The sequence below is a fragment of the Pagrus pagrus genome, assembly GCF_965226575.1.
Source record: "Pagrus pagrus genome assembly, chromosome: 11".
Classification (NCBI taxonomy): Eukaryota; Metazoa; Chordata; class Actinopteri; order Spariformes; family Sparidae; genus Pagrus; species Pagrus pagrus.
In genome coordinates, this window is record NC_140195.1 from 31,517,307 (window position 1) to 31,661,485 (window position 144,179).

The following is a 144,179-nucleotide window of genomic DNA, read 5'->3' on the forward strand; positions in this document are numbered from 1 at the left end:
CTCTCCTTCCATTACTGCATAGTTCAGCAGGCGTTCAGCACTGCTAAGGCTACACTGACGGCATGGCTAATGAGCAGAAAAACATACTTTTTATCTCAGTTCCTGCTGGAAACGCTTCAACCACATCTGTTTGTGTTGTAGATTTACAATAATAAAAGGTTAGTCCTCTTTGTTACTTCTGTCTTTAGTGTAGCTTTTCCTTTTATCCACCCCCAGTAGCTTCAATGCATTGGGGCATCAGGTTCATAGTCTAGTCAGAAATGTTCTGTATCATTTAGAGCAAATAGACAAATATTTGGACATTAATAAGAGACACACTTTGGAAGGAGAAGCTCATATGTTGATAAAGTTGTGGTTAACACCAGGACATGGACACTGGAGTAAAAAATAATAGAATGTTTAATTTATCCTTTCTTGTGTTACAATGTAGAACTTCCCAGCATATTTTCCATTCATATCAATTAAACACAACAAAGATAACACCATAACCACAATTAAGACTCCCCAATCCTTCCCTGATCTACATAGTCTCCAAAATGAAAAAGTGATATTTTAAAACAGAGTATGTAAAGCGTAAAGACAGAATTTTTAAATCAGATGAAAACAGCTTCTCAGAAGATGACTGAAAGTAATTAAATCAGATAAATCTTGTGATGACAAAAATAAAAACCTGGATAAGTTAGACTCCTAACACAAATGAAAAGACAAAATGAAAATGTGCAGAAACCATCATTTGACAAGATTTGGCCCACCGTGTTGTGTGCAAGATGAAACAGCTGAGGACATTGACTGTCTCATCAGAGGAGAATTCCCTCTGGGTTTCTGTCCTGGAAGGAGGATGGGGGTAGAAGCAAGGAGGGAGAGGGAAAGAGAGAAACAGCTGGTTTAGCTCTGCCACCTTGCTGTTCTTCCCCATGAGGCCAGTGGGTGGGGCTTTTGCACCGTAAAAAGCACCCCTCTCAGTTCCCTCGGCACACAAGTCAGTGCTTGTTGGACATGAAGAGTAAAAAATATATACATTAAAAAAACCAGAATGTGACCAAAAAACAAACAAACAAAAAACTATAGGAACAGCAGCGTCAGTGATGACTCAGTCGATCTTGACTGCAGCGTAGATTTTCCTGATGAACATGTAGGCTGCATAGAAGCCAATCGTGCCAGTTAGCAGCCAGAATGACAGGACCATCAGGGTTGTATAGCCGAAGTACAAGAGGGAAGGGATGAACTCCACAATGTCCAGCTGGAGAGAAATTAAGAGAAAAGGAATCATTTTCACAATGCTGATCATGTTTTTTTTTTTTTTTTACATTTGTTGATTTTAGTTTAAAAAGGAACAGTTCATCATCTCCTCCCCCCATGCTAATGGAAAGTCAGGTGGAGTTTCACAACAAAACAGCATTGCAGCGTTGTCCTAAACAACTGAAGTAGCTAGGGACTTGTTTTAAAACGGAAAAAACAACAGGTTTAACAAAGTGGCTCCATACAGCTTGTTCGCCGTAATCCAAATCTTCTGAAGCTCTGAGATCCTAAATTCATTTGAAAAGATGTTATATAAACCCTTTTTAAAACCAAAACTTTCAGGTCAACTGCTTGGTATGAGTGTAATTAGCATCTTTTAAAATTAACTTGGGATCTCAGGGCTTCCAGTAATTTGGACTTCTTCAAACAAGCTGTATGGAGCCATTTTATGTTTTCGTTGGGTTGTTTTTATTAAAATGCTCAAAAACATTCTAAAATATTTAGAATATAAATAAAATAAAAGGGTTTATATAACATCTTTTCAAATCAATTTAGGATCTCAGAGCTTCAGAAGATTTGGATTACGGCGAACAAGCTGTATGGAGCCACTTTATGTTTTGCCTGTTGTTTTTTTCGTTTTAAAACAAGTCTTCAGCTACTTCAGTTGTTTAGCAGAATGCTGCAACTCTGTTTTGCTGTGAAGCTCCAGAAATGTTTTGTGGACTACAAAACTTTACCTGACTTTCCATCAGCATGGGGGGAGGAGATAATCACTGAAATTTCATTTTTGTGGGGTGAACTTATCTAGGGATGCACAATATGGATTTTTATTTCAACCAATACCGATAACCAATCATTACCTTCTTAGCCTCTCATGGCCAATTGTGATCAGACAGCTGATCATTTAAATTGTTTGTGTTCTAAAAAGAATTTCCTGAGCTGTAGTTTATTCACACCTGAGTGTAAGAAAGGCTCAGATGTAGTGATCAAAGGTGGATGATTTCATATTCCACAGCTCTTCCTACTGTTATACTGGAGTGTGTACATTCTGTGCTTGTTAAGTCAATTAAAGACTTTTGACTTTGTATTATCCTTATTTATCAGCTAAAATTACACAGATAAATAAAAAGAAGACAGTTTCAATTTCCTAATATCGCCCATCTCTAAACTTATCCTTTAAGGGGTAGACACTCCTGCATTTTAGTCTTCACCTCTATGAAATTGGTTAACAAACCTGTTGTACCACTGACCGTCTGATCAGTGGACGACCCGCTCTACCTCCTGAGCCACAGCCACCCGATTGGGAGTTACTACAATTAAAAGCAACTTTCTGAAGGGTTGAGTGTGGACAGGAGGGACTGGGGATTGAATAGCCAACCCAGGCATTAGTGGACAACTCACTCTACCACTTTCAAAACTTAGCGCCCCCCAGTTATAATGCAGGTCAAACATTTGAAGTCTTGGGCCTAACTCAAAATAACGCAGATGATGTTATAATTATCATTAGAAGACAAAAACTGATGTGTATAATCATTCCAATGATTGTTACAACAGTATGTCCATTTAAAAAAGAACTGGAATCAAAAGAAGAGTTTGCTGTAGATATGTAAAACGAGTGAAACAGCATCTGGGCTTTTACCTTGTTGACAAAGTAGAAGACGGCATAAATGAGGACGTAGAACGCTGAGCCTCCTGAAACCAGGAAAGTTCTCCACCACCATCGGTAGTCCTGATGTTGAGGAGAAACAAAGAAAACACAGCACATGAGTTGACTGTACAGATGGTGCAGATACGGTTCAGGTACAGGTAACAGTGCTGTGTACTGCTGGATGATGATGGCAACAGCATTTTTTTCTAACATCAGCATACTGGAAGAGACATCATTTAATATTGAGAACAGAACCTTTTATGTAACAAAACAGCATTTATGCTGAAATTGCTCATTAATTGTAACTGGAAACCCTTTCCATACTTGCTAGCTTTAAATTTTAAGTAGTAATGACATTTTGGGTTGCCAGTTTGGGATTTTGGCAGGTGTATATTCTCCTTCAGCTTCCACACATTGGCAGTCAGCTTTGAACCCTTTGAAACCTCAGCTTTTTCCTCTGTTTTCATTCCATTTATTTCCATGCTTTCAGCAGAGTGACTAAATGTGTTAGCTTGACATGACATACCGTACACTGTCATTTTCAGAATAATTTGGGCTATTCACAAATGCTGTTGATTTAAATGGAACTGAATAGTGACTTTCTCAAAGGGCCATAAATGTGCCTACAGTGACCGACAAAGCTGCAGCAGACCCCCTGTCTTGGCAGTAGAGGCTGACAGCTATCGCTCTCTAGGAATTTTTACTTCCTTGTGTTGTGGTGTTTCCCCCAAGATTCTGTTCTCCATATACATGCTATCTCTTGCCAAAGCTATCCAGAATCATAATGTACCATTTGGGCTCACCTTTAAAATTAACAGATCCTAGCAGCCTTGCTTTTCGATATTAAATCTTGACGTCATTCTGTTCAGTTCCCCTAATTCCATCACCTATGTTGGTGCTTATACTGGAAAATAACACAGGCTATAATAACAAGCTGCTAGGAACCTTGGAGTAATATTTGATGCCAAGTCAAAAATGTTGTTGAATCTTGTTTCTTTCAGTTTAAGATAATCCGAAAAGTTGGCTGATAGAAAGCTGTAAAACGTTTATCTATTCTCGACTTGATTATTGCAATGCACTGTACTCAGGGATCAGTCAGGGCTCCCTCCAACATCTCCAATTGGTGCAAAACACTATCCCCTTCAAAAGAGCTGCAGAGCTTTTCGATCAAACATCTGCCATGCAAACAAAAGAGAATGGTAAATTGTAGTCTACACTATTAAATGAACTCACCTCTGCACAGAGCTGGAAATAAACCATGACAATACTGATCTGGGAGCAGGAAACCACCAAGATAATGAAGACCAAAAACAGGAAGCCGAAGAGGTAATAGAACTGATTCTCCCAGATGGCCTACAGGCGTGGAAAAACACAGTGATGTTGAAATTACTGTGCATATGAGAACCAAGCCACTGACTTCACGTCAATGACTTCTCTTTAAATGTAACTGATGAACAATTTTTAATGTATTCTATCTGTACTGAGTTACAAACTGGTGAAGATGAGTGGATTTGGCTTTGCATTGATCACAATGCATTCAGAGCAGAGCAGTTGGACTTACACTGAAAATGAAGAAGAGCTCGATGAACATGGCACCAAATGGTAGGATCCCAGCCATCAGGATTCTAGTGGAAAGAAAAGATTCTATAAGAAATAAAGAAAGCCCGCCTTAACTCGAAAGTTCAAATGCCACACTGTAGCCATCAACAACCCCAGTATCTGGCATAAGATAAGAGAGCAGGATCTGGATCTGCTTAACACTCACCCTACAAACTTGTTCATGTACCAGCGCTGCTCTGGAACCTGCCGAGGGATCTGATTGGTGCGTACTGGGTTATCATATGGCTGTTTGCGGAATCCAAAGTAATAGCCCAGGTACACCAAGGGCATGGAGATACCAAACCACATACATAGCAGGGCCATCATTGTGGTGAAGGGAACCTGAGGTGATGAATGAAGTAAGCAGGGACACAGAAAGAATTGTCAAGAGATAAAAGAAAATGCTTAACAATCGATATGACTGCACAGATAACCTAAAAATTAAAACATGAATTTCTGACCACACACAATTAGAGAACAATTCTGAAGGCAGAACTCCAAGGTGCAATTGTTTTGGTCAATGTGAACATTGTCCTTTGTACTACCAATGCACCTAGAAATTACCAGGTCTAATAATTTATTTTGTTTCATAACTAGCCTATACTTTTTTTTAACAAACCCTGAACATCACTATTACAATAAAGTAACTGGCCTTCTAGCATGCTGTTTCTGTATATGTTTTGAATGTATGCTGAATGCATTCATTTTAGATTATGTGCATCGGAGTTGTGATACTCACTGCCCCAGAGGAGTGTTCGCCCCAGATGAAACAATTGAGGATGAAGCAGATTCCAAAAACCACTGCGGGATACAAAGTTGCTGTCTACAGTGGAGACAAAACAAACAAAACAAGCCTTTCTGTCACTTCAACACCAATGTAACCAGAATCAGAATTCCTTTATTTGTCCAGCAAACGGGGAAATTTCTGCGTCACAGCAGCCAAAGGACAGTAATATTACAATAAACAATAATAATAGTAAAAATAAACAATATAATAAAAAAGGTAAGAAATAGAAATAGGCTCGTATATACATTCAAATCAAATCAAATCAAATTTTATTTGTATCGCCCAAATTCACAAATCACAGTTTGCCTCAGAGGGCTTTACAATCTGTACAGAGACGACACCCTCTGTCCTTCGACCCTCGATTCGAGTGAGGAAAAACTTGCCCCAAAAAATACATTGTATGTATATAATATTTACAATATGAACAGTGTAATTAGAACAGTGTGGCAGTGTATTGTTATTAATAAATAATAAATATGAGTATGAGAATTGCCCAGTTAATTCAAACCAAAATGAGTAATGAGTTATGTATACAGTTTTTATTGCACAGTGCACAGTGAGGTCTACTGGGAGCAGTGCTGGTTGTAGAGTCTGACAGCAGCAGGAAAGAAGGACCTGTGATACCTCTCCTTCACACACTTGGGGTGTATCAGTGTGTCGCTGAAGGAGCTGACCAGTGCTGTGATAGTGACCTGCAGGGGGTGCACAGCTGCGATGACAGCTTATCCATCATCCTGCTCTCTGCCACCACCTGCACTGGGTCAAGAGGGCATCGCAGCATGGAGCTGGCCTTCTTGATAAGTTTATCAAGTCTCATCCTATCTGCTGCTGCTCCAGCAGACTACTCCATAGAAAATGGCTGATGTCACCACAGAGTCATAGAAAGTCCTCAGGAGTGCCCCCTGCACTTCAAAGGACCTGAGCTTCCTCAGCAGACGGAGTCTATATATACCGCTTTTCCTCCAAAATTAGGGTCTACACAGGTTTTTTAAATGCGGGTCAACATGCTAAAAATCACCTATTGACCCCATTCCGCAAGGCAACCTGTCTGTGATTTTCATCTCAAGTGTTAGGTTGTACGTCACTGACGTCATAGACCGCGGAACCGGGGGGGCCAGGGGGGCCACGGCCCGGGTAACTTTTGTACTCTGACAAACTATTTTATATAAAAAAAAAAAGTAAATAAAAGCCGAGCCAAACAATACTAGTCATCACACACCTTCACTCACTCTCATCAACTGCTGCCGATAAAAAAACTCCCACTGACTGCTGCGTTTTAATTTGAAATTACTGTGCATTGTTTATCTACGTCATGTGTGAGCGTCGCAAGCTAACGGCGGGCACCTGCCAAACCGATGGCTGCACTACCTCCGAAAATGAAGAGACAGAAGTCAATATCCGATTTTTTTTCAAATAAACAGACAAAACAAAATGAGCAAACTACTCCAGCTTCCACTGTGGCCTCAACAACAGACCCGGAGCGTCCATCTCCACCACGGACTCCGATGACCTGCCAAGCCGTGGCTAGCTGCTCTCCCCCAGCTTCAAGTCAAGCTACCGAGAGCCACAGTACAAGTGAGTGCTGCAGGGATCTCACGAAGCCTAATCAACCTCACGACCCTGCTGTGCTGATGAAGACTAAAAAGGTACAGGGGACTGGGTCTTCACAACGAGCAAGATCAGTTCAACATCAGTGGTTCAAAGATTTTAACTGGCTGACATTGTGTGAAACGAGTGGGAAACTTTACTGTACGCAGTGTCGCGTCGACAGTCTACGTGCACAGTTGAGCATGTTGCCAGACACCTTAAAGACATAGGGGATTCAAACCAACTCTGAAAAAACACCAGTAAGGCTTATAAGTGAAGCAATGAATGCTGTCCCTGTGGCCAAAGAACTACAGTCAGAAGTGCACAAACTGTTGAAACTGTTTTTCACGATCCCAGTCACTACAGCATCAGCTGAAAGATCTTTCTCAACACTTCGCCGTATCAAAACATACCTGCGTTCAACTATGACACAGAGAAGGCTTAATGACTTGATGTGCAGCCACATACACCGGGATGTTCTGGCACAAGTGGACATGACTGCTGTTGCAAAGGAATTCATCCAGCAAAATGAGCGACGCAGACTGGTCTTCGGGAAGTTCAAGGACCACTAACGTAAGACAGTTTTTTTTTTACATAACTTACATGTCATTTTCTGTGATATGGCTGTCATAGGCAGCTGCGCTTGTTTTGTTGCTGGGTGTGTGTGTGTGTGTGTGTGTGTGTGTGTGTGTGTGTGTGTGTGTGTGTGTGTGTGTGTGTTCGCGTGCGCCTCTGCACATCAGTCTGATATGAGTGTTGAATGTGATGATAATGACTATGATGTTGATTTAGATTCAAGGCAGCAAGATGAGTTTTGGTTGTGGACTGGACTGGACTGGATGTACTTTGTTGTTTGCTATATTTTCATCTGTGCGTTTATGTGCAAATAGGCTTGGCCTGTTGTGTGTGAATGTTAGAGTGGGATCAGAGGGGTTAATCTGAGCAAGCATGTGTGCGTGTTCAGCATGCGTGTACTGTAGATGTGACTGTGTGGTGTCGGAATAAAAAAAGTGCTCCGCAACGTTATTTAATATTGTCTGTTTCAATGCATATGCCCCCCCACCCCCTTCGCGAGACTTGAAATTATGGCCCCCCCTTGTTCAGATGCGTTCCGCGGTCCATGACTGACGTCAAGTTTCACGTCACGAATGCACCGGAAAAAGTTGTAACAGAAGAGAAAACAACAACAGACCCATTGTGAGAGAAGCGTCTGTAAAACGGTGGATAAACTCTTTTGAGCGTCACAACCCCTGCGACATGACTCTTTTCACTGCCATAATTTAAGCCATTCAGTCCAATAACATTTGGAAAGTCTAGAAGAGCCACACGATTACATTATTTTATCCCCATTCAAATTAGCCGGAAGTTAGCCGGCTAGGTCGGCGATCCAGGTATTTTCACAGCTGTGAAGTCAAGCTTTTTTGGCTTCAAAACACCACTGAGCAGCTTTCATAGGAATGAGCTGTGCTCCGCCTCCAATGCTGTGTCCAGTAATTAAACATCCTTAAATTGTCCCAAAGTCCTTCCTTATTGACGTGCAACCAACAGATGTTGATAACACGTCATCACTTTGTGATGTGGAATTTAGCGTGTTCACCTGAGTCTTACGTTTAGATCAAAGCCAAGCCAAGCCGAGCCGAGGTAAATGGTAAATGGACTTGGATTTCTATAGGGCTTTTCCAGCTCAAAGCCGCTTTACAACTTGTCAGATTGACCCATTCACACACACATTCATACACTGATGGCAGAAGCTGCCATGCAAGGTGCCAACTGCTCATCAGGAGCAACTTGGGGTTAAGTATCTTGCTCAAGAACACTTCAGCATGCAGCTAGAAGGAGCCCGGATTCGAAACCAGCGACCTTCTCATTACTGGACGACCCACTCTACCTCCTTAGCTACAGCTGCCCCAGGTGGTAAACACTTGTGTCTACTACAGATTTAATCACCCGGGCGTAAATGAATAGTGTACATATTCCCATTGCACACAAAAGCCTGATCTTAGCGGGTTTAAGTGGGATTTTTTACCAGTGGAAAAGGGGTATCAGCCTATTAAAAAACACTGGGTATGCAACATTGAAAAATATGCAAAAATACTAACTCAGGAGTTAGGAGGGGCAATTATTTTAACACTGAAGTTTTAACAGATTGTCTTACACAAAAAGCTCCTTTCTTCCATCGATGGCCCTTCAGTGTGCGGTACAGTCTGCCAGCAAAGTAGCCACCAAATACACTGGAGGAGAGACATTCACAGGAAAAAGCAGCGTGAAATCATAGAAATGCACAGGTTATTTCTTAATTCCTCAAATCTTTGGAATGAAGAACGAGGACTGAAAACAAATGTATGGTTAAAAAAGGGAAGGTTACCCGAGGTGAGAAAAAAATAGAAGTCAGCAAAATATTATATAACCCTGTAATGAAGGAAATTATATTAAATATCCTGAGATCAATAAGAGCCAGACATCAAATCAGTTTTATCTTATTGGCAGCAACAGAAAAGTTTACAGAAGATTAAGATTTGTGACCACTAAGACCGGAAATTAGGCTTCATACAGACAGCTTTCATTTTAGTTTGGTAGTAATTATCTTAACAAGCATGCTGTGGTTGTGTTAGTTGAAACAACTATGGACAAAGCAGGTGAAAATACGGCTTTCCTACTTTTTACTTGAGTAAAATGTTACTTTCACTTCATCTTAACATCCCCAAACAGCCTCTCTGCGCTGCTAATGCATGTGTCTGTCTGTATGTATGTGGAAGCAGAAGCTAGGACGATCATAAATGACAGCAAAATGTGGTAGAAACCTCACAATAGTTATTTTTTGCTATCAGGAAACCATGTAAATGAAAGGAGGGCAATGCCTGTACACTTACATCATGCTGCAGAAGATATTTTGGGGCAACTTGACTATCAAAGTCCACTAAAAGTGCTTGTTTTTGTCACTGACAGGCTGATGTTATTCTAAGTGTCTGATTGACAAGTGACATTACGGAAACAATTCTTAGTAAGACAGACCTTTTTGTTAAACAATAAGGTCTGTTTTTGTAACCATAAACACAAGTCTCATTCAAGGAGAAATCTCATTCTGAAATCCCGTGAGATGCGAGTTGTTGCAAAATGACAACTGTGCAGAGGTGAGTCAGACTTGGAGAGATAGGTTTGGAGTTTACTGCCAGCAAGAATTTTTTTTCCAAAGTTATGGCTGACTACTTAGCTGATTTTGACAATCTAGATGAGGAAACAACTGTAACAACTCACCTCGTGAGATTTCAGAGCGAGACTTCTCCGTGAAATAGACTTGTTTTTCTGATTACAAAAAGGATCTTATTTAACAAAAAGGCTCATCTCTGTAGGGAACCATTTCCATGATGCATCAGGCACTTAAATTGACATCAGCCTGTCGGTAACAAAAACAAGCACTTTTAGTCGAACTAACTTTGCCAGTCAGAGTTGGCCCAAAGGATTATGTTGCGGCCATTGCAGTCATGTTGCTGCTGTTATCTGAGGCAATCTACTTGACCAATTGCAAAACTTTCGGTAAAAGCAACATTATGTATCTTTTTTACCTTAAAATAACATCTTTTGATGGTACAGTGTCTTGTAATAGGATAAATGGTGTCTCTGTCACAGCCACTCCACCCCCCCACCACTTGTTTCTGCACTATGTAACTTCAGTGAGAGGGTACGATCACAGCATTACATGTTTACTTCAACATACAAGTTTTCAAGACATAACATTGTTATGGCATAATGAGTTTTGTTTGTAGTTAGCATCTTCATTGGGTCTGACAAATTGTTACAGACCTGGGATTTGTGTTGACCACAGTGGTGGTAACTGGGTTACTAACCCTAACCCTAACCGTGGGGGGCGCCATACTGCACAACATGTACATTTTGACAGAATGTTGCTTTAAGTATAAATCATTTACACACCAAAACATGTAAATATAGGGCACAGGTTTAGAAATACCAGAATCCCCCCTCAATGAGGATCAGAGAGATGATTACGGCTCTTACCCCATGAACATGAAGAGGAAGCAAGCAGTGGTCATCAAGGCTCCTCTACTAGACGGAGACAACATACCCAACATGGCTACAACTACGCACGCACACACGCGCACACCCGCACACACACCCGCACACACCCGCACACACACACACACACACACACACACACACACACACACACACACACACACACACACACACACACACACACACACACACACACACACACAGAAACATTGTGTTACAAAAAATTATACAAATCATTACAGAGCCCCTTTGAAAAATCTGCTGACCAGCCCATCCAATGCTTTCTAATTAATGTTATACCTCGTCTGTTTAATCAGAATGAAATCATACCAAAAGTGATTTTACCACGACATTCTTATGAATATTAACTATGAATATTAACTCTTATCAAATAATTTCAATGACTGAAACTATAACCTTGATTTTGGCATCAAAAACAAACATTTATGCGTGCATGTTACCGTTTAGAGTAATATACTCCTTCAAAAGAACATCTAGCATCTAGTTCATGTCATGTGCTGCAGCTACATTTCACATTTGTTTTTGCACAGGCTCATCTTTGCTGCTTTATAGAGTGAGATAATGTGAATGAGAGCCCTGTCACATTGAGAACATTCCTTTGGCATGGTTTCGGATAAAGAGAATTGATGATTAAAAAACACTAACTAACAAAAAAATAAATACACAAACTCACAGATGACAATGAGGACCATGCAAAGGAGCTGAATCCCTGAGCCCAGCAGAGAGCTGAGGATCATGGGATACTGAGGTGGCCTGAAGACATCACCATGGACATTCTTCCATCCTGACTCCTCCATGGTATCCTCCTGATAAGGGAGTAGAACATTTTTTGGGAATATAATAAACATAAAGAACCCAAAGCTAATTGCAGTAACACTTAAAGCAGTTACTTTGAAATCAAGTCAAATTGCTCAATACAGTCTATCAAGACTTGCTAGAGGTAAGCCAACTGTCAGGTGTTTTGTCAGGTGTGTATTTACTTACTATGTCATCCTCTCTGTTGTAATTAGCAATGTCCTTCCTCAAGGTCCTGATAATGATCATACTCAAAATACCTAGGAGAGAAAAATATATAGATTTAAACCACATTCACCAGCCTGAGTCCAGAGAAGTGTGAAGAAAGCAAAAGGCAACAATGTTGCAGAGCTCCAGACTTATTTTTTTCCCCCACTGCCCCGAAAAACTATTTCAAACGTCTTGATGTGAAAATAAGCGGTCTCAAAATTGAAGTGCTATTTCTTTACTTTGTTATTATTATCGATAGCTTTTAGTGAAAATGCATCAGCATTCTACTATTCCTACTTTAGTAGCCAAGATGAATTTAGTGTAAACTTGTTGTGCTGTCACATTAAAGCTTCATGTTTCTCTGGACTCTCGAGACGGACACGGCTTGGCCCTACTGTGGAGCAGGTCAATAAGGGCGCAGCTTGGTTTGACTCAGTGCAGGCAAAAGTGCTGGTGGAAAAAATGGCATATGAGCTAACAGTATGAGCCAACCATAGAGTCTTTATGTTCTTATTGTCTCTGTGTTTTTATTTTGATTAGTTTGTATCAGCAGTGCTGATACAGTGGATTGTGAACTGCATTTTCCCCAGTAAACACACCAACCTCTCTGGCTGTCACAGCTATGTCTCTGGGCTAGGGAGAGCCGATGTCCAGCAAGGAGTAGCGCTGGAGGAGAAGAGACCCTGAGAGGAGCAGTAGCAGGCCTGGGGAAGGGACGCAACAGCTTGAGAGGTTGGTGTGTTTACTGTGGAAAGTCTGAGTATCTCTTTTCATCCCAAACACATTTAATATCCTCCCTGGAACGATGGGACAAAGTTAGTCTCTAGCCCCGCTATATTCAAATTTTACAAACTGCTCATTTTACACATAAAATATGCATTTGCTCCATGTGATTTCTGCCACGGGCTTAACTTACAGTACATTATTGTGTTGATATGGACACATGTAAGAGATGACAGCTGAGCTGAGCTGGATGTGTCAACAATTAGACATACCAGACAGGAAAAAGACGACCACTACAGAGTTGACAATGGAGAACCAGTGAATCTGGACATCACTCATGGTCAGGTATGTGTCCCATCGAGACGCCCACTTCACCTCACTCTCCTGCACAGAGGAGACAAGATGCTCAGCAGGCCTTCCTCAACATTGATTTAGCTTTGTTTAACCTCATATTCTACAGAAATAAAACTGCTGGGGAAAATGCCTGAATTGTATCATGTAACCTTGTAAAACTGTTAGGGAGAAAAGGCAAGAAGTAAAATAAGGAAAACAGATTCAACAGTCATCAGCACGCATCTGTCTGTTTTTTTTTATCACTGCAGCTCTCATTAAGATTTAGGTTATTATACTGTTCAAAAGTAACAGGGTGGTGAAACTTTATTTCACACTGTGATGATGACATTTTGAATTTAATCCAAGATTTACACACAAGCTGAACTGTGGGGGGAGATCCCTACAGATCATGGATCAAGTTTATAAACCAGGAACCAACATTAACTTACTAAGGCACTTGTCCTTTGGACAATTTTTGTTTAGCTTGCACTTGCACAGGTATGACAGTCAGTTGTCCTGGTAAAAAATAACAATACTATACTTTTGGGTCATTCCATACCCAGAATTCAGAACTTTCCCAGTTTTTGCCATGGATTTCTGATTTAAATGTCATGTTAAAACTTCTCTTAAATTGATGGGACCTTTCAAAATCCTATAGCTGTACTGTAATATCCTTCTGTGCTCAGAAGTTCTTTTAACTTAGCTAATATTATCTTATTATCTATTTAGATATATACACAGTTGTTAACAGTAGCTTACTAACACTTCTTGTCAGACAAAGTGGGGCTGCCTCTGGCAGACACTGCAGAACATAAAGGTAACCCCTTCCTCTTTATTGTAACACACCCAGTCAAGTTCATCTTTCCCGCTGTGTATGAATTTCTATTCTCTTTTTGACATGTACAGTGCAGTTATACTTAGTTATACTTCTTCTTGGTGCTAGGCTGGGCTGCAGGGAGAGACAGTTAGTCCTAAGATGATAACATGGATAAAAACTAATTTACCATAATCATTTTGATATCAAACTAATCCTTGGTTAAATACAGTAACTTTTTTTTAGGTTTTAGGAATTTATTCAATTACACAGTGGTTTGACTCCATATTACAATATGTTTCAAGTCACTGAGAGCCCATGCAGCAGTCACTGACCTCCCAGTTGACAGAGTAGGTGAAGAGGACTTCATTCTCCCTGGCTGGGTCAATCTCCTGGGGAGCGGAGCCACTTGCCTCGGGCAAGGTGCAAGTCCTCTCATTTTCCACAGCCTTCAGATCTGAAAATAAATAATTATACAGATTGAATATTACAAAATGTGAGAGAAAACAATGTTTACATTACTGGCTACTTTGGAGGCAACATATGTGTGTCTTGGTTCTATTCGAATACTATTTAATCACCATAAATCAGAAACATTATGCTACCTTAAGCAATTCAGAAAGATTGTGTTGACACCCACCATCTACTTTTACACTTTGGGGTATGACCTCAAATCGCACCACCCTGTAATTGTGAACTTCCCCCTGCTCCAGCTTTTCCTTGTGGAAGTAAAGAATGAAGGACAGGTGGTTGTGCAGATAAAACTGTTAAGGAGAAAAGACAAGAAGTAAGACAAGGAAAATACAAGATACAAGATTCACGGTTATCAGCACACATCTGTCTTGTCTGTTTTTTTTCACTGCAACTCTCATTAAAATTTAGGTAATTATACTGTTTAAAACCAACAGGGCAGTAAAACTTTATTTCACACTACAAGATTACATTTTTAATTTAATCCAAGATTCACACACAATGGATCATTTACGATCCATTACATCACTTTAGTACTCTAGTTTGATCAGATTTGAGTGACAGTGACCTGGCAACATAAAGATCACCTTGTTACTGTCGACAAAGCCCAGTCTGTAGCCATGTTCAAACTGGATATCTTTCACCATGTCTTTCTTCGGCTCCTCATCCCCTCCAGCCTCTCTGTTAGGGTAAAACTCTAACCTGGTGGCAACTGGCAGGTTGTCTGCAATACTGAAAGGCACAGGAAGGTGTTCAGTTAGTTATACTTTGCATATTGAATGGACAAATATCAAACTGCTAAAGAACCAGTTTAATGAAGAGAGATGGCTGGAAAAAAATAGAACCTACAACTACATTATGCTACAATGTACAAATGAAGAACTGCTTTGATCCTTTCTTTACAAATCAATTTAGACTTTTTTATATTATTTTTTAACTTATTGTTCCAGAATACTCAGAATAGAAACATTTCCGATCTCCTAATAGAAAAAGTACAATTGAACGCCACTAGAAGTCAGAATTCCAACTTGTAAACTTGTGGCAAATCGATTGACAGACACTATTAACAGTTCATTTTACAGCACTTTAATACTTGGGAATTTATCTTAATATTCCATTCAATAGCCTAATACAAACACTGTAGCGTACCCCCAGGTGATACCACAAAAAGCTGTGACTGGAATATTAAGATACATTTCCAGGGATATAAGTGCCATCCAATAAAATGTGAAATGGTGTCCATTACCTCATGTTTACTTTACTCTATTTTGTTTTTTATGCTTTTTTTTATTTATGCTGATTCGGGATTCACACTATTGTTCTTCTGTTATTAGCGTGAATGCTGATTCAGCACACTATTGTTCTTCTGTTTTTTTATATATCATTTTGATATTATCATTCTTTCTTCCGTATGTTTTTCAAAAGGTATACCCTCCTACAAATTTTGAACTACAGAAACCATTCAACTATCAAACCGTTCAGCTTCAGCTTGACTTCTCATAGACAGTATATACATAGACATGTAGGAAATCTATTTGGCTTTCAGTTGATGGTCTTATTTCAGATGTAGGACTTACACTTTTGTCTGTAGATGCCCTGGAGTGACAAGCACTCCAGCAACTCCCCCATAAGCCAGAATGTTCATTTTGGGCCTAAATTTCTGGAGGAGAGCAGACGGTACCAGTTTTGTCTTTCACTCTAGCTCCCTCATTTTTCACTCTACAGAAATAAAAAAGACATGCGATCGTCTACTTGTCCTCTTTCTCAAAAGGTTAAAATATCACCAATAGCAGTAGTACTAGCAGCAATTTTTTCTGCCGTCTATAAGTGGAGCTTTTTTCGGTGTTCTCCACATCTCTCTCTCAATGACACAGCAAATGATTTGATCCTCCAATCATATTGTTCCTCTGTTCTGATTGGTGGACTGATGTTAAAATCTTTCTAGTGAGTTTAACTGTTAATAAAGTCAAACTTTGATCTGATTCAGATTACATTCATCTGTCTCTTTCTTTCTCTGTTTCCCTCTCCCTCTATCTCTCTCTCTTACACATCAGTCAACTTCATCTCGTCTCTCATTTCTTCCTTCTCCTCTCCTGGTCGACTTGGCTCTGTTCCTTTGTTCTCCCCCATTCCCCTGTTCAGCTAGAGAAACCGTTCAGCTATCGAGATGTTCAGCTTTTTAGCCATTCTGCCTTTTCAACTACTTCTACTAACACTACTACTATACCACTACTACTACTTCTTGTACTACTACTACGTCTACCATTACTACTACTACAACTACAGGGTTTTTCAACAGTGAAGTGCAATGCATTATAGTTTTATGCATTTCGGGCATCTTCCAGTATATTCAGCAGTTTTTTCAAAAGCACTTCAGCTGTCAGCATTCACACTGTATTTTCGTAGGAAATACAATTTTTCTAGTTAACTTTTGGCATAGTGCACCTGGAATGCTTGGTGCACCTTGAGTGCTCAGAGGTTGTAAGTTGGAAATTTCAAATGGGAAATTCTGACCTTTGACGTTGACTTGAACACTGAATTAAACTTATAGTAGTAATATAATAAATATATAATATAATAGTATTATACTAGTCACTGAACAAAAAGTATTGCTTAAAGGTCCCATATTATGCTCATTTTGAGGTTCATACTTTTTTTTTGGGCTGTCTACATGAAAATGTGTACGTGCGTTAATGTTGAAAAAACACATTCTTTTTCTCATACTGTCCATTGCTTTAGCACCCCTATTCACCCTAGGTGTAACTTAAGCAAAGCATAGTAACCATATTTAATGGTTTCTTCTGGTAACAATAGTGACATAGGAATGCTCACAGGTGAACATAATACTCCTCCTGGATTCGCTCAGCAACCAGCTTGCTTTCTTCTATGGTGAGTTTTTTCTTGTTGCAAACCATCTCACATTTCTTGTCCTTGTTCATCTCAACATTGTAGCGGGTATTCACAATACGGTCCCCACGTAACACTTCACCTACGAGAAATAATTATTGAAAATATATGAATATACATTAAAAAAAAAATCACAAAAATTAAGTGGAAAATTCAGAGAAACTTCCCAGAATACATTTCACACATGTCCGCAGCTTACCTAGGTTCTCTCCCTTGTAGAAAACAGATTCTGGCTTACAGAAAGGCAGGGAGTAGTATTCATAGGGAAGCTGTGTACGCGAGCTCGTCAGCTTCACTGCCTGAAAAACAAATGATCTGCTAACTGACTGAGTTACAGATCTTGTGATATGCAAAATACATATACAACTTGTGGAGTCCATGCCGGCTTGAGTGCCTACTATCATTACAGCAAAAGGGGGACGAGACATACCAAATACTAAGATACTCTAAAATATGGACATTTTTCAAAGACGGAAGATGGATCATTCCGATAGGCTCCATCATTAACAACAGAGCAGAGCAGACACATATAGGCATAGAGAAATAGAGACATGGGGCGGGGCAGGCCGGTGTGCATGCAATAAAGACACCAGATGTGAAAAGAGACCTGAAGGGAAACACAAGGTGAGCAGATTAAAGTAGTTTGTGAGCAAATGCAAAAACAAGGTGGATAATTAAGTAGAATTATCATGCTGAAATATGAAATAACCTACTAGAGATACAGTAATGGCCCAAGGGGCCATATTCATAAAGCATTCTAGTAGGAAAAGTTGCTCCAAGTGACGAAATTCTAAGAAAATTCTAATTGTGCTCTATGCTCTAATTTGACTAGATCCTTGTAAAGCAGGGGTCTCAAACTGCCGGCCCCCGGGCTATTTTAGCCCCCACCCCCCCTCTTTTTTATTCTTTAAGTTAATCACTACTCAAGTAACTTCTTCAGTAGTAACTTCTGTACTCTTACTCAAGTGCATTTTTATTTCTTGTTTTGATTAATCAATCACAGCTTTTGAGTCTTACCTTAATATCTACCGTGTCACCATCATGGAAGTCCCGGGGAGCAACTCCAGGAACATAGAAGGGCCGGACCAGAGGCAACAACAGCAGCAAGGCCCACCACGTCCCCTGCAACACAGACACCAACAAATATTTTATCTCACAAACACTACATATTAAGTGTATATAATGAAATTTGAAAAATAACTAGAGACCGTCTTGTGACAGGATCCAGCCGTGAAGCCTGTCAACATGTTGACATTCTAACCTAAAGTATGCATATTCAATAGTCATTATTACATTATTACATGATTACTGGGTACTGATGAGTCAGACCACATCCTTCTTTGATCCCTGTCTTCATTTTGATTTTAACTGTAAACCTGCAATTTTTCATGACTGCATCAAAATGTATGTGGGTCAGCGGCGTAGAATTTGGGGGATGTAAGACTGCTTCCCCTACTTCCAACCACCCAGCAGCAGTAGGAAATAAAGATTCACCGATCGACCAGCCAGAGACCTGAATAGGCCGGTTTTAGGCATGACCAGCTATGACCAGCGACCAGCTGGATCAGTGTCAGATTAGAGGTGTGAATCTTCACTGGCCTCAAGATTTGTTTACGATTCAGCTGTCAACGATTCGAATGCAAAAGTATTCTCAATGCATCTCAGTATGTGGCATCCTCACTGCTGCACATGCCTACTTTTTCATCATTTAAATTCCCCTTTTATTCAGAAAGTCCTTCCAACAATCAGACTACAGCAGTAGACAAAATAAAAGCAGCATCTTTTCAATATATAAACATTACAAAGACAAACCTTTTATCCATCTGCAGTGCCTTACACATTTGTTGTAATCTACAATAACATTGTTTTCACATGGCTGCTTTAAGATAAGGCATTTATTGACTCTGCTGCACACTAACATGACTAGTAATCATTTCTTGGGCAGAAGTCACGCTCAGCAGGAGTCTCGTCCAGTTTGTGCTTCCCAGCAAGTTCATAAAATCTGACGTGTGCCCCAAGATGTCTGTTTTAAAAAATACTCTCCCTCCTTCCGACATACCTCCTACATAAGTAACGTTAACCTAATGTCTGCCTTCAATTCAAAGCATGGGAGCAACTTTGCAGCGTAACTTTATTGTCCAGCAGAGGCCGGACAATCAACAATCATCATAAGCTGCAGACTCTCGATTATGCTGTCTCTGCATTGATGAAGAATCTTCCACGTCCACATCGCAATGCATCTTATGATGGAGAAATTTCCACACCTCTATGTCAGATAGGTGTGATTCTATGTAGATCACGTTTACACACATGCCACCGAACCCTCAAGGGGACCACCAACCCAAACTGAAAGAGGGAAACAAAATATCTTATGTAATTTGCCTAATTTATGCGTACTTGTTTCATTTCAGCCTAGTGTGTAGAGTCTTTACTGTGTTATGCTATCATTAATAGTTGTGCCTTCCAACACCTTTCTCAATTCCTCTAATGCCTGCCTGTGTGTGTTTCACTGCGAGTCCACACAGACAAGAAGCGGAGCAGAGATAGGGATGTTACTCGAGCTGACAACAAGGTGTGTTCTTAGATCAGGATACAGAAATTCTTAAGTTGAATTTAATACCTTTTAATACCTTCACAATATTTTTTAATATCAACACGACTTCGAGCTGCAACTGTAGTGGCAAGCTTTCGAACTTCAGTGTTGAGGGTAACTAATTATAAAGTAACGGATTACTGTCAAAGTGTAGTGATGCTTACATTCAAATCAAGTACCTATTATTACCGAATACTTTGTTACTTTTTTGCCTCAATAAAAACACTGACCTATACACAATTATTTGTTATTTAATCCTAACCCAAGACAAAAAATTATTTCATTGTTATGTGTGCACACACCACTTCTCCAGCGCTACACTCTTTCTTTCACTATCATTCTATCTCAATGAAGACAAAATGACAAATGAAAATCAGAAAAGGTTTAAAAGTTTAAAAACAGAAATGTTTAATTAAAGGACTTCTGTAAAAAGTAAAGTGACGAGTATAATTCCTTTCCAAATGAGTAAGGTAGCGGTAAGGAGAGAGAGAGAGAGAGAGAGAGGTGGGCATAGAGTTTGCTGTCTGACGTCTGCTGAGGTCTACTCACGGTGCTGGTAGGCCTACCGCTGGCAGTGGCTTGCGGGAGAGCGGTGGAGGTTTGCAGAGATGTAGCCGTCGCACTAGCGCAGAACGTCGAAATTGGTAGTTGCTCACTACGTCCGCGCATTCTTGTTTGGTGGCTATTAGACTCCATGTGTGACCTGACGGCATTCACTCCCATCCAGGTGATATTCATTGTCTTTTTACAGACGTGGCAATAAGCCTCTCGGCTGTTACCAACTACTGGCCTAAGCCAGTCTTTGAATCTCAAGTCCTCTTACCAGAGGTCCGAAAAATTACATTTCCCCATGACTTTGTCAATAGTAGCGAACTTTTGGAAACTTTTGGCAGCAAGCCAGCCGTGTGCTATCCAGTTGGAGCATAGACTAAGGCACAAATAGTTTTACCGCGTCGCACACTGTCTGACTTCACATCATCGATACCTCTCAGGTCCTACTCACACATATAATTTATATAAATAAATTCACGCGATTTTTAGGAGATAGGCCTGCACTTACCACAAATGGAAAAAAAACTCATGGTTGGATAGTGGCTGGAAAATTGAATACCTCGTCAGATGATGTTTATTACTTTTTAATACTTTTTAATGGCCTTAATTTTTGCTAATTTCATACCTACATTTACATTATACATTTTAATACCTTTTACAACCCCGCGGACAACCTGTAGATAGATCTGTTCACAGTAAGAGTCTTAACATTTTCCACTTGTTACTAGGGATGTCACGATTACTCGATTTCACAATTAATTGCGGTATTAAGCGCTACGATTAATTGACCGTAACGTTTCCTGAATACCGTCAGAAAATATTATGCCATAGTTAAGGGCAACTCAAACGGAACGAAAACAAAGTTACGCAACACCCACGCGTTGCCGTGCCCGCGTGTGTTGCTTTGTTTTGGTCCCTGCAAGTTGCAGAAGAGAGGCGTGCCTGTGGGGAAAATGGCAGAAATTATTCCCCCTGACCAAACGTGTTGCGACAGCCGTGTCGGAATATTTTGGATACAGGAAAAACTAGCAGGTCAAACTAGCAGTAGCAGCTACAGGTAAACAAGCCGGCTGTCGCAGGTGCGCGCGCAGCTCAGCGATGACATCTTCTAGGTCAGAGGTAGTAGGTCAACTTACAGACCCCGGATGTTGATAACAGACAAGCCCGGACTCAGAGGGGAATAGCACTAGCGTATCATAGCAAAATATTGGTGAAATGAACTAGTTTCGCGGCAGATAATGCTCATAGAGGCTGCGCTTCGGTGCCCGGATCACTCGCATTATATGGATATACCGGCGCTACACTGGATCTCATTTCGTCCGAACGACGCCAAATGACACCAAAGTTATCTGGGTGAGTAAATGATAATATATTTTGCTAGAGATAAGGTACAGGTTGTCGTCAGTCTCAGTGTCAGTGCGCAGTGACCTGTAGAAGAAAACGCCATGTAGTCAAGGTCCTCACTCAGTCAGTGAACATTTAGCATTTCCTCCTTTTGCTTTCTCCCATCTGTGCGTAGACGTTGGGCTTGTGCTTCCAGCTAGATCCAGTGCTAGTACACTTGTGCTTCCAGTCTGTTTCATGTTTTACTAATTTGTTTATGTCATTGTAATTTAAGCATAAAATAAATTAACCAAAATAATAGAAAAGTTTTATATGTGGCCACATAAAATTAGACAAATTATTAGAACGATTGAAATTAAACTTAAACATCTGTTATAGATGACAATTGTTGACTTAAATAATTTAAACAATTCTCCTGGGGGGTTAATGATTGGTCCTATAAATATATATAATATAAATATAAAGATACTTAAATATACAAATACAATATTGGGTCATATAATTAGTAATATAATTATATTTTGACAGTCAACATAAGTCATTACAGCCCAAACAAAGCTCTTGTTTGGTAACTTTACTTTGTTGCTATATATTTTTGTTATGTTGGCATCAAAAGATAGAAATAAAGGACTCTTAAAGACCTTCAAGGAGTGTTCATGTGATTTTACGTATGAGTAGATTTGTGAAATCAATCAACGCATAATAATCGTGATTATCGTAATATCGTGATAAATTCTCTGACAATAATCGTACTAAGGAAAACTGTAATCGTGACATCCCTACTTGTTACCAATAAAATGGGCAGTGATTGTCACATAGAACTCCATGGCCCATCCACCGCAGGTGAGTGCAATTCTCTCTGCAGACTGGAGTGCATCCTCCACCTTTCTTCTCGTCATAAAGGGCTTGAATAGCTTATTCGGTGAAATAATTTTTGCTTAGCGTTTCATACCTTGGTTCCAGTGTATGCATTTGACAAAAACCTTAATTTCCCGGCATGCTGTACGGGTGAAGGTCCTTTCAAATAAACCCAGCGATGGACTTTGTTATATTGGAAGCACTCTGGGATGAGAAAGGAAGCTTTGCTTTACACATTGCAATCACCGCTGCAGGTTGACTTACAACGTTAGCATTAGCCGCTTTCTCAACAAGGAGATAAGGGTGGTGGCATTGCAAGTGGCTTTGCATGTTTGTGGTGTTGCCTGTATACTTCCTTTACCAGTTCTTGCATATCACATAGTCTTCAACCAATTTTGTTTGTCCTATTTAATGCGGCTGGGGCATCTCTTAATGTAGCTTTCTTAACATTGTTGTCTGCCATTATTCCACTGCCATGAAGTAGCGTCGCTGGGGAGTCAAACTGGCAGGGACACCTAATTTTTAAAATGAAAATATTGATATTTGGCACCAGTGTATACTCGTATCGCACAAGGAAGGATGACAATATATTGCTGTATTGATATTTTGTCCATAGTGCATAAATGGGTTGCCATACAGTTGTGGTCAAAAGTTTATATACACTTGTACATATTTTCAGAAGACCTATTTGGGGCTGCTCGATTATGGAAAAAATGATAATCACGATTATTTTGGTCAATATTGAAATCACGATTACTTAAATAATTATTTTTGAGTTTGGAAACATGATGCATTTATTCAGCATTTCTCTTAAAAAAATGTTCAAATCGAAAAATACAAAATGTTCAAATCGAAAATAATGTACAATATGCATCCAACTGTTCTGCAATTTCTATAAAACATTTAATGAATAAAATAAATATACTTAGAAAATCAAATAAGACAAACGATAGGCTGCATATCTTTAGCTAAAAAGTATCCAATGGCAGCTGTTATTTTCTTGTGCCTGTCCGAATTTGACGGATAAGGAGTCGCATTATATGGTGTGTCTGAGATCGATGTCTGATTCTGCGTTGATGTCGCAGGGGTTGTTGCCTTGTCTTTGCGAGGGGTGAAATTTCGCTGTGCCTCTGATGCGCCTCCGGAGGTAGTATTAGAGGCACGGTATTGGCGAACCGAACCAGTGTGAACGGATAAGCCGGCGGTGTGGAGCGAGGGTGTGTCGGTCTGATGGTGTTCACTGTCTGATAACTAAACAGATCCTTCACTCAACAAAATAAAGAGAAATGTCCCATAAAGCAACGTTACAGGACCGAACAACAGTAACGTAGTAACTAGTGGTGTCTTTGGCTACTTATATGAGGAAAAAAATACCGCAGTTATAAGTGGAGAAGTGTCTGTTCGACCGACTCTTCGTCACAATTCTGCCCGAAAAACAGCGTCTGTCCCCGGCAAAAACACTTTTACTCACCAAGTGTTTGTGGGTCAGCCCTCCCGACCGAGACTTCAGTGAACCTTCCCCCATAAAACAGCATCCCTCCCCGTGAGTGACAGAGTCAGACAGCATCCTGTTGACTGATGGCAATTATGTAATTATGTAATTTAGAGAAAAACGTAACTTGAGTGAGTGCCAGTCAGCAGGGCCGCATTGAATGCTTTGGGGGAGAGACTGAATTGTGCATGCGCGTCTCTTTCAGAAAATCTTTAGGCCTGCTGTACAATGAAAAATGCCAAATAAATCGTTTCAATTCGATTAGTTTGGAGATCGTAAAAATCGAAATCACGATCAAAATTTGATTAATTGCACAGCCCTACCTATAATAAATTAATTATTGAGCCAAACTTCATGAATGTTTTTTGTGACAAAGTAGTATGTGTTCTACTCATTCCATCATAGAAAAACGAGAGCATCATTGGAACTGAAGACTGCCATTATATTTTCTTTACAAGTGTATGTAAACTTTTGACCACGACTGTATACTTGGGTGGCTGTTAATATCCCTGGGCGGCCTGCCCAAGTAAACTATGTGTGGGAAACACTGCTGCTAGCAAATTAGGTGATGAGAGATTCTGTCTCCGCTGTTTTCTCTTAGTGCTTAATAGAGGTGTGAATCTTCACTGGCCTCACGATTGATTACAATTCAGCTGTCAACGATTTGAATGCAAAACGATACTCGATGCATCTCGGTGTATGGCATCCTCAATGATCTATATTCCTCCACATGGCTACTTTTTCATAATTTAAATTCCCCTTTAATTCGGAAAGTCCTTCCAAAAATTAGACTATAGCAGCCTACAAAATAAAAGCTGCATCTTTTCAATAGATAAACATTACAAAGACAAAACATTTATCCATCTGCAGTGCCTTACACGTTTGTTGTAGTAAATAGTACATAAATTGTACTATAATATTGTTTTCACATAGCAGCTTTAAGATAGGGCAGGATAAAGTTGACAGCGCCTCCTCCTCATTATTTATGGCTACAGACGTTAGCTTTTATTATGATTTCCGTGATCATGGAATCGCGGAATTGGCCGATTAAAACGGAATCTATTTTTTAACGCGGAATATCGCGGAATTTGACATAATTTCACTGAAATTATGTTTTCGTGTGGAAGAGGGACGTATGTGTGGGGAAAACTGCACGGTGGGAAGCAAATCTGTGTGGCACAACAAGCCCCCTCCACAGACTGAGCCCCTCCCCCTTCAAAACAATGTAAGCATGGCGAAGCGGCCGCCCACGGCTCTGTCTAGCTAGCAGACACAACTAAACAGCTAGTAGCTGCTATCAGCTTGTTGTGTGTAGCGGCAAGCTACGAACGGTCGCTACTTTCAAATTAAAAGCCCCCCGCTAGGAACCCAGTTCTAAAATCCAATGGGGTGCAATGTAAAGCTCTTATTTTGAAGAAGACAAATTCGTTGTCACTGTTCACTGCCCAATTTCGTGCTTCACGTCACATGTTTACGCCTACCCCATTGGCAGCCAAGTGGTGGCTTTTGGAAAAGGAGGAATATTACGCCTCCCTTTTAGAGAGACAAGGCGGCAGATTGCCGCCCTTACGTTGGAGCAAATGTGCCACCTTTTCTATCTAAAAAGGGCTTCTGATAGGTGGGAAACTTGAAGAGAGAGTAGCTCACAAGGACTAACTAGTCCTACAGCTTAAATAACCTGTTTAAGTTACTTTTGAAGAAGTTTAAAATGTTTGGTGGTTGTTTTATGACAAGTCAACTAAAGTTTCATTACTTGCGGCTTGTTTTTGATGGACTTTAATGTACTGTACGGTACAGTATTGAGGAAATGTGTTGTTTGTCACCTCAATAAATTTAAGTAAATTTCTATGTAATTTGTGTACATTTTAGTCATTTACATTAAAACACACTGTTTTTGGTTGTAAAATAAGAGTAAAAGGTAAAAAAACGAGATTCCCAAAAATTAAAACGGAAAAAACGGAATTTGGGAAAAAAATGAAACGGATTTTATAGGGCCCTACTTTTAGGTAAAAATGGATAATGTGATTAGTAATTGTTGTGAGGCAGAAGTCACACTCAGCGTGGGTCTCGTCCAGCAAGTTGACTGGAAATTTGAAAATATTATCATTATCATGTGTTATTATAAGACATTTATGTAACACCAGGTCTTACAGATTGCACTCTTGAAATGCTGTTCAACCAACCACAAAAATAAATAAATAATAAAAATACTATTTAGATGAATAATATCAACTGTCTGCACTAAAAACTAAAAACCAACTGCCTGGTGTCTCCAGAGATTTTTATTTTTTTCCTCAGAGATTTTTACAATCTTTTTCTGGTCAGTTGTCATGGAAACGTGACAATCACGGATCTACCAAAGATACTCTGTAATCTACTGTTTGGACCAGAGAAAACAAACGCGTGTAAACGCGAACCGTACGAGCTGAACGGAGAAACGCTGGGTCATTTTCACATCTGGTGAAAGCAGCTCGGCTCACAGAAGTCCGGAGCTCTGACGCTGCAGGGGACTGTGCTAACAGCTACTAGCCGCTGCAGCAGCTGGCTGAGCCTCTAGAGCCGCGGCTCGGCTCACGTTAACGGCTACGAGGTCGACGTCAACCTGGTCCGTTCCTCTCGGTCAGCTGGTGAAGCAGCGGTCATATGAGCATGATGTCCGTGACATGTCCCGGTATGCGCGACAAAGTTGTTACGTTGTCAGGTGATGAAAAAGACACCTGATCACGTGTTGATTGAGCGCAAGACTGATTTAAAAAAAATAAATAAACAATGCTTAGCCTGGCGGGGGGGCAAGTAAGACCTGGCGGCCCGCCAGGCTTATACACCGGGGGAAACCCTGCTTTGCATTGATGCAGAGTCTTGCATGCATCTAATAATCGAGAAATTTCCATACCTCTAGTGCTTAATAGACAATTGTCTAGTTATCAAACTAATTCTATGATAGTTTAATAGCTTGCACTGAAACACAGATATCACTGCGTCCCATCAAAGAAATGTAAACTTTTAACACTGAACAGGGTCAATTTATTTTCCTTTATAATATAAAAAGATTGAGTACTTCCATACTCGGGCCCAGCCCTACAGTATGAATTTTTTTTAATAAAAAAAAACTGTACCACTGCCAGGGGTTGAAATTAAGCTGTTTTACTCGCCAAATGCGAGTAATTTTTGTATTTGTCAAGTAATTTATGAAGACCACTCGCCACTCTGGCGAGTAATCTAAAAAAATAAAAGCCCATCATATCTTTCTTGTGTAGAAGCTTTCAATGTGAAGCAGCAAAAATAGGAAGTCTTGTGTTTTGATCAGCAACTTAACACGTCTCCCGTGAGTTCTGGGATGGACGCCTCTCATTGGCTGTTAGGTTTAGCCATGAGGAATGAGGAATCAGGGTAAGCCAATCAGAGGCAGAGTAAGGCGGGTCATCCCAGATGATCCCGCGAAAATCAACACCACTTCCCACACCTAGTTGTTCGTACTTTGTAGACCTTTTTCCCGCAGCCTAGGGCTGCACAATTAATCGTATTTTAATCACGTTCACGATTTTGGCTGCCACGATTAAGTTAAGATGATTGTCGCGATATTGGAAGCAGACAGTATCAGCTGATCACAGCAATCAGTCCATCACTTCAGCCGCGGACGTCAAGATGAGCAACTGGAAAGCCGCTGAGATCCGGGAGATGCTACCGTCTCCTCGGTCTCTGTAGCTGACAGCTAGCGGACACAACCAAACAGCTAGTAGGTGTTGTCAGCTTGTTGTGTAGCGGCAAGCTACGAACGGTCGCTACTTTCAAATTAAAAGCCCCCCGCTAAGAAACCAGTTCTAAAATCCAATGGGGTGCAATGTAAAACTCTTATTTTGAAGACAAATTCGTTGTCACTGTTCACTGCCCAACTTCGTGCTTCACGTCACGTGACATGTTTACGCCTACCCAAGTGGCGGCTCTGAAGCCAGGACATGTTGACAGGCTGGTGTTTCTCTCCAAACATCTGTAGGCCTGTATTCCTGTTCCTTGTAGTATGTGCCTTTTCTGCATAGGCTTCATTTTTTCATTTGTTTGAACTTTATGATTGCACTCTGCAATGGCATATTTATTTTTTGCCCTTTGACTTGGGTACATTTTATTTTATTATTTATGAATTTATTATTATTTTAAGTTTCAATTTGAAGCCTTGTTCACATACAGTTTGTTTAAAAAAGAAAGTACAATAAAAAGATATGTTTTACCTAACATAATGAATAATCGTGATTTCAATATTGATAAAAATAATCGTGATTATCATTTTGACCATAATCGTGCAGCCCTACCGCAGCCTATAAACTATTTTTTCCCTCCACATTCCCGATATAGCTACTCCATTATGTGGAGATTTCTTGTGGGGGGGCAGCCCCCAAGAAAAAAAAACGAGGACGGAGGATGAATCGACCGACAGCGTCTCAGCCCCCACCTCGTCTCAGTCAAAACCGGCGAAATATGTTCGGAAATTTAATGAGAAGTGGAATTTCATGACAAAGGAGGGAAATAGCTTTGAGGGGGAACTCTCTGACTCTGACAGACTGAACTTGAAAAAAATGAAGTGTGTTACGAATGAAGTGAAAAATGTTTCTGTATATATGCTGCTAACAAATATTGTGAAGAGAAGAGACACAATGCGATTACTATGATTGAAAATCAATTTAGACAGACATACGAAAAAGTAATTCTAACAAATGGTAATTTAATATTTTTGTCTGGTAAAAAATCTGTTTGTCTAGTAAAAATTTTCATCTACTCGCCAGTTGTCTGGTAAGCCAAAAAGTTAGTTTCAACCCCTGACCACTGTTATAAATCTACCTTGAGTAGACCATCATCAAAATGTCCACAGGTGTCCCTGTGAGAGGAAATCTGTGGAGACTGAAACAGCGTAATGTGACTGTTTTCTTGTTACTGTGGCGTTGCTAAAGCTGAGCTAAGTAAGTTATGATGTAAATAGGGTTGAGTACTGGACTCTGTACTTTTAAGAGTACCTACCGAATTACGTCAGTACTATTGAGTAGCAATTCATATTAAATCAATTGGTGCCAAACCTCTGTACCTGAGTGCGCATCTTTACAGTAATGTTAAATAAAGAGAGGGGCAGAATGAGACGTCTCCCCAAAACTCAGCCACTGACTGCATCTGAAATTCCTTACCAACATGCTGTTTAGTAGTAACGATACATTGATCCGGATTGATATATCGATTCAATGATCGCCGCCATCATTAAAATACGCCTTGAAAATCCCATGGCAAGTTGTGTCAATGTCTGGACCCATTGATAAAATGATATTTTCACTGAAAAGTTCAGTAATAAAATTGTCAAATAATATTTTAGAAGCTTTCTGTGAGTTGATATAAATGTAACCGATTGTGTTAAATGGGCATATGATATCATCTCATATCAATTACAGGCCCCTGTATCGAATCGAAATCGTGGCAGACTTTGTCATATCGGCAAATATCGTATAGTTGTCCAAAGAATCGATATAATATTGTATCGTGATGAAACTTATGATTTACACCCCTAATGTTTAGTTTACTAAAACAATATGTTAGAATGTTCGAAACCTCAGTATCAAACAAACGTGTACTACAAAGAAATATCAAAGCATCTTTTTTTACAGAAACAATTTTGCGTATCAATTAACATCACTAAAAGTATTTTACAAAGGATATGTTTTATTTCACATAATTAACATAAAACCATATGTGTGTTCATATTTACAATCATATAACAAGTATTTCATATGCTTTGGAAACTAAATTATAACAGCTGTCTTAACATAATTAACTCAATCTGCTGCTGTAGAGTGCCAAAGTCACACCCCTATGATAGTGAATGGAGAGATTGAATTATTTTTTGATCCCATTTGATTTGTGCCATGAATCACACATATGATGTTTGTCAATTTAAAAGATAATTTTCCAAGTCAAGAAAGTTGCAGTTTGTCATAAATAATGTAAAATATAATCTAGTTTAGTGTTAAACGCTCAGTGAATGTCTCACTCAACACTCATCATCAACACCAACATGGCCGCTGCCTCGCCACAGAAAAGGGCACTTAAAAAGGATGAAAATCACAATAAATCTGCATAACTGCAGTTATGTGAAAGGGATGTTCATCAGTTTTGTGAGCAATCTAATGAACAGAAGCCGCTCTACAGTGTTTCAGTTACGGGTTTTGGTGACTGTTCAATGAGACGACATCACTAACGCAGCTGCTGGCTGTGTAGTCTTTATAATAATGTATTTTCACAGTCCTATATTTCATTAGATTTATGACAAACTGCGACTTTCTCAAATTAAAAAATTGAATGTTAAATTGACAAACACAATATGTGTAATTTATGGCACCAGGGTTTCCCCCAGTGTATTGTAAGCCTGGTGGGCCGCCAGGTCTTACTTGCACCCCCCGCCAGGCTAAGCATTGTTTATTTATTGTCTTGAAATCAGTTTTTGCGCTCCATCAACACGTGATCAGGTGTCTTTTTCATCACCTGACAACGTCACAACTTCGTCGCGCATAACGGGACATGTCACGGACATCATGCTCATCAGACCGCTGCTTCACCAGCTGACCGACCTCGTACCGTTAATGTGAGCCGAGCCGCGGCTCTAGAGGCTCAGCCAGCTGCTGCAGCGGCTAGTAGCTGTTAGCTGTTAGCACGTCGTCCCCTGCAGCGAGCCGAGCTGCTTTCACCAGATGTGAAAATGACCCAGCGTTTCATTTTTCAGCTCATACGGTTCATGTTTACACACGTTTGTTTTCTCTGGTCCAAACAGTAGATTACAGAGTATCTTTGGTAGATCCGTGATTGTCACGTTTCCATGACGACTGACCGGAAACAGACGCGTGGTCATGTTCACGTGACTCCAGATTGTAAAAATCTCTGAGGAAAAAAATAAAAATCTCTGGAGACACCAGGCAGTTGGTTTTTAGTTTTTAGTGCAGACAGTTGATATTATTTATCTAAATAGTATTTTTATTATTTATTTATTTTTGTGGTTGGTTGAACAGCATTTCAAGAGTGCAATCTGTAAGACCTGGTGTTACATAAATGTCTTATAATAACACACGATAATGATTTTCAAATTTCCAGTCAACTTTTAACATTGATCTTAAAGCCTTATGGAATCACTCCTTCTAAGTTCTACTACTCCATTAATGAATCTGTTACCTATAGGGCCCTGCCATCAGCCAATGGTCAGGGTCAGGCCCCTGACACAAAAAAACATGCTTGGGCACCGTGGGGCCACTGGTGGACCACCCTACCACCGGGCTTAGCAAGTTTTCTGGGGGAAACCCTGATGGCACAAATAAATAATTTGTCTCTCTCTATTTATTACCATACAAGGTTTTTCTTTAATAAGGTCCCATTGCACCAACCAGAAGGGGAGTGACTTCACCTCTCAGTAGCTTCAACACTGAGCCACTACAGGAGGCTCAAGGGATCAAAACACAAGTCCCAAATACTGGTTTTCAGTCTCCTAGATTTCTAATAAACGGTATTGGCCCTGAAAAAGCCATATTGGTTGATAACTATCATATACCTCTTCAGAATGCATCCAGAAGAAAGTAAACTTTTATAAAGTCTTAATCCATAAAATTCTGTATTAGACACCTCGTTTTTTCCAGAGCTGATAGTTGCTTAGAAATGAGACATCATACTAGAGACGGATGGAAGGATTAACAAACCAGCGACCTTAAAGTGTAACTCTCGCCAAAATGCAAAACCTAGGGTTTTTTTTGTGAATGTACCCGAATACATTCACACGTAATTATGCTTTCGTGTAAAAGCATAATTACGAAGAAAAAGCCACTTTTAAGATTTACCGTATTTTAGTTTTCGGGTTGATCCCCGAGTGCGGCGTAACATGGAGCGTTCCACCTTCACTCTCCTCCATGTGACGCCGCACTCGGGGATCGACTCTTCTCGACTGGCAGGACAGTGGCGAAGCGGAGCAAGTGACTGCTAATGGCCGCGTTTCCCAGATTCGATCGTTCTTAAGGACTTAAGAAGGCTCTTAAGAAGGGTTCGGCTAAGAAGGAGCGCTAAGATAAGGGTGTTTCCCAGATGCGTTCTTAACTGCCTTCTTAGGAGAACCTTGAGTTCAAGCCAAAGAAGCTTCTTAAGAAGCTCTTAGTGGGAGCTGTCCACCGCGCTGCTGCTGTGCTGAATCAATCGATGCCAGGCAAATCGATCACCCACCTCTTTATGTGTGTGTGTGTGTGTGTGTGTGCTGTCAGACCGGGCTGTCCAGGCAAAGAGATCCAACGGCTGATCACTCTGGTGTCTCCACACATCCAGAGAGCAACCCGCTGCAATTTTGGCCTCAGCCCGGAGGTGCAGCACAGAGTGATCAGCCGTTGGATCTCCGCACGGGGCAGCCGGTACTTTGCCTGGACAGCCCGGTCTGACAGCACGTCCAGTGGGGAGAAGTGCTGACGCACGTATGCATTTATATAAACCGTCTGGCTTCGCGCACAGCGACGCTGTTGGTTCGCAGCGAGAATGTGCTGTATTGCAGCCGTGGTTTCTCACACGCGCGGACTTTGGCAACGCATTTATATACTGTAGAGTAGCAGGTGAAGCCTCTCTGGATGAGGTTCAGCTGAGTTTAATACATCTGTTCCCTTGATATCTGTGAAATGCCACAGGGTTGTTGTTTTTTTTATGTGTAGTACTATAAACTCATATATGCAGCTGTTGTGGAAAACTTAAAACGTGTAATTCAATAAAAAGGTTTTCTTTTCATCTACCATTTTCTATTTTTTTTTCTTGCGCCAGTGGTCCGCAGCTATGAGCGCATTTCAACATTGAGCATTGTTTTATTATTTCGCAAAGTGGATGATATAAATTTCCCTGACGCGGCTTGATCACTGAGCATTTGGTCGCTAAGAAGGCTGTTAAGAGTGGGTCAGCTCGATCTTACATTTCCTTCTTAGTGAAAGATCTTCTTAAGCTAAGAGCGACTCTGGGAAACACATCCTTCTTTCACAGCGTTCTTAAGAGTGCTCCTAAGAAGATCTTAGCACTTAAGAGCTTCTTAACGAATCTGGGAAACGCGGCCAATGTGAGTTGTTCAAAAACCTTCTTTTTAGTAAACTCTGTGTACACAAACAATGTTCTCAATGCTCGTGTTCATGTGTAAAGACCCTGGTGATACTAAGAGCAAAGTTACATGTTGTGTCGAGTCTTCTTAGTGATAGTGATTTTGATGCTACCATACAGTTGCCCCTAGCACGCAAATGAAAATGATTTTGACCCAAAAACTAAAATACGGTAAATCTTAAAAGTGGCTTTTTCGTCGTAATTATGCTTTTACACGAAGGTTTGACTCGGGTACATGCACACAAAAAACCTAGGTTGCATTTTGGCGAGAGTTACACTTTAACTTCCACACTTCATAGCATTGTGCCTGAAAAGGGGAGAAAGTTAGCTTGTTCACTAGGGCTGTGCTAAAAAATCGATATGGCAATATATCGCAATATTTATTTTCACAATATACACATTTTGGACATGTGAAAGCAGAAGCAGAATTTTTTTTTTTTAAATCAGTCTTGCGCTCCATCAACACGTGATCAGGTGTCTTTTTTCATCACCTGACAACTTTGTCGCGCATACCGGGACATGTCACGGACATCATGCTCATCAGACTGCTGCTTCACCAGCTGACCGAGAGGAACGCACCAGGTCGACGTCGACCTTGTAGCCGTTAACGTGAGCCGAGCCGCGGCTCTAGAGGCTCAGCCAGCTGCTGCAGCGGCTAGTAGCTGTTAGCACAGTGTCCAAAAATCTGTTTCCAGCTCCAAAAATCAATAATTTGAAAAAAATTATTCACGTCTTAAATGGGTTGTGAATGGTCTACAACTTCCACTCCTGTAGAATTGCCGGGTGCCATTTCCAGCAAAATGAATTGGTCAGTCAGAGAAGCAGGAAGCAGCATGGTGAACACTGCCGTCAAAATAGGGTAAATTCACATGCAATAAGGTGGTGCGGTGAAACGTTGCAGGTTTGTGAGCAGGGCTTGAAATTAGCAGTCGCCACTCGCCATTTGCGACCCAGATTCTGCTGTGGCGAGACAGATTTTTAGCTGTCTCGCCACTTGGCGAACTAGAAAAAATTATACCACTCCAATCCAGAGGGTGGCGGTAATGCTCATTTTCGTTGGTTGCCAACCGCCGTTAAACTGGCCAGAAGAAGAAAACTAACGGAGGGAACACAAAACTAAGAAGAGAAGAAAAGAAGAAGGAAACTAAACTAAAGGAAGAAAGGACGACAATACGATGTGGAGATTCATATCAGGGTGTCAACCACCACCCAAAAAGACCAAGGTTTGTGTGGTGAGGAGGGAGGAGCAGGGAGGGGGAGGAGGGGGAGGGGGGAACATAAACGCTGAAGGCGAAATGGCGCCTCGGGCTCCCCCGCCGAAATCTAAGCCCGTGAGGAAGTTCAACCCGAAGTGGTATCACAATGAGGCCGGTGGAAAAAGACAGTGGCTCGGCTACAACGACGGAGTTATGTATTGTACCGTTTGCCGCTCCCACGCCAAGGATCAAAAGAGTCGAGCTAGTCCATTCGTAGTTGGCTGTAACACTGAGCCTGAAGACGACTGAACAGTGACCCAGCTCAGGCCTTTAGAGAGACACACCTCAGGCCTTTAGACACACACACTACTGTCTAATGAAATTTATTTAATAAATAGTTTGTATATTTTAATCTAATCTGCTTAATGCGTCTTCTTACTGCTGCATAGGGATTTATACTGTTATTCCAGAATAGTTGAAAGGTCATCCTCTTACACAGCACATTTGATTGAGAAGAACGGGATGACTGTTATATGGTACTACTATGACTGCTATATAACTAGTGATGACGAAATACTGTAGTGAAGCAACTTGTTGGTTTTGGCTAGTAAAAAATCTGTCTGGCGAGTAACTTTTTTGACCTACTAGCCACCGATTTAATCGGCCGATTATAGCCCGTTTGAGACTAATCGGTAATCGGCCAAAACTCGCCGATTGTCGCCGATACTTTCAGAAATAAAATGCAGGGAATAAATCAAATCAAAATCAAATCAAATTTTATTTGTATAGCCTAAATTCACAAATCATAGTTTGCCTCAGAGGGCTTTACAATCTGTACAGAGACGACACCCTCTGTCCTTCGACCCTCGATTCGAGTGAGGAAAAACTTGCCCCAAAAAAAAAAAAAAAAAAAATAAGACTTGGTTTTACTTTGAAAATGTTCCCCCATTTGAAAAGATCCCCCGACATTAGGCTATTTATCCTGTAGAGGGCGCACCGACCTCATGACAAACTCCATCCACTATCCACTAACCACTTCATAACACAGCAGAGTGACTGATCTGGAGCAGGCAGCGGCAGGGATGCATGGAGGAGAGTGGTCCGCCTCAACGGTAAATAAACAAGTTTGTGAAATAAACAATAAGTCAACAAGTTTCAATTCAACCCACTTCACGATGTTCCCCGCTGTGTTGGTCTCGATCGCGCCGAGTTAACGTTTAAGCACTATGTAATATGCAAGCTAAAGTTAGAATCAGCCATCTGCTATTAGCCTTGCTACACATATTAGCCGTGCCAGTAACGGTAGAATAAACATAACAGTACACATTACGTAATCGACTAGCTACTTCTCTCACTGAGGCAGCTGCATGTCTCCAGATCAGACCGGAGCAAAATGAGTAACGTGAGTTAAGACGGGGAGGCACCGACCGGCGGAGGGGAGGGGGGGCGGGGGAGTAGGCGACTAGTTGAAAACGCTTTTCTGGTCCGAGTTTGATTCATGATAAATCCGTGGTATATTACTGAGCTGATCAGTCGGTCTTCCTGTCGGCGTGAAGAGCAGTAGCTAATGGTGCCTTGTTGTAGGCCTAATGTTGGATGGTTGTCATGTTAATATGCTGCTTGACTCAGCAATAAAAAGGATTTGAAATTATTTTTCTGCCTTTAATTCTTTGTAGAAGTGTCTGAAAGGCTCAAAAGCAGCCATTTGTTCAAAAAAAATAAGTAAATATGTAGATATATTACTTAAATTAATAAAATTTTAAAACTTTATAAAAAAAATAAAAAAATCGGCCGATTAATCGGTTATCGGATTTTCCCCCCCCTAATAATCGGGATCGGCATCGGCCCCCAAAAGTCCATATTGGTCGGGCCCTAATCTGCACAATATCATAGTCCATGATTTCCGAAAAATATACTATGTCAACTAGTGATATCAGCACAAGAACTGTTGAGGAATATTTAGACAATTGTTTTTGTCATGTTAGAATAATTGACAGACACTATCATTTCACTCTGCGCGTGTCCTCTGTAACTGTAAATGAAATGCTTAAAAGTAAATAAATATTTAACAAACCACAGGACCTAGGCCTTCTAGTACGTTCTTCAATCTGTTGTCTGGAGTGGGTTGGGCTAATCCAAAATAGTGAAAACAAGGGGGGTGTTCCGAAGACACACTATTACCTGTGAAACAGGGGTGCTCTGAAAACACCCCCATTAGCACTTGGTACTTTCCTCCTGATGAAGTCAAATATGCCATTAGCAGGACACACAGCATTGGGATGGAGAGGACCCGCTGCGTGTTTACGCACTGTCATAGCAGCATGTAATTAACACGCCAAAAATCGACCAATCAGAATTTTGGTCGAGCCAGAACGTACCGACCAATAAATCGACCAGTCAACTGGGAGATTACAGCCCTAAATATCGCAATATGCATTAGAGCTGCACGATTCTGGAAAAAATGTGAATCACGATTTTTTTGCTTAGAATTGATATCACGATTCTCTGGCACGATTTTTTTCACAAAATGTTTCTTGCAGTGATGAACTTTAACAAAACAAAAAAAACATTGCTTTGGCAGAGGCATAGTAGTAGCCTAGTTCTATCATTGGAAGAGAAATGATTTTTACAAAAGTAAAAAAAAAAAAATTGAGACATGCAGCTGATAACAACTTCCCCTTATCATCATATGCACATCAAACAGTCTGATTTCCTTAAAACTTAGAGCATATGGCCCTGAACACAGCACTTCAGAATTGAATGCTCAACTCTTGAATCTTTCATTGTATTCGCTACAAGGAACTTTTTTTAAAAAATGGACTTAATATCTCATCAACTTATTAGCCTTTTTAAAATTATTATTATTATTATTATTATTATTACAATAATTTTTGTTGTGGTGATACAAATACATTATTGTTTTTGTTGTTATGACTTTATAAAGGAGTGAAATCAGGCGCTATAAAATGAACCGTCAGGCTCAAATACGGCTCCATGATCCGACTACCATAAATCAGACTTAGCGGAAAAATGATCGATTTCCCGGAATTCTGCCTTGCGCTGCTTATTGTACATGTCAGGGAGCGCAACGTTTGAAAAGTAGCTGTGGGAGGGCATCGAGTACCGTTGGTCGAGAGTGTTTATCATCTTCCAAAATCCCTCACGTTGTACAGTGTTTATTGGGGCCATATCTTTGGCTAGGTGATATGCGATAGCTGCTGTGATCTCCTTATGTCTACTGGAGTTTGGTGGGTATGGCGTTGCATTGTACAAGGTTCCGGTTATTGACATCTGTGTTTGTTTCTTGCCTTGTACGGCTTCATCATGCTGTACTTTGTGGTGATGTTTAAGGTGATTGTAGAGATTTGTGGTGTTGCCGTGCGGTGCTGCAACGACGACAAAACACACTTTACAATGCACCTCACACTGTTTGTCATCATCTGGCTTAAATCCAAAATACTTCCACACCACCGAATGCGAACCTTTTTTGGGAACGAGGTCGGTTCGGGTGGGTGGGTGACTCTCGCTACTACCATTGGGTTTTCGTCGCCCTCCATTCAACCCTCCTTACCGCAGACTTTCCTCCGCTTTAACTCTCACTCACTCTTTCCAAACACTCAACTACAGCCGGGCTTCCTCCACTGAATCACGTGTTGTAAAGACGCTTTACCATAGGCTGAGGCAGGAGGCAGCGGCAGGAGGCAGCGGCAGTGCTGCGTTTGGGGGCGCTTGAAAAAATCCGGGAGGAAAATAGGAGCATTTGTTTATGATGCAGCTCGACATAAAATGCTTCAGAATCGCCGCGTGTAGAAATGACATCGCGTGTATGTGTGAATCGAGATCGCGATTTTTTAACGATTAATCGTGCAGCCCTAATATGCATCATATCGCAATGTATAGTGATGTAACCTCATCGTGACCCACATATCGTGATGCGTATCGTATCGTGAAGTCCTTGCCAATACCCAGCCCTATTGTTCACCCAGGTGTTGTGCTCTGAGCCAGAGACGATCAATACCTGTGACTACTGCAGGTAGTCCCGGATTAGCAGGTCTAAATCGCTTTTTATGGACAGTCCGAAAGGGGTAAAGACACACCTTCAAGAAGGTAGCCCTGTTGGATTGGAAATGCAAATCCCTGCTGGACTGACGTGCATAGTGATCCCAAGCCAGCACAAACCCTACTGGACTGCAGGGGCTGTGTATTAAACTACATGGGCAACCTGTTCTACCTGCTAGGTCACAGCTGCCCAAATCTGCAGCAAAATTGCTATTCTCACAGCCCCCATGCAACTTTACACAGTTTAAACAGTTATAGGAAGACGAATGGTGGGGAGAAAACTGCAGTGTTGTGATATGCAAAGCTGACACAGACGTGCCTATCCTAAGAATCAAGGCTGTTCCTGCCAGGGTGCCTCTCCTAATTTCTAACTTGAATGGGTGGGTGTGGGGTGGCCAGTATACTTGTACTTATTACTTTTTAAGACAAAGTTTCAATCTGACATTTTCTTTGTCATTTCTTATTCCAGTGTCTGAAAGCCTAATTATGATTGTATGCTTCAATAGTGAAAAATACATGAGCAAGTCCAAGGGAAGCGCATGCATGAGAGTAATGTCATGGCAGTGAAGGAAGTTAGCAAGCGTGCTTCTGACTAAAACAAGTTGTCAAACAGCACCAGCGCAGTTGAATAACATCGACAGCCTTAGTTCACTTTATTTTTGTCTTGTCTAGCTGATCTGTTGCTGTCAACTTGACATATTTAGGCACTAACTACACAGATAACAACATCACACTGACGGTGCGGGACAGAGCTGCTAAAGGCTAATGTTAGCATTAAGTCAAAGTTCGGACAGCGGATTTCTCTTGGCTGTACAGCAAATGACAGTGTTACAACCGAGTATATTTACTATCTATACTCTGTCGGCGTCATTTAATGAACAAGAACAAATGAAAAAATATGTTTTATGCCACCGCTCACTGACAAGTCAAGCTAGGTATCGATAGTTGTTAGCTAGTAACATTACAGCATCAGTTAGCAAAACCTTAACATCGACATTCAATCAACAGCGAGGTCCAGTAAATCCGTATCGTGTTCATGTTAAAATGTTGTTTATCGACTAAGGTAGACCTCTGCTCTGCCACAATTACAGCGTTCTGTCCGAATTAATCTGAGAAGAAAACTGTGAGCGATGTGTAGTTTGTAGAAAAAGAGTTCGCTTTTCCACTTACCATAGCCGCGGCCGCCATTTTGAATACGTGTCATAAGTGACGTTGCGGAAGTACTGTGTTCTTTTTTTTCTTCTTCTGTTGTGTGTTTATTTGACACACCCATAATGGTAACATGTTGACTTGTAACTTCTGACCTCCACAGTGTTGATTGAAACGACTACCAATAAAGTTTAAACAACAGACTAGTAGTTGGTTTAATAAGGCGTTTTCCTATCTAATAACGTGTTATAAATAATGTGAATTACCTGTTTATCTATCATACATGATATGATTTAATCATTATTTGGATTTGCCTTCACTATAATTAAAGTCATGCCTACTAAGAGCAACAATTTATCTTAATGTGTAAAAAAATAAAGTTTTAAATATTGTTTGCTGTTATATTTAAATGCACATTTTATTAGATACTTGTTTCAAAAACGGTTTATTTGAACATTTTCACCACACTTGCATTTAACCAAGCATCTAACAAAATAGGCAAATTGTGTTATATTGATATATATATATTTTTTTTAAAAAGGACTTTGTTTCATTTACTTCCCAAATACAAACCAACAGTTAGATGGGCCAAAAGATCAACAAGCATTATTAGATAATATTGCTTAATAATAATAATAATAATAATAATAATAATAATGCTTTATTTTTGGAAAGGGACAGTGCACATTAATGAACATCGATATGATCATATAAAGACACAAACATTTTTGTGTACATCAGCTTACTATAAATACATAGCATATGGCATATTTTAAATGACTGAAAAAGAAACAACAATTGCAAAAGGCACAATAAGGAAATGATGCTAAAACGAGCCACAGCATAAAATTATCAATGGAATATAAATAGAGGACTTGCGCATAATCATCCACTGCAAGTCCACAGAACCCATTCTGCTTTCACAATGTGAAACACTGCATTTAACAGGAGGGAAGTGGACACTTACCCCTTTGTTTGCAGAATTTTTGACATCAACGCAGTGATATCCAAACTGAACACTGTCAGTATGTCAATGTGAACATCTATGTTGCAGTTATACATTCCTTTGAAAGGATGCTCAATGTGTGCTGGAGCATGACAACAAAATCCAGCCTTTTAAATGTGACTGCTTTCAGGTGGCCTGCAATTGCCTGTGAATATGGCTATGTATCTTTGTACTTGTGTACAATAATATTTGTGTTCGATCCAGTCGTGTGTGAAACAGTCATGCTTGTGCTGCCTGTACTCTACAGAATGGCATCCTACATGCTGTACATGTTATGTAGAACACCAGCAAATGTGTTTGAAAATTATTTTAGGGACTGAACGGGCTTTATCTCACAATACAGTGATCCACAAAATACATGCAATATGTAGGAAAACAAATGAATACACTATAAAAGTACAAATAATGATTTATGGTCAGCTTTGTGAAGGGCTGTCAAATAATATTCTAAATTCTAAATTTGAACTAATTGAATTTTAAAAAGAAGTTCAACAGGGATAAAAAGCAGCGTTACCACAACTCTGAATGCACTGCATGATGGACAGGAGTCACACAGTGTCGCTTTCACTGGTCAAAAATGACTAAAAATTTGTTGTGGTACAAGCTGAAATCAGCGAATAATTCACCACGTGGCCATGACAGCAGCAGAGAGTTCACAATCCAACTCGGCTGCAGAGTGATTTGCATTTTGACAACATCTAAAAAGCCCCACTTGGGAATACTTCAGATTTCGTTGGTAGACGGCAAAGCTATAAGCTACAGTTAGCCTACATACCTTGCTATCACTAGCAACTTGAAGACTAACCTGTATAAAAATGAGGGTATCAAATGACATGACATGATCTTTGAGAGACAGTGCATTCTTAGTTCTCACTCTAGCACCAGTGAGCGGTCTACTGTCTGAAAATGAAGCTTTATGGCATAGGACCTTATTTTATTCTCTTACTTTGTTATATGTAGGTATGTATATCTGATCAACAAAATGTATCTATACAAGTAATTAGTTATGCCTCTTATGGACATAATGCACAAAAATATGAAAACATTTGAGTGATTCAAACTGTGTGCTTTTTAGAAGGAATAATTGAATGTTATTTCTGTCAATTTTGATAACCATGGTTTTGGGAAGATAATATATTAAAGATAAAGATAAAGATATTGAGTACAGCTGATGCAGCTGTGGTCATGTTAGCTTACAGTATAACCAAGCCTTCAAAACATTATCAGACAGCATCTTTTTGCAGTGCCCCTCACTAGCTCAATAGCTTTTCTTAATTTCTTTCCTGGGTTATATTATTTTGAAATGTTTCAACTCCTCAATTAATTTTGTACAGTTCCTTGAACTATAATTTGTGTGAATGAGAAAGAGAGACAGAGAAGAAATGATACAGACTCTGGCGTTGCTGCCAGTAGAAACTGGACTTGCATTTAAGTATGAATGTACAGTGATCGAATGTAAAAGTCTCATGGCTGCTGCTGATATTGGCTCTCTGTGGCCGTGTAGAAATCCTCCAGGACACTCTGCAGGTAATCAAAGGTGGGGCGGTCCTCAGGCTTGTTCTTCCAGCACTCCAGCATGATTTCATATAGTTCCGTTGGACAGCTGTCTAGGCGCTGCATCCGATAGCCCTTCTCCAGGGAGCGGATCACTTCTGGGTTGGTCATCCCTAAAAACAAGAGAACATGACGATAAAGAGGCTGCAAAGCCACAACCTCTTAAACATAAATAAGAAATATTTCATAGGCTGGCATTAGATGAATTCTGCTGATATGGCAATTTTGGCCAGCAGACGGAAATATCTTAACAACTGGATGGACTGCCATGAAACTGTGGAGATATTTTCTGACTTTGGTGATCGTCTGACTTATCCTCCAATGTCATTAACATGGACATTAAAACTTTGGCTCTGCTGTATGCAACACAAAGACATACACATCATCACCCCTCCACCTGCCTGGTCTCTCATAGGCTGTTCGGACCTTGTATGATCATCTGTCCTGACTGATCTGATCACAAATGGACAACTCTGAGTACAGGTGTGAATGTCCCAACGACACTTTGAGGAGGCATTTGAGATCTGATCACTCAGACCACATTCAGAGGTGGTCTGGGCATATGTGACCACATTCTTTTAGCAGAGTGAACACACGTGTCCTAGGCTACATTGAAGGTACAGAATCACTGTTGTCCTCTGTGAGACAAGAAGAAGAAGAAGGAGAAGAAGCCACAACAACAGGCAGAATAGATTACACACTGTCTCATTTCCATTTTGTTCATTGTAATGTAAATTATGCAGTATATCTGAGCTCCTACTACCTGCCATTGAGCTAGTAACCACAAAATCCCCAGACTCCCTTCCTAAATCACGCCATTTTAGGAGTTGTTGAGTGAGGAGAAACTTAAACTTCTAAATCATTGGTGTCGTCTTGTAAATTTGTCATTAATTGCAAAACATGAAGTTGTTTCTTTACTTGTAAAAATTGTCAGTTTGACGTAGCATCGCTGTACCAGCCTGTCTGCTTCTGTGTGTCTAAATATATATATATACACACATATATACGTGTATACATATATATATATATACATATACACATATATATACACACACACACACACACACACACACACACATACATACAACACAATACTAATGTTTTAACTTGGGAAGAGTTCAGAAATCAATATTTGGTGGAATAACCCCGATTGTCAATCACAGCTTTCATGCGTCTTGGCATGCTCTCCACCAGTGGTTCACAGTGCTGTTGGGTGACTTCATGCCACTCCGGGCGCAAAAATTCAAGCAGCTCAGCTTTGTTTGATGGCTTGTGACCATCCATCTTCCTCTTGATCACATTCCAGAGGTTTTTAATGGGGTTCAGGTCTGGAGATTGGGCTGGCCATGACAGGGTCTTGATCTGGTGGTCCTTCATCCACACCTTGATTGACTTGATTGGCATGGAGCATTGTCCTACTGGAAAAAACAATCTTCAGAGTTTGGGAACATTGTCAGAGCAGAAGGAAGCAAGTTTTCTTCCAGGATAACCTTGTACGTGGCTTGATTCATGCATCTTTTGCAGCCTGGCTGAAGCTGAAGCACCCCCAGATCATCACCGATCCTCTACCAAATTTCACAGTGGGTGCGAGACACTGTGGCTTGTAGGCCTCTCCAGGTCTCCGCCTAACCATTAGACGACCAGGTGTTGGGCAAAGCTGAAAATTGGACTCATCAGAGAAGATGACCTTACTACAGTCCACTATGGTCCAATCCTTATGGTCTTCTGCAAACCTCAGCATGGCTCTTCTTTGCTTCTCACTGATGAAGGGCTTTTTTCTAGCTTTACATGACTTGAGCCTCTAGGAGCCTGTTTCGAAACATTCTCGCCTTGCACTTCACCCCAGCTGCCATTTGCCATTCTTTTTGTAGGTCACTTGATGTCATCTTACAGTTGCTGAGTGACATTCGAATGAGTTGACGGTCATCCCGATCAGTGGAGAGTCGTTTTCGCCCTCTGTAGCTTTGTTGTTCCCAATGTCTGCTGTTTGACCTTCTTCTTATGAACCGCCGTCTTAGAAATTTTAAGGATGGAAGCAACCTGACGCCCTCTGCCAGTCAAGCCAGAATTGAACCATTCTTTTCCTCACTCAAAACTTTTCTTTTCAACTCTTTTGGCATGGTCAATAGTTATTTTTTGATTCCAATTACTTTTGAGGCACTACTAGCGCTGTTTATGCCATCCAGCTGGTCCTATTGCCAGAGGATAGTGATGACCACAGCAGTGGTTTTTATACTTTTCCTCGTTAAATAAGATTTGGATACAGGTGATCACCTAATCAGTACCTCATTAAGCAGAATGAGATATGCTTGTGTTGGAATTCAACAGACACTGGAGCTATATATTAGGGCTGTCAATCAATTAAAATATTTAATTGCGATTAATCGCATGTTTGACCATAGTTAACTTGTGATTAATCGCAAATTAATCGTATATTTTTTTATCTGTTCTAAATGTACCTTGAAGGGATATTTTTAAGTTTTTAATAGTCATCATAATGGGAGTGCTTGCTCCAAAATACGCATATCCAAATATGCTTGCTTTATGCAAATGTATGTTTATTATTATTGCAACAATCCAAAACAATGACAGATACTGTCCAGAATATTCTCCAGAATAACATCAAAGGTACTGCATGTTCAAATGTATGCTGAAAGCATAACATGGCAAACTCAAACTATACAAGCAACAACAGATTGGCATATTGACCTGAATGAAGCAATGTAGTGTCCAACTTTACACTTGTAAAGGTTAACTAAACAATGTTAACCGGCCTGCAAGCTGTAGCCAGCCACTAGCGAGGGGGAGGAGGGCTCTCTGCATCAGCTGTGTGCTCAGCCAGCAAGCCTTATTTGAAACTCGACGTATTCTGGTGGTAACTCAGTTCACATCGACAGTCAATGTAAATAACTCTGTTCTTGTGGAGAGAACCATCTGGCAGGGCTTTGAAGCTGAACTTGCCATTCAAAAGACCCTTTTCTTTATCTATTTCTGCTCAAGGAGGTTTGTTTCTGCTGCCATCCACAACGTTACTGCTGCATCGCTTCCTGATTTCCCAAACTACGGAGCGGGTTAAGGCGTTAATTTATGTTAATGTTCATTTTTATTATGTTTTAAAACAAGTCCCCAGTTACTTCAGTTGTTTAGGAGAATGCTGCAAGGCTGTTTTGCTGTGAAGCTCCAGAAATGTTTTCTGGACTATGAAACTTCACCCAACTTTCCATTGGCGTGGGGGTGAGGAGATAATGACTGAATTTTCATTTTTGGGTGAACTGTTCCTGTAAACTCTTTGAACTTGAAAAAAAGTCAAGACTCAAACACTACACTACATTTTTATCTCCTTCATCATCATATGAACAAATTGATATATCAGTCTGCATTCATATCCTTATCATATATATGTTTATATGCATATATATTCAGGTGTAGAAATGAGTAAATCCTTTGCAAGTTCCTTGCTCTAAATACTACATCAAAGTTAAAAGTAGTGATACACTTACCTGGGTAAGGTGTGCGTCCATAACTGATAATCTCAGTCAGCAAGATACCAAAGGACCAGACATCAGACTTAATGGTGAAAGATCCATAGTTGATCGCCTCAGGGGCCGTCCATTTGATAGGGAATTTGGCTCCTGTTTTTTGTGAAAAATTGAAAATCAGTCAAAATTTGAACTAATGTTAACATTGTTAATGAGACATTAGTTGGCTTCTAATGACACTTCTGAGAATTTCCCTGCTGGTGACATGTCCTCTCAGACTCGTACATCTTCTGCTTGTTCAGTAAGCCATACAGCAAGTCACTTTCGTCTTAACTCCCTACTATTTTAGTCACTCATTTTGTAATCAGACATCTTGCTGACATAAAAGGAATTCCCCCTAAAACTGATGAAACCATGACTTCTCTCATTTCATCAGTTCTGGAGAATCACTTTGCATGTTTGTTCATCACTTCTGCTGATGACGCCTCCCTACATAACATGTGACAGTGAATACTGTGTCGTACCTTCCCTGGCTGTGTACTCGTTATCTTCAATGATACGAGCAAGGCCAAAGTCAGCAATTTTGCAAACTAAAGCCTTATTGACAAGGATGTTGGCAGCTCTCAGGTCTCTGTGGATGTAGTTCCTCTGCTCAATGTAGGCCATGCCCTCTGCAGTCTAGAGACAGATAAGTCAGGGTAAAAGAGTTAAAACATAGTTCCCAATAGAGCCTCACTAGCAAAGAAATGTTAGAAAACCCTTAAAAGGATGCTTGCTATGTTGTGTGTGAAGATATACTGACATCTGTAGTCTCTTTCTGTAGTTCCTTTGTGTTAGCACTAGGTAAGAGCAATCTCTCTGATGAATAATTCCACATGGTAAAATCTGTTATGGGATTGAATCAAAACAGGCAGATCTTCCAGGTCTTCCTCTTCCCTTCTCTCTTTCCTCATTCTATTAGAAGTGAAGCGAAACTCTATCATAAATTCACAATATAAATAAATAATTAAATAATAATTCATATTTCAAAGCCAGCAGCTTTTATAAAAGAGGTTGGTCACTGTCGGAGCGGCTCTACAATGCCAAGCTGTACCACCAATATGGATAAGAAATGAGTGTAATAGTAACAAGAGCTGTTGTAGTTATAAACTTGACAGGACAGCTGAAACTCTCCAGTGGAAACAGAATTCAACTTTGAGCTTCTGAAATGAATATTTTTTGACAGTACTGATGGAGCTCAGGATTTTTCAGGAGGACGGTTTGGTATATGGACATGGATTTCTATAGCGCTTCTCCAGTCTACTGACAGCTCAAAGCAGTGGTGTAGTCTACGATATACTCAGGTATAAGCCGTATACCCTCCTAAACTCCAGAATTTCCCATAACCACATAAAAATGCAGAAGGATACGTAACAACATAGTCTTCTGACAGACCTTGCATTTCAGATTCTGAAAATACATTTAATAATTAGGATCAGTTCGGCTGGCAAATCCATAGTGTAGTATAGTATATCAACTAAAATAAAATAGACTACACCACTGGCTCAAAGCACTTGCCACACTCACTCATTCCCACATACACATTCATTCACTGATGGCAATGACAGCAATTTGGGGTTCAGTATCTTGATCAAGGATACCGAACCAGCGATCTTCCGATTACTGGACGATCATAATCAAAGAAGCTGCTGTGCCTCGTGCATACATGTGCACATCATTGGGAGATGCGTTTTTATTGTTTCTGCAGGGGATTGCTGCAGGTAATGTAATTCTTGAACATTTGTTGTTTTTGAAACGTTACTTTATAACTTGTATCCTGACTTCTTAAAAATAAAATCATTATTAAAAATAGAACATTATTTTGTTCACAAGCCTGCAGTACAAAGGTAAAGGTAAAGCTCTGCATTCAACCCCAGCCTCAGTTTGTTCACCCTGCTGCCATCTGGCAAAAGATACACAAGTATACACTGCTTCATTCCTCAGGCTGAGACTCCTCAATTCATTCTCCACACTCCAGTCTTTAAAATAGTTTATTTATTTATGTTGTTTCTGTGATGTAGCATAAAGGAATTCAAACTCAGTTTTGTTTTGCAACCCAGTGTTGTAAAATGATAAATAAATTAACCATAAACCTTGAACTCATCTGCACAATATACTACATATACATACTGTATTACAACACTTTTTTGTCTCACAACACCACTCTGGTCTCCAGCGAAACCATAGCTAATCTTACAGCAATTCATTATCATGGCCTCTAGTGAAAAAACAAACAAAAATATATAAAATACAAAATAAACGCTTTCACTTGGTGGGAAGTTATTTATTTTCTCCTGTCTTTATTGGAATATTGACTGGAGCTAAATGTGGCGAATGAATCTCACCTGGGCAGAGAAGTCAATGAGCTTGGGGAGCTGCACACGATTGCCCTCATCACTCTTTAAGAAGTCCAATAAACTACCTGTAGGGAAACATTCAAACACATGATCAAATACATGCTACTTGTAGCCTAAAGCTCAATGCATTTGACACATTCTCACCAAAATCAAAATATCTGTGACCTTGTGGTAGAAAAAATACAACTATTCTTTGCCAACATGTATTGACTAATAAATTTTTTTATCTGCAATTAAACTATATTTTCCTTGTCCCTTTACTCTATGGGGTAAATTGTTCCCTTTCTGCAATGGTTCTCAACTTTTGCTGTCTGAAGAACTCCAAGTACTCAAGTCACACCAAATGTGTTCATTTGAATTTACTTAAGACGAGAGGTTAGCACAGTTAATTATAGAGAAGTTGATATTGTTACAATAGTAAACTATTTGAACAGTTTTTTCATTTTGATAGATATTTCAACTGTTTATCAATACTTGTAGCCAACTGTTTAAGATTGCTCTGCTGAGTTTTCACACACTCTCAAATGCAACATGTAATGTTCTGTTACAGCTGACTCACTATGTAGATTATGAGAACATTTAATAATATGACCAATTTTTTTATTCCTCTGACTCCAGAAGAAGCTGCATGTAATCTGATAAATTGCTCCCAGTGATGTCACTTGGTGGCTAAAATGCATTGTGGTTAATATGGGTGCCTGTTTTTGAAAAGCAGTCCACTGTTCTAACATTGAACTCCTATAACACTGTTGGACTCATTCTGGACAGTTAGAAAACAAATTCTGAAAATTATACAGCAGAACCAGAGATATCATCTTTTTTATTCACACATTTTACTTCCTTTTCAAAACCTGGCGCCTACAATACGATGCAACACGATGCAACTTGCCACTGAGTGACAGCGCTGGAGGCAATTTATTAGATTACTTGCAGCTTCCTCTGGAGCAACAAAAGACTTTATACTACTTTTCACTTACACAGTAGGACTCCCCAAGACCTGTAAACACACTTCAGAGTTATGATATGGATGTTTTACATGCTGTTAAACATTCATATGGACTGGGTTGCACCATTAATTCTTAAATCAGATTAAACTATCATTTAACTTGAATTCATGTTACACTGAATTAAAAAATATCAAAAAGTTAAGAAAGATTCGATTTAAACCTTTCTTTACACATATTTGCTAAAATGCATCTGACTTAAAAAAATAGAGACAAGAAAATGGATGTGGAATAAAAGATAAAGTGAGAGTGTTCTGCTCATGCACTGCATCTGTACACACACACGCACCTTTCTCCATGAACTCCGTGATGATATAGATAGGCTCCTCCTTGGTGACCACAGCATTGAGTCGGACCAGTTTGTCATGCTGTAGACTCTTCATCAGGTTGGCCTCACCCATGAAAGCTTCAACTGACATGCTACCAGGCTTCATGGTCTTCACTGCCACTTTTGTGTGCTTATTGTATGTAGCTTAAAACAGAACAAGGATTAGCATTCAGAAATTAATTACTAGCTTCCCATCCCTATCAATACATGGATTCTAAAATGACTGAGATCTATCTCACCCATCCAGACTTCTCCAAACTGGCCAGCACCAAGCTTCTTTTCCAGTTTTAGTGATGATCTTGGGATTTCCCAGGCATCTTTCTCCCATGGCTTCTCAGGTTTGGGGCTCAGGCATGGGTTGGTCAGGGTTTGGCAGAGACCATCCCCCTGCTCTGGAATAAACAGGGAAGAATTTTAAACTATTTGTTTTACAATGAAAATCAGTGCAATACCTCAATCTTATTTGCTGGGGAAAATATATAATTTAACTAATCATTTTAATATAATAAAAACACTTTCATCCTGATGCTGATGCAGATAATAATTAAAGAGAAATGAAACCCATTTCTTTAGGAATGACCCTGATGATATTTCACATCAGTTGTTGTAGCTGCCCAGCAGAGCAGAGTTTCCTTTGCATATGTATACGCATCATGTTTACTGATGGAAAAAACCTGAAGTTACTCTTTTCTGAGACAATTATATGTACAATGTGTAACTGCTGCCACTAGAGTATTCTCAATCAAAACAATGAAAACAAAAGTAGTGTGATGACATCGTGAAGTAGTGTTGTCTTCATTGTTAAACAACCACCATTCCTGAAGAAAATCAGGCTCAACAAGTAAAACACAGCTGTGAGGAGGTAAAATTATTCAGTGACAAAGTTCAGACAGAAAACCATCTAAATTCTGACAGCAGTGAACTCACTCTTGTAATGGCTGACCAGCTCCTGCAGAGTGCTGAAGGTGTTGCGGGGAGAGATGTAGAATCCTCCATTGTCGAGAGTACGGATCTTATAATGTTTAACTGTGTCACCAGACTGGACATCGCTGTCCCTGACAGACAGAGAGTAGCTACCTGTTGTAAAAGAGAAAGGAAGCAGTAGTTACAATGTAACCCATAGGAAATTATTTAATGCCGATGCCAATCTAGTTTTCTCTGGACCCCTACCAAATCTCACCAGTGATGACATGTTTAGCCACATGAGCCGTCATTTAACTGCTGGCTGTCGAGGTAGTGTCCAGCAAACAATGTGGGTTTTTTAGATAACTGGTGTACTTTCTGGGGAAACCATGGTCTGATTAGAAGAGATAGCAATCATCCCACTTTGGATGGAGCGGCTCTCTTATGTAGATTTGATAGTCGTCCAAAACCATGACAACCCAGAGTTGAGACCGGGAGGCAGAGCTGCAGCACTACACGCTCCTCTGAGCTTCATTTAGAGCAGTTACCCACCCAAACCCCCACTGAGACTGTGTCTGTCCCCAGACCACTTAAACCAATTAGAAAAATAAGAGTTTCACATAAAAACTTGATAAAAGTCAACAGTACAACTGTTAAAAAAATAGGAACATTAAATGTGGACTCTTAAACATTAGATCTCTGTCATCCAAAGCCCTTTTAGTAAATGATTTAACATCAGATCATAATAATGACTTATTCTATCTCACTGAAACCTGGCTGTGTAATGAAGAAGATGTCAGCCTTAATGAATCCACTCTCCCCAGTCATATTAATACTCACATTCCTCAAGACACCCGGCCGAGGAGGTGGAGCTGCAGCCATATTTGACTCAAGCCTATTAATCAATCCTAACCTAATCAATCCAACCTGAAAAACAATACAATACAACCTGGTCCTTATTCTGAATTCTTATCTGATTTTTGCACAGTTTTTATCAACTTTAGTCCTTAAAACAGATAAAGAAATTATCGTGGGTGATTTTAATATTCACGTGGACATTGATAATGATAGCCTTGGCACTGCATTTCCCTCATTATTAGATTTGAGTGGCTTTGGTCAGTGTGTATATGAACCAACTCGCTGTTTTAATCACACCCGTGACCTTGTTCTGGCATATGGCATTGAAATTGAACATTTAATAGAATCCTCTTTTATCAGACCATTATTTAATAACTTTTGAATTCATATTGCTTGACTACAACACACCACAAGGCAAACATTTCTATTCTAGACTGTCTGACAGTGCTGTAGCTAAATTTAAGGAAATCGTTCCATCAGCTTTTCATTCAATGTCATGTCGTAACACAACAGTCGATTTCTGTGCTAATCTTAGTCCCTCCCAGATTGATCATCTTGTTGATAGTGTTGCAGGCTCTCTGTGAATGACACTTGACTCTATTGCCACTCTAAAAAAGAAAACAATAAAGCATAAGGCCCATATTAGCCTCTCTGCACTGGCTTCCTGTAAAATCCAGAATTATTTTAAAATCCTCCTCCTCACATACAAAGCCAGTGGCCAGGCACCTGCATATCCCGAAGTGTCGGTTCGGGAGGCAGACACCCTCTCTATGTTTAAGAGTTGGCTTAAAATTTCCCTATTTGATAAAGCCTATAGTTAGGGCCTGCACAGGCTCTTAGCTATGCTGCCATAGGTTTAGACTGTCGGGGGATTTCCCATGATGCACTGAGCTTATCTCTCTTTCTCTCTATATGTACACATTCATGTCTCATTAATGCATGTTATTGACTTGGCTTCTTCCCCGGAGTCTCTGTGCTCTCGTCTCGCAGGTTATCATGGATGGGTGGTTGGCCCTGCTGTTGCAGTCCTGCTTATCATCATCATCATCATCATCATTATTATTAATATTATTGTCATTATTATTATTACTATAGTTTTAGTATTATTAATATTAATATCTCAATAAGTAAAGCTGTTATCACTGCTGTGGCTGCTGTATCCATGCTGTAGCCATGCCAACATGCTAAACAACAGGAGACTGTTGTGCCCATATCTTTACAGAGACCTCTCTCCACCAAAACATCCCCGATCAAGCCCCGATCCAGTCAAAGTTGATGGACAGTGTTTCCCAGATGTCAAACTTTTGTTATAAAGATGCCGACCAGATTATCATCACTATCTTGTTGCTGTTTACATTCACCCAAACACAAATTAAAAAATTGTTTATAAATCTTTATAAATAACTATATACATGTTACAAATTTGACAAATGAGAAATAAATCACCTTTAACCTTAAATTCGAAGGAGGCATTCCAACAATTTAGTATTGCACATCCATACATTTGAGGATCACAAATACAGATTAAAAAAAGGTCTATTAAGGCTAAAGCAAAAGGGTTTACTCACCTTTGGTGGTCTCACTGTCTCGGATCATATAGGATCCCACTTTGTTCCCAGGGGCCAGCAGCTGCCTCTCTGCATCTTTCCTGCTCACGCCCTTGAAGAACCACCTCAACAACAGGACACAGATCAGTTAGTACAGAAACCTTTTAACCTACTTGTGTACAAGCAGTCATTTTTCAGTCATACTGCATGCTTTATTTTAGGGATGCACAATATGGATTTCTTTCAGCTGATACCGATAACTGATTCTTACCTGCTTCTCATGCTCAGTACTGATAAGTTAACCAACAATTTCACATTTTTTTCTTTAAAGGGGAAGTTCCTATGACCTGGTACCTTATGCACATTGTTTATGCACCTACTGTGTCAAATTGTGTAAATGCTGCTCTTGTTGAGTCAGTGAAAGCAATTTGGCTTCATATTATATGCTCTATTTACTGGTATTGGTGAAATTCTAGTCGATAATATAGATTTCCCAATATTGGGCCAATAATGTATTGTTCACTTCCACTTTGTGAAAAACTACATTACTACACTAACAGGCTGGACACACTGGATGCCTGTGTGCTGCGTGGTGGCTGTGTTACTGAGCTGCTGCTGCTGTTGCTGCTGCCATGCTCACTAGGCAGCATGGCAGCTGCGTCGCTGCAGCGTGGCTCCTGCCTGCCCTATCTGTTTACATGGAGTTTGACTTTGATAATTATTAATAAATATGATGAAGCGATTCTCCCCACCGAAAGAGCGAGAGAGCTGAAGGGGAAAAGAGAGAGAGGGAGGGAAGGAGGGAGGGAGGGAGAGAAAGTGAAAGAAAAAAGAAAGTGAAAGAAAGAAACTGCCCCTCACCTGTTGTGTGTATTCGCTTCATGTCTGTGATATATTCTACAGATACAGACATTAAAACTGTGGGTAAACACTGGTACGATGTCTATATGACTGTTTATAGGTCGTTTTCAGGTCGATTTTTGCAACGAACCGCGCACGTGTCGCGGTACAAATAGACAGAAACTCAGAATCTCTAGATGATGCAATGCAGCAGCCACACTTGACACGCGCGTGAGAAGCGTGTCTCATGCATCCAGTGTGCTCAGCCTGTAAGTGCCAGCTAAATACAGTACATGATGCTAGTAAGGCAAACCAATAATGCATAGAAACAGATTTTCAATGAGTTCACTTACTCCTCTGCCTCCAGAGTGTCTTTGGCTACATAGTTACTGGGAATGTAGCCTTCCTGGCCTGTACTGATTAACATAGCTCTCCACCACTCTCCTGATCTACAGAGCAAGAGAGATAGAGAGAGAGAGAGAGAGAGAGGACAACAAGACAAAGACAGAAAATAGGTGTGAATATTTTCATGATAAACCACATTCTCTATACTGTATGTCCAAGAGAAATGTTTTTACTCAACTTACTCCTCTAAGATTACGAGTTTATCTCCTTTCTTGAAGCCAAGATCTCCTTCATGAATGGCCTCATAGTCGTACAGTGCCATGGCAATACTTTCTCCTACAGCAGCATGGCCAGAAAGAAAATGAAAATGCTATTCAGGGAAATAAATATGGCTTTTGCTTTAATATGTGACAGCTATGAGCCTGTTTACCTTCTGAAGCATTACATGCTAAGAAATTACAGCCTGAGAAAACATCATTGTGGTTGTGGAACACTAAAAAACCCCACTGGATAAACTGAAAACATTAAATGTGTCAGAAACCAAGTCTGCTTTTCTTCGTTTGTGAAAAGGAAGTTCTTCACAAGGGTGTGGGAGTGAAAGAGTGCACATGAGTATCAGTTTAAGTCATTTTTTCGTAGACATACTGTACTCTATTAGAGTCTGAATCATGCCCACCTTGTTACTAACATTAGGTTCCCCATATCTTGACTTTATAACTGACTTCCGTTTAGGCCTGATAATAATAGCAGGGCTGGTCTTCTGTGTATTGGAGGCCTGTGTGGTGAGGCGGTGAGAGGGGCTGTCGTTCTGAACTTCTCTTTCCTCTCTCTCACATGTTGTGTTGAGCTTCACACGTTTGTGTATAACCAGCACTGACCTAGATGACGCTGCTTAAAGTTACTATCTTTTTAGCATACTGGTGCTGTTGATAGTACAGAGTGAGTGCTTAGACCTGCAATTGACTAACCTTAGTGGTAGATTAGAGGTTGAATGGTGGTTTAATGTAAAGTGTAGAGTCAAGTGTATTTGTGTATATGTAAGTAAAGATTGTGACTCACCGTCAGAAGTGTTAGCATTGGATGGCATTTTGCTCTGTAAAGAGAAAGACAGAGGGACATATAGTGGTATAAGGCTAAGTGAAGAGTTAATTTCCATCGAACATCCATTCCCTCTTTTGTTGTTGATTTAAAGTGAGAAAAAAAAAATGTTGAAGCTGCATTAGTTATTGGGCTACTAATGGGCAGCGCAACACCCTGTTAACACAACAATATCACCATTTATAGTAGAGCCAATCACAATGTTTGTTTACAATAACTTTTTTTACTCCAAACTAGAAGTTAGTCAGTGAGATGTTGCTGTTGGGTTGATTTGATTAATCAAAGATGCTAGCCACACAACGCAGTACATGAAATAATCACAGCAGAAATGTCAGATAGGTTGAACCGTGTTTAACTATATTTCTATAAATATATAGCTGTAACTGTATAAAATGATAGTTACAGCTGAAAATAACAACAGAAATAAATAAGCTTGAGTTTTTTTCCTTTTCTCTGATAAAAAAAAGTAATGGGAATAAGCCCATTTCTGACTCTTCAGCCATTTCTGCATTTTAACAACATGATTGTTAAAAGGAATGATCAACAATCACTTAATTTCAGGTGATAGTGCATTACTGGACATGGTAAATATAATATTATTAGCAAAATCACATTACAAATGTGTTATATTATAGTACTTAAACTGGAAATTGGCAACTTTTTTGCCTAAACTTAGTATTTTGAAATAAATACTGATTGCACAGTGTAATGGCTATAGAGAAATCACCATCTGAGTAAAGATTGGTTCCCTATAAACCTTGTTTTTACTTTGCTACTTAGTCTGCCATCAGGCTGGATTTTTCCCAGAAAAATGAAAAATGAATTATGGCACATAAGTGAGTCTAATACCAAACAAAACAGGAAGAGGCATTGTTTCCCCAGTCTCTATCCCCAGGTAAAAGTGAAATAACTGGAATAACTGTGGAAACTCTACACTGCAAAAGAAAAACAACCCCGCTGACAGAGTAGGCAAAGAAGGTGAAGATGGAAAGTGAAAGAAACCAAGGTTAAGCAGGAGTGAACCGACTGGCAAATGTTGTGACAAAGTCTGTTCCCTCATTGATATGTGTTTCCTCTTACCACCAGGACTTATAAAAAAACAAACAAACAAACAAAAAACTGTCATTTTTGTACTAGATCAGTAAGTAACAAGTCCTGCCTACTTATTAATACAAACAGCTGTTTTACTCTGTCTTTTCATAGCACTGAGATCAGACTTTCTAGGTCAAATTGGGATTCTTACGGTTAGTTTTTGCCTTGGACAATAGGCTGCTAATGCTGTCTTTGCGACAGTGATGCCAAGAGTACTAACACAGGGAAACACTGGGGGAAATATATTGATCATATGGCATGTACAAAATGAACTTAAAAGTACAGAATTGTCTTATATTCTACAGTTCTACTTTCTGCAGTTATCTTTAGATGTCTGGATTTGTAGTGGGTATTCTCCATATCAAAAACATTTTGTTTTCTACAAAGTAAAATACTAAACTATGTAAAGATCAGACAGATGGTCTGTGAATGTAGACATCTGCGAAATAATACAGTACATGTGAATGTCTTGGGCGTTGCTTAATAACTCAAATATTGATCATACATTGCCTGCTTGAGTGCTATGGCTCTGCTTCTGACACTTCCTCTTTCTTCATTGAGGAGAAATGAGAAAAAGCACACAGGAAGTAGCCAGAGGGAACCACACTTACAAATAGCCACACTGCTACTTTACCCATGGCACCGATCAAAAGTCTGGCTGGTATGCAAAATTATAGCATGCAACAGGAACACATTCAGAGTTAATATTTGAGCACATCTATGCTCTCTGAAGAGCACAGGAAAACTTGTGGCAGTGATCAATAAAACTGTATTACCTCGCCATACTTTCAGTCTTTCTGCATTTGACACAGTTCATCTTTGTTGTTCTTTATTTAAAGCCAAGGTATTACTACAGGTGTGTGCAACCATCTAATTTGAAAAAAACATCAAAAATGCTTTTTGGTCATATATAATGTGACAGAAGACCTAAATTCATAGTCAGCAGTGGAAAGTAAAACATGCATTTACTGAAGTACTGTATTAAGTGCAATTTTTATATTTGATACTATTCATTCATTATTATTGTTATTATTAGTAGTAGTATTAGTAGTAGTAGTATTCATTTCATGGGGAAAATATTTTTTAGCCCACTACATTTATCTCATTTATCTGCCTGCTATAGTTACTAGTTGCTTTTCACATAAAATACTTAAAATACATAAAAGTTAAGTAACTTCTAAAATTAAAGATTTTTCTTTACGCTCCTCTTTCTAATTGTCACACTGTAAAAAATGAGGTAATTTTACTGAATTGTTCATGTTTCTGTTACAGATTTTCCTTGTATTTTTGAAATCCACAAAATATCTATAACATTACAAAAAGAGTCAGTGAATTTACATGTCTAAATTAGAATATCATGAAAAATCTGTTACTGTGAATACCCATAAAATTTCCATGGTTTTACAGAAAAAAAAATCTACATAAAAAACGCTTTAGACTGAAACTAAAAAATGCTATATTTAGGGTCCGAGCACGAAGCATGCGAAGGCACTATTGTATCTGTAAGGAATTTTTTTTTCTTTTTCTTTTTCCTTCCATTCGACTACATATTTGGCGGCCTGAACATACCCAAAAACTCCGCAACAATGAGGAAAAGAGGGCCTTTAGGTCAGGGGACTGAGCAGAGCTCAAGCGTGTTCAAAGACAACTCAAACACAGCATCAGGGAGAGCAAGGACAACTACAGGAGAAAACTGGAATATAAACTGGAGAACATCAACACCAGGGATGTGTGGAGTGGGATGAGAGAGATAACTGGCTTCCAGAGGAAAGGTGGAGGAGCAGCTGAGGGAAATGAACAACGAGCAAACGAGTTCAACCAGTTTTTCAACAGGTTTGACTCCAGCTCCCTCACCCCCAGCAGCCCCCCTACTGCTCCTATGAGCAACCACTCCAGGACACAACCCCCACAGCCCCCACACCAACCGCCACAGCAGACACCAGCTATCACCACCTCCCTCATCCCCGTCCCCCTGCGGGCACCCAATGCAGACTCTCTCACACCTCCCTCCCCCGGGACACTTGCACACCCCCCACTGCCCCCTATCAACTCCTGCAGCAGACTCGCTGCACCACCCCTCACCCCCCTGCTGTCACCCACCACAGACCCTGCCACACCTCCCACCCCCCAGACTGGACTTAACATCACAGCCAGCCAGGTGAGGAGAGAGCTGGAGAGGCTCAAGCAGAGGAAAGCTGCTAAGACCGGACTGCATCAGCCCTCGCGTGCTGAAGGCCTGTGCCAGCCAGCTCTGTGGAGTTCTCCAGCACCTCTTCAACCTGAGCCTCCACCTTCAGAGAGTGCCAGTTCTTTGGGAAACATCCTGCCTCGTCCCAGTGCCCAAAAAAGGACATCCTGTGGCACTGGATGACTACAGGCCGATTGCACTGACCTCTCACATCATGAAGTTCATGGAGAGGCTAGTTCTAGCACACCTCAGACCCCTAGTGTGCCCATCACAGGACCCCCTACAGTTTGCTTAGCATCCCCATGTTGGGGTCCATGATGCAATCATCTACCTGCTGCAGGAAACCTACTCCTCCCTGTATAGACCCAACATCACTGTCCGCGTAATGTTCTTCGACTTCTCCAGCGCCTTCAACACCATCCACCCCAGGCTGCTAAAAGCCAAACTGGAGAATCTGTGGGTGGATTCTCCCCTTGTCACAAGGGTCGATGACTACCTGATGGGCATACCGCAGTTTGTGAGACTACAGAACTGCGTGTCTTACCATCTGATCGGCAACATCGGCGCCCTCCAGGGAACTGTGCTGTCTCCCTTCCTCTTCACACACCTTCTTCTACACTGCAGACTTTAAGTACTGCACTGAGTCAGGATGCTGGCAAAACTGCTGGCTATCATGGACAATGCCTCTCACCCCCTCCACAAAACTCTGGACAAGCTTAAGAGCAGCTTCAGCAACATACTCATTCTCATCTATCTATCTGTCAAGAGTTAATTTGTGGAATTTCTTGCCTTCTTAATGTGTTTGAGGGTTGGTACACAGTTTATACAGTAAATAGCCCTATTCAACTACTGTTCTAATCCATATTATGGCAAGAACCACTCAGCTAGGTAAAGAGAAACGACAGTCCATCATTACTTTAAGACATGAAGGTTAATCAATCCGGAAAATATCAAGAACTTTGAATGTATCCTCAAGTGCAGTCGCGAAAACCATCAAACATATGATGAAACTGGCTCTCATGAGGACCGCCCCAGGAGAGGAAGACCAAGAGTTACCTCTGCTGCAGAGGATAAGTTCCTTAGAGTTACCAGACTCAGAAACCACAAATTAACAGCACCTCAGATAAGAGCCCACCCGCTGTGTCTTTGTGGGACGCAGAATAGGTGCGGAGATGGTTTCTACATGTGTGGTTCCCACCGTGATGCATGGAGGAGGAGGTGTGATGGTGTGGGGGCGCTTTGCTGATGACACTGTTGGTGATTTATTCAAAATTCAAGGCACACTTAACCAGTATGGCTACCACAGCATTCTGCAGCGGCATGCCATCCCATCTGGTTTGTGCTTAGTGGACCCATCATTTGTTTTTCAACTGGACAATAACCCCAAACACACCTCCAGGCTTTGCAATGGCTATCTGACCAAGAAGGAGAGTGATGGAGTGCTGCGTCAGATGACCTGGCCTCCACAATCACCCAACCTAAAACCAGTTGAGATGGTTTGGGATGAGTTGGCCCACAGAGTGAAGGCAAAGCTCCTTCAAGACTGTTGGAAAACCACTCAGGGTGCCTACCTCATGAAGCTGATTGAGCGAATGCCAAAAGTGTGCAAAGCTGTAATTAAAGAAAAAGGTGGCTACTCTGCAAAATATAAAATAAAAAACATATTCTGGTTTGTTTAACACTATTTTTTCATAATTTGGATGTCTTCAGTATTAATCTACAATGTAGAAAATAATAAAAATAAAGTAAAAACATTGAATGAGAAGGTGTGTCCAAACTTGTGACTGGTACTATATATATATATATATACACACACATATTTTTTTTATATGTATATAGAAATATACATTCATTTTTAAACTTTTCTCATCCATGACAACATTACTGCTTACAGCTTTGCTCCCAGAGTTTCCTGCGGTGGGGTCTTTGACATAGTGAGCCGTCTGTGCGCGGTTTTGTAGCTCGTCGTTACCAGAACCTTTGCTGAGAGGGTCCTGTTCCTTCTTTGAGCCCACACAGCCCATTGTGCCTTCTGCAGGAGGACAACAGAAGAAAAACAGTAAGACATGAAGACTGTGGATAACAGCAGTAAAACGCATTTTACATGTAATGTAAATTGGTCAGATCTAGTTCTATAGCCCAAGAGTAAATTGATATGTATCTACAGTACTGAAGTCTCAAGGCTGGGATGGTAAGATGCACAACAGGACAAAAAAACAGAAAACAGATCATGAACTAGAGCCTGTCATACAAACGACTTCATAAATGAACAATTACAGTATTAAGTGACTTTTAAATGTTGTTTGCAAGAAACAGGAATTGCATAAACTTCACCTATGAGATTGAATAGAGGTTGAACTGCAGTAGCAGTTTGGACCTTCCAGTGGCTGATTCTGCTACCATTCTGTGCTGCTATTGGCTTGTTTTACTGCCTCTGTTGTTCTATCCTGTGTGCTTGATCTTCTATCTCAGGCAGTTTAACTTAGCAAGCACTTTTGATGATATAACATAACATTTCTCATGTTCTCATAGACGGACAGTGATTCCATGATTTAGTTAAAGTGGCCCAGATCCACATGCTTGCTTAGAAAATTCAGAATATGATGAGTTGGCAAATTCTAATGTCTTTTGTGAATCTGTTTGCTGTGACATAGAGCTGAGACGTCAGCTCTCTCAGCTGGCAGTTACTGTAAATGTATTTCTCTAATATTGGGTGGAGAAGGCGTGAAAATGGCACATGGCATGATGTATTATTTCCTCCACGACAGGGGAAGACTGAGAAGACAAAGATGCCTTATAGCTTACACAGTTCGTCTGTCATCTTACTGGATGAACATGACTTTATGATTTTTGGGATGCTGTATGCTGTGGTCTCTACATTGTTACTCTTTATTATAGTTTTTACAACAGCTACAATATTGTTTTTCAGTTAGTGCTATTGAGGTGTTCTGTGACAGGACAATGCAAAGTATTTCTATCTACTGTGCCAACTACTATATGTGCATGTGTGTATCTACATGCAAATGAGTATGCTGTAATATGTAACAAGGTTTAACAGGACAAAAAACAAAAAGGGAGTCTGTGAAGGTAGATACAGTAGAAGCTATGTTTTATAGCACTCACTGGCTCACATACACAGATGGAAAGGGAAGACAAGACAGGCACAGACAAGCAGCTCAGTGAAGCAGATTATCACTCTGAGCGAAGGATGTAATGTTTATCCTGAGCACTGAATAGTAGAGGTCCTGTAGCTGTGCAGCTGATCTACTATGACTTTAGATGTCACATGTCACCATGGATTTAAAAGCTACCACATAAGAGGATAGGGATATCTCCAGTGGAATAACAAGTGACAGGAAACACCAACACTGATAAAAACGGCAATGTTTCTGCAGTTATCATCTGTTTTTATATAAATATCAACAGCCTTTACCATAATCATTATGAAACTGCACTGTACTCATGTACAGTGGTAAGCAATGGAAAATGTTTCATTTAGACACAGGAAGTTCCGGTGTTCTGTAGATTAGTGGTGTTAACATATTACTTCCTTTTTTCTCTCTGTTACAAAGCTTGTTCCTCTTTAGATGGTGAATCAGAGGAGGGTCAGGTGTCTTTGGACACTTTGAACTTCTATTTTAACTTCTATACTTCTATTTAAAACTTTTTTGAAATTCTTCCAAGTAATGAAAAGACATGGCTCCCAGTCATATTCTTATTAATATAAAATGAAATAAAAACACAGCTATCATTGGTTCATCTTAGTCTGTGTGTAAATCTAATTCTACTCTGCTGGCTACGCTTAATGAATACAAACTGGACAAAAACATTATTGATTTAAGTGTCAGTGTCAGTGACACCCATTGGGACTAGCCCAACAAGCCAAGGCAAAAAGCTGAAGGTGGATGAAAGCTTACTAAAGCTGCAGACTGAAATGTTGGTACAAGCAACAGATTACAGGATCATTTGAATATCTGTTGATTGAGTGATATTTTACAAAATATAGCTTATTGCAAGTGTTAGTAGAATTTAGTAAGATTATAGCATCATTCTAATTCTGCAGATGACATAAGTTTTAGTTTGAATGACACAACAATGTGTTGATTCCAGCACACTCATCACAGTGTAACAAGGTTGGATTCGTGATGACTAGTGAGGCGGGACATTGCTCTGTCACCGGCCCAAGTAATTTCGTTACAAAAACATGCCTGAAAACAGTGCAACATAAATCACACAAGGTAATATATTACATTACAATATTACTCTCTGCATAGAGTAATATATTACTTATTACACTACTTTTAAGTTACTTTCAACAAAATGCCCAAATAACCTATATAGAACAATTAAATAGCCTAGATCTGTTTAAATAAAGGAATGTCCTTGGACACAGGGATGAGCAGGCAGAAAAAGGATCAAAGTCTGATATGTAATGAGATGGGAATAAATATTTGTAATTGTAGGCTTAGTCATATGAAACACAATAGACCTATACCTTCTATAATGTAGCCTATAATGACATGATGAGACAAAAATCTCTTTTTCTATGCCTTTGTATTTTAGTCTACAGAACAAGGAATGCATGGACATATGTGATCAAAGAATGTAGATTAAAGTGCGCTCAGAGGATCAGGCTTCATCATTAGGCTCATTTCAGTCACACAGAGACTGAACAAAGAACTTTTAGGCCCTGCTGTATTAAACACACAGAGCCTATATTAACATGATCATGTTGGTGTGGATGGATAAACACCTCACTTCAGTTGGTAACACAGATTGGAACGCGTTACATGACGTAACTGTGGTAATATATTACTGAAATATCATTAGTAATGCGTTATATAACTCTGCTACCGCTAAAATAAGTATAATACTGTAACGCGTTACCCTCAACACTGATGACTAAATTACCTTGTACCTTGTATAAATGGTTCCTATGAGTGTGTGGTGCCTTGCTTATGTTATAAAGTGCTTTTAGTAGTGGTTGAATGAACTACTAAATGCAGTCCATTTGTAAGTGATAGTAATGATGTTACCAGATCTGTAAATCCTGTCCAATACTTTTCCACTGCAACTTCTTTTCTCTTCATGTTAATAAAAAGGCATATGCTTTCAGAAATGTTTAGTTAAGTGAAATCAAAACCCTGTTTTATAACTTAGGGCCTTGATGCCCAGCATGTGGCCTTTGTACCCTCAAAAAATTGCCCTGAGCCTTGCCCTTAAGAATTCCAACCCTGATTGACTGGCACCCTCGCAGTGATGACAAGACACGACAGGGAATAGGTGAATGAGCTTATTTACCAAAATCCTGAACTACTGAGGGAATGAAACTTTTGCTACCTGTTGCCACAAGTTGTGGTTACAAGATATAAGAGATGGCTCATTGAATTTGTCAACTGCTTTAAAGACACCATCATATTTATCTGTCACATGTAGGCTTGCCACCTTCAGTGCAAAAAAATAAGGGACACAATCCACAAGTTCTAATTTAATAGCCTATTTCTCTGTTAAGTCTTGTGAAACTATTTTGGTTTTATTATTTCTTGTAATGCCAAGCATGTGAAAATGTAGTGTATGTATTAGAGTAGGGTGTAAATGAAAATACAGGACAAATCATGTCCTGTGTCCATTTTTTTTTTAAATTGCAATTTTCTAATACTGTATAATACTGTAATTAAACATATTAACTAGATAACATTTGTGACAATTAACAGGAATAGAAGTACTGTTTTGTAGTTACATTTACGTTTTGTTTATTCATTAACAGATATCTTATATAATTTTGGAGGTTTTTACAACCAAAACTTTTAATAAATGTGTTTTTAATGTATTTTGCTTTATTTAGCTTTCTAGCAATATATTTTACAAACTACTTAGTAACTTTACTGTGAAGACACCACTGGACTGTCATGTGTGAGACAGTGCAGAGAGCATTGGAGTCAAAGATGGCCCACTTTACCCATCATGCTTTGTACTGAGCATTTTAAGTTTGCTGTTTTATGTTCCAAATTGCAAATGTTACTTTATATTTTGAAACATTTATATGTTTTAAAAAACATTTTAAGATGTTAAGCTGTAATATAACAGCACAAAAAGAAAAAGAGTAATAGTCAGCAAAAATAGTAAAGTTTGCTAACATTAGTCACCAGCAACTGATCCCATCAGACAGAGTTAAGCTGCAGCAGCAATAAAACCAAGTGTGTTGAACTGAGCAAGGCTGTGTTTTATTGCTTAGGAATTCAACCATTCATCTGAGAGAGGACAAATGTGTTACTTTTTTCAAAGTAACATAGTCATATTTGAAAATAAGCACTGTACTATTCAAGAGCAGTGGTAATATCTAAACAGGCAGCCACATTCAAGAGCATCACAGCACCTTTCAGAAGAGATTAGAATAGTCATGCTACCTCTCAGCCAAGGTCTCTATTTTTGATCAAAGTGATAGAGTGCAGGCAGTAACATATAGGCTATAAGTATATGCATACAGAACAGAATTAACACAATAGCATGACTGTTAAGAGTGTCAAAATGTTCCTAGTACATCTTCACTGCTCCAAAATATTACTCAAAATATAACACAAAGTGTTGTTATAAACACTGTCCAATTTATCATACAGTAACTCCATGGTTAGCATTTGAATAAAGACCCAGTTCAGGATAATCAAATGATATCATGCAATGCAAATTAGTCCGACTGCAAACATCAAGCCACTTAGACATAAAACTACAAGACCATAAGAAAGGCAGCCACATTCAGCAGAAGCTTTCAGGCTGTGTGAATGACAAATGTGTGTTGATGCTTTGTTGATATGAGCCCTCTGATAGGCAGTTATGCAGTGTATAGTGGTATGTCCGGGGCTTTCATTGTGAAAAGTACAAAAAAGACTATGGAGACTCATATTATTATCATCTACATAAGTATAGCCCTTGGCTATAATACTTTGCTGCAGCTGGATATACTTGTCCCCTGTAGCCACAGAAGGCTCCATACTTCTTTTTTGTCTTATTGGACTGAATCTGAGCTCCTGCACCACTTGAGCATGTATTTGCTTTTGTGTTTGCTGTTGCTACTGTCAACAAGATCTAATTTACTTGACAAATAACCCATATGTAAAAACTGAGCCTATATTATTTATATATCAAAATACAATGTTTATATATAGAATTATCCATATCTTATAAATGATATTCAAGATTATATACAAGATCTAGCCCCAGGCAAGATTCATTAACTTAAAGTATGTTCATATTTCATTATTGTAAATATTGGATCATAAACTGTATTATTCTTATAGAGATGTGTGGTTGCATTTTTCAAAAGGGAGTTGAGTTTTATTCTCAAAATTGTAATTCTGCTTCTGCCATAGAAAGAAACACTTGCAACCATCCAGGAATGTTGTGTCTTTTGAAAAATGTAGGTTGTAATATTTTACTTTTGTATTCACAACATTTGGGGAAAAACAGGCTGATGAGGCCGCTGAGATATATGAGAAATGGGACATTTAACATTGGACATCAGTATGATGTCATACTGTTATTTCTGTTTTGTACATAACATGCTGATATTTTCTTTACCAAGAGGTTCTTGGTAAGATTCCTTGGGATTAAAGCAGTTATCTTTAAGAGATGCCCTAAGTGGACAAATACATAGTCTTCATACACTAAAATGTTGCCTGTATTTACAGTACATCTGTTGAATAACTATGGGGGGCTGTCAATGATGTTAGGCTATTCAACATCTAAAATGAAAGTCAATGTACAGACACTAGAACACAGAACAGAACAGAAACTAGTCTGCATTCTGGTTACTGGTTTAGTCTAGATGGACAGTCTAAAAATAACTGACACGCACACACACACACACACACTGAGAGAGAGAGAGAGAGAGAGAGAGAGAGGGAGAGAGAGAGAGAGAGAGAGTTGGATAAGTTAAATGATTAAGCAGTAAATTAACACAAATTAAGTTAAGGAAATACTTAAGGCTTCTAACATCATAGAATGTAATGTAAGAAAACGCTGAGCAGCACCATTATAAAGCTGTGTACATCATTATCAATACATTATCACGTATTTCTTTAGATCACTTTCTTGTAGGCTACATATTAGGACTCTGTAGGCGGTGTTTTTTTTTTTTACAACTCAAAGACTTCGAAGATCCTCTTTTTGGAACCGAGCATCTTTGTTATAAGTATAAAACTTTGTAAATTTGTCCGTCGTCAAAGCATGAGTTTAGCATTCTTCCCTAAACTCGTCAGAGACATTAACTGTAACTTCATAGCCGTATTATTTAAGACAGTGTGGCCACTCCATTTCCACACAAGATCAAGAAGACACTTACCGCGCTTCAACCAATCACTTCGACTCTTAATTCTGCAGTTGTGTATGATCTTCTAGATTCGGGTGAGCGTATAAAGAATATTCCTCATTTATTTTAAGTTGGTTCCATGCCTTTGCACTCGTTGTCTTTTCTTTGGTTCAAGTTGAAGCTGCGGACGAGGCGACAGAGCGCAGCGTACTGGACTTGGATGAGGAAGTTTGAGCTGTGCGCATCTGGCTGAGATGGTGAAAAGAGGAACAAGCTCACACCGATCGTGGTTTCACTGGCTCAAATAGCCGGCTGTTGCTACTTCTTCATTGATACATAGATCAGATGGAAAAAATTTAAAGCTGCCGTCTGCGAAAAATATAAACGTCGATGATAAAGTTAGCAACTGAGCTGTTTTGAACACAGCCCTTATCATCAATGTATTTATTTAATACATGAGGTCAAAGGTAAAACATTTTTGCCATTGTATCTACAGTTGTATTAAACCATTTGAATGGGCATTTCTTTTATATACTTTACATGTTTGTAAAACAAAAATTAATGGTGAAGACAAATTTATGTCTCTTCTGGTATCATGTTAGATGGAGTGGATAAATGGATGGATTGCAGATGTTAGAGACATATTTGCATGGTGTGCCGGACAGCTCTAACATGTATTCAAATAATAGTTTGACAGCTATCATGCTCTGTGCATCCTCTGGGTGGAGGCAGGCAGGCGTGGGCGGTTCAGCCCCAGGGCCATAACAGCAACTCGACAATAACACATCAGAGAAAGTGTGTGTGTGCGTGAGTGCATGTGTTTGCATGTGTCCATGCGTGCATGCATGTGTGTGTGTTCAGGATAATACAAGATAAAAAGATCCCAGCATGAGGGATAAAGGAAAAGGATTGATGTTCGGTGTTAAGGCTAGACTAGTGAACCCAAGTGCTGGTCACAGAGAGACTGGGAGACTGGGTATTTTAATGCTAACAAATAGTTTATTGCAAAGGTTGAAGGGAGTGGGTTTGAGCTGGAGTGAGCATAATGGCGAATGATGCTGAGCTGAGCCAGGGGTCCAGGGGAGAGGAGAGCGGAGCTGAGAAGCTAAGAGCTGAGTCCAGGGATTGTTTGAGTACAGCAAGGATTCCAGGCAGATAAGGCAAAGGTGGTGGCTGGAGACGGGGACCAAGGCCAAGGCTGGCAGAACTGCAGGGAGAGGAGAGCAGGATAAGTGGATTGCAAAGCAACAGGAAGTCAAAGTTACAAAATGAGGCTAGACTGATGATCGGGCACAAGTGTCTGGCAAAGTCTGGATGTGGAAAAGCTAGTTTAAAAGCTGTTTGAAGGAGTCTTGATAACAGGATCAGATGCAGCTCGATTGGTTCTGCCCTGGCCCAGTACACCTCCATTCAGGTAATCAAGTAGACAAACACACACACACACACACACACACACACACACACACACACACACACACACACACGCATGCACACACACACACACACACACACACACACACACGGAAAACTTGAGGTAGAAGTGGAGGACATGTTAGTGTGCTCCCTTCTAGAGGTGCCACCTAGCGCACCTCTTGGGCAGTCTGGATGCTATGATGAAAATCCTGAATGAGGGACTGATCAAGGATCTGTCTGCGCTGAACCCAAATATTTTCCTCTGGTCCACACCCCTCTCAATCCACCTGCCATTGAGGGCCATGGTCATAGCAGCTCATGTCCAGCAGCCGCCTCCACTTCCTTTTATTGACTATTTATTGTTAATCAATGAAATGTATATTATTAATAGTCATTACTAGTCACCAGAGCACCACCCTGGAATCAGGGATCAATAATCAAATGATATGCTTTTAGTCTTAAGGGCCTGAAGTTTACCAAAAACTGTTAATATTAAAGAAATATCAATAATTAGAGGACTACAAGGCGCAAATCCGAGCACTGACCGTCTCAGCCAGCTGTTGTTATAATATGAGATATGCAAAATAATCAAAGAGAACTGCTCAGTTACAATCAATAGTGTTTATTAAAGCTTGTCATTGATCCATAAACCAACTTACTTAACAACAGTCGCTAACTACAACTAGCAATGCTACAAAACAAAACACAAGCAAGCACAGATATGTGGATGAATGTCTGTATCTGTCTGTGTGTGTGTGTGTGTGTGTGTGTGTGTGTTTGTACAAAATGGCCAACGCAGTTATGGGTAAACCACGTTTGAAAGAACTACCAAAATGGCGGACGTGATTTGGGGAAGTCGCGTTCAGGCACCAGTTCAAAATGGTGGCCATGATTTTGGGGAGTCACGTTGGGGCGTGAATTCAAAATGGCGACCATGATTTTGATGAATCATGTTACCTAGAATTTCAAATGACGGAGGTTGGTATGTCCGGCCAAAGGTAGTTAATTGAGCAAATGGCCGCCATTTGAACAAAGACAATGGTTACATACCGTTGGCCGCGTGTGCACTTTTAAATACAGACAAGTTGGCGCCGAGCGGAGCGGTGACACACTGTTTCAAGGAGGTAGTGGTGCTACCATGGGACGCACTGTTCCAAAACAGGATACATATATCTAATATAGCGAGGTAATTAAGAATTAGTTTCCAACAAATCACTCATGAGATTACTTGTGCGTCACTCCGAATGTATGTGTGTGTCCGTTGGTCCACGTGGATCGATGTGTGTGTGTATGTGTATGTGTAGGTTAGTAAAAAAGTTGAGCAGGCTCTCAGCAAAGCAACAGAAGAATACCACAACAATAGCAGTCCTTTCACTTAAACATGTAAGATAAGCAACATGCTATAACTATTTGTCTCTGCCCAAACAAAAGCTTCTTACCTGGGTTGCTTGATGTGACTAGTGTGCGTACTGTCCAACTCGAAACTCCAATTCGTTTGGGTGCGAGCGCGAGGTCAGCTGCAGCATCCTAGCAGCGAGTGATGGCAGGCTGTCCTCCCGTTAGTGGAGAAAAACAGCGGGGTCTACCAGGTTGAAGGAACAGACCTCGGTGGCTCCGTCTCCTTCTGAAGAAAATGTTCTTCCTTCTGCAGGCGGTGAGGAATGGCTGGGTTGTACAGCATTCCTCTATGGATAAAAAAAAAAAATCCAAAATCTTCGAACAAAAAGAAAAAAAGAAGAAAGCAGTCTCTGTCTCGAGTAAGGAACTGTGGCCTAAGTCAAAGCAAATTCAAACGTTTAAAAAAACAACAACATACACTTACAGTTACTGTTGAATCAAAGCAGGAGCTCCTTCACAGCGATCGTTACCTTGGAATGCGTCAGGCAGCGGGGCTCCGTGACATCATGGTCACTTTACCAGAGGTAACCTTGCTTGCGGCAACGTTCGCCCAATGGAGAGCGGGGGTTTGAGTTTTTTGGATGGAAATTGCACAAATTTACCAGACTGTTTGGGTGTTGGCACAGTTCCTTTGTTCTGAACCTCTGCTGGTTTGAGAGGGCCCTGTAGTTAGGCTACTGCTTTTACCTGCAGGCCTCTCTATTATCTGCAATATGTGGTTGAGGTCCCAACAGAGGACTGGTGGAAACTGGTTTCAATTGTGACACATGAAAAGTTCGGGGAAAACAGAGGGTAACAGAAAGTTCCAGGTGAACAGCACTGGGATTATTGACAGACTAAATCTCTAAGAGCCCAATAGAATGAGGAGACAATTTCTTAGATTCAACTTTCAATAGGAAACCCATAGAAAGGAGCCATCCCTTCTGCCCAGGAAGGTAAGTGGGTATAGTGGTCTACTGGCAATTAGCCTAAGTCTGTGCTCAAAAGTTGACACAGAGCAGGGCAACATGGCCGCTTCCACATCATGCATCAGCAGCACATCTGGACCTGGACCAAGGGGACAGTGATTTCCTCTTCCTGCTCAGGAAACAAAGGTGGTTGGTAACCAAGAAAGCAGAGAAAGGGTGACACGCCAGAGGAGGCATTGGGCAGGGAGTTATGAGCATACTCCACCCAGGAAAACTGAACTCCAAGAAGATGGATTGGAGGAAGTAATTCAGCGACCCACACCCTCAAGTTCCTGATTGGCCCATTCTGTTTGGCCGTTAGTTTAAGGATGGTATCTAGATGATAGGCTAACAGTGGCTCCCAATGCAGAACAGAAAGTCTATTGGACACAATATCAGATGGTAAGCCATGGAGGCAAAACACATGGTCCACCAGGAGGTCAGCAGTCTCACTAGCAGAAAGGAGTTTGAGCAGAGCAAGAAAATGGACAGCCTTAGAAAAATGATCAATGATGGCAAGAATGACTGTTGACCATCAAATGTAGGGAGACGAGTGACAACGTTTGGGTGAAAAAAGGATAACAAAGAGTCTTGAGAGACAACTAATCAAACAGCAGTTTAGCCCGGATGGAACACTAACTCCCATCGGGAACATAGTGTTATATCTCACTCTTTGAACATATAGCAGTTCTTGCATGACTGGGTTATTTGCTTGTTTCCTGCATTTAGTTAATGTTTTACATAATTGTAGATCATTTCGTAGTTCTTTGATCTTGTTGTACTTCCTCCTTGAATGTATTATTACCTCTGCCAAGGATTAAACAAAAACTACTGAATGGATTTCCATGAAACTTGGGTGGTGGATAAGTCTCTGCCCAAAATAGATCCCATTCACTTTTCTGTGTTGATCTTGATAAAGGGACGGATCCAGGAATTTTTTCTCACTTTCTTTAATACATTTTTAAAACATTTTTGTCAATTTCTCAGGGAATAATGCATAGATCTTGTTGAAAAACACAGGGGTATTTAGGTGGCTGGTATCTATGAGTAAGTACAGTTTGATGCAGATCTTGGTCTAGTGATCTGGTGAAATTATTAAACATTTATGTTGGGTGAAAATTTAGAGTGATAAAAAGCTATCGAGTTTGATATTGGATTATTCAATTGAGTGCCATAAAAGTTTTTAGTGTTCTTTTAAAGTTATGTGAAATGAGGAAAACGTGTCGCTTCAAGAAGAGACTTGGCCAATTTGGTCAATTTTCAGTTATTGTAACATTTGCCATTTCTGCTTTCTTTGTCTGAACCTATGGAAGTTATATGGTAGCTGGTAGCAGGTTGGGCTCAGACTCAAAACATTAATCTGATAGTCTGACTCAGCAGATGTAGACTGTGGATATAAGCTGGCCATTGCCTGACTATTTTAGTCTGCATTGTCTTCCCTTCTGCTACTTGCCATAGTATTTTCAAAATCTGCATCAACCAGCCACTACGGGAAACAAACAACAACCTTCAAACACTACAGAACAGTAGGTGGGTGGGAGTCATGCTATGCGGGGTCAAGGTGAAGTCTGAACGAGTCTTGAGTCTTTTACGGAAGGTGGCGAGTGACTCTGCTGTCCTGACATTGGTCGGGAGTTCCTTCCACCACTGAGGCGCCAGAACGGAGAAGAGTCCCGACTTCGCTGAGCGACCTTTGTCTGCTCTCAGTGATGGCGGTACCAGCCGGCCAGTGGATGTAGTAGAGCGAAGTGCTCGCGCTGGGGCGTGTGGTCTTACCAGTGTTTGGAGTGCAGTTCCGTTGACGGCCATGTAGGCCAGCACCATCGTTTTGAATCGGATGTGGGCCGCGACAGTAAGCCAGTGGAGGTCACGGAGAATGGGGGTCACATGGGAGAATTTGGGTAGATTGAAAATGACACGCGCTGCAGCATTCTGGATACGTTGCAGCGGTTTAGTCGCAGAGGCCAGCCAAGAGCGAGTTGCAGTAGTCCAGACGGGAGATGACCAGCATTTGGACCAGGAGTTGCGTTGCGTCCTTTGTGAGGAAAGACTTGATCCTGCGGATGTTGTAGAGGGCAAATCTGCAGGATCGGGCCAACGCGGTGATGTTGGGGGTGCAAGATAGTCCGTCGTCGAGGATTACGCACAGGTTCCTCGCAGTCAATGAAGGCGATACTGTGACGTCCTCGACAGTGACTGACTGGTCCATGTGAGGGCAGTCTTTCCCCAGGATGAAGAGGAGTTCAGTCTTACTACGGTTGAGCTTGAGGTGATGCGCAGTTGTCCAAGCGGAGATGTCTGCCAGACATTCCAAGATGCGTGTTGCAACGTGGGTATTGGAGGATGGGGGAAAAGAGAGGAACAGTTGGGTGTCGTCAGCACCTACAGCAGCAGCAATCCACAGGGGTGACCTTGATTGTCCAGTGTTTATGTACTGGGTTGACTGCAGCTAACTTGAGCTGGAGGGGAAATGTTTTGGGTTTTTTTAAAGGAGAGGAAAAAGAAGACAGAGAACTGGAGTCAGTGATGGGTACTGAAATCAGCTGAGAGGCTCAACTTCATTCAAAAACACAGACACCCTCCATGCATGCCTTCGTCCGTTGGCTTAATGCAATAGTACAGCACTGTGTCCTCGCTGTTTGGGGAGAATAAACAAGTAAATAAAGGTAAATGATCTTGTCGTCAAATTAACACATGTAACATATGCAAGTTTTATATATAATTTGTTAGTTGATCTAATCTAGATCAAAGTAAATTCAGTTCAGGAATGGTTGTGGGCTCTTTTGAAAGGTTATACACAAAGGTTATTTTCCCAAGTTATCAGAAGCTTTGTAAGTGCTTAATTAATCTACAGAAAAACAGAACTCATTGAATTATTTATACATTTTTCTTGCCCAAATTTTTGAATGCAAAAATTGCCATGGTTTGAGTTTTTGGTTTGGTTATGTCCTACTTTATTTTGCAGTCCTGACCTCATGTGTCATGTTTCACTTTCCACTTCCTTTATCATTCTACCACCCCTTTTCTGTGTACACCTGGGTCTCGTTAGTGAAACACCCCCTGTGTTTTTAAGTGTTTTCCCCTCTCTCTTCATTGGTTTGTCTGTTTTGCTCTTGAGGTTCTTGAGGTTGAGTCTTTCCTGGTCCTGTGTTGCCATTGGGTTTTCCTGCATTTTCTTCCTTATTCCTCAAGTGACTCTGGTTTGTGCTTTGTTTTACCTTTTTCTCTTGAATTACTCCTGTTTTGTTGTCTGCCTTTTGCCTCCCTTTTGTTGCTCACATTTTGGATTTTGATTTTGCATTTGGGTCCCTTTGTGTTAAACCTGACAGTACGAACCAACCAAGCATGGACAAGCAGACACAATTTAAGATGAACTTTTGGACTTTATTAAGAACTTAAAGCAACACTAGGTAGTTTTTCGACCTTAAAATAATGTTTCTAAACTCAGTTAAGTGGTAGAATAACGGTTAATAGGATGAACGGTGACACCTCTGCAGCCTGAGGGGGGTCGCGCCGGCAGAAACCGCACTGTGTAACTTCCCAGAGCGGGTAGGTACATACCTGACGTAAAGAAGTCTAGTGCGACCTGCTTTACGACACGTTTATTCATCGGTGGATTTAGCCAGCAGCTACTTGGATTTTTTGTAAACCAACGCCGTGGCCGAGCCAGCTGAAAAAGTCAAGAAGGTATTGTCTGAGGAGGCGAAGAAAAGAAAAAGAGAAAGTGATATAACATGAGCCAGACACGGATAAATGTTGGACCAGCTTACACTCGGTGGAGCGAGCTGAGAGAAGAAATGGGTTTCAAGACTGATGGCGACCTAGCCTAGATGCTACTGGATTTGTAAGTCATATATTACATATATACATATTTATTATCTTACCGACTTTTACTTTGAGTTGATTTGTTGTTATGTGGTGTTCATTGGGGCTCTATTTGTCCACAGTTTATAACCGTAATAAAGCCGGGAGATAATCTAATGCTGTCCGTTTCGATAGCTTGCACGTTTTCATGTAGTGACTGTAAAGGATGACTAACTTACTAAAACACTATGAATGTCTTGTCTTGTAAAGTTGCGGATTCCTTAGTTCATGCAGATAATCAACATAATTGTTGAACAGTGTGGTCGGGAGGTAACGTTAGGCTGTTGTTGTTATCGGTAACGTTAGCATGCTACTTAGCTACTGTTGTCGTACCGAGTTGGTTGTAGTTATTACACCAAACACAACGTCAGCTAGCATGTCTTGAAAAGTTGCAGATTCCTTAGTTCATGCAGATAATCAACGTAATTGTTGAACAGTGTGATCGGGAGGTAACGTTAGCATTCTACTTACTGTTCTGTCATACTGAGTTGGTTGTAGGTATTACGCCGAACACAATGTCACAACTTGCGATTGTATTTAGTAAGTCACGAAAACATAGTTATATTTCAGACGTTACTAAACACATTCACGCCCAAGCGTTGTGTTTTGGAAGTAACTTAGTCGGTGCATTCACTATAACCAACTGGGTATGAGAATAATTCTAGCATGCTAATGTGCTGTGCAGCCTATATGCTAACAAACTACCAACTGCTATCTTTGAATCTAGCTTGTTGTTGGCACTCGATTGAGGTTTCATGTTTTTGATGTTTCCAAACGAGGCTTCGTGATTCGCCGGCTCCATCAACAAATTCATGTGTATTCATTTTCCCCAGGGATGCTCATACAGCAACAGTATTTACGACACTAGTAACAGATAATTGCACTTACACCGAAGCCTTTGCTCCAGGTTCCCAGCTCTCAGTCCAAGCCTCAGTCCCAGATTTCCTGCAACCATCCTGCTAGCCTCTAGCTAGAGGTCGTTCCGAAGCTAGCTAGCTGCCCAGACCCTCCTCATCACTGTTGCCCAGCACTTCAGCCCCAGATGCCCATCACCAGCTGCCAGGTGCCCTGGAGACTCCGCTGCCCACTTCCAGTCCTGCTGCCACAGACATCATGCCTCGGCCCTGGCACCCTGTCTTCAGTCCCTTGCTCCATTCTCTTGCCACTGGTGTCTGGTGCTGCACCCCATCTGCCTGACTGGTCTGGATTTCAAGCCATGTCGCGGGCTTCCTGGGGGAATTCTGTTGCCGGCCTCCACCTGACCTCCAGAGGGGTTCCACCTCTGCTGCCAGCCACCTGGCCAGGTCTCCCTAGGGCTTCCACCCATTGCCCCTGCTGTCTGGCCGGCCTCCCGACCTGCTTCACACTTTGTTCCTGCCTCCTGGTCACTCCCCCAGCCCTGCTGTACCCCTAAAGCATCTTAGTTACTCTTCAGACCTGAAATGCCCCTCAGTCCTGTCTTCTGGTCACCATTTGGGCTTGCTCCGCCCTTTGCCCCTGCCTCCTAGTTGTCCTGAGATTCTGTAACTCTAATTTTGTCACCTCTTCCACCCACCCCACTTCTTTGGACTTTTTTTTTTTTTAATGGGACTTTTCTTCCTGTGTTTTTAAGGGAAACAGCCACTTCCTTTCTGATGTTGTTTTATCTTGAAATGGTTTTCATGAATAGAATCACGAGAATCTATGCTTTCTAACAATGTATGACATGTCTATACACTAAAATTGAGGCATTAGCCTCAATAGCTGTGTTTATGCGGGCAGGCTGTGCAACTTAACAGATCACTATTCATCACTTCCTGTGGGTGGAGATCAATCAAATACATTACAAAAACAATCGAATTTAAAGGATAACTACCGTTTCTTACAACCTGGACCTTATTTCTAGCAAAATATATGATCATTTACTCACCCAGATAACTTTGGTGTCATTTGAAGTCGTTCGGACGAAATTAGATCCAGTGTAGCGCCGATATATCCATATAATGCGAGTGACGGGGCACTGAAACACAGCCTCTATATAACGCATTATCTGCCACGAAACTAGTTCATTTCACCAATATTTTGTTACGATATGCTAGTGCTATTCCCCTCTGAGTCCGGGCTCGTCTGTTATCAACATCCGGGGTCAAACTAGCAGTAGCAGCTACAGGTAAACAAGCCGGGCTGTCGCGGGTGCACGCACAGCTCAGAGACGACATCTTCCAGGTCAGAGGTAGTAGGTCAACCTACAGACCCCGGATGTTGATAACAGACGAGCCCGGACTCAGAGGGGAATAGCACTAGCATATCGTAACAAAATATTGGTGAAATGAACTAGTTTCGTGGCAGATAATGCGTTATATAGAGACTGTGTGTCGATGCCCCGTCACTCGCGTTATATGGATCTATCGGCGTTACACTGGATCTAATTTTGTCCGAACGACGCCAAATGACACCAAAGTTATCTGGGTGAGTAACTGATCATATATTTTGCTAGAAATAAGGTCCAGGTTGTAAAAAACGGTAGTTATCCTTAAATATGAGCAACCAGAGCAAATATAGGACTTTTGAAGTTGGTGAAATGCTCTGCAGCGTTGCAAACATTGGTTATTTAGACTCTATTTTGACTTTAGTTACATGATTGTAGCTCTACCTAATAAACTTTCTTTGTGTAAATTGGATTTAGGATTAGGTTTTACAGGATGCTGATCATGGAGAGGAATTCCTGCAACATTAAAGCTTTATCACATCACACTATTACATCCATGATCATCAAACCACAACTATTTTGCATAATGTCCCATTCATGATGTTAATGTTTTTCCCAGAACACTCATCATACAACAAGGATTATTCACCCAGTGTGTCAGAGATGTATGACAGTACAAAATATAAGAGCTGTTTCTTGTAGGAACTACAACCCAGATTCCAAAAAAGTTGGGATGCTGTGTACACCGTCAATAAAACAGAATGCAACATTCGCAAATGAACTGTTTACTGACAACACTTTTACAACAACAACTTTTATACAATTGTGCTTTTCACAAAGTGGTGTAGCACTGTGCATCCTTGCTCATGAATGACCGAGCCTTTTGAGGATGCCCCTTTCATACCCAATCATAATACTGTCACTTGTTACCAATGAACCTGTGGAATATTCCATACAGAAACTTGCCTTGCCCTTGTCCCAACTTGTCTGAAACATCTTAATCTGATTTAGTTTCAGGGGGTGGCCCCCCACACTTAACGCCCCTGGCCCACATTAGTTTTGACGCAGTCATGAAAGTTTACAGACAGACTACAAGTTTAGATCAAAATGAAAGCAGAGTTCGAAGATGGCCGTGGTCTGACCCATGAGTACTCAATGAAGCAATGACTACTAGTAGTCATACTAGATTATAAGATGCATCGCGATGCGGATGTGGAAGATTCTGCATCGATGAGAGGGGTGTATGCAGCACAGTCAATAAATGCCTTATCTTAAGGCTGCTATGTGAAAATGATATTATTGAACAATATATGTACTATATACTATAACAAACGTGTAAGGCACTGCAGATGGATAAATATTTTGTTTTTGTAATGTATATGTAGTGAAAAGATGCAGCTTTTATTTTGTCAACTGCTGTAGTCTGGTTATTGGAAGGATTTCTGAAAAAAAGGGGAATTTATATGATAAAACTAGCCATGTGCAGGAATATAGTTCATTAAGGGTGCCATACACTGAGATGCATGCATCGAGATTTGTTTTGCATTCGAATCATTGACAGCTGAATCGTAATCGAACGGTGAGGCCAGTGAAGATTCACACCTCTAGTAGTCATGGGTCCGAACGTGAGCATGTTGACAGGTGTTGTGCTTTGGACTGGTTTGATAGCATGGTATTGAGTTTTTACTGTTATTATCAAGTGGATTTGATTTCTGTCTTAGTCTGTATTAATTATGGCATACTGTCTCTGTTTTTATGTTCTCTCTATGTCTTTTTTATTTGAAGCACTTGTGCATATCATTTCTTCATTGCAATATTGTATGAAAGGTGATTTACAAATAAAGTTTGTGAGGAACAGAGATTTATTTCAGCATCAGAAGAAGTGCATTCATACAGTCTCTAAGAGCCTTACATCACTCTAAAAAATAAAAATATCTTTTCAGACCACATGACAACACAACTTTAGCTTGACAGATTAGTATACTGTAAAAGGAATCACACATATATACATACACACTTTCAGGCACAGTCAATCACATTTTAATTAACAGAGAGATGTGAATGGCAGGGAGAGGCTATTTGGCACTGACCATTGACCTAGTACTGTACTTATTGCATTCTAATGGCATAAGAGAGATGATGGAAACATCAAAAAAATTTAACAGCCTTGGGACTGCACAGGTCTTCACAACCAGAATAAAAAGTGCAATGTTTTAATAAAAGAAAAGAAGGAAAAATAACAACAATGGCATGTTTAGAGTAAATATTGGTTGATTCCGCCTATTGATTAAGGCATAACAAATATTTCATATAGTTACCAGAAATGGACATAATGATTTTACAGTGCTGTATCACAAAATTACAAGACATTTAAACGACTCTGTCACTGAATTCTTATCGCCTCCATGCACCCAGTTTACCACAAGCCTTCACAGCTGTGAGTGGAAAGTTAATACTTGCAAAATTGGTGCATTCTGAAAGTGAAAAAGAGGAAGAGGAACCTGTTTTTCTCTTCTTCTTTTTTCTTTGTTAGTCACTTAAGACAGGGTGAAAGATGGGGGTAGGGTGTGTGTGTGTGTGTGTGTTTGTGCGTGTGTGTGTGTGTGTGTGTGTGGGGGGGGTGCTAGGGTTGGCTCTGTGACAAAAATAGAAGTGACAGCAATGCCAGGAAAGCTAAATAAGTAAATAGCCTAGTGTATGTTACATGAAACTATAATAGTGTGTGATAAATATTAGCAGGGAAGAATTAAGTTTTTAGACATAAGAAGGTGCTACTCAAAAACGGTTTGGTTTGTTGTCTAAGACAAGGAAAAAAGGATAGTTATCCTTGTATTATTGTTTCAGAAAGGGGGAACAGCGGTGAAAGTGCAGAAAGAGGACACTTTTAAAATCTTTGTCTAAAACATTTACAATCCAGAGACATTTTTTCCCCCCCGCAACAGTTTACAGTTATAACAAGCAGCACATGTGGATATATTGCTCAAATTGTGCAAAAATAAAACTGAAACCTTTTTGCTATGGCTTGTGCAGATCAATTCATCCATGGGAGAGGGAGAGGTCGACTGCTGAGTGAGCTAGATTGACTTTTAACAAGAGAGAGCAAACAAGAGCAAGCAAGAGTTTGTCTCAGCAGAAACAGTCTATAGACGCTTTCTAGGCAGTAATGAGACTATCAAGTCAAGGAGGAATCTTCAGCTCTACCTCTTGTCTTGCCTGCATAGTCTCTAGGTTCTTATAGTTTTAATAGGAAATGCATTTGCAGCTACAACATTAAACAGTGACAATCACAAGTGTGTGAGCCCAGGACCGTTAGGCCCACCCACTCTCTGAAGAGGGCCATCTTTGAGTGTCTCTACTGATCACTACATTGTGTCATCTACCTCTATTTAGTGTTAAAACTGCTAAACTGTAACAATAATATTGAAAAAGTAAATTGTTTTCTGGTTTAAAAAGAAATTGCTTTAAGGCAACAGAGACTAGGCACTGTGTTCTGCTTTTCAAATGCAAAGACATGAAGTAGGGAGGAACTTCAAACTGTAAATACTTATTATTATCTCAACCACATTTGATGTTATTTTTTTATTTTATTTTATTTTATTTTTTTTACAGATATTAGCTATTTTCTCATGCCTTTATATTTGCTATTGGCTTCTTGTTCAAGCTCATCAGAGGAAGCTGGAGCCCAAGGCAGAAAAAACCCTGATGTTTAAAAGTGCCACATGGAAACTTGTAGCTGTAATCATTATTTCCATATTAAAGCTGCCATACTCACATTTGTATATATTATATTATGGATTGAACTGTAATGTGAATGTGTAATGTGAAATAAATCGGTCATTCAACTCCACAGTTGCCCTGAGCTCTATGTACAGGTTTAATATCTATCCGCTCATTGTTTTGCTTTAAAGGGGCCACAACTTTATTGTAGCGATTCACATTCAGCAGGCAGCTGTTTTCCATTAAAAAAAGCTCTGGTAAACCAAGTTTATATGCTACCTGTCCAGCAACAAACAGTAGACAGACAAAGTTAGCCACTTTTCCAGTTGTGGATGCAAACACAACTTCAAATGCTAATCTTGATGTCTTCGTGTCTGTTGGATGTTAACATGCTTCGTTGATTGCTAATTGGTTGGCCTTTGTTTTTCACACCGTTGTCAAGGGCTGACACATCAGTGTTGTGTTTACAGCTTGTTGTGCTGTCCCCAAGTACTAAAATAACCAGTTAATGCAGCTTTAAGTGAGATCACCAAATGAATGCGTTATCCTAGTATTTAGCTTGGACTCTTCTCCTCAGTTCTGAGTGTGATCTTGATCTTCCTTTCCTGCTGGATGTCTGTGAAGAAAAGAAATGAAATTGTTCTAAATTTTTAATTTGGTGGTGGCAGACAGCAACCAGGAAAAATTAGATTTTTATGATGCCAACTTTTATATTCATAAAGACTGAACAGAAGGAAGTCAATAGAGGGACAACACTTAAGAATGAGATCAGTTAAGTGGTAATTCATTTCCAAAACATGGTCCTTTTGATTGCAATGATTTTAAGCCATCGAAAAGAAAAGTTTTCAGAGAAGAGAAGAGTTTTCACATTCTTTGAAAAGTTCTCACTTGCTTTCTTAACAAGAGTTAGATGGCAGGATTGATACCACTCTCATGTCCGTATGCTAAGTATAAATGCCGCATTCAGGCCATAAAGCACTTAGCACTTTTTACTTGGTGCTATTTATTCATTTTTTCAATGCACCATGTTTTTTTGCACTCTCTGGCACTTTGTATCATATAGATGTGCATATCTATTGTATGTGATTGTGTGTAATTGCATGTTCTGTGTTACTTGTGGCTGCAGCATGGGCGAATGGCCCAGAACAAATTTTCCCACATTGTGGGACAATAAAGTTAATCTTAATCTTAATCTTAATAAAGGATGCATGGTAAAAATGGGAAAGATTTCCATGTTCCAGAGTTGGTCGTGTGCGTGATTAAAATACTGTGCATTCAAGTTATAACCCTTGTCCCTTGGCTGTAGCTCAGTGGGTAGAGCAGGTGACCAGCCACCAGAAGGTCACTGGTTCAAACCCCGGCTCCCCTGGGCGGAACTGAGCTACATGCCAAAGCATCCTTAAGCAAGATGCTGAACCTCTAAATTGCTCCTGATGCGCAGTTGACACCTTGCAAGGCAGCCTCTGCCATCAGAGGCCTTCCCTGGCCTTCGCTGGAGAGCTGGATTTGGCCCCAGTAGCCCCGCAACCCCCCGAAAGGGCGGGATAAAAAGCAGCAACACCCCGCGACCCCATGTGTCTCAGCTAAACTAACTGCCCTGCCACATTGTTGTCTTTTTAGGAGCAGAATTCCAGTCCAGTCCAGTGATGAATTACACTACATACACTTGTTTGTTACACTAATAGAATGAGCTGTTCTCAGAATTTAGTATCAATGTATACCTCCAAAAGTATTATTAAGCACTTATTGTGTAACAAAAGAATGAAACAACTGAGAAATGGTGAATATATGGGTAAATGAATATATACATAGTAGTAATTATTCGGTCTTTACAATTTTAACAACATGCAATAATAAATTTGCATTTACAAATAGTTTGTTTAAAGTTCAAGCTCAAGGATGGATCATTACTGAGTTCAGACCACGAAGCTGTAAGTTTTTACATTGCTGTAGGTTACTGTTTATTTTGCAATGTAACCTGTTGAACTTAGCGTTAGCCGGCCCATGGCTAATGTGGCAATGTCTGTTGTAGCTGGATGGAGCAAAGTTGGAGTATTAAGTATTAAGGGACATTCTCAGCCTCAAGGCTCATCTGAAGGCGATAAAAAAAACAGAGTGGCAGGTTAGATGAAGGAATGTGTTTTTTCACTTTGCTCTATGTGTTAGTTAATACTGCAGCACAAGCTCAGCTGGCTTTGTTGTGAAATGAATGTGTGGGGAACAAATTTTCTATGAATCCAAAAAGCTTTAGAAAGACCAAACTCAGAGGGAAAGGAAGAAAGAGCAGAAATGTGAAGTGATGCATACTGTCAGTGTCCGAGTCTCTGTCGGTCTCTGTCTCCACAGATGATCTCTTCCTCTTGCAGCCCTGGTTGCTTTCTTGTCCCGACACACTCTCCTCATCCTGCTCATCTGTGCTGCTTCCTGTTTCAACTGCTGGTGATGATGACTGTAATGACGGAAAGGAAGAACAGGGGCTTACAAGAGAAGGACATTTATATATCAAGTGATAATAAACAAGAAACAGGGTATTCATATGAAAATGGTGAAATCAAATAAACATATACTAACACAGCCAAACTGTCTTGAATCACCTTACCTTGTCATTTGTGGATAAGGATTGTTGCTTTTCCAGAGCAGAATTCAGAGTCTCTAGCATTATCACTGTTACAGAAACATGATAGAAATCTATTATTCACCAATGCACAGTAAATATATGAATGCCAACACAGACACACATGAATAGGTTCTTTACCTGGACGTAAAGATATAGTGAGGACAGGCACCTTCTTCCCATTGCTTTGGTCTGTTTTTCCATTCACCTCCTCTTTCTGCTCCTCATCTTTGATTACCTGCTGTGACAAGACCATCATACCATGAATCCTGTTTGTCCCCTCTTTACCATCACGCCCATGTCTTTGCCTTTAAATTTTGTCGCTAAAAGGCCTAAAATTACCTTGTGCTTATGGTCAGCGGTAGGCTCTTCTTCATGTTGTTTGACTGGCAGTGTAGACGAGGATGAAGGAGGGACAACATGATGAGGTGATGTTACTGGTGCATGTAGAAATGCATTTGTCTTCACATCCATGTTAGGGCTGTTGTGTACCCTCTCCACACCTTGTAAGGCTATGGCCGAAAAATCTCTTTGTGATTTGCTAGATTTTGACTTTCCTCGATCTGATAGATCCAGAGGCCCCTCGTGCACCTCTCTAAGCCCTTCCACAGAGACCCTCTCAGCCTTGGATGGCGGGATTTCCTTTTCCTCCTGGGGCTTAGCTTGACTCTCCTCATGTTCTAACAGACTCCTCAACCTGAACAATACAGTTGGCTCTATAGCATTTGACTTAGGGGTACTCTGCTTGTGCCAGACAGACCCAAAACCCTGCCTTTGAGGGCTGCCATGTTGGCCAGTTGAGATCAGATTGGGGAGGCGTGACAGGCTTGTTTTGGGAGAAGGTTGCAACACTAGGCCAGTCCTAGGAGCAGAGGGCCATGGGAGAGTAACAGGGCTGCTCTTGATTGGTTGAGGACGCGAGGGGACAGGAGAGCGGAGCACCTGTCTGCTAGGGTTCAGTTCTCCGCTGGTTAACAATGAAGAATTCTTCAGAAGCAGAGCTTGAGGAGGGATGGAGGATTGCTGTTCCACTTCTTCAACATTCTGAGCCCTAAGTTATAAGAAACAGAGGCCAGTCAGATAGAGAGAGATTCAAATGTCCCTACAATGACATCCAGTGCATCACATTTAGTGGATGAAGAGGTTGACTTTGGTGAACATATTGCTTTAAGGCAAGACACTACATGTGAAGATTTCATTTTATTTTAATTTATTTACATGTTAGAGTCAATATTTATATATATGTTTACATGTTCACCTGGCAAAATACTTGAAATTGCTTCTGTGTTAGTTCCCACTACATAGGTGTCATTTTGCCATAAAGAAACACGCAGAGAATACCAGCTGATTCTGTCGTGGCTGGTAAGAAAAACCGATCTGGGAGAGCTTAGTAACTAATGGTCAAAGTCATATATGGTTTAAAAAAATGACACCAGGATTTTTGCTGTTTATTTGATAGTTGAGTGAAATAGGACAGTAAACCGTCAATGGCAGTGGCAAAATTGTCAGGAAATTAAGATAGTAGATGGTTGGCAAGCAATCATGGAGGGGGGATACTTGATTCAGGTCATGGGGTACAGCAGAGAAATAGATCTGTGTATCATCAGCATAGCACTGACACAAATCGTCTTGAAAGCAGTTGAACAAATGACCCAGATAAAGCATGTACAATGAGAAGAGGATTAGTCCAAGAACTGGCCCCTGAAGGACACCACACAGCATGAGGACACATGATTGTTGATAGAAGTTAAAATATCTATTTGTCAAATAGACATTAAGCCATTTTAAAGTGGTACCAAATGCCAAAACAGATATGCAACCTATGAAGTACAATAGCATCTCGATGACGTAAAAGGAAGCAGTCAAATCAAGTAGGATACGATTGGAGGATCACTTTTGTCTGCATACATGAGAATGTGATTGGTCACGCTCAGTAATGCAGTGTGACAAAAGCTGAATTGAAATTGGTCAAAGATTCGTTAGCCAACTTCAGGAGTTGGCTCATGACAATTTTTGAGGCAATTTTCTACGTGACTGCAGGTCTATTTTTAGAACGGCAATTAAATGAATCGGAGCAAAGATGCAGCGTAGTGGTAAGAGGCTGCATCAATCCAAGTTATCATTTGTTGCAGCAAGAAAGACAGAGGATGATCAGGCAAAGAGGAGGAAAGGTGAGAATTCTAATAAGCTAAGAGAATGAGAAAAATAGTGAACGAGCCTACAGATGCAACAGATAGCCAATAGAGATGCTAAACTGTAACCTACTGTAAATGTAGCCTAGGCTGAAAAATGAAAGGACATGCAATGAATCAGAATATTTTAAGGCCATGTTCAGTCACAGTCTGAATTATCCATCAATAATATTATTTGGATGTTTGGATGGATAAGTAATAATGTGACTAAACATGGCATTAAAATATTAGGTCAAATTATAGTAATCGTGACTCAGTCTTTTACTTAGATTTTTCATTTTAAAATTTCAACAGAGGATGAGACAGGAGAGAGAGATGAAGAGGTTGAAGGGACAGAGACAGGAGGAGAGGAGAGAGAAAGAGCAGGAGAAGGAACCAGTGAGATGCATGTGGAGTCTGCCGAATGTTGACATCGGTATTTCAAAAATCCTGGCTACGGCCCTGCTGATCCGGGGACAGCTTGCTAGTGTGTTGCTGACGTCTGTTGGATATGTAGCAAGCTAAATATCTGACTGAGTAACAAAGGGGTCAGGGAGCCAGGAACAAGCTACAGCCAATGAGCGCAGACACTCCTCTCTTCCTCTCTCCCCTGCTGTCATCAGCAGTGGCTTTCTGAACCCAGTCTTATCATGTGTGATCTTGTAGTGTGTGACCCCATGTCACTAATCAGTCATGTAGTGTAAAAAACTGTAAGACTCCTGACTACAAGGCTACAAGATTGAATAGGTATGTAGACCATCCATATTAACACCATTTCAACCAGACCATACATTTTTTTAAATGTAAAATTAGAATTTTAAAAAATCTGTGCTATAGAACTGTATAATCAGGAGTTAAATTGTCTGGTCAATCCTTTAAGTGTCTTATGGCTTTCAAATTGCGCTGACTGCTAATATTTACAGAGACATTACCAGTGCACAGTGCAGTAGACTGCAGTTGTGAAGTTATCAGAGAACCTGGCTGACAGAGAGCAGTAAGTGTGTCCATTGTGTTAAAATGTTTAAGTTTAATATATACACAACGTACATGCTTAAAAACTGCTATTACTCCTGATTTATGCCGTAATGTAGCTTAATATTCCAGCTAACGTGTGCATTAAATTAGTCATACTCATTGGTGTAGCCTGATGAAGAGAAAAGCAAAGACACATTATGCACTTGAAACAAAGACAAAATACTGATGTAATGTTTCAACCACAGAGGGTCTTCAGGTAAAAGTGAAGACATGAAGTCTAATGAGTCATCTGATATGAGACATTTTCAGAAAGATAACAGACTGATGTGACCACCTCGCTCATATTATTGTCTTCATGTGATTGGACAGAGTGGGGGGTCACACATGATCTGTGGTCGTCTGAGATAAGAACTGGGACTTGGGATATCTGTACACATACTGGACAACGTTTAACACTGAAACATGTTAAACTCTTCATATTTACTTTTTGGTATAACAGACATGGACTATTATGCGCAGACATACAATATGCTCATTTATTTTCTAGATCATAATATAACAAACATAATAATATAATAATAATATAACAAACTGGGAATATTGTCCTGGTGTATGATTTGTCATTTTATCACAAATAAATACAGGTTTCTGCTCTTTACCTTTACCCAAAGAGGATCATCTGTGGTTGAAATAATCAGTCAGATCCACATCAAATAAAAGACAGTAGTAGTAGTGTGCTGGTGTTTTTTCTTTTTTATTTCTTACTCAAGACTCAAGTCATTTTTAGTACCTTGCCTTTGAGGGCTGCCATGTTGGCCAGTTGAGATCAGATTGGGGAGGCGTGACAGGCTTGTTTTGGGAGAAGGTTGCAACACTAGGCCAGTCCTAGGAGCAGAGGGCCATGGGAGAGTAACAGGGCTGCTCTTGATTGGTTGAGGACGCGAGGGGACAGGAGAGCGGAGCACCTGTCTGCTAGGGTTCAGTTCTCCGCTGGTTAACAATGAAGAATTCTTCAGAAGCAGAGCTTGAGGAGGGATGGAGGATTGCTGTTCCACTTCTTCAACTTCTTCAACTACCTTCGTACTCTACTTTAAGTAGTTATTTTGATCACTACCTTTATTCTACTTGAGTAGACCTACTTGTTTTTGCAAAGTAATATTACTTTTTCACTGTAATGAGTATTTCTTATATTAATGATACAAATAGGTTGAAAGAAACATGTTTTCCAGTGGAAAACCCACCAATTCTCTCATGAATGACAGTGACAATGAACAATGAAGTTTCTCTCTCTCTGGGGTGTGCGCTAGCTGTCATACCTTTTTATATTTAAATTAATTTACTGGTGAAAGTGGTTGGACTTAGACCACGTTATGATGTGAAGTCACTAGTAATGGCAATATCCCAGACCAGAAAAACATGATTTTAAGAGTTGTTGCATGAAATTTAACAAACTTTATGAATGGCTATGTCGAATTCTAAATCACTATTGCCTTCTTGTAAATTTGACATTAAATACAATACATTACAATGTTTCTTTCCTTTTAAAGTGTCAGTTTGTCGCCCCATTGCTGTTTTTATGTGCATCTGTCTGAATGTGTCATACCTCCCAGCAGCTGTTTGAACACACTGTTTCAACTGATTTCATCATTTACACCAAATTTATTTTACAACAACTTTTTATTTTACATCAACACATTTGATTAACAAATGTAGTAACGAGTAACTAATATAGGCCCTCTTTGTTGTCTGTAGAGAACGTCGACAGACTCCCTTTAAAAAATGCTAAATTTTGAGACTTGTGGCGTTAGAAGAAACTGTATATTTGTATAAACCTGGCAAATGTTATCCATGAATATGTTACTTTCTTTGTGTATAAAAACTGGGTCTGTCAAAGTTAACGCGATAACAACGCAAATTCCTCTTAACGCCGATCATTTTTTTGACGCGCGATTAACGCACGCACGTTATGACCCTCAGCCCGCTCCGTAGTTTGGGAAATCAGGAAGCGATGCAGCAGTAACGTTGTGGATGGCAGCAGAAACAAACCTCCTTGAGCAGAAATAGATAAAGAAAAGGGTCTTTTGAATGGCAAGTTCAGCTTCAAAGCCCTGCCAGATGGTTCTCTCCACAAGAACAGAGTTATTTACATTGACTGTCGATGTGAACTGAGTTACCACCAGAATACGTCGAGTTTCAAATAAGGCTTGCTGGCTGAGCACACAGCTGATGCAGAGAGCCCTCCTCCCCCTCGCTAGTGGCTGGCTACAGCTTGCAGGCCGGTTAACATTGTTTAGTTAACCTTTACAAGTGCAAAGTTGGACACTACATTGTTTCATTCAGGTCAATATGCCAATCTGTTGTTGCTTGTATAGTTTGAGTTTGCCATGTTATGCTTTCAGCATACATTTGAACATGCAGTACCTTTGATGTTATTCTGGAGAATATTCTGGACAGTATCTGTCATTGTTTTGGATTGTTGCAATAATAATAAACATACATTTGCATAAAGCAAGCATATTTGTCCACTCCCATTATGATGAGTATTAAAAACTTAAAAATATCCCTTCAAGGTACATTTAGAACATGTAAGAAATGTGTGATTTATTTGTGATTAATTGCGATTAAATATCTTCATCGATTGACAGCCCTATTTAAGACATATCCCTTTGTCCGAGTGATGTAGGTGTATATTTTCATACAGCGGGGAAGTGTGTTCACTCGACGCATTTAATGGCAGGTGTGAATTGACCTTTGTTTAAATTTTGGCACACCCAATCACTGAGCTGTTTCATGCACTCATTACCTACAGTATACTCCCATAAATGGGTACATTGGTACACTAAGTCCCTCTGTCTCACCTCCTCTCTCCAATACAGGATACATTATGTTCTGTCTTCCAGGATGGTGATGTGAAAGTCGAAAGAGGCTTGTATGAGTCCTGTGAGAGTGGAGAAGGGCAGCAATTAAATGAAATAACAGTACTCGCAGCTATCACATTATAACATAAATCAAAATAATAGTTTGACATTTTGAAAAATATCTCTTTCCCAGATTTAGATGAGAAGATTGATACCACTCTCACATGTGTACACTAAGTATACAGTAAAGCTACAGTCAAGAGCACTAGTAAGCTACATTTAACAAGCACTCTTAGCTTTTTAAGTCTAATAAATACATAAATTAACAGCTCATATAAACACAGGCAAATGTACCTCAGTCCAAAAAGCCAGCCCAGCGTGACAATTTATCTAATGATAGGTGTGTGCTTGGTGCTAACTGGGTTAGCTTGGCTCAAAAACTATGATTTATGCCACTGAACAAGTCTGTTGCTGCTGCAGTGGTTCTGTTCTTCAGCTATTGGGTTGGATGGGCCCAGTGAGGCCTGTGACAGCCACAATTACTGGATTTTTTCCCTATTATTTGTCAGAGCATTTGATTTATGGATAGCTGTCGGGATGATAAGATATTTTCTACAAATATCACAAATGCTTCTGGAATAACTTGTCAGTTTTAATCAATGTAAAGGTCTCTAAACATCAACTGCACCCATATAATGGCCATCCAAATAAAAAACTGATGAATTACACAGTAGGCCTATTTATTATGCTAGCCATTCACAAAGTATTATAAAAATCAGTTTCAACTTTAAAATGTCATTAAAGTTGACACACACAGAAAATGTTTTAAAAAAACAAAAATTAAAAACAAACATTTAATGGTCCAGTGTCTAGCAATCCGACACACTGGATCTTTAAAAGTTGATTTAGAAACTTACAATGTGATTTCTGATCATGCCTCTCCATTGTCTGTGGTCAGTTTCTGTTTAATCAAAAATACAAAACATGAACTCATGATGGACAGCATGATGATTAACAAACAAAACCTTTTTACTTCAAGGTCCTCTTCATCCTCACCTTCAGTTCCTTGGTCTTCCTCAGTTTTGACTGCAACATCGCCATCTGCTGGCTGGTTGCCGGCCCTGTCAGCTGCCATGGTGACCAGGGCCACAGGTCCAGAGGGGGGTGAAATGTCAGGGGAGCTGTTTGGTTTGACCTCTGTGGTGGTGCTGCTGTTGCAGGAGTGGTCACTGTGACCTCTGCTACACACAAACACATGGTCACTGTGTGAGAACCTGCATTCAGGTGGACCACAATCTTCTTTTCACTGAGATCCCTTTTCTATGGTAATTGTTATGGTATTGGTCAGTCAAGAAAAATGTGTTGACATATAGGGTACTTATATTTTGGAAAGCAAAATTGTTAATTGTAAAATGATCATAAATACTGCACTGACCATTGCTTCAGCTTGAGTGATAACAAAATTATTCATAAAAATACAGTAGAAGAAAAAAAAAAGATTCAAAGATTAAAGCCTCTGCTAGAAGTGGACTCATGTTAATACTTTATAATTAAACACCATATACTCACTCAAGTGCCGCTCGTAAATTTCCAATTTCATCTCTAAGTCTGTTGTTCTCTTTTTTCAGGTTGTTCATTTCTGCCGCTACAACACAGACCACAAGTCATTATCAGAGCTATAAATGACAAAGTTGGAAAGGAAAAAGGAAAGGAAGAATATTGAAAAGAATGTTGAAATAAATTTGAGGGAGGTGAACACCACATTTCAGAAAGGCTAAGAAAAATATTCCTAGAAGAGATAAGTGATGGATGAAAAACAGATGGCTGATGGGATCACTGATAAGAAGGAAAGACATAAACAGAATACCTAGTAGGGAAATGTGTTGGAGACTCTGTATCTGCGAAGCGTCAAATTCCTGCTGTCTTCTCTTGGCTACCTCCTGAGTTACTGTACATCTGTCACACAGCCCTGCCCTCAGCCTACACAAGCAGCAGAAAACCACAGAACATCACAAACATACCTACTAAGTAGACTAAATTGGAAACACATTTAACTGTCTGTTACAGGGAGACCAAGAAACATTTGAGAGAACAAATAACAGGATTCTTTTTATGAATTAAAGTTTGAATTTATAAGTAATAAAATGCACTATTGCTCATTTTAGTACACTCAGGGGATATGCTGCTGTTTAAGCATTTACTTTTAGCCCAAAATTGCCAAATCAAAATTAGAATTTTATCATTTTCAATTTCAATTTCAAGTACCCTAACCCTTTTTGGGTTTTATTTCATTGGGGGTTCAAAAGACATGCTATTTGATATGTACTGTTCAGGTGCATGTACTATAACCACGATCAACAATGTAGAAGAATTATTTCGTAACAATCAGATTAGTAAAAAGATGCATGTTGAAACAGGTGTGACTGTATACATCTCCTTCATGTTGTATGTTCTTTGTATCGTGTGTGTTGAAAAAAAAAAAAAAAGATCCAAATTGATACAGCAGAACCAGAGATATCTCATATCACATTTTTTATTCCACACTTTCTTCTTTCTTTTCAAAATCTGGTGCCTACTTTACCCAGAACGCAATTTAGCCACTGAGTGACATCACTGAGGGCAATTTATCAGATTACATGCAGCTTCTTCTGGAGACACAAAAGGCTTTATACTGCTTTTTCACAAGAACACACTTTAATGTGTAAAACTGGTGAAGTTATCCTCATTCACCATAATCTGTAATTGCCTTTTATAATGCAAATTGTCTTTAAGCCTTACCTTTCCTTGCCTTGGGCATTAGTTGGTGATAGCAAATGGCATTTTCATTTTGGGTTTGACTCGTTTACTACACTGTAGCCTAAAGTAATGCATTATGTATACATGCTACCTACACATGATGTAATCCAAATGGCAAAACAAAATTGGATTGTAATATCTGTACCTGTTTTCCAGTGTCTTGATATTCTCAGTGAGTAATCGCTGCTGTTCTTTCATCTGCTGGTTTTTGGTGAACAGTTCCTCCATTCTCTTTGTATCACTGTTTACATGCATACACACACACACACACACACACACACACACACACACACACACACACACACACACACACAAATAAACTTAATGCCAACATCCAGCATCTCAGTCTTTCTTCGTACGATCAGTGAGATATAATACATATAAAGGACAGGCAGTGTGGCTGGAGAATCACATATATTCTTTTTCCTTTTAACAAAGCAAGGCTTTTGCTGCATTCAAATTTTAGCTTTCACTATGACCTCTTTTCCAGCGATGGAAAATGTAATCAGATCATTTATGTAAGTATCAAGAACACTATAAAAGCTCCTGCATTCAAAATTTTACAGAACAAGTATTTACAATTCATTAGAAATAAGATGATAAATCAGAACTTATTATGCAGAAAGGTCCCTATTATATTACTATATTATTGGGTATTATCATTGATGCATCTGCAGGTAAGATGTGCTTTAATGTTGTATTTGGTCGACTTGGAGCAAAGTTGAACTCCTTTGTATACTGTTGGGTAATTTACTTTATAATTATGCGTAACCTTAATATGAAAAGCAACTACAACTAAAAATATTACTGAATAGAATGAATATAATATAATGAATTATAACTTCCTCAAACTTTTCCTCTGGTACCTTGACTAGGAAATAATTTAATTTGTCCAATACTTATGTTTATGACCATATACAGTACCTGCAAAACTAATGGCATTCCCATCACGTTTGCATTTTGTTCAAAGCACCAGATATAACCTGGAGTCTAGCCTCACAGAGCCAGCATGGCTGGAGACTTCATTGCTACTGTTGTTTTATGACCTTTCACCTCACTACTAGCTGAATTTCTCCTCAGAAAAAATAAATATTGATTGATGGAGTGATTGATTACTTGATTAACTGTACTGTTTAAGCACTCAAGTACAATTATCAATATCAACTAAAGAAATGTCAGTCCAGCTCAAATCAGTACAAGTAATTGGCACCTGTTGTGCTCAAAACACAGAGTTATCTGGAATGGCATAAAATTGAGGTAGAAAATTAGGACACATGGACAATGATTGTCCATCATAGGCTAATCAGGTAATGAGCCAGAAATTGAGTCAAAGACTCTTTTATTTAATCTAATCCAAATCCTATTCTTCTGCCATAATTTTTCAATAGCTCTAAGAAAAGTTAAACCAAGATTTTGTGACTCAGTAGCCGACTGAATGACTTGTTACAACATGAGTTTCCTTACAAACACGGGGCTAGGCGCAGGACCAGCATGCCTACCTACCTGGTCCACAAAGGCTAAACTAATGAATGCTAAACTCGAACATGTTGTCAACGTTGTCTAAACATGATCATCTAGAGACTTTGGGGAGGTGAAGATACCACTCACCAGCCCTTTTTGTTGGACAGCTCTTGGATCTTCACCTGCCAACCTGGAAGTTAAAAACACAGCAAATCTGGTTAAGATAATTTCTGATGAAATCATTCCTGCAAATTCTACAAGATACCCCTTGTATTACAGCTTCATCACAACTTCTGTCTCTCTCTCTCTCTCTCTCTCTCATGATTTCCACTTACCCTCCATTTCTCGTTCATGGACCTCCCTGAGCTTAAGGAGCAGGTTGTTAAAGCACTCCATTGCGATGGTGTTCTCCTTTGACCTTGAGTTAGTCTGTACAACAACAGAGACAGTTTTTCCATATTTTCATGGATAGAATGACATTGAAATTAATATTTTTTAATTGATTTTTACTCTTTAGATGTACACACTTTATACACCCTAAATCCAGCACTTATGCAAAATATAAAAGTGCACAACGTAGCTTTAGAGAAGAAGTTTTAATGAGAAGAGAAAGATCTTCATTGACTGATTTTTTTTATGCCCAAACAAACTAAATAAACTAACTGTATTCATTTTCCTGACTGAATAAACTGAATAAACAAACTGACCTTAACCCTTGTGTGGTCATATTTTTGTTATTCAGCCAGTGTTTCTTGGGTCTGGTGGACCCGCTGCATTTTTGGGTTTTTAATTCAACACAATAAAACAATTTTATGTTAAAATACAGATTTTTACTTCATCCCAATTACAAGCAATATAAACAGCATATATGGTTAATATTTGCCCTTTACCTTTGTAAGATCACATTTATGAAGTGCTACTCGTTTTAAATAAAGATTGGTTCCCGCAAGACAGATGGTAAAATGTGCGGGAATGTGAGAGCAGACGGTGTTGGTGCTTGAATTTTACAACAATGATGCAACCTTGTGAGGGAACGGCAGGGGCAGAAACACAACACACATGCACGCGCACGCGCCCAGGGTCCAGTGGACCTGAACATCCTGTATGTAATGTAAATGTGTAGGGGGGGTGTACAGTGTGTGGTCATTGAAAATGTGTTCTGATATATGTTCTTCACAGAAAATGAGCCAAGGCCAATGAGTCTGTAAAAAGTTTGAAAAAATAATTAATCGTATCATTTTTCTTTTGATAAAAAATTAAAATGGGTCCCACAGACCCAAACAACATACAAGGGTTAAAGGACAACACAATTTCATACTGTTTCACTTTGTTTATATTTCGCAGGCCCTGCCACCTTTCTAGCTACAAACAGTGTTCTGGGACCTTATTTTCCTCTGAGAACAGCTTGTTTATTCACTTATGGAATAGAGAAATATGTCTGAGTTTGTATTATTACCACCTAATATTGTACATGTTAAAACAGACTTGGGTGTTGCAGTCTGAGGTGTCACGCCCTCCACATCAAGGGCCAGATAGTGGCAGCCTCTCTCTCCCTTTTTTCCTCTCTCCCTTTTTCTCTCTCTTCTCCCTCTCTCTCTGGCAGGCTGGAGCATGATGTGGGTGCAGAGCGGACAGGTGCAGCCACTCATCAATCAGCTGATTGGTCCGTGCGGCGGGGAGGGGAGCGACTTCATTCCCCTGCCACCATAAGAACCAGATGCTCTCCACAACCCAACCCTGGACCGTAACACAACTAACAGTTAGTTCTTTGATGTTGCTCAGCTTTAGCCTTGTTTTCCGTGTGAAACCGTTTTTGACTCCTGTCTCTGTCTCCAGTTTCCCCTTCCTGCCTGCACTCCTGGACCTGCCTATTCTCCCGTTTCCTCCGCCGAGGCTTCACCCAGCTCTCCGGATCCACGCACCCGCTCTCCCTTGGAAAACTGCACCTGTCCGCTGCCGTCTCCACCCGGCCGCGCCGCATCATCTCCGCCTGCCTTCCCCTTCCAGCCCTGCATGCAGACACAGCCAAGCCCGCTCTCTCTCATCTTGTATGGTAGTAATGATATCCCATTCCTGTCTAGTTCATTTGTATACAGCGTTTTTTGTTATACTCGTTTCTTTAGCTGTGTCCTGATTTCCTGTTTGTAGTGATAGCTCTGGTTTGTACCGAGTCTGTTTTAGTTTCTTACTTTTCTTTTGGCAGCTGGAATCATATGCCCATCTTCATCTCCCGTTGGAGCCGGATTCTTTTTCATCTCCAAAAAAGACAAATCCCTCTGTCCTTGCATAGATTTTTGTGGCCTCAATGACATTACCATTAAAAATACCTACCCCCTACCCTTAATCAACTCCGCTTTCACCCCTCTGCATGGAGCCTCCTTCTTCACCAAACTGGATCTCAGAAACGCTTACCACCTCATCAGGATCCGGGAGGGCGACGAGAGGAAAACCGCCTTCAACACCCCTCTGGATCACTTCGAATACCTGGTCATGCCCTTCGGCCTCACTAATGCTCCTGCAGTCTTCCAGAACCTCATCAATGACGTCTTGAGAGACATGCTTAACCGGTTTGTCTTCGTTCACCTGGATGACATTCTAATCTACTTGAGGAACACATCACCCACGTCCGCCAGGTCCTCGAACATCTCCTCCAGAACTGCCTCTTCGTCAAAGCTGAAAAATGTGAGTTCCATGCTTCCACCGTGGCCTTGCTGGGATACATCATCTCGTCTGGGGAGGTCAAAATGGACCTGCTGAAAGTAGAGGCAATGACGGAGTGGCCCCGTCCCGAAGACCGGAAACAGCTTCAGCACTTCCTTAGGTTCACTAACTTCTACCGTCGATTCATCCGAAACTACAGTATAGTGGCAGCCCCCTTGACCGCCCTCACCTCCACCACCAAGACCTACTGTTGGACCCCTGATGCGGACCAAGCCTTCTCTGAGCTGAAGCAACGTTTTGTTTCAGCGCCTATCCTGACCCAGCCAGATCCAGAGAGACAGTTCATCCTGGAGGTGGATGCCTCGGACACTGGAGTAGGGGCTGTCCTGTCCCAGCAGGCTGCATCGGACCAAAAATTACACCCCTGTGCCTTCTTTTCACGACGTCTTACCCACGCAGAAAGAAACTATGATGTGGGAGATTGCGAGCTGTTGGCTATCAAGCTCGCTCTGGAAAAATGGCAGCATTTGTTAGAGGGCTTCCAGCAGCCTTTCATTTTGTGGACAGACCACAAAAACCTAGAGTACACCCGATCTGCCAGGAGGTTAAATTCCCGTCAGGCCCGCTGGTCCCTCTTCTTCTGTCGTTTCAACTTCACCATCACCTATCGTCCCGGATCCAGGAACACCAAATCGGATGCCCCTTTCTCGCCAGTTATCAGGAGAAGAGTCCCCTCTGGACCTGGAACCCATCTTACCTCAGACCTGCATTGTGGCCTCCCTCACCTGGGAGGTTGAAGCCCGAGTACATCAGGCCCAGGAACAGCAACCCGACCCAGGAGGAGGTCCACCGAAACGACTGTTTGTCCCCGAATCAGCCCGCTCTCAGGTTCTTCAGTGGGGGCATTCGTCCAAGTGCGCCTGCCATCCTGGATCTGCCCGCACCTTGGAGATCCTCCGTCAACGGTTCTGGTTGCCCACCATGGAGACCGACACCCGAGAGTTCACCCTGGCCTGTTCCGCCTGCGCCCCCAACAAGACATCCAATCAGCCCAGTTCCAGATTCCTGCACCCGCTTCCCATTCCCAGGAGACCCTGGTCCCACATTGCTGTGGACTCGTCATGGGTCTTCCCCCATCCCAAGGAAACACTACCACCCTAAACATCGTTGACTGGTTTTCTAAATCTGCTCATTTCATCCCCTTGCTTAAATTACCCACAGCCATTGAAACTGCTAATCTTCTGGTCTCTCATGTTTTCAGGATTCACAGCATTCCATCTGACATAGTCTCCAACCGTGGTCCCTAGTTTACATCTGAGGTGTGGAGGGCCTTTTGCAAAGCTCTGGGGGCCACGGTCAGTCTCTCATCTGATTACCACCCAGTCAAATGGCCAGATGGAACGGGCCAATCAGTCACTGGAAACCTTCCTACGCTGCGTATCCTCGGAACACCCCATGACCTGGTGCAGCCAACTTCCCTGGGTTGAGTATGCGTACAATTCTTTGTCTAACTCTTCCTCCAGAGCTTCATCAAGAGGTGTGAACAGACTTGGAGAAAGGTTCGGGTTGCCCCTCTGTCGGGCCTCTCTGAGGATGGAGCAGCAGGCCAACAGTCGCTGTTCCCCTGCTCCTGACTACGCCCCGGGCCAAGGATCTTCCACTCCAGGTTGAGTTGAAGAAGTTGGCCCCGCGCTTCGTCGGCCATTCGAGGTGGAGGAGGTCATTAACCCTGTTGCTGTCCGGCTTAAGCTGCCCCCTTCAATGAAGATTCATCCCACATTCCACGTCTCGCAGCTGAAGCCGGTACGGGAGAGTCCTTTGGACCCACCTGTTCTCCCGTTTCCTCCGCCGAGGCTTCACCCAGCTCTCCCTTGGAAAGCTGCACCTGTCCGCCGCTGTCTCCACCCGGCCGCACCGCATCATCTCCGCCTGCCTTCCCCTTCCAGCCCCGCATGCAGACACAGCCAAGCCTGCTCTCTCTCGTCTTGTATGGTAGTAATGATATCCCATTCCTGTCTAGTTCATTTGTAGACAGTGTTTTTTGTTATACTCGTTTCTTTAGCTGTATCCTGCTTTCCTGTTTGTAGTGATAGCTCTGGTTTGTACCGAGTCTGTTTTAGTTTCTTACTTTTCTTTTGATTTGTGCGGGTTTGAGTTATTCCCCGCCCTACCTTTGGGTGCCGCGTCACTCCTTCCTTAGTTCGTGTTTTTGTTATGGTGTAGCCTTTAATAAATTATTTTTGTTGTAACTCATCCCAGCCTTGTGCCTCTTTGTCTTGCGTTTAAGCCTTTATTTCTGAACCGTGACATGAGGACCATATGGTCACACACTTTGCTGCCACTGAACTTTCATAAGCCATCCCTGTTACACAAATGTAGGAGCAAATTTTGTTGTTATATCAAGGATGATTGAAACCTGTTAGACTGGTCCCACCAGGTCTGAGACTTCCATCTGTAGTTTGTGTTTCAAGTCCACTAAAACACAAACACTTTACAAATGTATTCCAATCACATTGTGTCAGTTAAAAACTGCGCAACAGTTACTACAAAAGCAACATAAGATGTTTTCTTGATTGAAAGTCAGAATGCAAACTGGTGACTTTTTTGTCACCTGTTTGACTTTCTAACCCTAACCCTGCAAACTCAAATCCTTAATGTGTCACTTCTGCTCTCTGTTTTATTGACTCTCACACTCATGAACGTACACATGATCACTGTGCGTGTACACTGATACATGCATGAAAACTATTGCATTTTGATCAAAGTGGATCAGGCTTTCTCGACATGTCAGGATACGTCAGGCAAGTGGCTGTTCAGATCACCTCAGCAGAGCAGGAAAAAACCTGTCTACCTTTATTTGTCTGCTCTGCTGTCTCCAAATCATTACACACACACACACACACACACACACACACACACACAAAATTGTCACTGTGTCTATTATTTCCATGCAGTTATACTGTAAACCAGTGTATTCATCCTTAAACTCTGTGACCACTGTATCACACTTTTCCACTATTGACAGAAGCGTTTCCACATTTTGTGAAAATATGTAGTCCCGAATGCCACACTCCTATAGAGAGATACAGGCTGTGTAGATAATGATCTGGCTGCCTATCTCACTGCTGCAGCTTTAATGTGCCTTTCTCAAACACCTCCCAGCCGAGGATTGCTGTTGCTGTAATCGAAACCAGACTTGACCTGTGAGAGGAAGTTTTGGTCGTAAGACCTCTTTCACTGCTGTCACACAATATCAGCTGATGCTGTTGTGAACAAATGGAGTAGCCAACATATAAAAAATGCCATTGAAAGCTATGCCAGAGCTGCCTTGCTACCATCAGTGGAAAGTGACACAGAGCAAACTATTTGGTCGAAAGATATTTTAACTTAAAACTACAGAAATATGTGGCTTTTATGTAAATAACAATGACTGAGTAATGATATTTCTATATTCAAACCTTCAGTCTGTTACAGTTGTGTATGAGCTACACCCCACATACACACAAGCATATAAATACTTTTGTACATTGTGCTTGCTTAATTAAATGTATGTTATTACTGACAAGCAGCTTTATGTTTAGCTATATAGACTTTGTGCTATATTGTTAATGACCTTATATTAACATTGTGTGAGGAAAGTGTGGTAACTGACCCTAAAACTCCAGGCTGCACATACCTGCACTTACTCTACCCACCTGCCAGCTGATCTACTCTGACCCTCGGGCCATAACTCAGAGCTTAATCAATGGTAACTCACCTCGTGCAGCCGAGAACTCCTTAAGCCATTCACTGTTGGGCACCGTTTTAGCTTGCTCAGACTTCAGAGATGGACTGAATGATACAGAGACAGAGGAAGAGAAAGCGCGATAATGAAGAGAAAGAGAGGAGAATGAGGCGAGGGAGAACGCCCCACACCCTCCCCTCTCTCATCTCTCACTAGAAAACCGGTTGGAGCAGTTGTCCCCTTGAGGAACACAAACACTGAGGCCTGGGCAAGTTCTCCCTTGATATTCCAGTTCTGCTGAAATCCCACATAACTTGCTAAACCGGCCCTATAAAGCCCTGTGGGGATAGAGGGACAAAACTGATTGGGAAACAGACATGTCCAATGCTGAAACCTGCAATGGTTCATTGAAATCAATTGTTAGAGACACATTTTAAATGATGATTTTTAAAAATCTGATTCAGTTATATTCATAAATTAACTTACAATAGTGGCATAATTCACAACCCTCAGAGCATGACAATGTGATAAATAATATGAAAGACTCACTATGTCCATAACTTTAACCTACTCTGCGGATGTTTGACACAGATGTTGTGATCACACGAAAGTGTATTAATACCATGACCATTATTCACATTTGCAAAAAAGAAAACATATCTTGAATGCTGTCTTTGTACATACAGTACATACAGTATAGGCAGCCATAGGTGTGAATTGAACCATAAAGTGGCGACAGGGTGCGGTGAACCCGATGACTGTGATGACTCTGACACTGGTATGTTAAGAGATGGAAAACAACAGACAATGGCATGTATGTTGTCTCTGAAGTAGACATGATCCATGCTTAATGTGAAAAATGTCATTTCCTGATTCCTGAACTAGATTCCTTACTGGCCTGAGGCAGCATCTTCATTGTCATCTTTAAACTGCCACTCAGTGTTGCCCAAGGTAGCATAAAAGTGTGCAGCTATGCCCCACATGAATATACGTGTGTGTGTGTGTGTGTGTGTATATATATATATATATATATATATATATATATACACATACATCATATATATATACACACACACACACACACACACACACACACATATATATATATATATATATATATATATACAGTACTGTGCAAAAGTTTTAGGCAGGTGTGAAAAAATGCTGTTAACTAAGAATACTTTCAAGTGTTAATAGTTTATTTTCATCAATTGACAAAATGCAGTGAATGGACAGAAGAGAAATCTAAATCAAATCAATATTTGGCGTGACCACCCTTTGCCTTCAACACAGCATCAGTTCTTCTAGGTACACTTGCACACAGTTTTTGAAGGAACTCAGCTGGTAGGTTGTTCCAAACATCTTGGAGAACTAACGACAGATCTTCTGTGGATGTAGGCTTCCTCAAATCCTTCTGACTCTTCATGTAATCCAAGACAGGCTCAATGATGTTGAGATCAGAGCTTGTGGTGGCCTTACCATCACTTCTTGTTCTTCTTTACGCTGAAGATAGTTCTTAATGACATTGGTTGTATGTTTGGGGATGTTGTCCTGCTGCAGAATAAATTTGGGGCCAATTATACGCCTCCCTGATGGTATTGCGTTATGGATAAGTATCTGCCTGTATTTCTCAGCATTGAGGACACCATTAATCGACCAAATCTACAACTCCATTTGCAGAAATGTAGCCCCAAACTTGCAAGGAACCTCCACCATGCTTCACTGTTGCCTGCAGACACTCATTATTGTACCGCTTTCCAGGCCTTCGGCGAACAAACTGCCTTCTGCTACAGCCAAATATTTCAAATTTTGACTCATCAGTCAGGAGCACCTGCTGCCATTTTTCTGCACCCCAGTTCCTATGTTTTCATGCATAGTTGAGTCGCTTGGCCTTGTTTCCATGTCGAAGGTATGGTTTTTTGGCTGCAACTCTTCCATAAAGACCACTTCTGGCCAGACTTCCCCGGACAGTAGCTGGGTCCCACTATTTTCTGTAGAGTTTGGCTGTTCCTCACCCAGTTTTAAGCCTCCTACACAGCTGTTTCTGTTTAAGTTAATGACTGTGTTTCAACCTACATGTGAAATTGATGATCATTAGCATCTGTTTGGTATAATTGGTTGATCATACACCTGACTATAATCCTAAAAAATCCCTGACTTTGTGCAAGTGTACCTGTAAGAATTGATGCTGGTTTGAAGGCAAAGGGTAATAACACCAAATTATTGATTTAGATTTTTGCTCACTTTGCATTTTGTAAATTGATAAAAATAAACAATTATTATTTATATTTTCTTAGTTCTCTAGTTTTTCTTAGTTTACAGCATTTTTTCACACCTGCCTAAAACTTTTGCACAGTACTGTATATATATATATATATATATATATATATATAGATAGATAGATAGATAGATAGATAGATATACACACACACTGTATGTGTTATGTGTGTGCCATACTTCAAGAGACCACTCCATCAGGGAAAAGGGACCCAAACCATTCCAAGCAACCAAGCAGAATGCCATCCACAGCATAACAGAGTCTCCCGATCCCTCACTCACCCTTTAGGTATGAATGTCAGCCTGAATGATCTTGGTGAACGCCAAACATGCACTCATCCCCTTGATGACAATATGAAGGATGACTCATCAGATCATTTTTTGCACATAGTTTTTGCATTGAGGAATGTTGGCATAATATAGATATATTTTTCTGTTGGTTTGTCAGCAGGATTACACAAAAAAAAAACTACTGAACAGATTACCACCAAACTTGGATGGAGGATGGGTCTTGGCCCAGAATAGACCCCAGTAACTTTCGTTGAGGAGCTGGATAAAGGGAAGGATCCAGGAATTTTTTTCTCACTTTCTTAAACATTGGGAGATGATGGTTAATTTATCAGGGATTAATGCATGGGTCTTGATGAAAAAAATTAAGGTGGCTGGTGTCTATGAGTTAAGCAGTTAATTCTTATTCAGATAATGTTTATACTGTTAATATGTTAGCCAGCTGTTACAGTAAGTGACAGCTAGGGGTAACATTGATTAAGTTATTAGTGGTGAAATGTCATGAAATTTGGCTGACGCTAAGTAACTTACATTTACTACTGTCAAAGATGAGCTATGCACAATCAACATAGAGAGGTGAAGGTATGTCACTCATAACTAGGTTGTTATACAAACATGAACTTTGGTGATACAAATCTGACAGGAATAACTGACTTCTAAGCTTGATAAATTCAAAAGGTTGACCTCAGTGTATTTTTATACATTTCATTAAAGGATGCATACATTAATGTTGTATAAATTGACATAATGTTTGTAATCTCAATACAACCTGAATATTTATTTAAGGGACATTAGATAAGATTAAACAAGTTCTCTTTAGCAATACTAGCAGCAGTTAAATGACGTGCAGTCAGCATTCTGCTGCTTGCTCTTGCAGTCGTGCTCGCACTCCTTGATTGTGAGCAAGCATTGACCAAAACAGTGATGTCACTGCACGAGATTGACCGGCATCATGTAGAAGAGTTACACTTTTTTACCGTTTGACAAAGGTTATATTTATTAGGAATTGTATTTATAAACTGTAACATTGTTATTAGCTTGTTGGCTAGCACAATATAACGTATGGTTATTTATGTTTAATTATGTTGAGTTACTCACTTCTTGCATGATACTGTACATTCATATAAGATGGCCGTTTTGGCTTGCTAACTTAATCAGTTTAATTAATGGCTGTTTCGTCTTTTTTTCAGCGTGAGCTTCAGCAGTGTCAGCACAGCTGAATTTGCTGCATGCTAAGGCTAACATTTAGTGAACTAGTACGACCGCATATTATAGCCTAATTATAGAGTTGCCACACTTCTTTATTGATGCAAGTTTCAATTACAACTCTCATTTAGCAGAATAGGTGCGCTAATGTTTCAGCGTATACCTAACACAATAGACTAATTGTCAACTAACTGTATGTGGGAGGGTAGAAGACGCATGTCACATGACAAGATCCAGTCATGTGACCACCCGCAGTCAGGAAGTGATAAAATTCAGCGGGCAGTTGTAGAGAGCCCTTTTGCTCTGGCGGAAGCGGCTGGGCATCTCGGCTCACACGGCGTGATAGCCAGATTTCACGGTAATGCAGGAGTTTGTGGTTGTGTCTGGCGTTGTTTTAATGCGGGTACATGTAGCGGGCTGTTTGCTGTTGTTTAACTTGTGTGGAAGCAACATCGCGATTTGAAAGCTTATATCTGTTTTATATTTGTGTCTTCCAGTCGAGGGGTGACCACGAGAGCGACTGTGGTAAGGTCCGGTAATTAATGTATTAAGTTATGTTTGTATTGTAATGTATGCCCAAGTCCTGATATTTATAATGTTCTCTTTTTAGAGAGTCTCATAAATTGGGACCTGCCCTCTGCCCAAGCAGAAAAATTGCCACGTGAACAAGGGTGCGTGAATTTATGGATGGCAAAGTAGGCTTATATGCTATTAATCTTTAGTGTTTTTATTAAGGATGGTGCCTGGAATGTGTACTAATAGATTTTATGTTTCCCTTTTTAAGGACCAGCCCAGCCACTGTTTTCTACAGTTAAATTTCATTTCTGTGTGTTCATTTATGGGTTTAGTTCCTGTGTAGGTGTTTTCTTAAAGCATAGGTGTAGGTTTGAGGCCAATTATTTTTGGTTATGAAATGTGTGTTATTTTCCTGGATGGTGATGTGAGAGTTAAATTTTTTGTCTCCCCTCTTTGTCTGCAGCGTGATTGTTCAAGGCCGGGTCCGCACCGACACACTGCTCCTGTCTGTGGTGGGCCTGCACTGGGTGACACATTGTAGTGGTGTGTATATATATTGCCTAGTGACACTGCATGATATCTTTTTAAAGTAATTAGATGTAGAGTTTGTAGTGCATGTTTGTGGTGCTAGACTTGTTGTCCCCTCTTTCTGTCTTCCACAGCCTCTACTTTCAGCTGGTGAACACGGCAGGCCTGACCTTTTGAGCATAAGGAGACATAGTCTGTCGCCATCCAGATTTTGTGTTTTATTTTGCCTCACTCCTATATTCTATTGCATTTTTTTAATAGACCGATCAGAGTGTAATAAAGTGACTATTTTCATACAGTACCCGTTTTCTTAAGTCGTTCCTGTTCTGGGGAAGTATGGGCTACACAACACGAAGAGAAACCTATTACTAGTCAAGGGTTCCTCCTGTCCTTTAATAGGAGGTGGCGTTGTCGAAATGTTTGAGTAATTTTCAGTGCCAGGCACTACATGTACTTACTTGGTCTCGAAGTTTGTTGAGACAAAGACCATCCTGAACTGACGTCAGTTCAGGATTGTAACAGCCTGAATTCACAAAACAATTCATCTCAGGTGGCTTTACAACCTGTGCAGGTAACGACAGAGTTACAGGTTCTGAAAAACATGCATTAACATAATCTATGTATTCATCATTTCTTGAGTAATAGTAGTTTACTATAAATATACTTACAATGTTTATTTTACTGTTACTGTCAATCAACATACATCAAATAGGGACTGTATCACAGTAAGACGTTTTATACACTGTCAGTTTTTATTTCAGGATTCCAGTTTTTGAAGATGCAACAGTTCTAAAAAGATGGCATATATGGAACTGTATTGGAGAGGGCATCGTGCATTTGGCTTGCCAGGCCTGGAACGACATTCTAGCTCTCAATGACAGTTATCGTTACAGTGCATACCGCCAGGTCACTGTCTGGCAACACAGAGCCGTAAACGGGTGGAGATACCAAGCTGCTGTGTCTGGTGGACAAGAGACAAACTCCCTGACCCCTTTGGCAATACCATTGGATATAAAGAGGCACAATTAAGGTGAAATCAATAACTTAGTTCCTGTGTGGCCTCATTACCTCAAGGGAAAAGTAAAAAATTCGTAGTGAAAGAAAAGAAACAGTATTGTATGTTGTGTGAAAATTTGTTCAAGTGTGAGTTCATTACCTACAAAGCTACCTTTTATTTATCTATTGTTGTAATGCAAGCTCCTTTATTTATGAAACTGAAATGCATGTTTTTTCAATGTCATATATTTTTACAAGTTTTACAGTATCTATATATATTTACTTGTTGTACTGTTGTAATAAACAAGTTTGTCAAAAGTTATTTATAATAAAGAACTCTCTAAGCCATACTCTGAGAAATTCTCTTGCTCCCATTGTCTAGAATTAGAACCTACACAAATGGGAAGTGAACCAGTAGGTAAATTCATTACATGACTATACATAAGTAGAAATCTATGAAATATAAGCATGTGTGTCATACTGGCAGAAAAAAGAAAATCAGGTGGATGAATTCAATGAAATGAAATTACAATGGCATATAACCCACAGAGAAGGAGACTGAGTAGAAGAGCCATTACGGGGCATGATTTGTAGCCCTGAAATCTATATCATTGCATGAACCATAATAAAACACTGTGGCTCCTTGTGATAGACCAGATAGGACTGTAGGCAGGTGGCTGACAAACCTGTCCTCTGTGGATTTATGCCTTGACCAGTTCAGCTGCTGGTGGGGGCACAACTCCAGAAAGAAGTCCAAGAGCCCATGGGTCATCTGTGACTTTTGGGAGTCCCCCTGCAGAGCTCAATCATTTACTCAAGATAATACGCTGCAGCTGAGGGATGTAGCTGTAGTCCTTGGCAACTTTTACTTTGTGGACACAGCAACGTTTCAACTTCTAGCTATACACTCTCTTTTGTCTGAAAGACAACAGGTTTAACATTAGCTGACAGTGACATTTTACTGTGTGGTAGAATCTCTCTCCACATGAATTAAAAACCAAAGCATTTGCATGTCAGTGGTGGCTCCTCCTAATTCCTCAGGCAAACAAACAGTAAAATATGTTTTCATAGATACGACTTGCAAAACTTCACCTTTCTGGTTGACATGCACTGGCCTGTGGTTGTGGTGATTACAGTCCAGTGCAGCGAGGAGGATCCTTGCTTCATACACTGGAAGAGAGAAGGCAAACTGCTTGCCAGCAAACATCAGAACATGGTTTTGAAAGGACTCCAGAGCTGATGTTGTCCTGTAGGGCAAAGAAAAAAATTCAACATTCATAAAAAAATAATAACTTCAGATAGATGCCTGTTGCACAACCCAGTCATATATGGACATCATATTGATAATAATGCTATAACATATCTATTTCCACATTCACCTAACGAAAATACTAAAAGCTTACACGTACTTTAGTAGACAAAATGGTGGTGTTCAGCTAGCGTCTGTTGATAATAATCTGTGAGAGTGACTCATATGCTGCAGAGCCAGATATCATGTAGTCTTTCTTGTGACTCGCCAAAGCCAGGGGTGGATGTTGACATCTGCCAAGGGCCCATTCATGCATGCCTGTGACATGGTGAAGCACCCCTTGCCACATACCCTAAAATAAAATGGTATTTTTAGTACAAATGTAGAAGTAGTAGAAGCAGTCCAGCAAGCAAGCTAAGGTTAGCAATCTAGCTGTAACATTGCTACACTGCAATCTGTACAGATTGTAAAGCCCTCTGAGGCAAACTGTGATTTGTGAATTTGGGCTATACAAATAAAATTTGATTTGATTTGATTTGCATTGATCTGGCATTGATTGCTTCATAACGTTAGCTGAAAAAGTAATTTTCAAACAATAAGCCAGCCAATTTTCCAGCCATGTCAGCCATTGGACAGTACATCGCTACGTTAGTTACTTTGCAGTTCGTCTGTGTTAGCAAGAAAGCTAACTTGGCTTCAATGTGGACCTTCAAAACATAGCTTTGTGTGCGCCTTTGCTGGCTAATGTTAGTTTACGGCTAGTGCACAGGAAAATAATCTGGCTGTATGGGCAAGATAAACACTGCATGAGTAACACAAATAAAAACAAATGGTCCTGTGGTCAAACTCGCATCACTTGTAGTGAACACACAATTAAACAACCACCACTGCTGATGAAAAATTTCTCTTATGTGACTCAGGGATGAATGTTCACTGTTACCTTGAGTAAACTTGTGGATTTCTCTGTTGGAAACATTTGGGATAATGTAAGTACACAACAACACAAAGGTCTAGTTGTTTTTACATATTTTAAAACAACATTTACAGATATTATATCTTTGATGTATTGAATATTAGTGTAAATGTCAATGTGTGAAAATGTAATTAATGAAAAAGTTTTTTTTTAATTAAAAGGATTTAAAATGAGTAAGTGGCTTCACTTAAATGTTTGATCAAAGTGACAATACAATTCCTTGATCTTGTTTTTTTTCAATAATTTTTTCAAGAAATGGAGTTTCTCCTCTGACATTTTCAGTGGCAAAAATATTCAGTGGGACAAACATCATGACAAAAGTTACAATGCACTGCAGCTGTTTTGAATAATCAATCAGCCTACCTGCTGCAACCATGCTGTCTGTTGTTACGTACTCTAGTGTCCATGTGAAGCTTTGTGTGCATAGATGGATTACCGCATGGGCAAAGTGGGCGTGTGCCCAGGGCCCTCAGAGTTGTTGTTTTTTTTGGTACAATTAAAAAAAATATTGGAATGAATGTGGTTTTGAAAATGTAGTATGATAATAAAATCATTTGAATGTTTTGGCCGGGAAAGAACCTGAGAGTGCCGTACAGCAGAGGGATGATGATGAAGACTCCTGGTGTGAAACTGTTACTGATCCTGCGCTGTGGGGAAATATATCCAGTGACAAAGTAAAGAGTGTTCTCATTGAAAGAGGGCCCTCTTTGTTTCACAACAGACAAGCAAAATACCCTGCATCGACAAGAGACTGCGGTCTAGGTGGTTGGGTTCGTTCATTAACCAATGACATGATGTGCAGTCGACTGCCTAATGGACAACTAGCACCACGAGAATGGGTGATGTATTCGCGATCAACTGGACATGTGTTTTGCTTTGCCTGCAAACTTTTCGGGGCAACAAAGAATGCATTTGTGGATGGTTTTTGCGACTGGAAACATCCACATCGCATTTCAGAACATGAGAGGAGCCCAGCCCATATGTCCAACATGCTGACACTGATGCAGAGGATGAGTGGAACTGGTGCAATCGACTCAGCCCTGAGAAAGCAAACTTCGGATGCGAGGGAATATTGGAGGGATGTTCTGCGACGTGTAGTGGCAGTGATCAAGTTTTTAGGAGAAAGAGGACTGGCATTCAGAGGGGATGACGAGCTCCTTGGATCGCCACACAATGGCAACTATTTGGGGATATTAGAGTTAATATCCCAATTTGACCCATTTCTGGCAGAGCATATTAAAACATATGGCCAGAAGGGCAGAGGCAGCGTCTCATATCTGTCGTCAACAATATGTGAGGAGTTCATTGACATGATGGGAGAAAAAACAAGGCAAGTAATTGCAGAAGAGCTCCGTGATGCAAAATATTTCTCTGTAATTGTAGATTCCACTCCCGACCTCTCTCATGTTGATCAGTTAACATTTATCTTCAGATTTGTTAGCAAGCAAGGCAACATACTGTAGTGGAGCGTTTCCTGGCATTTGAGCCAATTCAGAGCCATACAGGCCAAAGTCTGGCAGATTGTGTGACTGCCATGGTGGAGAATCTTGGCCTGGACTTACCTAATTGTAGAGGCCAATCATTTGATAATGGCAGCAACATGTCGGCTGGTACAATGTACTACAGGCACATTTGAAGCAAAGAAACCCATTAATCCACTATGTGCCTTGTGCTGCCCATTCTCTAAATTTAGTGGGTGTAAACAGCATAGAGGTAAGCAGTCTAGAAGTGGGACAGTATTTTGATTTACTGCAATCCTTGTACACATTCTGCGCTGCCTCCACTCGCAGGTGGGAGCAAGTTTTTCGGAACTCTGATATTCATATAGACTTGACATTAAAATCACTGTCAAACACTCGGTGGAGCTGCCGAGCTGACTCGACTAAAGCTCTTTGGCAAAACTACATTAAAATAAGGGAGGCATTAGAGAGCATAGCTGAAGATGAAACTGAGAAAAGAGACACCCGGAGTGAGGCCAGCACACTCGCTGTTAAAATTAAATAAACTGGAAACTACATTCATGGCTAATTTCTGGAATACCATTCTGACTCGATTCCAACTGAAAAGTTTACAGCTCCAAAAAGCGGACATAGAGTTCATGACAGCTGTGCGCCTTCTTATCTCTGTGTGATTTTGTATCAGCGCAGAGGTCTTTTCACATTTGACTTTGAAAAGGAAGCCGTAGCAGTGCCAGGCGTGTGCCAGACGTACAAATAGGGCCTATGACCTCCAGCGCACCAGAAAGCACAAACGATTTGAGGATGACAGCGCAGAAAAAGATGCGTTATTTGATGGGAAGAGCAAATTCCAAATAAAAAACATTCAATGTGGCTATCGATAAGTAAGTCAGCTGTCTCAGCCACAGAATTGATGCATACAAGCAGCTGTGTGATCAGTTTGGTGTTCTTTTCATGCCGGAAAACACATCTGACCTTTAGTTAATTGACAAAGCGAACACACTTTGCCTCTCCCGCTGACTTGGACAGCAATCTTGGAAATGGACTGATTCACTTCAGCTCTTTCATCAGATCAGACGGACAGGATGTGCCTCAATCGAAATGTCTTAAAACAATACTTGTCACGCCCTCCACCTCCAGGGCTAGATAGTGGCAGCCTCTCTTTCTTTTTTTCCCCCTCCTCTCCTCTCCTCTCCCTCTCCCTCTCTCTCTAGCAGGCGGAGGCGTGATGTGGGCTCCGGGTGGACAGGTGCAGCCACTTTGTAATCAGCGGATTGGTCGGTGCGGCGGGGAGGGGAGCGATCTCATTAATTCACCTGCCGCCATAAAAGCCAGACGCCTTCCAAAACCCGACGACGGACCGTAACTTGATTATCAGTCAGTATTGAGATACCTAGTTTTTCACGTTTTCTGGTGAACTATTCCTGATCCCTGTCTCCATCTCTGCCTCCAGTTTCCCCTCTCCGCCTGCGCTCCCGGACCCGCCTGCTCTCCAGTTGCTTCCGCCGTGGCTTCACCCAGCTCATCGGATCCTCATTCCGGCTCTCCCCAGAACGCTGCACCTGTCCGCCGTTTCTCCACCTGGCCGCACCACGTCATCGCCGCCTGCCTCTCCCCCTCCAGCCCGCAACCAAAGACTGCCCAGCTCACTCTCTCTCGTCTATTCTGGTAGTAGTAAATTCCCGTACCTGTCTCGTGCTTTTACAGACAGCGCTCTGTGTTAATTGTTTGCTGCCTTCCTTAGTTCCCCTTTTAGCCTGTCTGTTTAGTATTTTTGGGGTTTAAATAAATCTTTGTGTTTGAACTGCTCTGGCCTGTGTCTTTGTTCTGCACTTGGGAAATACATTCTTGCACTTGGGAGCCTTGGGTTCTGAACCGTGACAATACTTGATTGTGGATAACAGTCAACATTTCCTAATGTGTACATTGCCGTAAGATTGTATCTGACGCTTCCTGTCATAAACTGCGAGGGAGAACGGTCATTTTCTCAAATGGCCAGTGTGGCAGGTGGCACCGAGTGGGGAAGGGGAGGTGCAGGAAGTTAAGGGGCAAGTAGAAATAAGCCTACCTGTAGAGGGAACGAGAGTTTGTTTGTTGGTTCCGGCCGGAGGAGTGAGGCAGGTGGAAAACTGGGAGGAAAACTGGGGTTGTATTCGAAACCGCATACTATACTGCCAGTACGTACTGATTTGGCCAAAATGTAGTATGTAGTATGCAGTATGCAAACAAAAGCAAAATCTGCAGTATGAGAAAAGTTCCCGGATATCGTACTGATTCGGAAAAAATATTTCCAGTATGCATCCGACCAGTCTTCTCTGCCTACTGTTTCCCACAATGCAATGCGCTGGAGCCGGGATCATGACGTCCTCGTCACGTACTCCGGAGCAGTACAGCGTTTATATTTGTTCACACAACATAAGTACAGTGCATAAGCTACTTGACTATTGTGACGAAAGCTATAGGTACAATAGAAATCCAGGCTGTTGTACATATGAAATGAAAAAAAGTACTCTGTTAATTAAAACTTTTTTTTATTAATATTTGGTGATTTCTGTACATACGCTCCCGAGACAGCGCTGTACTGTATACTGTCCACTACAAACATGAAGCTTTCCTCTAGCGTTTAATCTTCAAAGAGCAGCGGTTAAGATAACTGGCCTGCTGTCTCCCCCGGGTCGACGACGCATGTTGGCCGGCGGAACGACTCTGGAGACGGGGCTGCTGCCTCTGAGACGAGCCGCTCCTTCCGGAGCTTCACTTCTCCGAAAACATCGAGGCAAATTACTAAACAGCCGTCATTTGAGTAAACTAACCGCACATTGGGGTTCTAAACGGTTACTTTCTCGCATGAAAACATATTAAAACTTAATAAAGTGACATAAACAGCGCTACAGCGGAAAGTAAAACAGCTTTGCGCCTGTTTTACAACTACCGCTGCCGGTCGCCACGAAGTGCATTCTGGGAAACTTGCTACTGCATCCTGCGGTGTGAACGGCGTCGGTCTGCTGAAGTAGTATACTGAATCCCACATTCAGTATGCAGTATACATTATATCTAACGCAGTATGTAGTAGGCAGTACGGTAGTATGCGGTTTCGAATACAGCCTGGTAGGCTGAGGCCCTGTTTTGAGGGTTTATGTATGGGATAATGTATAGTTCGGAGGTTGTTATGGAGAAATAAACCCCGACAGGTTGTATGGAACCCCGACGCGAAGCAGAGGAATGGGCACAGTTCGCCAGACCAGGTATTTTAAAGTTGTGATATATGTTGTAAACTCTTAAATATTTTTATGGATGTAATAAAGTATTGAAGGATTGTATTTGTGTGTCTGCAGAGAATCGGCGGCCTATTAGCTGTTTCTTGCCGTTGTTTTGTTTATTAGTTTGGGTTTATTATTTTGTCTAGTCCACCGGGCAAGTGAGCCGGTAACGGGCAAAAAGAGCTGGGTATTGCCCTTGGGCAGACTAGTTTCTTTTTCTGTTTGTTTGTTTGTTCATTCTCTGCGGCAAACCCCCACTTGTTTTCAGTCTCAGGTGAAGTCTCAGTCAAGCCATCAAGGCAGGCATAAGGTGTGATGTGGTTAAAATGTTTGCAGTGAAATTGAGTTGTGTGCAAACCTTAAGCGTGTTGGTTCACCAAGTGTGTAAACCTTTTGCAGTGTCAAGAGTGGTTTGTAAAACGTAATCCTGGCCTTGCTAGTGATATTGATGACGTAAAGTGAGGAGATACAGGTGGGCCTATAACCTGTCAAGCAGAACCCTGTAATAAAACTGTTTAACTTTATTCCCTGGACTGTGATCATTTTGCTAATTAATTACCTGCAGTGGGAGTAACACCAGGATAACAAATTAACTTCGGACAAAAATGACCCAGAGACGCCTTAACAGTTTGTTACTCATGGCCATAGAGGCCGAACTGGTCCGAGAGTTGGACTTTGATGACTTTATCAAGGACTTTTCCTCGAAAGCCAGGAAAAAGCCGGTGGTTTAAGTGAGTAGTTTCACTGTGGTTTTGTGTGGTCGTAGCTGTGGCTCTTTACTGATGTTCATTCATGTTGCCTTTATTACTTTCACAATTTGTTTTAGGTGGTTATATTTTAATTAAGGTGTGTTTTACTCCATAATACTGCCATGGCTGGCTATTTGAGCTTGCTGTCTCTGCCATAATATGTATATTGTCCTGTACATGGCAGGTGCCAAACAAAACAGACCTAAAATGACAGTAATTTTGTGTGGTTGTGTGTTGCCCGGTGTTATGTGTGTAATGGGAAGAGCGCCTTTGCTCGCGCACTGTTTGCGTGTGTAGGCAGGGGCCCGTGGCGAGTTTGTGTCCAGGGCCCATGGTCATGATGATCCGTCTATGTTTGTGTGAGGTTCACAGTAATAAACATGGAAGTCCATTTCCACAAGTTAAAGAAGAGGTCACAATGAAAACTAAACTTGATGAAAAATTATTCCCATGGTAAATCAATTTTTAGAGAAAAAGCCATAATTGTGGCACAAAAATAATTATTATGAAATAGAGATTCAAAAAGACAGCGAGACAAAAGTCAGTTCTGAGATTAAAACAGTTAAACTCACCAAAACTCACCTTTTTAAAACTGCTTTTAATGTATAACTCCTGTCTCTTTTTTGTTTTTAGTGTGTTTTTATTATTCTGCCTTTTAACCTGTGAAGTGTCTTTGAGTACCTTGAAAAGCGCTATATAAAGTAAATGTATTATTATAAATTACCATACAAATATAGCATACCAATAGCCATATCTGGCACCATTCTTTTATTTTTTTCTTGAACTGGCAGAGTGGGCTTCCACATAAGGATCATATCAGGGCAATAAAATAGTCATGTATGCAAGAGAAGTCAGTGGGTCAGAGTGCTGCTAAAGATTTTTTTAATAACAAGATTTTCTACTTCCTTTTTAATGCTGGTCCTTCTAGTAGGCCTGTGCATGCCTCAGTATTTATAAAATCCTGGCTACAGCCCTGCAAGCAAGAAAATATTCCACTTTAAAAGATGTCGGTAGTTTTTGTGAATACATTATTTTCCTCGAGTTTAGTTTATTTTGTTAGAGTTTTTAATAGCTTTTAAGGTAAAAGTTCAAGATGTTAGGGTTAAAAAACTAAGTAACCGTGCGCTCCGGTACCTAAACAAATACCACGACAACTCTGCAGCCCCCCGGGGGGCTTCCATTTTCACTGGCGGACTTCAGCCCAGCCTTCGGGTTGCACCCCACCCAGGCTTGTTCTGCCCTTCTCACCTGCATCCAGGTTCACACCCAACCATTAAGACTCGAGCACAGCATTCTGAACCTCTTCTACTTATGAAAAAGTTGCAATAAAGTCGCCTTGAATTTAATGTGCTCAGATAATAGTGTAATACTTATTTCCATCCACAAGAGGGCCCAATTGAACCTTGAAGCAGAAGGAGGATCAGCATGGGTCTGGTGAAGATTCTGAAGGCCTCTTCGTTCATGATGACCCAAAACCTTCACATACCTCACTAAAGCAGCGGTTGTAATAAATGACTCTTCATTGAAGGAATTTCAAATAAAGGGTGAAGCATGTTGTGTGGATTTAGAAGTTGAGCATGCGACCATGAGTGGAGTATGTGCAGTGTGATCCACGGTGGAGGTCAAGTCTACCCTTTATGTGTCCGGTCTTCCTTCTCTGCAGTACTCCTCATTCCTGAGCTTGCTTCTCAGCGCATATTATATTTTAAGTACTAAGATAATGAAAAACATTTAAACTAAATGAACATCAGGCCCTACATCAAAGAAAATTTAGATTTATTCCCCTCAGAATTTCACGGACAGTTGCTTGTGTTAATGCTTGTGCTCAGTTCAGCTTCACAGTAAATGGAAAGTGCAATACTTATTTTCCATCCAGTTTTAAGTTATGCAGTCAGACTGATAAGGGAGAATTGCAATGTATTTCAGTATAGCTGGCCCTCTGTTCAACACCACAGCCAATCCAAGAGGAACATTAGTATCATGAACAAACAGAAGCTACATCGACACGATGCTATCACAATATATATGTATTTAAGAGGGTGAGTCTGTCTCAAGAGCTTGTGGGTACAATAACACAGACCTGAGCTAAGTCTTTGTGTGTATGATGGTGGGTGTGAGAGTGTGTAAGTGTGTTTGCCTGTCTGGGTTGATGCATTCAGTTAAACCCAGATGTACCTCCTTCTGCCAAAATAAAATTCAACTCTTGTTGATCTGTGTGCTTTTATACATGCAGTCCAGTCCAGTGTGACTGGACCTGCCACCCAGCCTCCCACACCTCTGCCACCCCACACATCCCTGACAGCCTGAGCCAGCAACCTGCATAACCATGAGTCTCCACCTGCACCACCCTGGGAGTCATCTGCCTGCGCTTGAGCTCACCACCTCTAACTGCCAGCGGTTCTTTTTGTAATTGATAAATTCACCTTTCTAATCTACTCCATTTGGCGTCCACTTTTGGGTCCACCTGTTCTCACTACAACACCTTAGGCTTCAATAGAACATATTGTTGGATTTGTCCTCCCACCACATGACCAATCCATCTGTACATTAAAGCTCTCATACACGCCAATATAGAGGTACAGAAACAAAGAATCACACCAAAGTTGGCAATGGAATCAATACCTGTACTAGCACTGCACCCCATAGACCCAATTTGTCATTTAACCACTTATTAAAACTATTTCCTGCAGAATCAGATGGTCCAAATGCATCTCTAATCAGTTGTAGGGCATCTATAACATTTGTAATGTTGTCAGAATTATCAGGAATTAACACACTTAACCTGTTTGAATTCTACGTTGTACAAAGATCTCCAGTATAAGCCATAAGGAAATCTAATGGCATTTCATGTTCAACGGAGTGAGCCTGTTATTTGTCATTACTCAAAAAAAAAACTCAAATCATTTAATAGTCTCATTAGTAACTGCAGACATTCCATATTTTATGTTCTCTGTCATGATTTGGACTTGCTGTCTGGGTTTTTCCTGTGCTTGGTATTTGTTTTTGCCTGTGTGTTTTCAGAGGCTGGGCGTGGTTTCCCTGGAGGGCTGGAGCTCCTGTCTCACACACCTGCAACACATCTAATCAGCAGCTCCAGCTTAAATACCCTAATCTGCTCTACTTTCATTGCCAGATTGTTTTTGACTCCACGTGGTAGATGGAATCTCTCGTGTCCTTTCTTTGACCTTTTGTCTTCAGTGTTTTTGCTCTCCAACTGACCTAACCTTGTTTTCCTCGACCTCTCTAGCGTTGGTTGCCTCCACCTCATCTTCACAAGCCACCCTGCCACCTAGCCTCCCACACCTCTGTCACCAGCCTCGACTACACCTTGGATCTTCGATGTCTCACCCCACCAGCGCTCCTCTCCTACCACAGCTGACACCGCAGTGAGCCCCGCTACCACACCAGCTGAGCTCCCATTGAGCCACTACCATCTCTGCTGTAATCCTCTCCATCAGTGATCCATAGCCCGAGCCAGCAACTGCTACCTCTACACTGCACTACAGTTGTTCATTAAATACCTGTTAAACCTTTTCCCATTCTGGTTGTCCGCTTTTGGGTCCTGCAACAAATACCCTCTAATCGTAACAGTTATCAGTATGATCTGCAAGAAATGTCACACCATAAAATGGAAAAATTCCAATTCCCCCAATTTTCACCAAGGGAAATGCACCAATGATTTGACTGTATATTGAGACTCACGCCTCTCTCAGCTTGAGTAAGGCCCTGCACCTCTTAATTTTATTAAATAAAATCTGTTCCAATTTGTCGGCAGCGTATCATAGGTATTATTTCCACATTGCCAATAATGTGAATTAAACCCAATTCAAGTCCAACATGATATCTTAGATTATTATGAACAATAATAGCTTAGTATTAACAATGGGTATATCTGGCTCATATTGGCCTGAAATTTATGTAACAGGGTAATAAGTTGCCAAAAACAAAGGGTCATAATAGGGAAACACATTTAAAGATGGCAACAAGGTGGAACTATTTAGTAATATTATGGTAGCAATATTGTATGATGTAACCTGATAGTTATAACAGTGCAATATTTGGATTAAAAATGTAATACCCTGATAATGAGGTAATATAGGTTGACGTCACAATATTATAGGCTATCAGTGTAATACCTTCAAAATCACATGAAAATTCTAGTCAAAATTGGTGATTACAATATTATATTGCTGCAATTCATCCTCCCTTATGTTCCAAACATTCCCCTTAGTTTCAAGGTAATACTGCACAAATTATGTTTAATACTGTGACTTGTTACCTGGAATCACTGGTGGTAGTTTCTGTGTAATAACCATGAATCAGGGCTGCAAAATGCTAAACTACCTGTTTCTAGCCAGGGAGGTAATGATGTACCATGACTTTTCTGATGTCAAATTCGCTACAGTGAGAATCCTTGTACGGACTTGAAGAAAGTGTGTGGCACAGGCAGCTGTCATGAGAGCGGAGGCACAGCTGTTGCACAACATCTATAGCACTACAGCAGTGGAGCAGGCAGGACTGGGTCGTTTTTCCAAAGCATGTCACGACAGAGCCCACGGAAAGGAGAGACGGCAGCTGACTCAAGATACGTGCAGCGGTGGAGCAGCAACGTGACACAAGATGGTTGGCATGTCCAAACAAGGTGCCTGGACCCATCTGGTCCAAGCATATGCAGAACCAAGCAAGCTCACCTGGACAGTGCTATGGAGAGTCAAACCCACTACACACAAGTTTATATCTGTTTATGCCTGACCAACCTGCACATCTGGGGCATAGCAAACACATCGGGATGCCAACTCTGCCAGACAGGGGCACCTTTGAGCACATCCTCAGCTGCTGTTTGAAGGCGTTTGGGGAAGGGCAATATCCCTGACGTCAGAAGTCCTGAGGGTATTGGCGGACACAAACTGTACAGCAATCCAAGAAAGCAAGAACCACCACGCACCCCAAACAATCAAACACCTTCATCAGAGCTGAGGAGAAGGCACAACACAGGATTAGCGGATCAAATTTGATCTTGGAAGGCAGCTCAAGTTCCCAGAAAACATTGCAACCACTTTGCTCTGCCCAGATATGTTATTATTATCAATACCATATTATTGCTATTTTTACATTAAAATTGAATTATTATTTTATCACTAATTTCAATTTTGAGAATATCTTACACAAGAAATCAACTGTGTACATTTCAAATATCGGCAGCTTTATGAAAAATTGATTGCAAATATGCAACAAAGTTTTTGGAATTGAGAACCCCCACAAGTGTCTGTGGGGGAAGCTAGCTAAACAGATGACTAACTGCTTCGCTGTTCTGTTTGTTTACCAGTATTACAGTTACTTAATAAGATAACATACAGAGCCAGAGACACACATTTTCCTCCTCTCAGCTCAATTCATGCTCAATGGCCTCAGCTCAGCAGCCTGCTGTTCTGCCTGGTAAAACAGTAGCTGCTAACGTTGCTCTGTTCATCATTGATCCTAATAGTTATTTCACCTTCTACTTTATACTTAACAAGGAAAGCACTAAAACCTCTCTAAACCTTTTATCTCTAGTTTGCCATAAAATAATACAAAAAAATATATGGCATTTAGTGGTGGACTTAATGTTGATTGAAATTTGTGATGAACAGTTTTCATTCAATGGTCAGTGGCGGATAGAGAATGTTTAGTTGTGTGATGAAGGGAAGACTAATTTTTTAAGTATACTAAACTCCACTCAATGGCCATGTGCTCTGGGATTCATAACTGGACCAACATGGTGACTTGCTTGGAAATGTTGTCATATTACAGAAAAAGCTCAGCAAAATGTGTTTCTGAAAAGATTTTAAGCAAGAAATAAGCCACACAGTTGCTGAACCTTTCTTTATTTCAACTCAGCAATGTTTAATTATTTATAGTTTATAGTTATCTATAGCAACCCAACGCCTGGTCTCTCGAAACACAACAAGCTGCTACCAGAATGCATTGCACGGCTTCCTTCAATGACAATGAATGGGAGGTGTGAAAACACGCACCTTCACACATTGTATGCTGAAGGAATGTGAACAATTGTGCTCTGACCCCAAACAGGCTTTCAACATTGTCAGCTTGTCAAGAAACACAATCGCAGTCAGGGAGCTTATTACCTTCACCAAGGATGTTTTCGACTGTGTCTGTGGCTTGGTTGGTTGGTTGCTTGGTCAGCAGAATTACGCAAAAATGACTGAATAGAACCCATTAACTTTTGGTGCGGATCCAGATAACTTTTTCCCAACTCAGTTAAAATTCCGAGAAAGAACACACTAACAATGCATTAACAATGCATTGATCTGAATGACAAAAATACAGCGTATTTAGTTGGCTGGGATCTATGAGTGAGTACAATTCGATGCAGAACCAATAAAAATCCCAGCTTGCAAATTTTAAAATGTTTGACTTCTCGATATTGCATAATGCTTCATAGTATTAAAGGGGACTGTTGGGCCTTAGCGGAGGTATGTACTCTACTGAGTGTGCAATATACTCCTTGAAAAGTAAATACATTTATATAATCTTACATTTACAACTTGCCCTTGAGGGCTACCATAATGATGATGTGGCCGGGGATGAGACAGAGTTTGACTGTTTTAAGCAAACAATCTCCTGAATCTAGCTTCATATTTAGTGTACAGACTTGAGTAGTATCGATCCTCTCATCTTCCTCTGGGCGTAGGAGAATAAGTTGTTTTAACTGATCCTGTACATTAATTTCAGCTCAGCATTTAATACCATCATCCCCCAGAGACTAATGGAGGAACTCCTCCTACTCGGCCTGAACACCGCCACATGTCTCTGGATCCGGGACTTTCTAACGGAGAGACCTCAGTCTGTCTGTGTCAGAAATAACACCTCCAACTCCATCATGCTGAGCACTGGATCTCCTCAAGGCTGTGTACTCAGTCCATTGTCGTTTACACTGCTAACACACGACTGTGCATCCAGACACGAGGGGAACCAGATCATCAAGCTCGTGGATGACACCACAGTGGTGGGACTCATTCATAGAAATGAGGAATCAATGTACAGAGAAGAAGTTAAACAGCTAGAGGGTTGGTGCAGAGAAAATTATCTGGTGCTCAATGCGGACAAAACGAAGGAGATGATTATCAGCTTCCAGAGGTCTCAGCCCAAGCACGCTCCTCTCAGCATCAGTGGCCGCACAGTGGAGAGAGTGGAGAACATCAAGTTCCTCAGAGTGCAGATCTCGCAGGACCTAAGCTGGAATAAGAACACCTCAGGGATCACGAAACGGGCCAAGCAGAGACTGTACTTCCTGAGGAAGCTGAAACAAGCCTCTCTCCACATCAGCATCCTCAGGACCTTCTATAGTGGTGTGGTGGAGAGCGTTCTGACATATTGTATCTCGACATGGTACTCCAGCTGCAGTATGTCAGACAAAAAAGCCCTGCAGAGAATAGTTAGAGGAGCTGAGAGGGTCATTAGAGTTTCCCTCCCCTGTGTCCAAGAACTCTTCCTAAGCCGCTGCAGGAGCAGGGCACTGAACATCGTCAGGGACCCCTCCCACCCAGGGTGGGGTGGGCCACCCTCTCCACACATTCTTTGAACTGCTCCCATTAGGAAAACAGTTCTGGAGTCTAAAAGGTCGAACAAACAGACTAATCAACAGCTTCCTTCCACAAGCTGTTAGATTGTTGAACTGCTGATCTGGAGCATGTGCACTACTGCACTTCATGAGCCTTAGTCATAGTTTTAGTTTTAAATTAATTAATTTAATTAAAAAATTAATGTATTGTGTGTATTTGTTGTGTTTGTGTTATGGGATCCCGGAGAAAAGTAATCTAATTTTTGCTGCACTTCTTTTGTTGTTACAGCTAAATGACAATAAAGCTTTGATTAATTGATTGATTGATTGTATGGATACATTAGTAGACAGACTGAAAAACTTTTGCTCAATTCATCATATTCTAACCACTTGGCATTACTGTTATGAGATGAGGCAAGATTTGAGGTTATGTATCTTCATTATACATTTTTGAGGACATTACAAGGTTTATTATATGTTTTTAACTGTAGCAGTGACACTGTTGAGCTACTGGCCCGCTATGGAACTCCCTGTCCACCATTGTGATGTTGGTTTTCCAAATCTGCAGAATTTTCATAATTTCAAACACAGCAAACGTCACATGTCATTCTTACAAGGACTATCATTTGAATAATCAAGTGCTATCACCAAAATGATACTGATTTAGCTCCCACTGGTAATATTGTGTTAATTAATCATGAAATGCATTTAAACATGCTAATAGACAATATTAAGGCGATAATAACAACAATCCTCGCTGTTTCTAGGTGCTGGCTCAGACAGGGCACTCTGCAGCAAGGACACCAGCCGCTGCGCAGCATCCTGCAACTCTCCCTATCATAACAGTCCACATGGAGTAACATTAATATATGAATGGGCCTACCATAAGCAGATCGTTTTGCTGAGCGCAACATTAAGTAAAAGTTAACAAGACAACAACGACAACAACAACACACATTAGGCCTAATGGCTAACAGCAGGGAGGCTGTTTAACCCTGACCTGTATGTACAAGCTGCAATTTATGGAGCCGAATCGTGACTAATATTTAAATTAAAATGCATTTGCAGAAATGCTTTTTCATTTTAATAATGTGGCTGCATTATTTGACTCATAAATAAAATTAATCATCAATCATCCTATTTGCATTTTAATTTTCTTCTTCAAGACTGCTCATTCTTTCACTTAATTAAAATGAAAAAGAAAAAGACATTTTAATAAAATGGGTTGATTGATTTATTAATTTTATTTATGAGTCAAATAATGCAGCCACATTCTTAAAATGAAAAATCATTTCTGCAAATGCATTTTAATTTAAGTATTAGTCAGGATTCGCTTCCATAGGAACTATGGGAACTATGCAAGTCCAGTTGCTGTTTTGCTAACCCATACATCGACAAGCAAGAGAACACCCACAAAACGTCACATCCGGTTCGCGCCGAGGGGGAAAACAAACCGGTTTTACACAATGCCCAGGAGCTGCTGTGTGCCCTTTTGTACAACAAATAAGATAAAAAATCCAAATCTAAAGTTTTATATTTTGCCAAGCCGAAGCACAGAGCCTAGGAGAAGAACCCGGTGGCTTCAAGCAATCCGTCGGGAGGATGAGTTTGGCCACCTGTGGGATCCAAAATCCAAACATGTGTACGTCTGTAGTCAGCACTTCATTACAGGTATGACAACGTTATTCGCACAATAACAGTGTTTCGTAGTTAACATGAATGTTAATTACTAGTTTTAAGAGAAGTTAACTAACTACTAAGTTATGCAGGCTACCTTGCCTCGTTACAAAAGCTAACGAGTATACAAAAACACAGCTATGCTAACAACACTGGTGGTAGCTTCCGAGCTTTCTGCAGTTAAAATTTATTTCATTATCTCCCCTTCTATCCCCTTCTCATTTCGTTTGTGAACTGTCTTGCCCTAGGCTTAAAAAACGAGGACAGAGCCCACCCAGAAGACCTGCGCTGTTCCCACATAGAAAGACAAAGTCTCCCAAGTCAGTACTTCAGAGGCTGGAGAGAAGGAGGAAGCGTGAGGGTGTTCAGTCTGCCCAACCAGAATCCCCAACATCAGAGGCCCCAGCACCAGAAGCCCCGGCACCAGAATCCCCAACATCAGAAGCTCCCATACCTCTTCAGGGTTTAGAGAGAAAACAACTTTATGAAGAAATGTATAATTTAAGAAGAGAAAGAGATGAGGCCATGAAGGAGCGAGATGAAGCCATCAGAGAATTGGAGACGTTGAAATTTTCGGTAAACACTGTGAGAGAAAATGACACTAAATGTAAACTCATGACAGGCCTGTCATGGACAGTATTTGACACTCTTCATCAGTACCTGGTACAGTTTGTTAAGTCACAGAAAACATCAAAGCTGTCAATACAAGTCCAGCTCTTTATGACTCTGGTGAAACTGCGGCAGAACCCCTCAACCAATTTGATGTGTGGAATATTTGACCTGGCACATAGCACTTTCCTTGATGTATTCTCCCAATGGTTGGATTTGATGTACGCCAAAATTTCTTTTTTGAAGAAAGCAGAAGCACAGTACCAGCAGAGGTTCTCTTCCAGTACCCTAGAGAGACTGCAATTATCGACTGCTTTGAGGTCAGAATTAAACACTCAAAGAAGCTGAAAACAAGGTGAGATATTTTTCTTTTTGATAGCATGCATAAAGTGTTGGGTTTTTGTAATACTTACCTGGCTGTCTGTATATGTACACAATTTATAGATCAGTATTACTAAAGACTGTCTCTTCTCACAGAGCTATCACCTTCTCAAAATACAAAAACTGGACAACAGTGAAGTACTTCATTGCATGTCAGCCTTCTGGCTCAATCACATATACAGGGGCGTAGCAAGCTTTTCAAAAGTGTGGGGGATGGATTGGACTTAATGGCTGTGTGTTATTACATGCTTTTATTTGTATTATTTACACAAAGATTGGTTACAGTTGGTTGGCCGATGAACATAGAACCAACTACCTTTCATTTAAAGGAACCAAAAGTGCTCTTTCTACCCTCCTTACAGGAGTCAATGAACATAGAACCAATTACCTTTCATTTAAAGGAACCAAAAGTGCTCTTTCTGCCCTCTTTACAGGAGCCAATGAACATAGAACCAATTACCTTTCATTTAAAGGAACCAAAAGTGCTCTTTCTGCCCTCTTTACAGGAGACAAACTGTTCAGCGATCATTTTTCTGTTTACCCTGTCCAGCTTGTCTTTATGTACATGGCACACAGCAACACTGTTGAGGCGGGTTTGGGTCATGGTGCTGCGTAGCCATGTTTTCAGCCTCCGGAGGCTGCTGAAACTCCTTTCAGACTCTGCTGATGACACAGGTACAACTAGGAGGAGTCGGGCAACTGTTTCCACTTGGTCAAAGACACCACGGACCTCTGGGGTCATCCCTTGAAGAACAGCAACAATGTCAGTACTAGACTGGAAGCTGTACTTCATTCTGAACAATGCAAGCTGAACTTTGAGGGTGTCTGGGTTGATTTCTGGGTACTGTTGGACAACACCATGTATCTTTCCAGTTAAGAGTACCTGTTCCAGATGCCTCAACATTTGCATTCCCTCCTGCTCAAATCTCTCTCTGAACTGCATGTCAACAACATCCAGAACTTTGTAGAACTCAGTCCTGTAGTACTCAGAAGGGGACGCATGTACATGTGCAGGAGCACTGCCTGTGAAGCGCTGAGGTGGGATACGGACACGAGGAGAGGCAATAGGAGTGAGATGGAGTGTCTCACACATTCTTGTTGCTTTCGAGTAAAGAGCCTGAAAACTCTCTGTGTTTCTCTTTTTGCTGAAACTTTCCTTAACAACGGCAACAGCTGAAAGCATACCATCTAGGGTCTGTGTTCTGCTTTGGAGGGACATATTCAAAACCTCCAACTCCCCTGTGATCTCCAAAGCACACACAAGACCAAGACAACATTTCCCTGCTGAAATGTCTCATACAGGCCCTGTGCCTTATTAGCCGCATCAGACTCACTCACTGCCATCTCAGCCAAAGCCTTGACTATGCACTCATACTGGTTTAGCACAGCGCGGATGGCATTAGTGCGGACCGTCCACCTTGTTGAACACAGAGGTCTTATAGTGTGACATTGACCCTCACCCTCCTCAGACCTTGCAATTCCCTTAAATATGTCCTTCAGTTTCCCTGACTGCCCAAACAACACTCCCAACTCATTGACCCAATCCAGAGCATTCCGGATAAATATTGACGCAGTACAGGACTTCTGTGTTATTAGGTTAACACAGTGGGCAGCACAATGAACATAGGGAGCCAGAGGTTGTTTTTTTCTTTCAATGGCCTGTGCTCCATTGTATTTGCCAGCCATATTTGCGGCCCCATCATATGCTTGGCCACGCAACCCAGTGATTGGCAAGTTTAGGCGCTGCAAAACATCCATGACTACTTTTGCTAGGTTTTCTCCTGTTGTCAAAGAAACCTCATAAAGACCAATGAATTCTTCACGAGGGACTAAATCCTTGTCAACATATCTCAAGCACACTGCCTCTTGCTCTTTCCCAGACATGTCTCGTGTCCCATCCATCATCACAGAGTACTGCAGGTGTGGAAGTGATCTGATTTTTTCAACTACTTTACGTATGATCATGCTGCTGAACAAAGTCAGGATTTCATTTTGAACCATAGCTGAAGTATATACATCCTTTCTACCACCTGTCAACCACTTGGTTAGAGAAGGGTCATCCTCTGATTTGTACTTCAGAACCTGTTCAAAATTTCCCTCACCACATTCATGGCCCCTAAAAGGTAAGCCCTGCCTAGCCAACATCTGCACAGCACCAATGATTTTGAGAAGACACCCCCTTGCTTCCTCTTGCTGTTTCACACTCACACTAGATAGCTGAACCTGTACTGATCGATCTTCATAGATGTGCGTTGTCATGGCTGTCTTATGACTATCAGATCTCTCATGCACAGTAAATCGCTCAAGGGCTTTTTTCCAAGTTTTAAACCCAGATGAAATGAATGCTGAATCAGCATTCTTGGCAAAAGGTGATGTCTCAGAGTTAAAGGCTTTGGAGCAGTAAAAGCACAATACACCCTCAACACCAGGACTCACATGGAGCCATGGGAATTTCTGGTACCACTTAGTTTGAAAGCTCAGAGTATATTTGGGCGCTTCTTGTCTGCTCGCTTCTTGTCTGCCTGCTTCTTGTCTGCCTTTTCCTCCCTCTTCATCTCTGTCTTCCTCACTGCTGGCCACATCCTCACATACACCCTAATCAAAGCGATTGAAATCAAATTGGGAATTTGATATAAAGACACCAGACACACACGTGCACCTGAGATGGAAATAAGCACCACCCATGGCACAAACACACACACATGGCCTCTCTTCCTTCATAGACCTCTTTCACAATCTGTAACATTCATTTCATTGCTCACCTGTGAACCTTCCTGTGCTCTCTCTGAAACCGATGCCTCCAGCAACTTCCTCTCCTAAACAAGGGTGCAGTGGTAAGGGAATAGGCTCAAACAGTTACAGCTGTGGCACTAGCAAACCTTGGTGTATTTTGAAAAGTTGCAAAATGCAAATAATATCTAATTGAAATAGGCTACTGTTGTTTAATGTCAACATTTTTCAACTTTCAGCTTTCAATTTCACTTACAGGATTTCTCTTGAAAAAGATGTCAATCTTCTCCTGCCTCTTTCTTTTCTGCATCTTAATGATACTGTGTGAAAAAAAGACAGTGGTAAGCTTGATAGTGACATGGGTCTGACAGGACTGTGACTTAGACTGCTAAATTTTGCTTACTTGCACCCTGAAAAGGGGAGATATAAAAAAAGGTACAATCAAACACAACAGGTAAGTATCAACAAAAGTATTCAGCTAATCAACAAACAATGCTGAAAATATCAAAATCAACTGCACTCGCAATAAACCCAAAAATACACTGCTTAACAATGGCAATTTGTCCCTTCTCTTCGTCAATTCCCTGCCTTTATCACAGTGTCTTTTTACATTAGGCTACATGCCACATACATAACCGAATTTAGCTAGCTGCTGAACAATATCCCAATTAGCATTAGTCTAAAAAACGAAATAAAATACCCAAAACACTCGACATGTCAACAAAACATAAACAGAAGATCTTTCAAAACACATCAAGCTTATTTAAAAACCTTGAAAGCATAAACACTCATTCAAGGTACCTGTAAAAGGGAGATGTAAACAACCATAACTTCTGTGGGTGGATATGTACCGGTGTTAATGTAAGATTTGTTATCGCTAATAAAGTTGTTGTTTTTTTTAAATCTAACAAAGCAAGAGAGGCGGGACTTAAGGCAGAACAGCCAATCATCACACTGAAAGCCGGTGTCATGTTTCAACAGGAGAGGGAGGGGGAGAGGAGGCATCTGCAGGGAGCGCAGATGGAGAGCGGTCAGAGAAACTGAGCGACTGTATTAAGGCGTTTGTGCAAACCTGCAGAAAAACTGCAGAAAAAGTGTGGGTGTTGAACCCTCTCACCGGGAAAAGTGTGGGTGTTAAAACACCCACATCCCCCACGGGTACGACGCCCCTGCCGAGGGAGCAGTGGGCAGTGTACGTGCCTGGGGACCAACTACAGATCTTAGCCAGTGGCTTGGTCAAGGGCACTGACTGGAGAACCAACCTAATGTACATGTTTTGATGGTGGGGGAAACAAGCAAACCAAGCAACGAAAGGCCCTACCCCAGCTGGGATAAGTTACAACATCTATTAGCTGTAGGAGTTTGAACCAACATCACCCCCCCCCCCCCCCCTTTCCTTCACCTTGTATTTATGATCATTACCTTGACCTATGCCATCACTAAAACACTCACAGGCTTGTAAATCACAAGTGTCTCTCTCTATTACATAAACAGCTTTTAACAAAGGCAGGAGACAAGCCTAAGGGGTACAAATCAAGATGGACACTGTTTCTCTGTATATTATTATATTAATATTAAGAAAATGTTTGGATGTTTAGTTTGGTTTCACTATTTTAATTTGACTTAGTTAATCTATTTCCCATCCAAAAGGGATCCAAAAGACTCTGATGAAGTCTCAGTAAAACCTCTTCAGATAATATATTGACCCTGGGCCTCAGCACAATTACTGCCTTGTTCCTACTATGTAGGCCTGAATTCTAGTGTATTGTGGGAATTGTATGATATTTCATATATTATTGAGTCTTTTCCTGACCAAATTGATAAGCCACACTGTTTGCAAAATATCTTATGTCATGTTACTTAGTTTTGTGCTTAAAGTTACAAAATTTAAGCTGTTGTTTAAATGGAACAATGACGTTGTCATCCTCCAAGCTTGACTTATATGGCTCTATGAGAGTTGTGTGGCTACTTTAAGAAGGGGGCAGTGCCTAGTGTGTGTGTGAGTGGTTGAGTAAGAGAAAGAGATAGAGAGATGGTGGCTGCGACCGGTGTTGGCGAACCGAGCAGAGGAAGTTAAGCAATGAAGTTGTCTAGTAGCAGTAAATGTACAGTACAGGTTACAGTTTGCCCATGAATAAACTCTGCAGCTCCTTAATACACAAGACGACCTCATGTTTGAGAAACAGCTATCACTCACCCTTCTAATGTCACGCTGTTATACATCCGTACTTATATTCATGCAATCCCTAATCCATGCTAGTGATGTTGATCTTGCTAGAGCAGCAGTCTGTTTGCAGTGCTATTGGGTTATGTATGACTATTAACCGCACCGCCATTCTATGTTTGAGGAAGAATGTTTATAGTTAGACAGGAAGAAATGTCATGATTCAGTGTCTTGTTCTTGTGTTCTTTTATTTTGATATTATGCCCACTGTCATGATTCAGTGTCTTCTTGTTTCTTGTTTGATTTGAACTTTGCTTTTCTGTTGCAGTTTGTTTAAGCTTTTTAGTTGCTACTTTGTTTTTGGTCCTAGTGACTCATTTTTGGTTTGTATAGATTTCTTGTGTTTGATATTTTCAGCTTTATTTTGTAAAAGCTCACTTTTTTTTTTTCCTGCCTCCTGTGTGTTGTCTCCGTTTGGGTCCTCACCTCGTCTAACATAGTGTAACAAGAAACACTGACTGAAGGGGGCTTTAAGGGCACTCCCCATAGGATGCAGTAACATCGACACATTGGCAACCTACAGTTGAGGCCAAAATTATTAGCCCCCCCTTATGAAATTAGACAAAACTCTTGATTTCTCCATGGAAATGACCATTAACAACAAGTGTTTATAGTGTATTTGTTTCCAAAATAACAAAGACAAAATGTCCACTAAGTTTGATTAGGATATTTTATTGATACACTGAGTTGAAACAAGAAAGGGCAAAAATGAGACGTCCCAAATTATAAGCCCCCTGGCCATTAATAGTCAATAGCATACCCTTTCTGAGCCACAACTGACAGCAACCTCTTAGAGTAGTTCTTTACTAGGTTGGCACCGGTCTCCTGAGGGATTTTGGCCCATTCTTCCATTGCAAATTGTTCCAGCTGGTCCAAATTGCGTGGTTTCCGAGCATGGACATTCACTTTGAGCACCTGCCACAGATTCTCAATAGGATTGAGGTCTGGGCTCTGTGCGGGCCACTCCAGGACCTTGGTTTTGGTATCCTTCAGGAACTGTTGGACCAATTTCATTGTATGCTTTGGGTCATGTCTTGTTGGAAGACCCAGCGACGACCTAAGGCTAGACCACGAGCAGATTTCTGCATATTATCCCTCAAATTTTCAACATAATTTTATTTTTTCATGATACCATGCACCCGAACAAGGCTCCCTGTGCCTGAGGCTGCAAAACAGCCCCACAGCATGATGCTCTGTGGGAACTGTGTTCTTAGGGATGAAGGTCTCTCCCTTTCTTCGCCAAACATAAGCAACATCCATGTGCCCAAACAGTTCCAGTTTAGTCTCATCAGACCAAAGCACAGACTTCCGAAACTAATCTTTACCTTTCAAATGTTCACGGGCAAACCTCAGTCTGGCTGTGATTTGCCGCTCTTTGAGTAAAGGGGTTCTTCTGGGATGATGGCCCTGAAGCCCACCACGATGAAGAGCCCTCCTTTCCTTGAAACATCAACTCCAGAAGAGGCCAGGTCAGCAACAATCATCTTGGCAGATGTCCGGGGCTTCTTGCTGACATCTCTGACTATTTTCCTCTCCAGAGTTCTTAAAATCTTGTGCTTACGACCACGCCCAGGTTTGTTTCTTACAGAATGTGTCTCCTTGTACTTGGCAATGATGCAATGTACAGCGTTCTAGACACTGTGAACTCTTGGAAATGGCAGCATAGCCTTCCCCCTTATCATGAGCCTCCACTATCTTCTTTCTAAGCTCAAGACTGATTTCCTTTGTCTTTGGCATGGTGAGTAAAAGTAGTCCCTCTCAATAATGTGTTCAAGTGCCCTGTTCCTTGGAGTCCTTTTATGCTGATTGAATGCTCAGGTGTTGTTAGGAAGCTAATTGACTGCACAGGTGTGGTTTGAAAGCTGATTGGTTAATTAGGTGTGTTTCGAAAGCAAAAATTCACATGGGGGGTAATATTATTGACCACCCCATCATGGGGGCTAATACACTGAACAAAAATATAAACGCAACACTTTTTGCTCCCATTTTTCATGAGCTGAACTCAAAGATCTATAACATTTTCTATATACACAAAAGACCATTTCCCTCAAATATTGTTCACAAATCTGTCTAAATCTGTGTTAGTGAGCACTTCTTCTTTGCCGAGATAATCCATCCCACCTCACGGGTGTGGCATAAAAAGATGCTGATTAGACAGCATGAATATTGCACAGGTGTGCCTTAGGCTGGCCACAACCAGTCAGTATCTGGTGTGACCACCATTTGCCTCACGCAGTGCAACACATCTCCTTCGCATAGAGTTGATCAGGTTGTTGATTGTGGCCTGTGGAATGTTGGTCCACTCCTTTTCAATGGCTGTGCCAAGTTGCTGGATATTGGCAGGAACTGGAACACGCTGTCGTATATGCCAATCCAGAGCATCCCAAACATGCTCAATGGGTGACATGTCCGGTGAGTATTCTGGCCATGCAAGAACTGGGATGTTTTCAGCTTCCAGGAATTGTGTACAGATCCTTGCAACATGGGGCTGTGCATTATCATGCTGCAACATGTGGCGGTGGTCATGGATGAATGGCACAACAATAGGCCTTGTTGGGAATGGATGGTAGGGCAGGTGTGGTTATTAGAAATTAATAATTATTGAAAATAACTATTAAAATTAATAAAATAAAAATTAATAAAATTAATCTTCATCTCGTTAAAACGGGGCACCACCCTGGAATCAGGGACCAATAACCAGTCCAAAATTAGTCTCAAAGAAGGGTTCACTTTAAATGTAAATATTTGTAAAATATTTGTTAGCAAATCGATTAAATCAATAGTGCTTTCAATAAACACAAATCAATTACTCAACCAAAGCAGCTAAACTATTAAACTAAACTAAGACAAACTCAAGCACAAATAACAAACAAGCATGGGTGTGTGTGTGTGTGTGTGTGTGTGTGTGTGTGTGTATCAGAGACAAAGAAAGAGGAGCCAAGATGGCGGTTGTAGTCAAAGAAACAAAATGGCGGAGAGCCAAAATGGCGGTCACGCTCCCTTGGAGGGTGACGTCATGGAGTGTGCGGTTGAAAGGACTACAAAAATGGCTGAACAGGAAATGGGGAACTCACGTTCGTTCGACTACAAAAATGGCCGAAACGTGACTTGGAGAAGTCACGCGTGGATACGAATTCAATAAGGACAATAGATTTTGCTGAATCATATGTCTAGAATTCCAAAAATGGTGGACGTGAATACGTCACCTAAAGCTAGTCAAATGAACGAACGTGCGAGATTTGAACAACGGCAATGGTTACACCACCGTTGGCCTCCTGTGCACTTTGATTGCACACAAGAGGAATTTGTAGGGAAAGTGACCTACGGTTCCACAAAAGGTGGACGTGCTACCACGAGGCGTCTGTCTCTGAAATCATAAAAAGGAGATATCACGAGACACATATCTTATGTTATAGCGAGGTCATCAACCATAACAGGTCGCCCATAAGATTACGTGTGTGCGCGTAACCCCTAATATATGTGTACATGTACATGTTGATTAGTTAAAGAGAGGGAGAGAGAGAGCAAGACAAAGACAAAGGGCCAACGCCCTTAGCGGCGGCTAAGCTAACACTCCCGCTCCACGGCGTGGAGGGGCTCAAATCAGCTTGTGATGAGCGAAAATGGAAAGCAAACAATATGTTTTACCACGTAAAACGAACAGCAATAAAAAGAGGGACACTGCGGTCTACAAACTCACAGAGAACAATGTAGCTCACAAGCATACAATACACGCTAACTTCTAGTATCTGACACTAAATAAGCCTGACTTGAGTCTTGTAAGACTGCGGCCTAGGCGGGAAAAATAAGTCCAGACATCTATGTGCTCCTTTCGAGTAATAGTTGCATAGGCAAAAGCCGATGCTTCCAGCAACACATAACTCTGGGACTGCGTTGAAAAGGGTCTGCCACTGTATTTATCTCCTCCGGTGTCGGCGGAAGTGATGCGTTCAGGTGCGCTCACAGACAATAGGAGATGGGGGTCTCCAACCTGGGGGCTGTGACAAGCAGGCGCCACCCACGGGACATAAGGGTTGTTACGACCCATCCAGGGGTGACTGGGACGCAACATGAATAAGCCCCATTCTCCCCAAAACCCAAGCAGCCACCAGGATTAAAGAAATTGAATAAAGAATTTATTATTCCAACAGAACTGCGACTTAATGAATTAGTTCAGGATGGACTCAGGCCAACATAACAAACAAAAAGAAATCTACCTCTGGAAATCAACTGACCTGTCGGGAAACAAAACAGAACTCAAAGACAAAAGCTAACCTCCCTGACTGGCCAAACACAGGAGAAAACAAATCAACAGAAATGGCAGTCCACCCCTACAAACGCAAAAATACAAAGATGCCCTGGTGTGGCTGATTGGATCTATGAGGATCGTGTGGACTTCGTGTCTCTCTCTCTGCCTCTCTCTCTGTGTCTGCCTCTCTCCGACGCCAGCTCGGTCTTTTGTAGCCTCGGCCGGATCCGGCAACCAATCAGCGCGCAGAGGAGGAGGAGTCCGGTCAGCAGGCGCTGCATTCAAGGAGGACAGAAGAGCACACACACACACACGCACCTATATACGTCACAACATTACGACAGTAGTCGTAACACCCCCCTTCCCAAGAATTAGGCATCCCCCCGTGATGACTAATTCCCGTGAAGTTCAGAGGTTCTAGAAAGGGCGTCAGCTATCACGTTCTCTGAGCCCTTCTTGTAGCATATCTTTACATTGAAATCTTGCATAAGAAGAGCCCAGCGCATGATACGCTGGTTGGAGTTTCTCATCTGAGAGAGAAAGGTGAGTGGGTTATGGTCGGTACACACTGTAACCGGGTGAACACTGGAACCAATGTATACTTCGAATTGCTGCAAAGCCAATAGCATAGCGAGCGCCTCTTTTTCGATGGTGCTATAATTTAGCTGATGTTAAACTTTTTGGAAAAGTAACAAACCGGATGTTCAACCCCGTTCTCATCTTCCTGCGGTGCTGGCGTCCACCTCCAACTTAAAGGGCCGCGCGAAGGCGGGCGCTGCAAGGACAGGTGCACAACACAATAAAGCTTTAGCGGACTCGAAGGCAGCCTGACATGCATCGGACCAACAGAACGGTTTCAGAGGGCTAACGAGAGCTGTGAGGGGAGCTACAACGTCAGAAAAGTTTTTGCAAAATGCTCGGTAATAACCACACAGGCCAAGGAAGCGGCGCAAAGCTTTCTTTGAGCGTGGCACTGGAAAATCAATAACCGCCTGTATCTTTGCCTCCACAGGACGAACTTGACCCTGTCCCACCTGTTTACCGAGATAGGTAACGGTCCCTTTACCGAACTCGCATTTCGCGAGATTGAGAGTGAGGGAGGCGTCGCGGAGACGGCGAAAGATAACGGACAGGGTTGTCATGTGCTCGGACCAGGTAGAGGAGTAGGCAACTACATCATCTAAATACGCCTCGCAGTTCTCCACCCCAGCTAACACAAGGTGCATGAGACGTTGAAACGTGGCCGGAGCATTCCTCAACCCGAATGGCATCACTGAGTACTGGAGGAAACTGTCGGGGGTAACAAAGGCGGAAATCTCGGATGCGCGCGGTGTGAGAGGGACCTGCCAGTAACCTTTTAACAGGTCCAGCTTTGTGACAAACCTGGCAGATCCCACTCTGTCGATGCAATCCTCCATCCTGGGTAACGGAAAAGAGTCAGGTTTAGTGATGGAGTTAACCTTCCGGTAATCGGTACAGAAACGGGCTGTTTTATCGGATTTCGGGACCAATACACAGGGGGAGCTCCAGGGACTAGTGCTGGAAACAGCTAAACCATGCTCCGCTAGGTAACTCACCTCCTGCTGCATCAGAGACCGTTTCGTGGGATTTATTCTGTATGCGTGCTGCTTAATGGGCCGGTGTCCCTCCACATCGATGTCGTGACTTAACACAGAGGTCTGACGGGGATGATCAGAAAAAAGTGACAAATTACCCTCAATCAACTGACGGACATCTGCCCGAGCGGCAGCGGACAAATGAGACAAAAAGGACTCCAGGTCATTTAAAACCTCGGAGTTTGGCAAACGAGCGACTGGCATCGAACAACTTTTTTCCACTAACCCGTCATCAGCCAGTCGGTACAACGGTGGAGGAGCAGCCACGGCGGCAGCAGCAACAGGACGCACAGAGATCACCGGTGCAGCAGGTGATGGACGCGGAAAACTCTCTCTGGAAATGTAACTTTTTAACATGTTAACATGACAAACACGAGACTTTCTTTTCCGATCGGGAGTTTGTACCACATAATCGGTGTCGCTAATTTTCCGCTCCACCTCATAAGGGCCAGAAAACCGAGCGTGCAGGCTGGATCCAGGTAACGGAAGCAGCACCAACACTTTTTCACCCGGCTGGAAAACACGGAGCACTGACTTTTTATCATACCGTTGCTTCATTTTACATTGGACTTGGGCCAGATTTTCACGAGCCAGCTGACAGGCTCGGTGGAGACGCTCACGAAAAGAACTGACATAATCAAGAACATTATGCTCGGGAGTGGGTTTTTCCGACAGCCATTTTTCTTTAAGGAGCCGGAGAGGACCTCGCACAGTATGACCGAATACTAAGTCACAAGGACTGAAACCCAAGGATTCTTGAGGAGTTTCTCGCACAGCGAACAGCAGGAGAGGAAGAGTTTCATCCCACTCTCTGTTGGACTCTAAGCAAGCCTTCCTCAACATAGACTTTAAGGTCTGATGGAATCTCTCAAGTGCGCCTTGGCTCTCTGGATGGTAAGGACTTGATCTTATATGTTTAATGTTTAGCTCGGTCATAACCTGCTGAAAAACCTTCGACATAAAGTTTGTGCCTTGGTCAGTCTGAACTATTTTTGGGAACCCAAATGTAGAAAAGAATTTGGTGAGAGCTTTGATGATAGGTTTAGCTTTCAGAGTGCGTAATGGGATGGCCTCAGGGTAGCGACTAGCAGCACACATGACAGTTAGCAGATACTGTTGACCCGATTTAGTTTTTGGCAATGGGCCCACGCAATCTAACAACACACGTTCAAATGGCTCCCCAAGTACTGGGATCGGATGTAGAGGAGCTGGCGGCACAGGCTGGTTAGGCTTCCCCACCACCTGGCACGTGTGACAGGACCGGCAGTATCTGGCAACGTCGGCTTTTAACCCTGGCCAAAAGAAATTACGCAGCACCCGGCTATAAGTTTTCCTAACTCCCAAGTGTCCAGCATAGTTAGAATCGTGCGCCAGGCTAAGGATTTGAGGCCGAAATTCTCCTGGCACAACCACTTGACTCACCGTATTCACCACAGATGAATCGGGGCTCCAGCGTCTCATTAACACACCATCTTCAAAGAAAAACATAACAGGGTGCAGCTCATCACTCGTAAGAGCGGATGATAGACAATAGGCCAGAGACGGATCATTTTTCTGAGCCGTCACCAACATCTCTCTAGTTACATTCAAGCTAAGCTCAGAATCAGCACATGGTTCGGAAGCACTCACACTCTTAGATATCTCCACATTGTTAACACTGGGTGAAGCTGAACAAGGAGACACACACTCATCTAAAGTAGCCATGAATGACTCAGACAGATCACTAACTTCACCCATTTTACGAGCCTGTGCGCGCGTAATGGCGCATGCAGGAAACACTTTTGAGACAGAGGAGGCAGAAGGGACCGAGTCGGGCAGAACAGAAACGGGCACATTAACAACTTCGGGTGGAGGGAACACATTTCCACCGGCTAAATCATTCCCGAGAATGAACGACACCCCGCTGATGGGGAAACACGAACGCACGGCTACTTTAACGCGCCCTGTCACTAGGGGCGAACACAAATGCACCATGTGTAGTGGCGCTTTTACGACACTCATTTTGATGCCCCACACCAACAAATCAGAGTTACACGAAGTTTTTGACGAGAGAGGCAAAACACTATCTAGCATAAACGAGTGATAGGCAGCTGTATCTCTGAGGATTGTTACGGGCACTTTCTCCTTGCCAAATAACGAAACGAAGCCCTGGGAAATGAACGGCCTGAAGCGGGGATCCACCTCGTCATTCATTTCAGACTCCGGTGCCATGTCAGAACCTTTTTCAGGTGGGGACGCGGTTTTAATGAAACCCACACCGGCGGGACCTTTATTCGATTTAACATGTCCTTTGCGTTTAAGGACAGGACACACCGCAATTAAATGACCTGACTCATGGCAATAGAAACACTCGCGGTCAGCTGCTAGTGACGGTGCGCTTTTACGCGCTGACTTTGGCGACCTTACTCGTCTCTCTGGCGGAGAATAAAAGCTGCGGTTTGGCGTAGTGAACACACTTTTATGAGTCAAAATGAACTCGTCGGCTAAGACCGCGGCATTTGTTAGTGAAGCCACCTTTTGCTCGTTTAAATAAACGACGATTCGCTCCGGGAGGCACTTTTTGAATTCCTCCAACAGAATTAACTCTCTCATATCAGCCAGATTCCCCACACTACATGCTTGACACCACTTGTTAAACAAAACGCTCTTTTCACGCGCAAACTCGACGTAAGTCTGGTTGGCAGTTTTTTCAGTATTTCGAAATTTTTGCCGATAGGCTTCGGGCACGAGCTCGTAAGCCTGCAACACAGTCTTTTTCAATAGGTCATAATCAAGACTCTGGTCAATTGTTAAACTTGCGCAAACTTCCTGGGCTTTCCCCACAAGCTTGCACTGCAACAGCAGGGACCAGAACTCCCTAGGCCAACTTAGTGCAGCAGCTATTCGCTCAAAAGCGCTGAAATAAGAGTCAACCTCTGACTCGCGAAACGGGGGGACTAACGCTATGTGTTTACTGATATCAAAAGCAGGAGCAGCAGAGAGTGTGTGGTTAGTGGGTCGTGGTGTTAAAACTGGAGATGCGCCTCGCTCTAGCTCCAGAGCTCTCACACGGAGATGCATAGCCTGCACCTCAAGCTCTTTGTTCCTTGTTTCAACCTCTTTTATTCTGAGGGCTAGGCGGAGATCCTCCGTGGACCTACCGCCAACAGGAGAACCAGAGGCAGGCTCACGCTCCACCTCGGCGGCGGGTACGCCAGCAACCCCCGTCACTTTCGCCCCAGCCACCGGAGCAGCTTCTTTCACTTCCTGTTCCTCCTCCTCCTCCTCCTCCTCCTCAGGAGCAGCTAAAACAGGTAGCACCCCGCTCTCCACCAGCCTTTCACACAACACACGTTTCAAATCTGCTTTCCGCGCCCCATACGACACAGTTACATCATAGCAGTTAGCCACAACTAACAAATCTGCTTTCGTGCACTTCTCAATTTTCTCCCAGGAAGGATTCCTCACAAAATCATCAATTGGAAACTCCATGATTTCCCCCGCACACAAAAGAAAACTGCCAACCAGGACAGACGCCGCTACTTACCGAACTACCACTACAGAACAACGTGAAAAGATGACGGACGAGCCCCCAATTCATGTTACGACCCATCCAGGGGTGACTGGGACGCAACATGAATAAGCCCCATTCTCCCCAAAACCCAAGCAGCCACCAGGATTAAAGAAATTGAATAAAGAATTTATTATTCCAACAGAACTGCGACTTAATGAATTAGTTCAGGATGGACTCAGGCCAACATAACAAACAAAAAGAAATCTACCTCTGGAAATCAACTGACCTGTCGGGAAACAAAACAGAACTCAAAGACAAAAGCTAACCTCCCTGACTGGCCAAACACAGGAGAAAACAAATCAACAGAAATGGCAGTCCACCCCTACAAACGCAAAAATACAAAGATGCCCTGGTGTGGCTGATTGGATCTATGAGGATCGTGTGGACTTCGTGTCTCTCTCTCTGCCTCTCTCTCTGTGTCTGCCTCTCTCCGACGCCAGCTCGGTCTTTTGTAGCCTCGGCCGGATCCGGCAACCAATCAGCGCGCAGAGGAGGAGGAGTCCGGTCAGCAGGCGCTGCATTCAAGGAGGACAGAAGAGCACACACACACACACGCACCTATATACGTCACAACATTACGACAGTAGTCGTAACAGGGTCGTTGCACTTTCCTTTGTTTACCAGGCTTTTATAGTGCAAGGAAGCCGCATCGAAGCATTGAGCTGCACGCGGGCCAATCCGACGTCAGAACCATGTGGACGGTCCCAACAGCCTCAGGATCTCGTCACGGTATCTCTGCACATTCAAAATGCCATCAATAAAATGCACCTGTGTTCGTTGTCCATAACATACGCCTGCCCATACCATAACCCCACCGCCACCATGGGCCACTCGATCCACAACATTGACATCAGCAAACCACTCACCCACACGACGCCACACACGCTGTCTGCCATCTGCCCTGAACAGTGAAAACCGGGATTCATCCGTGAAGAGAAGACCTCTCCAATGTGCCAGACGCCATCGAATGTGAGCATTTGCCCACTCAAGTCGGTTACAACGACAAACTGCAGTCAGGTCGAGACCCCGATGAGGACGACGAGCATGCAGATGAGCTTCCCTGAGACGGTTTCTGACAGTTTGTGCAGAAATTCTTTGGTTATGCAAACCGATTGTTGCAGCAGCTGTCCGGGTGGCTGGTCTCAGACGATCTTGGAGGTGAACATGCTGAATGTGGAGGTCCTGGGCTGGTGTGGTTACACGTGGTCTGCGGTTGTGAGGCTGGTTGGATGTAATGCCAAATTGTCTGAAACGCCTTTGGAGACAGCTTATGGTAGAGAAATGAACATTCAATTCACGGGCAACAGCTCTGGTGGACATTCCTGCAGTCAGCATGCCAATTGCACGCTCCCTCCAAACTTGGGACATCTGTGGCATTGTGCTGTGTGATAAAACTGAACATTTTAGAGTGGCCTTTTATTGTGGCCAGCCTAAGGCACACCTGTGCAATAATCATGCTGTCTAATCAGCATCTTGATATGCCACACCTGTGAGGTGGGATGGATTATCTTGGCAAAGGAGAAGTGCTCACTAACACAGATTTAGACAGATTTGTGAACAGTATTTGAGGGAAATGGTCTTTTGTGTATATAGAAAATATTTTAGATCTTTGAGTTCAGCTCATGAAAAATGGGAGCAAAAACAAAAGTGTTGCATTCATATTTTTGTTCAGTGTATTTTTGACCACCCCAATTTTCCCTTTATTTGATATAAAGCAAGCCTAAAAATGTATTTTATATTCCAAAATGTACCAAAAGCTACTAAATAGCCGGTGGATGTTTGATTATATCAAGTTTTATCAATGCTGCAAACATTGGGAAGAATTTTAGGAAAATGATCCATAATTCCTGGGGGGCTAATAATTTTGGCCTCAGCTGTATCTATGATTTCAATTGCATTTTGTTCCTGTTCTGTTGAAACCATAAGTGTCATGTATACATGTATGTAATTTACTGTATAAATATGAGTTTTTGATAATTTTTTTATAGCCACAACTATTTAATTCATTAAAATTCTATCAAATTCTGAAGTGTTTCGACTAATAATGAGCAAGAAACGTACATTGAAAGACACACACACACACACACACACACACAGCAGATAAAACATCAAAGCAGCGGGTAGATTTATGACACTGCAGAATACTGGTTCATAAATGTTTATGCAGCTCTCTCTATGTCAGGCACTAGGGGGAGTGAAGCAGGGGGGAGCAACGCAGCAGCGGACATTTCCGGAATTAATGGATGACTATGAATCTGACAAACCCTTTGCATTTCTGTAAGTGAGGCATGTAATAGCTTTAAATGTTTGACAGTGTAAATCTGTCTTGTAAGTGAGGCCCAGTGGCTTTGACTGAATGGGCAAGTGTGGTGCACACTCTAAAAAAGGTATGCACAGCTCTTATTAGACAAAAAGCTCAGAGGCAATGCAGGTGGCTTTTGCACCAGTGCCCATAAAGTAGGATAGGATTATAAAGCGGCTCTTAAGAGGCGTTGTTTCTGGCTATCACTGCATGAGCACAGTTTGTACCACAGCCCACAAATCAGTTTAATACATTATATTTATAAATGACCAACCAGCCCAGCCCCATCATGAGCCAGTTTAATCTCTGGCTGAAGTGAATGACCTCATCAAATAATGATAAAAAGAGTTTCTTTGCCAACCAGGTGGTGAGTCCTTTTGCTGATCACCAATAAGGTTGTTTGCATGTTGTTAGCATAAAATACGATAATTTACTCACCCAGATAACTTTGGTGTCATTTGGAGTCAGTCGGAGGAAATGAGATCCAGTGGAGCGCCGCGCATAATGCGAGTGACCGGGGCACTGAAGCGCAGCCTCTATATAACGCATTATCTGCGGCAAAACTAGTTCATTTCACCAAATTTTTTGTTACGATACGCTAGTGCCATTCCCCCTGAGTCCGGGGTTGGCTGTTATCAACATCCGGGGTCTGTAGGTTGACCTACTAACCTCTGACCTGGATGATGTCATCTCTGAAAGCCGCACGCACCCGCGACAGCCGGCTTGTTTACCTGTAGTTTGCTACTGCTAGTTTTTTGCAACATGGCTGAATATTTTTCCGAGTCTAAGGTGGTGGACGATGACTTTGTTTATGATGGACGTCCTTACCGTTTTGAGCCAGAGTACACAGATGAGGAGCTCGTTGAAAGGAGGATGCGGAGGCAGAGAGAGGAACAGCTGGCCAAAGAACAACAAACAGCTGCGGCTAGCCTAAACGGCTAGGTCAACCTACAGGATGTTGATAACAGGCAACTCAGAGGAGAATAGCACTAGTGTATCATAACAAAATATTGGTGAAATGAACTAGTTTCGCAGCAGATAATGCGTTATATAGAGGCTGCACTTCAGTGCCCCGATCACTCGCATTATATGGATATATCGGCGCTCCACTGGACCCAATTTCGTCCGAACGACTCCAAATGACACCAAAGTTATCTGGGTGAGTAAATGATCCTATTTTATGCTAGAAATAAGGTCCAGGTTGTAAAAAACAGTAGTTCCCCTTTAATGCTTGACACCTCTCCAATCAACATTTATCAGTGCATGTGAGTGAGTGGTGTTTGTGTACATGTGTTACTCAGACACTCAGACATGACATGGTCGTGGGAGACTAAAACCAGACCTTTGATGAGAGGGTGGAGTATAGGTGCTGTCTGGCTTCTTTAGTATGTGTGCTTGACGCATGCCCATGTTTAAATACAGACTGTAGGGTAGCTCATGAGACACACACACACAAAGACATATGCAAGTGCACTCTAAGAAATAAAGGCAAATATATTTCAACCGTTCTCACTACAGCTGTTCTAATGTCAACAAACACACGTGGCGAATAATTTAACAAATTCACGCACATATTTCTAACCAACCAGCATTACTGGTCTATACAGGAGCAGCTGTGTCAGACGGTCCGACTTAAATGACACTGAGGGCGCTTTCACACCAACAGCAGTTGGTGCGCTCTAATCAGTCCATTCGTACCAAAAGCTCTTTGTCTGGTCCGTTTTTGTCGGTGTGAAAGCATCAATCACACTCGGGTGCGCACTAAATCAAGCGGACCGAGACCTTGTCTGGTTTGGTGCCAGTGGATCTGCTGCTCTGAAGAAAGTAAATGTAATAATGAAGGAGGATTATCTCCAAATTCTTCAGGAAAACCTCAAATCATCATCCAGAAGAATGGGTCTTGGGTGCAGTTAGGTATTCCAACAGGACAATGAGCACAAACACACGTCAAAAGTGGTAAAGAAATGGCTAAATCAGGCTAGAATTGAGGTTTTGGAATGGCCAAGTCCTGACTTGAACCCCATGGAAAACATGTGGACTGTGCTGAAGAAAGAAGTCCATGCCAGGAAGCGAACACATTTAGTTGAACTTCATGGATTCTGTGAAGAAGAGTGGGTAAAAATTCAGCCAGAGGACTACCAGAAGCTTGTAGATGGCTATCAAAAGCAGAAATCTGTTTTCACTTTGACATGAACATGTTTGTTTTGTATATTTTTTGTTTTGTCTATTTTATGCACATTGATCATGATTCTATTCATAAAAGCAATACAAGGGGAAAACAATTAAGGTGGTGAAAACTTTTTATAGGCACCGTATACTGTATTCTGTGTAAGAGCTGTCCTCTGTTGGGTTGCAATGTCTCAGCTCAGCAGTGGCTGTATTCCTAAACCCAATGGGAATTTCAAGTTTGGGTTTTGACCCTTTGATGTTGCTGTAGCTGCTCAGTGTTGCATTTTTGCAGAGTAGCAGATTGAGTTGACAGTGTGAAGTCAGTAGTTATTAGTTTGTTTGCATAGATCTTATGAATACTGCATGGACTGTAGGTACGAGCACAAATGTTTTATGTTAAGCTTGTGAGGTAAAATGGATTGTTTGTTCAGATAATATTATTGCGGTCGTTATGCTAATTTCCATTAGCACATTAATCGTCCCTTTATGTACCCTATATGGGTATTTGCTACGCATACTCATATTTCAGTTAACCTCTGCCTCCAGTGTCCTGCTGCACTTTATAATTTAAAACTTGCATTGTACTCATTGCTCATGGGCACAGTACACAGACACTGAGGCCAGCAGTAGAGCAGTGCGTGATGTCGTGTGTGTCCAGAGGAGGGATGGTGCAGAGCCTGAGCCTGACAGAGAGTACTTATTTGTCCTGACTGAAAAAAATGGAGGTCTTCAGTGGAATGGTCTGAAGAGGACTTTCCTCAAAGCCTTAGAACTCTGGCTGTCACATAATCAACATAATAATGCCACTTAAGTGATTCATGGAAAATAAATTTTGCAGAGGGAGACTGTGATGAAATACCGCCTTGCAAGCAGAAATTTTCTAAAGGGACCTGACTGACCGATCACGTATCTCCCAATCATCCCTGAGCCATGCCATGCCAGCTGTTTGGGACAGCACTATCTGTATGCCACCCAGAAACATTAGATTTCCCTGCACTGTGGCTGAACAGGCAAACATTAAAGTGCCATTTGCAGGAATGAGCCGATTTCCAAATACAATCAAAACGATTGACTGCACTTACAAAGCTATAAGGGCACCATCGGATAATGAATAAGCTTATGTGAACAGGAAGCATTTTCAGTTTATAAGTGTGCAAGTGATTTGCGATGTGTAAATGTGTCTCACAAATGTAGTAGCACTGATGCCTGTTTCAACCCATGACTTAATTCATCCTGTCAAGTAGTAGTGTTGGGAACAGACTTCAACCTGGGGCTGTGCAGGGATTGGCTTCTAGTTAATGTATATGTTGGTTGCTCTTAAATATGAACTTTATTCTTACTGATTTAAACTATGCTCGGGTCTTGTGTTAAACAGCACAAGGACACCTTCAATCGTGTATAGGTCTACATGACATTATGACAACTCTATTTACAATAACTGTTCACAAGAAAAAAATCTCATCGTATGCACTATAGAAAATAAAGTACAATAATAATGGTGAGTTTGTAGTATCATTTGAGCATGTGGTTATTATGACCCCTTAGGTGACCATGGTTATCCACTTAAATTTGGCTCCTCACCCCACTCACCAATCCCCAGATGGAGCAAGAGCGGCGGTACAATGTCCATGCTTGCACTCAGGTCAGCGGTAGAACAGACCATTGGGCAGCTGAAAGGTCATTGGCACTGTTTGGACAGCGCTGATTTTGCTGTATACTCCACAGAAGGTGTACAGGCATGCAGCGTGCTGCACAATGTGGCAAACAAAACTGGTGTACCCAACCATGGCCCACTAAACAATTAGCCAAATACAGGTCCGTTTGGATGTGATAAACAGAATGTGGTCAGTGGACCCCCGTGCCTCTGGAAGCACACGGTCAACTGCTGTGCAGATGCTGGCCTCAGATCCATGGTCCTTTTCTCCACTTTCCTCCAGACTCTGCCTGGCTCAGGTTGTGGATGTGTCCCTGACACTGCACTCTCAAGTTTCCACATTATCTGAGACAATAAATGACATTACATTCAGTAAGTCATGCTATCCAGCATGCTTATTATGCATGAAGTGGAATGTGACATGTGACTCTGACAGCTGGATTATTGTAACTGGTCTGTAAATTCAGTTGCAAGGTTTGGGTCTTGCTGTGTTTTATGTATTGTACAGGAGCAGCACACATATCTGGGTAGCCCTCACATGCTGGCAGGATGCTGGAAAGTATGTGTTTTACGATTATGGCAGTGACCATTTCCTACAACACCGATGCGCAGCTACTCTTCATTTGACATCAACTTTGATGTTAGATCTTTTTTTTAATCATTATTATTATTTCAGCCGTTGTA

The 144,179-nt window shown here is 41.3% G+C and overlaps 3 protein-coding genes and 1 long non-coding RNA gene across 6 annotated transcripts; 1 reads left to right on the plus strand and 3 right to left on the minus strand.

The window, feature by feature from the left end:
- Positions 1 to 381: 381 nt before the first annotated feature.
- On the minus strand, positions 382 to 39,618 carry tm9sf4 (transmembrane 9 superfamily protein member 4). Of its 2 annotated transcripts, none has more exons than XM_084366221.1 (18): positions 39,563 to 39,618; positions 18,184 to 18,288; positions 17,366 to 17,465; positions 17,092 to 17,248; positions 14,847 to 14,991; positions 14,429 to 14,552; positions 14,124 to 14,245; positions 12,914 to 13,025; positions 11,898 to 11,968; positions 11,587 to 11,719; positions 10,875 to 10,956; positions 9,016 to 9,091; positions 5,226 to 5,309; positions 4,653 to 4,828; positions 4,449 to 4,512; positions 4,121 to 4,240; positions 2,879 to 2,968; positions 382 to 1,240 (listed from the first exon to the last, which is right to left on the minus strand). In XM_084366221.1, the coding sequence occupies exons 1-18, from the start codon at positions 39,578 to 39,580 to the stop codon at positions 1,091 to 1,093; spliced, it is 1,929 nt and encodes a 642-aa protein (XP_084222347.1). In that variant the 5' UTR covers positions 39,581 to 39,618; the 3' UTR covers positions 382 to 1,090. The 2 variants fall into 2 exon arrangements, with proteins under 2 accessions (XP_084222347.1, XP_084222346.1); XM_084366220.1 differs by lacking the exon at positions 39,563 to 39,618 and adding an exon at positions 20,309 to 20,443.
- Positions 39,619 to 39,970: 352 nt separating this feature from the next.
- On the minus strand, positions 39,971 to 66,683 carry hck (HCK proto-oncogene, Src family tyrosine kinase). Its single transcript, XM_084367973.1, has 13 exons — positions 66,518 to 66,683; positions 60,072 to 60,211; positions 54,861 to 54,894; positions 54,044 to 54,137; positions 53,810 to 53,905; positions 52,638 to 52,741; positions 50,236 to 50,385; positions 49,548 to 49,700; positions 49,270 to 49,452; positions 47,965 to 48,041; positions 46,105 to 46,258; positions 45,602 to 45,733; positions 39,971 to 42,214 (listed from the first exon to the last, which is right to left on the minus strand). Exons 2-13 carry the CDS (start codon positions 60,201 to 60,203, stop codon positions 42,012 to 42,014), a joined length of 1,512 nt encoding a protein of 503 aa, XP_084224099.1. The 5' UTR covers positions 60,204 to 60,211; positions 66,518 to 66,683; the 3' UTR covers positions 39,971 to 42,011.
- A 13,236-nt stretch (positions 66,684 to 79,919) lies between these two features.
- Positions 79,920 to 99,384, minus strand: rbbp8l (retinoblastoma binding protein 8-like). Its single transcript, XM_084366487.1, has 14 exons — positions 99,305 to 99,384; positions 93,222 to 93,315; positions 93,034 to 93,076; positions 91,571 to 91,666; positions 90,497 to 90,609; positions 90,199 to 90,274; positions 89,686 to 89,870; positions 89,547 to 89,590; positions 88,630 to 88,709; positions 82,968 to 83,676; positions 82,767 to 82,866; positions 82,611 to 82,675; positions 82,319 to 82,460; positions 79,920 to 80,627 (listed from the first exon to the last, which is right to left on the minus strand). Exons 2-14 carry the CDS (start codon positions 93,280 to 93,282, stop codon positions 80,566 to 80,568), a joined length of 1,776 nt encoding a protein of 591 aa, XP_084222613.1. The 5' UTR covers positions 93,283 to 93,315; positions 99,305 to 99,384; the 3' UTR covers positions 79,920 to 80,565.
- A 3,923-nt stretch (positions 99,385 to 103,307) lies between these two features.
- On the plus strand, positions 103,308 to 105,398 carry LOC311264799. 2 transcript variants are annotated; one of them, XR_014623491.1, is made up of 5 exons: positions 103,308 to 103,400; positions 103,540 to 103,567; positions 103,653 to 103,713; positions 104,022 to 104,101; positions 104,221 to 105,398. It is a non-coding gene; the product is annotated as an uncharacterized lncRNA (long non-coding RNA). The 2 variants fall into 2 exon arrangements; XR_014623490.1 differs by having other exon boundaries at positions 104,022 to 105,398.
- Positions 105,399 to 144,179: the final 38,781 nt, after the last annotated feature.

What these genes read in the sequence shown, in the direction of transcription:
- hck (XM_084367973.1), bottom strand. Translation starts at nt 60,203, where the DNA reads ATGGGCTGTGTGGGCTCAAAGAAGGAACAGGACCCTCTCAGCAAAGGT. An exon ending in AGACAGTGAGACCACCAAAG is followed by an intron (nt 50,386 to 52,637) that starts GTGAGTAAACCC and finishes CTTTTACAACAG; the next exon opens with GTAGCTACTCTCTGTCTGTC. An exon ending in TCATTGACTTCTCTGCCCAG is followed by an intron (nt 46,259 to 47,964) that starts GTGAGATTCATT and finishes ATCTGTCTCTAG; the next exon opens with ACTGCAGAGGGCATGGCCTA.
- rbbp8l (XM_084366487.1), bottom strand. Translation starts at nt 93,282, where the DNA reads ATGGAGTGCTTTAACAACCTGCTCCTTAAGCTCAGGGAGGTCCATGAA. An exon ending in AATTTACGAGCGGCACTTGA is followed by an intron (nt 89,871 to 90,198) that starts GTGAGTATATGG and finishes GTTTGTGTGTAG; the next exon opens with CAGAGGTCACAGTGACCACT. An exon ending in CCGCTGACCATAAGCACAAG is followed by an intron (nt 82,867 to 82,967) that starts GTAATTTTAGGC and finishes GTCTTGTCACAG; the next exon opens with CAGGTAATCAAAGATGAGGA.
- tm9sf4 (XM_084366220.1), bottom strand. Translation starts at nt 20,428, where the DNA reads ATGCGCGGACGTAGTGAGCAACTACCAATTTCGACGTTCTGCGCTAGT. An exon ending in CCTACTCTGTCAACTGGGAG is followed by an intron (nt 13,026 to 14,123) that starts GTCAGTGACTGC and finishes TCCTCTGTGCAG; the next exon opens with GAGAGTGAGGTGAAGTGGGC. An exon ending in GCGAACACTCCTCTGGGGCA is followed by an intron (nt 4,829 to 5,225) that starts GTGAGTATCACA and finishes TCATCACCTCAG; the next exon opens with GTTCCCTTCACCACAATGAT.